Below are 144,179 nucleotides of genomic sequence, written 5' to 3' on the forward strand. Positions count from 1 at the left end.
GAGAAAACAAACAAAAAACTACTGGAAATACATAAGAACGTCTTTAAAGATAAACCTGAGATATCAGACAGGTTTACAGGTGCTTTTTGACTTGTAAATATTTTTGTGATGCTCAAAATTAGAAATCATTGCACAACAAATGAATATATGAAATAAGAGGAATTAGAAAATATTCCAGGTATAATAAAGTAGGGGGACTTGAGTGGACAGAACAAATGTCAACATGCATTGGGTAGTGCAAAATGCTGGTTTAACAGAGCATACTGTCAACTGGAATTATTTGGGTTACTGGTCTAATGCAAATTTCTGATCTTTTACCTTATTATAGCTGCTTGTTTCTATAAAATACTTACCTGCTCACAAGAGCAAGCACTAAAGCAGGTACCCATCTCTTGGTCATGCCTTAGCTGTCAGTCTGCACAGGAACCTCGCTACCTCTGTCTGGCCTAGTAAGTGTTTGAATATTTAATGCAAAATGGAAAAGCTGTGTAAGGACAGGCTTAGAAAACCCCTTTCAGATTGTCTCTGCATATCTCAGGATCAAAATGCGTTTTTCTCTGCACTTCAGCTCACTATTGTAACAACTACCAGGTCAGTGACACATGAAATATAAGAATCTAAACAGATATGAGTCTCACTCTAGTGCTCAAAAGTTGGACGGACGGTGAAAAATTCCTTTTGTTATCATGGAGGCTTTTGCAGGAACTTGGATGCAATAATAGAAAAAGAGAAGTTTAAAACATATCCTTTTTCTTCTTTCTTTTTTTTTTCTGAAAACTTACTAGCTTTTCCTGTGGTTTATCACGAGACTAAAATTAGCTTGGTGAGATGCATTCTCTCCTTTGAATCATACAAGCACTGATTCTTATGAGCAGTTCCTAGCAGGCAACTTCAATGGTTCAAACTTAGAGCAGCAGTGAATGTAATCTCTGCACTTCCATGTATGTGAAACACTATTGTACATAGCCTGAAAAGAGGAGGGGAGATTGGACAATACCTGGTAGTTCTTATGGTTCCCCTTCCCAGGCCTCTAGTGCTAAGGAAGTCAACCAGTTGAAACACAAAGACAAGTGAGCTCTCTTTGCAAATAAGCATGGGAATATAGGAAAAAACCTTCACACTAAATTTCCATGACTATTTCAAGAGCTACTTAAATAAAAGGTCAACTTAAAAGCCAAAAACCATTTTGTATTTGTCTTTCTCAGCAAAGAGAGTGACCAAGTATTTTTAAATTTGGTGTTTACATAATGCTGTCTCTTATGCAAAAGATGTTAGGAAAAAAAACCCCACAACCATCCAACAGCTTACCTGCTAATACCTTTTGTTCCTGAAGTGCTTCACCATCTTTTGCATCTGTGTCATTTTCCTGTTTAAGAAGCTCTAGTCATCCCAGCAAGGGAAAGCAAAGAACTTTATATGGGACTCAAAAACAAGGATATAGGAGAAATGAGAAATATATACATGAATACTTGTAATTCTTTCATGAGGATGTCTTGTGTTAGAATAAGCTTGCAGAAGATTGATTAGTGAGACTAAAGAATTAATTTATCAAATACCAGATTAATTTATTGAGTCAAAATGTAGGCCACAGATACAATAGCCTTCAAAGCAGTGAAAGCAATATTCTTATTTCATTATGTAAACATCTAGTGTTTCACCACTTGAGCATTTACTAAACGAGATAAGAAAGTTTATACAACTTACTAACATGTTTTCTAAACCTAGTCCTCTAATACAATGTGCCTATTCATGCATGAGGTTCCACAGAGTGTTGTGACCTTGGCAGTTCAAGTGTGCAGCCTTATACCTTACTGCATGCCAGAGAGCTTCTAGTGTCATCAAAACTCACTGGAAGACACTTGAGCTTCCCCTCACACCTGTGATACCAACCTTCCAGCAGACCTATACAGCTTTTGTTACTCTCTTGATGTTGTGGAGGACAAGTTTTGAAGCGTCCCAGGGCTCTAGCTCAAAGATCTCTCATGCTTTTGGCTGAGGAATGCCTTACTGTTGGCTAGCTACCTTCATCTCACTTAACTTCAGCCATGCTAAGGTAAAACTCATGTATTCATATCTAAAATAGGCACCGACTTCTAAAATTGATCCTATATCTGAAAAAAGAAATCAATCTACTTCCTGGAGGTTGTCTCAGAGGGATGCCTCTCTCTCTCTCTTGCTGTCAGGATTTCAGACTCTGCACATGCTGTCCTACCACTTAAAGGAGTGTCTTAGTCTTCATGACCAGTCTCCCTTGGGAGGAAGGGTGAACACAGCCTACTTTTTTGCTAGACCTTATGTTCTATAGCAGTCTGTAGATTAAAAACAAGTTGCAAACATCCAATCAGGTTATTTTGTGTAGCTTTTTCCTGGCTTTTGGCTGAAACATGACCCTTCAAGGTTATGTCAATTAACCTTTTTGGGTGACAGCAGGCTTGGAGTGACTGATAGCCAATTCCTTCCTCTCAGGATAACTGTAACTGTAAGAAATTTCAGTGTGAACATGTGGAACAAATTACAAATGGGATATCAGTGTGCAAAGGCCAACACAAAATTCTATAATCATTAAATAACCCAGTACAGGAATTTGCACTGGCCTGCATTTTCCAAGTTGCAGAACTGTCCAAGGAAAGATATGGATTTCAGGCTGCAGTTCCATAAGCACCCTGTCGTGATACCTTGTCACTGCAGAAAGACAGCTTCTTCTCCCTCTTACACCTCTTTTGTTCCTGTTTCAAGCTGCTAAGGCCCACTCTACCTTGGTGTCGGCACTGGCACTCATTGCACCCTGCAACCATCTGCGCAGCTCTGCTCACTAGCTCAGAAGAAAGTTCTCCACTTTCTGGTACTCTTCTGCCTGTTCAGTGAATTGAATTGCAACAAGCAGGGGTCCTCAAAGTGGGAAAACCAACATAAGACACATTGCAGATTGTCCTGCCAGAGCCTGGAAGAACAGTGTATCTCCTTTTAGCAACAGTGAACAGATGAAATCAGCCAAACCCAGGTGACAGAACCAAGGAATGTCTGCAATGTACACTCCCTTGAAATTGTCTTTCCTTCATTCATGTGATAAAGTGCTTGATAAAAATTATTGTGTACATTCTTTGTCCTAAAGATTAGGTCAGATGAGATGGTTGTTTCAATTCCCTTTTTGTTCCGAGCTCTGTGAATCTGTACTTTGTATGTTTGCAGTGTGAGGGGAATTAGAGGGTGTTCGCAAGTATTCAGATTGTGTGTCTTCCAAATTTACAGAAAGTAATCTCAAACTGTAGTGCTTACAGTCCTGAGGTGTCCCTGTCTCTGGCCCAAATGAAACGAAGGCAGATTGTGCTTTTCTCCTTTTGCCGTTTACAGACCCTAGTGCTCTTTGAGACCCACAAAGGTGCATTAAACTCTACTGGATTGAACCAAAGGGCCATCTAGTCCTGTGTTCATCTCAGTGGCTATAAACAGATGCTTAGGGAGCAGCAGGGAAAGCACATATGAAATGTCACACAAGTGCTTGCCTTGTGAGACAATTATTTTTAGAACAGAGAATTCCCTGAGCTGGATGTGGCTGCTGTTAGCTTGGTAACCCTATGTAGATTTCTTTTCCAAGTATTTTTCTCCTTGGTTCCAAGTCCATTCTTTTACATCCAGAGTCACCTTTGGTAATAAATGCCAGAAGTCTACTATGGGCCATGTAAACAATACCTTCTTCCCATTGTCTGCACTCTGGTTACTACTAGGTTCCCTTGATTCATTCTTAGTTGTTCTTGTGGTTCTATCATTTTGGTTCTGAATCGATGACAGTATTGCAAGTACTTTAGCAGACACAATTTCCATGCACACAGAGTATGTGCAGGCAGAAATAAAGGCAATGAGTAGGCAGTCAAGGTATTACATGTGTTTGCAAGTGAAAACCATGGCTAGACCACTGCAGAAGATGCCTCCTCCTGGACTTCATTAAAGAAAAAGCCGACCTTTTTTTCCCATCAAAAATGTTGACAGTGTTCCTGACCTTGCAATTTATTTCCCGTTGCCAAGACAAAATGTTCCTCTGCCCTCAAGAATTCTGCATCCTCTGTCGCCTGGAGACAAAGAGTTGACGTGAGGAGGGGACCAGGGTCTGAAAATAACCCCTGGATGGCAGATAAGCAGAAACGTGAACAGCAGGAGGGCAGTAGCAGTTTTTGAGGGTGAAACCCCAGATCACCAGCTCCCTCCCTTTCTGCTGTCCGCCCCGCGCTGCATCTCCAAGGATCACTGCCAAGGCGTAGCCCGCGCTACCTGAGCGGGCAGCAGTCGCATCTCCGCCCGTGCAGTCGGATCGGCTTCTTCCGAGCGCACGGCTCCTCCGAGCAGCCCGTCCTCCCGGCAGCCCCACGTTGAAAGGAGGACGCGGGACTTTGCACCCGCGGGAAGGGAGCCACGGGCGGGGAGCGCTGCGCTCCTCCGTGCGCGGCCGCCTTCTGCCTCCCGAGCCGGGGCGGGCGGGGAGGGGAGCGGCAGCAGCCGCTTGGCTCGCAGCCCCCGGCGGGGAGCCGGCCCCTTCCCGCGGGGGCAGCGCCGACCCTGCCGTGTGACAGCCGGGGGGGGCCGCTGCTGCCTTGGCGAGCGCGGCTGCGGCGGCGGCGGCTGCAGCCATGTGTTTCTCCGCCTGCCAGTGACACAATAACACGGGAAGCGGCGGGGGGGATCCGAGCCTGCCGAGGGGAAAAGTGACCTGAGGCGCTCAGGTGAGCTGGAGCTGCAGGAGGTGGCTGTCGCTGCCTGCACCCCCGCGAAGAGCTCCGCGGCCGCCGGGGCCGGGGGGGAGGCGCCCCGGAGCTGCCGGCGGGGGCAGCGCGGCCGGGGGGCGGCGGGTCCCCGGTCCCCCCTCACCCGGCGGTGCTGTGCCCGCAGGCCGGCGGCGATGGAGGAGGGCATGAGCAGCATGCAGCAGAAAGCGGCGGAGCTGGAGCACATGGCCGAGGTCCTGCTCACCGGCGAGCAGCTCCGGTAAGCGGTGCCTTCCTCCCGCTTTTCCGGGGACGCGTACCCGGGGTCAGCAGCAGCCCCTCTGACGGCGGGAGAGGGAGGTTTGGGGGGCGGAGGGCGAGGGTCTGTCCCTGCGAACTTTCTTTGCACCGGCGCACCTGCCCTGCTTCCATCGCGGCCCCGGGCTCCGGCCGCGCTTTCAGCAGCGAGGAGGACGAGGGGGCCGCAGCCGGCGCTGCGAGCCCAGGGAGGTGAAGCACCGCACGGGGGGCTTCTGCCGCGGGTGTCTGTGCTCCCCTGCGTGGAACAGGAGGCGCTGGGGAGAGGCTGCTGCGTCACTAAAGGCATCAAACGGTGCAGGAGAGTGGCGTCTTTAAAGATTAAAAACCCCAAAGAAACCGTAAGCGATTAAGTGTCTCAACACCCCACGGAGAGCCGAGGCGAGCGCAGGGTAGCGCTCCTGCACAGCCCGGCCGGCACTGGCACCGGCGCCGGGCACTGACCCTGCAGAGCTGCGCCTCACTCCAAGGGATTGTTTTTATTTTGCATCAGCTGGTCCCAGCAGATGGAAGAGGATCCCTACTGTCAATGCCAGCAGCAATTAACAGTGCTGTGTGAGTGGAGTTGTGAGCAGCACAGGAGCCTTGAACAAAAATGCCTGACTCAGTTAATTTTTAATTTCTGTGATGAATGCTGGATGTGTGCCGGCTGTACCTATACAGTACAGAGGAGAAAAAGTAATTTTAATAATTTCAGTTTGGGGATGGACCATCTTCTGATTCAGGAAGAAAAATCCCATTATAATGTGTTATATAAGTAGCTAGAAAGAGATGGTAAAAATATTTTCCCAGTAGTTTTTGCTCGAATTTTTTTAAACTTTTTGCTCAGATGCCAGATAAACAAAGTGATAGAAATGTTCTCTGCTTTGGGAGATACCATCATTGGTGCTAGTGTAGACACTGTTACTGTTTTCATCCACGAAGTCAGGAGAACTGTCACTTTGTGATGCACACCAGTGATACTCCTGTTTGGCAAGTAAATGTTATTTTGGTGATCTGGCTCCAGTACACACCACTGCCTGCCTGCTCCAAGTTTGAGATTCTACTTAAAAGTAGCCTGAAGTGAAACTTAAGGTGACAGAGTGCACTGGCACAGGTCCTGCATGGTGGATTTGGTGCCAGGTAAGAATCCTGCTGTTCCTATTTATGTTACCAGAAGTTGAAGATTTAAGGCTAATACAAAATAAGGATCACAATAATCTTTCTGTATACCTCATATTTAAATGTAAATGTAAAAGCTTTGCAACCTTTCCCTAAGGAGAAACTGAGGAAACAGGCTCCAAGAATCAGGCTCCAAGAATCAGCTCATCAATGTTGCAATCAAGAATAATATTTGTGATTTTATTTATTAAGGTATCGAAACATGGTGGTCTTTCTGGGCAAGGTGATCTGCAGAAATAAAATAATAATTGCCCATCCTGTGAAGTTACTTATGGACATTCCTTCATGAATCTCTAAGAAGTAGCTTAGATCTTCTTGGAGGGTGAGTTTCTGAACAAGTCAGTGTGCATAATGTCTGGCTACTGCTGAACGGGGAGATCCACTCTCCTTCTGGCCCTTTTCCTACTCCCCACTAGTGTAGTCTCACCTCCTCTTTGTTCCTTCTCATGTAACTTCTTGGACTTCTTGAAAGCAGATCCAATGTGGTGATTTGGTGGGTAGGTTAATTTTCTAACCTGCTGGCTTCCAGACGGCACAGAAGATAGGTGTTGGGAATATGGAACCAGGAGGAAGAAGTGGAGCTGGTGGAGAAGACAGAAGATTTCCATTTGGATAGCAGTGATCTGTTGGATCAGCTGGAACTGTATTGTGAAACTGCGCCCAAAATTGTCTGCTACCCCAATTTTTTCTTAACTTCATTATGTTTTTCTGTTGGAATACTCTGTGAAAAGGATTTATATTCTTCAATTTTCCAGGCAGTAAAAGCCACAAAATAAGTGATAGAAAACTGGCTGGCAGACAATTTTTAGCCAACCCTGCATTTAAAGTTTCCCTTTTCCTGTCCAAGATAAGCATATAATTGTTAATGCTAAATGAAAATGTGGAGTGTTTTCAGGATCAAAGACAGGCTCTATCATCAGCCTTTGGAGCAGGCAAACAGATATAGAAAACCAGCACACATGCACTCAAGGAAACATGCTGTACTCTATTCTTAGTGATGCTTACAACTGCACGATAAGCCCCCAGTGGGAATGATGCAGCCAGACAGGTGATTATGTGTGTATTTGGGTGAAAGTGCATGCAAGATGAGCACATAACTTAGGAGTAAAAGTGTAAAATGAAACTGTGGGCATGGTGTTACTTACACAAGCCCAACCAAACACAGGTATTTAAAGCACTCTTGTACTAGACCAAACAGCACGTGTGTCTAAACTCAAATACTTACCAGAGCTGCTTGCTTTAAATTCCTCGCAAAGTTCATAGTGCCTGTCTTGCTCTGGCCTCATGTGTTGCCTTATAGTTCTCATTCCCGTGGGCTGTTTCACATCTGTCCTTCTCTGGCAGGGATCTGACACAGTGAGGGTTAAAGTTGTCTGAGCAGCACCTTGGCAAGGCTGGCTTTGCACACTGGCAGTGCCTGTGGTGGGAATGGAAGCCCTGTGCACCCTTCCACTCCCTAGGCAAGTGCACAGTAGCTAGGGGAGGGAAAGGAGTAGGACAAAGAGTTTTTTCCTTCTCCTTGTTCCTGTCTCTTGGTTGCTTGTGATGTGTGTTTTGCCTTTGCAAGGTCAGGAGCCTCTGCCCTGGTGTGTGTAATGTCAGCTGGCACCCAGGAAGCTGGCTGCTGGCACAGGCTGTCATGTAAATCCTGGCCCATGGGTGGGATGATTTTTGGAAAAAAACCCAAGATCTTGAGCTATGTGTTAGATGGCATGGTGAATTTTTACATCTGGTAGTGTCCTTTGCCTCTATATCCAGTAGCTGTCTGAGCAAAAGCCTGACTCTTACTTAATAGAAGCATTAAGTTAATAGAAACATTAATGGTTAATAGAAACATTTTTTAAAGTGAGGACTTCTGAAGTTTGGCTCTTGGCAAGCCTTTAAATTATTAAGCTGACAGCTGTGAAGGAGAGCTGAAGATTTCAGCAGTGTGACACGCCAGAACAGACCCTTTGTCAGCTTCTGCTGCCATGCAGGAGATTAGCAAGAGCAAGGTGAGAGCTGGGATGGGCACGATCTGGCTGTGAGCTTTGGCACTGATGGTCCTGCAGGGACAAACTGTGGAGGCTCTGGCTGCCTGACAGCTCCAACCACCCAAAATCTCAGCTTTTCCCTCTGTTTTGCTGCAGATTCAGAGACCCTAAAGCTGTTCAGTGGTGAGCTCTCTCTTCTGAGGAGGTTGCAACAGCACTGCCCTTAAAAGGCTCCATAAGTTACAAGTGATGGATATGGAACTGTCTCCTGAAGAAACTGGGAGCTGTGCTTGAGACGATCAAGGGGCCTTTAGATTCCTCAGGACTGGGAGAGCCCTTTGAAGCCTCCACCCTGCTACATCCCTGCTGGCAAATCCATGCGTGGTACAGCCCTGGGGAAGTGAATGTCCCTGAGCTTCCTTGACCTTGCTGGGAGTGCTCGAAGGAAGGTGTCACATCCTTAGTGCTTTGGATAGTCATTGTTGGAAGCTTAATAACTGCACTACAGAAGTTGGTAAGAATTTTATCAGAAGCAGAGCAATTCCAAGCTCATTTCCCATACAGTTGAAGGCAACAGGTTGTGCCCATTTTAGCACTGTTTGCAGAAGGATTAAAGTATTATGTCTGGGTTGGAGCACTGACAGGGATAGAGCTGATCTTGCCCTCTGGCAACCAGAAGTTTCAATGGGCATGTTTTGATATAGATGCTGATTCCCTAACTTACAAGTTAGGGGTGTCTGAAATCTCGTCTGCTAATTGTTTCTTGATGCCGGATTGTCACCAAAATCTTGTATATCTCCCAAGAGTCCCTCATTTCTTGCAGAAAATGTGCCTGGTAATTCAGGAATCCTCAGGCATCAGTTGACTGAGCAGCAATATTTAAACACCTATTATTGCCACTGTATATGTGGTGCAGTTCTCTGTAGCAGGTGTAACTTGAATGACATTAATGTCTCTGCAGACTTTTGGATCCATCTTTATCACCAGCTTTCACAAGAACCTACATCCTTCCCTATTCACACTTCTATTAACTAGTTGAGTAAATAATTATGAGACTTCTCTAGATGAGGCAGTGATTTTGACAGAATAGTTCTTATAATCAGCTTTGTTTTTCTTTCTACTTAGAGAAATATGAAACATGTTTCTTAGAGATTTTTCTTTCTTTTGGAAGAGACAAAAGATTCAACAAAAATTTGTTTGCCTTTTTGTCAGAGTTGGTGTATGAGTTTTGTTTTACAAAGGTAAAAGGTTTTACATGGTAAACAGCTACACATTTTGAAGCTGTAAGACAAAACCAGTTTTCACTGGTCTTCCAAAGGTTTCACTTCAGGAACCTTATCACTTTCAGAAGCCATATTAGAGTGCATAACTTTCAGAGTCATTAACTTGTGAAGGATGGTAGCACCTACAGGTCCATAACTTTTTTTCTTATTCTGAGCAATAAACAGTCAACTCTTTTTCATGGTGGTAGGATTGAAAAGTTCATTGGCACTCTAAGGTGCAGAAAGCCCATGGCATGTAAAGTGACAGTTTCTAGAGCAATGCCATCAAACGACCCTTAGTGTTCATGTATTACTATGATGCAGGATTATATAAACTGTATAGTTACAGATTTTATTAAATCACTATCACTGTGTTTGAAAGTGTGTTAAGACTCTGGTGTAAGCTTTGACTCTAAAAGGATTTGAGATATACAATTGTCTAGAGGTCACTTATTCTCAAGTCCTCAGATGTTAAACATGTATGCCGTTTGAAGAATTGACAGAATTTGTTAAGATGAGATTTTGTAATCTGCCTAAAACAATCAAATTTTGTACTTCCTCTTCAGGGGAGGATTATTTTTCTACCCCCTGCATATTTTTCTTGCAACTTCCTTCACCAGTGGTTGCATTTCCCTTAGCCAAGAGCTACTGATTGGGTTCGAAACTAACCCTGAAAAAAGTAAGTTTTCAGTTGTCTCACTTGAGAAGACCCTTGTATGCTGACTTCGTCAGGGTGGGTAGAACACAGAGATTATATCATTAAATCTCTGTGGAACAGACCCCTCCAGAAATCTCTGTCCAAATAATTTCCCTTTCACCAATTTGTTTTCCAAAATCAAGCAAAAAATCATTGGTTTTCTCTGTGGGGTTTCACCAGAGTGATACACTGGAAGAAAAGACGTCAAAGTGAAGGTGGATAAGGCTGCAAAATGAAGTGCTCTGAAACCAAGGTTTCCCACTAACTCTGCCCTATAACAACAATTTCAATTGCATATTTTTATTACTGCATATGATTTAAATTTTAAAAAAAGTGTTTCAAATTTATATGCTCATTTTTTTCTAGAGTCTTTGATATGTGATGCACCCTTTCACGTGTTTCAATCTTGCCTATTGGTACTAATGCTAATGACAAGTCCCATCTGTGTATATATATGTATACATATATATATATATATATATATGTGAGATTCCTGGGCCAGGAGTTTCAATTTCTCATGTTCTTCAGTAAAATTGGGACTATTCAACCTTTCTAGAAATGAAGATGTAAGGCTTTGTTTCCTTAGTTCTTTCCTTTTAGCTATGCCTTTTAATAATTCAGTTGTTGCCATCAGCAGCTTTCCTCAAGTGCAGCTCAGAGATCAAGTAGTTAACAACGCATGTGCAAATAGTGATCGTTCTTTCACTGTGTATATAGGAAGGCAAATGTTGTATGAGTGCTTTGTGCTGTGTATTTTATGTATTCCATTCCAGATGGAGTCAATCATTAACTTTTGTTTCAGGTTAGCAGAGATCAGCAGGCTAGTTGATGTGTATAGCATGCGCAATAATATTTTTTATATATTTCATGTTAGAGGAGCTGCCTATGAAAAAGTGAAGGAAACTTGTTTCGATGTTGATGGTCATGCAGGGAGGGCAGAATTAATGTGCCAAAATCAATCTTGGTTTGCGTTTACTACACGATCCCTGCTTCTGTGGGAGCAGTGGCCATAGGCTGGCACTGTGACAGAGAAGTCCTCCTATTACTTGTCATTATTATTCACTATTTGTGTAGTGATAGTGCCTAGGAATTTGAGCTATTTATCAGGTCCCAACAGGGGTAGCTGCTGTATGCTCTGAAGAAGAATAAAGCCCTTGCAGCACAAATCTTGGCTGCAGTTGGTAGCAGTGTCTTGCAGCAGTGGTGGGTTCTGAATGGTGAGGGATGGTCCGTGTGAAGCTGCCAAAGTGGGATTTCATCAGCACTGGGATTTCTGGTTTGGGAGGTCAGACCCCAAGCCCGGGAGTGGCATCCTGAAAGCACAGAGAGAAATAACTCCCAAGTGTGGAGATGCAGAGAAGCTACTGTGTACCGAAATGGGTAGGGAACTCTGGGTACTCTGTTCAGGAAAGGATCTTGCCCTTTTCAGCTCCCAGAGTCACATCAGTAAAGTAAGAGACCAAACTGGAGCCAGGAGGGAGGTCAGCCAGCTTTTACTATTGTATAGTAAGGACAAGGATGAGGGAGGAACCAGTGCATCTCATTTTAATTGAGGTATTTCTTGTATCTGTAGACTCCAGTACTTTTTCAAGCATAGGACTCACAGAATTTCAGTGCTTTCTGTGATGTAGAACGTAAGAAAGTGAAGGGATATTGTCACAGCAGCAAATGTCAGCCTCTCTGCAGTCCAGCTAAACTCCTGAAACAGACTTCTTTAGCCCCGTCACTAAATGTCCAGGCACTGAGTGCCAGCTTGGTGGTAGGTCTGGGCTTGGGGTCTGCTCTCAGAAACAAGACATTCCCTTCTGAGGCTCAGGGCCTTCTAACTTTCTTGCTACTTCTTCTGCTTTTTATTTTCATAACCCTGGTATTGTTATTCTGCTAGCTCTCTTGGCTTCTACCATCCTGGCAGAGCAGACTTGTGTGGGTCCCTTTGCTAACTCACAGATACTTTTTTCCTGTGTTCAAGGCTAGTCATCTCCTCAAAATAAGTGGGAAGAGGTTAAACTGATGAACTGGCAAAGAGGATGAAAGCCTGGGGAAGAAGCAAGAGCTAATCAGCTTTGGTTTGTGTATATAGTCTTTGAAGAAGAACTGTGTTGAGGCTCTAAAGGTTAATAAAGACAGAAAGTGTAAAGCTTGACGTCTCAGCAGAACCACTGGCATTTGTCGAGGGAAGGATGCATTTCAAATGTTAATCATGGGTTTTTGGTTTTGTTCTTAAGCAAGATCAGGATATGTAAACCATATATTTTAAACAATTTTAATGTATAAACCACTGCAATTAAATAGGTGTTCTTGCCTTCTGGTTCCCTCCTCTGTGCTTCCCCTCCTTTGGACTAGCTTAAGCATCTCTGGACCATCACCGTATGGTGACCTGCACTGGGGAAGTGATCAGCAGAGCTTTTGGGAGGCTGGTATTTCAGTTGAGTCAGTTTTTTAAACCAATTTACCACATGACCACAAAAAAGCTTTCTCTGAAGAAGTACAGGGGGAGAAATGGGTGCTGGCTTCACCCATGTCCCTGAAATATGTGTGGTTTGAGGCTGTGGTTTACTGATAGAGCAGATCTAACTGTAGGCTGCTCCTGCCCTGCTCTTATCACTTCCCTTGCACTTAGCATGGGTATTTGTCTGGGATCGGGAGTTCAGGGAACTGAAGCAGCTGAAGCCAAATAAGAAAAATCTAACTTTCTAAACAGGTTCAGCATGAAGTCAGACCAGTGCCAATACTGGGGTGAAGGAGCCAGCAGAAACACGTGGTCAAGTACAGGGAGAGGGAATTGTGGCAGCAGCCATTGCTGGGTTTGCTTGACCACCCCCTCAGGGCTTAATTGGCTGGATTCCTATTTAAAAATTTCAGAGTCCAGTAGAAGACAGATTGTAAAAGTGTTGTTGAGTTTAAAATACCCAATGCACATGCTATTACTGGACAGGAACAGAGACTAAGTTTGACAATGTTTTTTTTCTTTTGAGGCTTTTACCTTTCCTTCTGCACTCTTGTCACAGTATTATGCATGAATGGACATTCAAATACTGACATTTCATGTGTTTTGAAATTTGTGCTGTGCAATTTGCCTGACCAGCTTATCACCAGTGTGACAGCACTACTTCAGAAGGCAACCCTGACCTTAATTATCAGCCTTTTACAGCTTCCATAGTTTGCGTCTTAGCAGTGCCTCAATACAGTAAATGTGTTCAGATCTCAAAGGTGCAGTTGCAAATAATTAAAAAATGTTCCTGATTGCACTTGCTAATTCAGAGCGAATATCGAAGCATGTTTTCACATCACAAGGCTGGAATTCCTCATTTCCTTGCAATTGTGTGGTTGGGTACGTGGGCTACCACAGCTATGTCACAGGGATTTGCAGGCAGGTAAGAGTTTTCAGGTTTCTGTGAGGAACCAGGGGTAGGTCATGCTGTGGGTTTTGTACATTTACACATTGGGCTGTTGGTCCAATGTGTCTGGCTACTGCTGTAAAGAAGAGCAGCCCAATTCCCTTGGACTGGGGCTTCTGCTACATGGCTGGTGCACTGCTGGTGCATGTCTGAGCCCATGGTGAACAGTCTGAACCTGGCTCAGCCAGGTTATCATCATGTCAAACTAGCAGCAGTGACAGTGTAAGGGATAAGGTCTGCTGGCCTGAGGTCAGGGGATGGGGACCTTACAGTGAGATTGGCTTCTCAGGGAATCAGTTCTTGATGTTAAAAGTACAACTCTGCCAGTCCAGGAGCCCCTTCTCACCCCTTTCATCCATTCTTGCCCCGCTCGACGCTTGTTTACATGTCAGGTTTTTGGTAGAGGTCATAGCAATGCTAGACAAGATTTGGGTGACTCCATCCAAACAGGTCTGTGGCTATTTGGGTGAGGGGCCCTGCTCTATTAAGGCAGCAAGCACAGAGATGCTCACTTGAAGGTTAAAAATCAAATGACAAACTGCTACTAAATGGCTGATCAGAGAAAAAGCCAATGCACCTAAGAGATGGTGATAGCAAAGGTGGGAGCTTGAAAGTCAAGTATAGTAATACTGTGTTTGGTATGACAGAAGAGGAGAAGGCAGTGGAAGGAATTGGGGAGATGGACACCGTTATTCTTCTCAAGAGCTGTGGGAACTACATTTCCAAGCTGTAATGCTAGGTAAGATTCAGACAAGATGACGTTTGTTGAGGACAGTGCGTAGAAGAAGACTTGAGGTGGAAAATAATAGGGAAGGAGAATTTGAAACAGAACTTAAACTTTCTGAGGGAGTGGTACAGCTGTCCTGAAAAGGGCATTGCACAAGGAATCTGCAGCGACCAAAGTTCTGCTGATGCAGAGCTATCGCATTTATCCCTTATGAATCTGATATGCTGTACCTGATTTGGGAAGATTCTCCCACCCCCACTAACACACAGGCTATCTAGCACAGTAGCCTTTGACTTCGTGTTCATGGTGGTTTGTGTGGGTTTGCTTCCTTGCTTCTCACACTAAGTACTGTTACCAAGATGGGTGTTTTTCTGTAGTGTTTCTATTGGCGTTCAGCTGAACTGCTGTACAACCCCCGGCTCTGTGTCTGCACCACTTTCCTTCATATTAGGCCAAATGAGTTTATTGGCAGTTAAAAAGAAGTGTTTGTATGTCTTATCTGTTGCTCTTTACGTTGTGACTTGTGTCTTCAAGGCATTGTGGCTGCTTAAAGCAGGCCTGCGAGTCCCTATGTGTTTTCACAAGCCAGTCTTGGCCCTGATTTAAGAGGCAAAGCAAACGCAAGGCATTATTACAGTATGGTTAGTAAAAACAATGATTTTTAATTTAATTCCAATGAGTATTGCAAAATATTCACAAGAAGCTGAATTTTTGAGGGCTTATCTGAGGAATCAGTCCAACATTTATGCTCATCCTCTTTGAAAGGAGAATCTGACAACACACAGCCGACACATCACTCGAAGTTAGGATTGCAAATAATGGAAATGACTTCTGAAAAGATATTAGCTAAACAGTATTTATAGCACTGATTGTCAGCAATGGAACAATTTCCTTTCATTTTTTTTTCTGAAAAGATTCTTGTCTTGATAATCATGCATCCTTTTTTGCAGTAGCATATAATTGTATAGCTCAGAAATTAGGGCGATATAGTAGAAAGCTGTTGTTTCCTGATGCTCAGGATGTAATTAACTTACACTTTCCTCTAGCTGAAATTAATTTATGTTTACTTGGATGTAGAAAAAGCAACTCTTAGCTTAAACTGCTATTTTGCTGCATGTTCTGTGCAAACAGAGGGAGGTTGTCATGGGAAGAAGCTCAAAGTAGCATTATGTACAACTCCCAAAAGAAATTGTACAAATACCATTTTGAGAGTGTCTAGAAGCTTAAAGACTTGTCTTGGACAATCATTTTCAAAACTCACAGCATGTTGGACAAACTCAGACCTTTCAAGTCTTTTGGGAATTGGTAGAAATAGATGAGGTTAAATGAGGTTAATAAGTAGATCTCTGTGACAAGAAAAATGGGTCCATAATAGGAGCCGTTGGTATCATATCACTACCTGTCTAATTAGACAAGGGATGAAAATGGGTTCTTAAAAACTCACTGAACAGAGAAATAAAGTGAGGTTTATTAAAAGCTTTATTTTATTTTAATGAGCTTTATTTATTTATTTATTTTTAATTTATGCAAAATTACGCAACTCTCTAAAATAGAAGGAAAAAAAATTGTCTTCCTACAAGACCCAAGCCCCAAGGAAGGCTGGCTCTCAGGTTGGGGTTGGGCTGGAGCATGCAATGTACAAGGAGGGGCTGAGGGCTGGGTCTGCTCAGCCTAGAGAAGAACAGGCCTGGGGGATTCTTACTTCTGCAACTTGTCTTGCAGCCTTGCAACTACTAAAATGAGAAAATGTGAGGAAAGGGGGAAAGAGTTTTCCAAGGTGCACAGGGATGGTGCAAGAGGCAGTAGTCATAATTTGCAAGGGACTTTCTAATTAGATATTTGGAAAGAATTATTCTCTGGGAGGATAAGTAAAAAATTGGAATAGGGGTCCAGAGAAGCTCTGAAATATACATATCTTGCCTGGACATGACCTTGAGCAACTTGTACTAACTGGTTATACTTTCAGTATAGGTTGGACCAGATGACCTCCAGAGATCCCTTCCAACTGAATATTATGTGAAGGCATAGTGTGTTGTCTTCTTTAAGCTGTGGTGGCTGATATTATCAGCTTTTTGTTATTGGCTGGTAATCAGAGATGATTATCTGCTCAGTGACACTGGTGAGAGGGCTTACAGGAATGCCTCCTAACCCACTTCAGTGCAAAATCAGCTAGATTTGTTTGTACCACTGCTCTCACATTGTCCAGCTTTCTAAGCACATATAAGGATGAGAAATATATCCATTTCCAAATGAATCCCAAGACCTTTTGAAATCTCTCTATTTCAACAGATCTTTAGGAAGTTGTGAAGGTGACAAGCTGACTCCCTTGACCTCAATGTTTTAAGTTAGGCTAGGATTTTACCTCAGATTCATCAAATGTCAACATCACAACTCTTCCCATCACCAAGATTTCTTTCCAAGATGTTTGTGATCTGTAGATTCACATCCAAAAACTTGGGGTACAGAAACCTAAGTGTACATACTTGGGACATGCTGGTCTTACAGCAATCCTTGAAGAATGAGAATAGGGAAAAGATTGGAGACAGTGTACACTGACAGTAATAAGTGCTGTAAGGCCAGTAGGTCATGGTGCTGGAAATCCTGCTGGCTTTACAAGAGGAACAGTAATCTCAGGGCCAGCTACCTGCTTTTCTTTCTCTCTGCCTGCATGACACTCTCAGATCCCATTACACTATGCACAAAGGGACCAGTTTGGGAGTTCATTTGTGAGCACAGTGTGTGCACAGGTTCCTGAGTGTAGTCTTGCAGCTCCAACATTGCTTGTGGAAAGAGGATTTTCATTCACATATTGAGGGAAGAAGGTATTTGAACTATTAAAATTTTCTTCCCTTGGAGGGGCACATCTCATCCTGTAGTCCATCCTGCCATCAAAGACATGATTGTATCAACCATGTGCCCAACCATTATCCCACCTATTTAAAAATAATAATATTTCTTCCAACACACAAAAAACCATGGAATTTTTGCTTTCTCTATATGCCATTGTGCTTTATCGCAATGTTGCAAGGACTAGATCCTTTAAAAATATTTCATAATGGGGGAAAATCCAATCACTTTAGTTTTCTATAAAGTGGTGTTTTTTCCAAGTGCTATACTTTGGGCCTACTGTAATGAATCAAACACCAGTGGTTGAAAGATAATTGCTTGCATTCACTTTGTTGGGCTACAGAGGAGCTAGAGCTGCTCGAAACGAATATATTAAGAATTTCATATTACTTTTTTTGGTTGAATCTGTAAATCAGCAGCAGCTGGAACAGTGTTTCCTACATAATTTCCAGTGTTTCCTACATAATTTCCAGTGTTTCCTACATAATTTCACATGAAATATGTTTGTACTCTGTGTTACTTTCTTTTCTGATGAATATGGAACATCTGATTTTACATGGGGCCAGTAACAACAGTACTCTTGGGAAAGACATTACAGGGCCAAAGAAGGAAGAAAGAAAGGATTGCATAAGCTGTTCAGGACAAGCACAATAAACATGGAAAGAAGAATTTATTTAAACATACAGTGGCTAAGGAAAAGTTCCAGTGGATTGGAAATTGTGAAATTTTGTTTTCAGGCTGAAAATTACACAGCACATCTTTTTATGTAAAATATCAGTATTCCCTCTCAAAAAATGAAAAACCTGTAGGAAAGGGCACAGAAGGTGTTGGCCACTTGATCAATGGTTTCATGTCTTCAGTGGCCACAAACCTTTTGCAGTTTCAGCAGTTCATATATGCACAGCCTACTTACATATGGACTGAAATGTTGTATATCTTTATCTACAATCTGGATGAGGGGATCAAGGGCACCCTCAGCAGCTTTGCAGATGATACCAAGTCGGGTGGGAGTGTTGATCTGCTGGAGGATAGGAGGCCTTTACAGAGGTATTTGGACAGGATGGATCAGTGGCCTGAGGCTAATTTCATCAGATACAAAAAGACCAAGTGCCAGGTCCTGCATTCTGTTCACAACTCCGTATGGCGCTCCAGGCTTGGAGATGAGTGACTGGAAAGGTGCCCGTTGGAAAAGGACCTGGGTGTGCTGGTCAACAGTGACTGAATGTGAGCCATTGTATGCCCAGGTGGCCAGTGGCATTCTGGCCCGTACCAGAAACAGTGTGGCCAGCAGGGCCAGGGCAGGGATTGTCACCCTGTCCTTGGTGCTGTTGAGGCCACGCCTCGAATTCTGGGTTAAGGTTTGGGTGCCTCAGTACAAGAAAGACATTGAGGACCTGGAGCGAGTCCAGAGAAGGGCAATGGAGCTGGGGAAGAGTCTGCCTGGAGCACAGGTCTGCTGAGGAGCAGCTGAGGGAGCTGGAGGTGTTTGGTCTGGAGAAAGGCAGCTCACGGGAGACCACTCTCTACAACTCCCTGAAAGGAGACTGTAGCCAGGTGGGGTTGATTTCTTCTCCCAGGTAACAAGGAATAGGACGAGAAGTAATGGCCTCAGGTTGCACCAGAGGAGATTTAGATTGGACATTATGAAAAATTTCTTCACTGAAGTGGTTGTCAAGCACTGGAACAGACTGCCCAGGGAAGTGGTGAAATCACCATCTCTGGTGGTATTTAAAAGATGTATAGATGTGGCACTTAGGAACATGGTTTAGTGGTGGACTTGCCAGGGTTAAGGGTTCAACTTGATGATCGTAAAAGTATTTTCCAACATAAGCATTTCTATGATTCTGCGATTCTCTCATTCAACTGGTTTTGGTTGCGTTCAAATGAAGACGTAATTAACACTGTACTGTGATTTGATAGCCAGCACAAATAAGGGACTAAACCTTGGCACATGCTGTAGTCATCATCCATGTGCCTGGGCAGCTGCAGTGCCTGTGGTCTGTCTGACCAACTGTGCTTGTTCAAACCATCTGAGGAGCAACCATAGCCATGATCCTACAGATCTTCCTTTCTTCAAGACAGGTGATGTCAGGGCTGGTCCTGAGGTGATGAATTGGGTTAATACACATTGGGCCATTTACACCAATGATAGGTGAATATCTGAGTCTGTGTAAAGTCACAGTGCAGGCCTGAACCACTCAGCTCCTCTTGTCCTGTTGCCCATCTAAAGTCTATCTCTAACTGCCTGTGCAACATGTGTTTTGGATTCAAGTTGAGGCCCGAGACAAAGTTTGGAGTATGTTGTAAATATAACCATGCTGTTATAATCTAAATACAGCACCATTCTACTGGGGCTGATGCGTGTGTAGAGTTGATGCTGTTACTTGGTGAATAAGGGTCAGGGTGCATGTTCTGAGTTATTAAAGCAGTAAGAAGTCACATTTTGGATTTATTGTCAGAGCACATAAATACCTGTTCACTGAGCTTTCTGCATGTGCGGAGAGAGAATTTTGCCCAGAAGGAGAAATGACAAACACATGGCCCAGCAATGGGAGCAAGCTGTTCAGTAGAGCAGCAGAACTCTGGACTTCTTAGGGATTTATTTATTACTTTAAAGGAAAACTTCCATTTAATCTTAAGAGCAAAGTAAGAATGCTTCTGTAATATTTATCTTTTCAAAGCTTATATACTTGTGAGCTTTTGACAAGGCCTAATCAAACAAGACAAGATCCTTGATAGCATCCTGACAGAGGGAACTATTCATGAAGAGTGGTTGTGCCACAGCTGTGTATCTGTTCGTATCATTTATATGGGATGTAGAAAAATGCTGAGCTAATCAAACAAAACCATCCCCAGGCTAGGTTTTTGCAAAAGGAAAATATTTTAAATAGAATCAGTATTTAACTAGGATTTTTTGATAATAGATTTTCCCTAATGATAAAGTTCTTCATTAGCCTACCAGAATGTAGGCAGTGAGTAACTTCATGCCATTAAGTAATCCCCTTCAATTCACATACCATAATTCTTGCTGTTATGTGTTTGCATGACCTAGATAGAGATTTAAAGCAGATAGGATGGTTTTTTGTCATTAAAACATTTGTGTCAGAGAACAATCCTTTCTGTGTTTAAAAAATAAATGCAGTAGTGTTATGTTGCAAAATTGTTGAGTAAAATTATTGGTACCATTGGCGTACATTCGTTTGGAACCTACTCAGTGTGGTCTGGGGTAGTCAGTAGATTTCTGAGACATTTTTCATTTTTTCATCTGCACATGGTGGTTTATTTTTTCTTTTTCTTTTGACACTTGCAGAGAAATCTTACTGAATGTTACAGGATTTTCTGTAAGAAGAAAACATATAAATGAGCAGAATGTTAATTAGGATTATACTGATTTGTTGCCTCCAGCTGGCTGGAAAGGTCATACTGGCTTATATTTTACTCTCAAAGACAAGACAACTTAAGGGAATTCATTCTATTTAGACTTCTAACCTATTTTGATTTATTCACTTTAGTAATTACATACTCTGTATTATTTCAATAAATAAAATAGTCATGTGCCACTGTATAAAATTAGACAAATTCCAGGCTAAGGAGACCAAACTGACTGTGACTATATAGAAAGGTTCTTCACAGTAACTTCACAAAATCTCAGGTTAGAAGCTGGAGGTTCCTGCAAACCTGGTGATCTGGATCTCAAGAGGATGAGTGAATGTTGCACATGGAGGCAGGAAAGCCAACTGAGTTCAGATACGTAGAGATTTCAGTCAAGGGTAAAATGCAGAGCTGGGCTGTGGAGCTGGCAGAAGGATCCTCTGCCATTGCAGTTCCTCCTGGCTTCTGCACTTTGATTTAGCAAGGAAGCAAAGCAGACCCTTGCCCTCTGTGTTTGCTGGTACCCAGCTGAAGGGGTTTCCTCACAGCAGATCCCCAGCTCTGTCTTGACACGGTTGTATGCCACAAAGGTTGTAGGGTTTCCGTCAGATGGTAGAGGAAAACATGCCACTAGTTTGGTGTTGACTGGCCAGTTAAATCCCCATTCTTCCAGTCAGCTAGGTAAGGACTATTGTATGCTTGCACAGTAAAAATGAAAACCAAGGAACTTGGTTTACCTGTGGCAAAAGCAAGGAAGCATGCTCACAAAATGGGGACATCTCTTGTTGTACCTACAGCTCCTGAGCTTTGGCAAACATAGAATAACACACATAGAATGTATGTTATTAGCATATACACTTGTAATAAAAGCTTCAATGTAAACAGCAAGTGTCTTAATATAGGCAGCATTTGAACATTTTCTTATTTGCAGCTGACATGAACCAGGACTTTAAAAAGGCTGAATCCTGATATAATGCATTCAAAGGCCAGCCTCTGATATTCTTCCACCCTACAGTATTCCCGAGGTTGTTTGGAGATAGCAGTGTGAATCATGTAATTGTCAAACACAGGAATGGAAGGTTATCTGAAAAATATTGTAATACATAATCCTTTGGTATATTTATTACAGTTCTCTGAAAGTCAATTAAATTCTTGCCTTAGGTAAGAATTAGAAATCTTTTCTCCAAAACTTTGTCTAATTCTTACATTAGTATCCCTCAGCATTACTTAAATATCTTTTCTTGCTCTCTGCTTTCGACTCACCTGAAAGATTATAGACAGCAATTCTGTTCCTCTCACTTTTTGTCTAGGTAAGGCCAGACTCCCAATCCAGTATCTTTTTCTCTCTGCTCATGAGACTGGCTCATCATTTTTCATACCAGAGTAGAGCTACATCATTGCATCTTTTTGAGCTTACAATTCTTGAATGAGATGTCATGAACAAAGCACAGTATTTAGATGATTATCTGTAGTATCATATACAATGACATAAACAACTGAATTTCCCATCATTTCTGGAAACATCTCTGTTAGTACAGTGTAAGGTTGCCCTTGGTTTTTGTATGGTCTCAGCCTGTATTAAGTGAAAGTTTCACTACTGCATATTCGGCTGTTTTTTACTCTGTTGCTTTCAGCCTGCAAGTTCTCAGTTTCAGCAGAGCATTTTGTTGTTAGTGCACAGCTTTACATTTTATAGTCCTACCTGTTCCCCCATGTCTATTTATGAACTGTGAAGGTCATCCTCTAACAATTTAATTGCCTCTAGGCAATCCAGTCAAATGGATCATTACTTTCAGTGTTTAAAAATCTGCATCAGTTTTCCAGTTTTGTTTTACAGTTTAGTGATCAACCCCTGGATTTCAATAGACTTCTGGAAGACAGTGGAATGAACTCCCTTGAACCATGTCTTGGGTCAGTGTAGCATCCTGCATATTGTGGTGTTGCCAGCTGTAGGAGGTAAAAAAGCATGTATCAGTGTCAAAACATGGTAGGATTTTTAAAATTTTATTTAAAGAAATGCAATACAAAGTGCCTTTTCCTAGTGAGTACTTTTGCACTTACTGCCTTCAGAGCTTCTTTCAAAATAAAAATAAATCCTGGTAATGCAGTTAAACTAAACATGAAAGAAAGGAAGCTATTCATTTAGAATGTGAAGAGATAAACAAAGTGTGATGGTTTTAATACAATATACTGTATATTGAAATAGTATTGCATCTATATTCCTTTTAAGATGGACCTATGTATATGTTGGAAGTGAATAAAAAATTTTGAATCGTAGCCCCAGTATAAAATCGAGTTTGTTAACTGTAGTATGTTAAAATACTAAGTATTTTACTACTCATTATAGTACCTGTCAGGTACTGGATGTTTATTCTTAATGACAGTCATGATTACTCGGCACAGTATTTAGATAAGAGTTTTGTGTAGAGATGGAAAACAATTGCTAAAAGCATTTCACATATTGCTGCAGTATGACACTTTATTAATGATGAAGGCAGATTTTTTTTTTCTTGCTTTCAGCAGGGTTGCCGAGGACCACTGAAAGAAGTCCAAACGGTTGGCACTCCTCTGAGAAGTGCAAAATATCAGGGAGAAAATCTCCTGCAGGTCTACGGTTGTCAGGCTGAGAGCAGCCATGCCTGGAAGGACTTTGAGCTCCGAGTTACCCATATAATTTCCCAGCAAAACTATTTGTCACTTATTGACAGGGTGAGAGAAATACCAAACTGTACTCAAGATTAGGCACTTGACTAATTTCAGTTCTCCCACGGATTTCTTGGGTTATGTCTGGCAGATAACAACCCTTTTTACTGTTTGTGCTGCAGGCTTGTTCAGTACTGTGGTGCTTTCTGGGTGTTACGGATTTGCTCTTCCCCAGATGTGCTGAGAGATAGGTGGGTGAAAAGACCTTGTTTCTCAGGTGGTCTGAAACTTGCTGCACACAGTGCAGGTGCCTACCAAGGCCAAAGTCAGCTTTCTCTCTGGGTAAAAGAGATGTCAGCCTTGCTGCATAAGGGACCTCAGCCTGTAACTTTTTTGGTTCCCCTACCTCCTTAGCATGCCAGGTGCATCCAGGAGAGGAGTTCTCACACAGCAGGTCTTTCTGGTACCCACAGCTGTTTGTGTCCTTGGTGCAGCCCCTCTTCTTGACTCCAGTGATGCAGGCCTGTAGTTGAGCCTCCTGTTCCACAGTTGCTGGTCTGTCTCTCCAGGTTCCTGAATGGCAGTGCTAGCAGGAATATCTGTGGCAGTAGGGTTTGGGCTCTCTGACCCGTATTTGCCCTGTTTAGCCCATTTAGCATTTCAAAGTAACTTTCTCTTCTTCCAGCCATGTTACTGAGATAACAGGCCTGCATACCCTGACACAAATTTCACTGATTTTCGCTGGCCTCCCTTGAGACCTCACTGCCTCTTCCTGAGTATGCTATCCATAAAAGAATTTCTGTATTGAGAGGTATTTTAGCACAAGTCTACAGGAGTTGATGAGCTTATTACCATGTTAATCCAGTCAAAAGATGTCTGTAATAGCAGTTCTGCTATGGTTTCTGGTCTGTACTTTGAAATTTTGGTGGTTGATGGTAGATGCCTTCAGTTTAGATTTGGGAAAATGTCCTTGAGAAAATTAATCCCCACAGTACACATTGATTTAATAAGCCTAAGAATATCCTTGCAGTGGAGACACAGAAAATTAATGTGGATAAAAAACCTAGTTGATGGATATAAGCAAAGCTGGCTTGTTCTTGAGTGAAAAGTATCTCAGTTCTTTTGGGGATCCACACAGTAGTATCCCACAGACTTTGACCTGCATACGTTTGTTCCATGGTGCATCCCAGCTCATCCATAACTGAGTGAGAAGCTCAAATTCTGTCTGACTTCCATGTAGAGAAGGAGGGCTGTGATTTGCTGAGTTCTGACAGCTTCAGCCTGGAAAGTGAGCAGCCAGAGTGAGACAGGCAGACTTCCATTTTCCTTATGACTAGGGGCAGGTGAAATAAAAACTTGTCTGTATTCTGTGTTTTCCTCTTTATAATACCCAGTTTTATGCTTTCTAGCAAGACAGAATCTCTCAAGATTCAAGTGCACAGGCAGTTAGATATATTATTCATGTTTGTACACATTTTACTTAAAAGTGAAATGCAAGTGAAACGGCTTGGCAGGCAGAGAGATTAGTCACTTCACAACTTCCATAGGTTTTACAAGGGGTCTCTAGTTTTATGACAGATCAATACAAACACACAGATCTAATTTCCTGTGCAGTCTGGAGTACTCTGGGGGCTGTGGCTCTGAATTTCTGGCCTGAATTTGTGGGCTGCAAGAGAGTTTCCAAAAGACATCATTTTGATTTCATCGCAGACTGAGCAATGCCTGTGTCTGTTCCCCAGAGTGTGCTTTGATCCCTCACAGTGTTAGTAAGATGTTATGGGTATTGGGGATGTCCTTGTGCACGTTTGGTTGCAGGCTTAGTGGCCTTAGTACTTCCTGAATGTATAAAAAAAGACTTCATAAAAGAGGCAGCCACAATATTTTATTTAAAGCCACAGGGACGCTGTTGAACCACCACTTCTTTGGAAGCTTTAGGATTTCCTCTGCCGTGCACCAAGAGTTTAGTTGAAGTCTTTCTATCTGGCTCTGTGTTCTGGCATCTCCTCACTTTGACTACAGATATGGCTGTGGGCAAAAAATTGGAGATTATCACAGTGATGAGAACTGATATCAGGAGCTGCTTTGAAGATACCCCTTCTAAACATTTTTGAGATGGCAGAATTTCTCCTCAGCCACAGCTACCAAAACAGAAATATCTTCATCCTATTTCCAGTATGACCCCATGTTTTAAAGGGTAATTTAGCTGCTGTGAATATCAAGTAACAGAACTAAGTGATTTCAGAGCTGAAGCATAAATAGAAAGAGGAACAGGCAGCAGTGAAATGCTGACACTTCATGTGAGACTTGGCAAGCCCAGCTGGAAATGCTTGTCCCAGCAACACACTGCATTCACAGAGTGCCTTCAGGATCGCCTCTGTGTACAAAGTTGATATCCTCACTGACCTATTTTATTTTTTTGCTGACAGTGCAAAGGCAAAATTTTAATATAAAGGACATTTTAAGTAGGTTTTCCTGGGTGTGTATATATACACAAATGCCACCTTATGCTCATTTATTTTGTAACAGATCGGGTGTGTAACTGACTTGTAAGTTTTAAATTTCAGTGGGACTTAAGCTTCTAAGTCACTGAGATGCTTTGGAAAATGTGATCTTTCAGTAAGATGCCCATCTACCATGCTGTAGACAGGTCATGTGCCTATGTTATAGAACACTGAACTTTGAGACCTCTGGGAGGATACGAAACTTCTATTTCAAACAGAAAGGGGCAATTCTACCTGCCAGTGGAGTACCTAGGATGTCCCTTGAGAAGAAGTGTGAAAAACCTATGCTCTTTGGCCACCATGAATTGTCCTTATCTTTGGCAAAACACTTCTTTTGTCCATTTATGTTTGTCACAAAGGATGTTGTGACTAGTTTTCCTTGGAAATAAGTAAATCTTTCTCTTACAGATATATATGAAATTTGTGAAAGAATTTTAAGATGGCAGGAACCACCTGCAGTGCTTTGCCTTTCTGCAAATAGCTGCTAATTTTCAAGGGATCTAGTATAGTTTTGTTCAGAGTTTACCCAAATTTGATGAAATTGTAATAGTTCAGTGAATGCTGCCTGGCAGTGCTCAGTCTGGGATAGTCACTGAAACTAAGGGTGTATGCAAGGTGTAACACAGCAGTAATGCATGAGCATGCCAGAACTTCTCAGCAGCAGTTGAGCATGCTGAGGCAAGATGTGCACTGTGCCATGACTAATTACTTCATCAGTGTGCATTGTTCAATAATTAGTAAATTCTGATAGGAATTTCTATTTTCAGTGATCTCTTCACTGGTGTTTTATTCTTCCATTTAAAAAAGTTGTTTTATCCAAAGCATTGTGGGCAGCAGGTTGAGGGAGTTGATTCTGCCCCTCCACTCCACTCTGATGAGACCCCCCCCTGGAGTGCTGTGTCCAGCTGTGGGGTCCTCAGCACAGGGAGGACATGGACCTGTTGGAGCAGGTCCAGAGAAGGACCCTGAAGATGATTAGAGGGGTGGAACATCCCTTGTGGAAACAGAAAAACAGACTGAGAGTGTTGGGGCTGTACAGCCTGGGAGAGAGACCTTATTGTGGCCTTTCAAAACTTAAAGGGGGCTTGGAAGAAAGATGGGGAACAACTTTTTAGTAGGGCTTGTTGCAATAGGATGGGGGTAATGGTTTAAACTAAAAGAGGTCTAGATATAAAACAGACTAGATATAAAGAAGAAAGTTTTTGCAATGAGGGTGGTGAAATACTGGAACAGGTTTCCCAGAGAGCTGGCAGGTGCCCCATCCCTGGAAATATTCAAGGTCAGCATGGAGGGGCTCTGAGCAACTTGATATAATGGAAAATGTCCCTGCTCATGTTGGACTAGATGACCTTCAAAGGTCTTTTTCAACCCAAATTGTTCTGTTTCTATGATTCTATGTTTCTATGGTTCTATTATATGTACATCTTCGTGTGTGTGTGTGTCATTGTTTCAGGAAGGTTAAAAGAGGTGAATGAGTGGAGTGCATTGTGAAAGTGTTCATACAATGCTGTCTGTTTAGAGTGTCAGGGACCAACCTGTTCCTTGCACATATTTTAAGCCTTGCTACGATAAACGTAGGAACTATATAGGATGTACTAGGAGCTGGCAGATTAATTATTCAGAAAATTATCAAGAAGAGCAGGAAGCTTTCAGGTTTTTTTCATTCATAGAACTCAAGATTGGATAATGCTTTGTGAGATCTATGTTAGCCAAGCACAGACTACTGGACTTAATAGAGGGAAGTAGCTGGGTGAGATATTTGGACTGTGGTTCAGTTAATGATATCCTTACTGTATTCATCCAGCAGGTTGGCCTTTCCTGGGGTTTAAAAGGAAAGCTAATTGTGCAGGCACTGTCTCATAAATCCTTACCCACTGCTTCAGAAAAGAGGCAAGGAACTTCAAAATGTATAATGTCCCTGGTGGAAATAAAAATGCCCCTGTTGATGAAAACCAAAATGCAAGTTTCATGTAGCTGCAAGAGCAATTTCCTCCCAAGTTAGTGCCTGATTTTTCATTTCTAGGCAAAAATTTAGATTTTTCCAGTATCATGAAAGTACCTAATGGCATCTCAAAAATAACATTGTTCCAAATAGCTCTGAACACGTTTACTGCAAAGCAGGAGAAATGTGTTCCAAGTTATCTTGTTCCACACTATGTAGGAGGAAGGCACTTCTCTTTGGAGCAAGAGTCCCTTCATATTGTCAATTAGAGCAACTCCTGTTTAGACAAACGCCCAAGAAAACTATTCTGGCATGCATGCATGCTTGCAAATACAGCCTTTATTTGTTGTAAGCATGAGTAAGAGCCATGGCTATAAATTTGTAAATATTAAAGGCTTGCGCGTGCCTGTTAACCTTCACAGGCAAGTGCTCAAATGCTCTGGATCCCACTCACATGGTTTTCCTCAGGTAGGGCAGACTGTGGCCCCACATGCAAAGTCTGGCAGGTAATCTTGAATAATATATGGAATTATATATGGGTGATGTATTGGTGCACACAAGATTGTTTTCTGATGTTAAGCTGTTAAGTTGCAAAAAGTGGGTCCATGTTTCAAAGGCTTGTTGAATCAAGGTGTCCCCCCATCACCCTTTGTTGTTTGCCTCTCTTATCCCCCTTCTCCCCTCAGACTGGTCAGGGTTTGTCAGTCAGCTAATTCGCCTGAACAGCTCTTGAGAAAAACTTCTTCTAGTGATAAAAATGTGTTTGATGTCAAGTTAGGTCTTTTCCAGTCATCATGCAGACTAGCTGACGTAAAGTGACTAACATTACTTAAAGGGAGAACATCAAGGACTTTGGTCAAGAAGCCTGTTTCTCAATGCCAAGGGATAAAGAATTTACCACTTCACTTGAGCATTGGTTCCAGTGTATAATTGTATTCACTGGTACATTTTATTCCTTTTTATTCCATTTGATTTGGCTCCTGATAAATACTTCTGAGCACAGACGCATTTTTTAAATTCCTGCCTGAACTTTTGATTGGCACACTGCAATATATGCTCAATAACTTTACCTGAGGCTTCTGTGTTGTTTACACTAGTTACAGTGTTAATTTATTGAGCTACTTCTCCTCCATAGAGTTTCATTTTTGACACCACCAAAGAGAAAATCTGAATTCCATTTGTGTTCGTTATTCCAAATAAATAAGCCTGGACATAATTCACTATGGACATAATCGGTATAGACTGCAGAATAAATTCCCACATTCATTTGGAAATTCAGGTTTGGTAAGGGTTATGTGGTTATGTTTTCTTTGACTTAATGATTTTGTAGTGTCTCAGCAAATTTGGATCCACTTTAGCAAGCAGGTAAAAGTAATTCAGATAATGAAATATCTATGAGTTTTATGAATATAGACAAAAAGGTGTACAGAGACATCCCATAAATTGTCTGAGTGAGGAAAAAGATTGTAGAGAGGGAACCTGTGTCTTTTGGCATGACAGAGGAATTGAAATATTTATAAGCCCACCAACTGCAGGAAAGCCTGCAGTCAGAATTTAAGACATAAATGCTCATTTCTGGGGCTCTTGACTGATGACTTGTCTGTGAGATGACAGTACTGGCATACTCCTATGCAACATGTGGACAAAGAATTTTGTAGAAGGGATTTTCCCACCTGTATCAGATGAACTCCATCCATTTAGACTTACACCACTGACTGAAAGCTGGGTTGAGCTGTCTACATTTGTATTACACACTTTTTCCTGTTTTGTTCTTGCAGGTTATTGTGTGACGTAAGATTGGATGAACATTAACAGAACCTGGAATGTATTTTAATTGTAAAGCTCCATCAGACATACTGATAATTGCATGTTCTATAATTAAAACTGTGAATGCTTTATTTTCTAAGCATGGTGACAGCTGTTAGAGCACATCTGGAAAATATGCTCTAAGCAAAAGTATTTTAGCTCAGAGAATTTCATAATGTGTGAGATATTTACCAGCATTTCTTTCCAGAATAGTGATCTGATTGATCCATATTTTTAATATATAAGTCTTGCTTTTTTTTTTGTTATGATATTTGCAAATCTGGTTTTGAATTCACATCCCAGATTGGCCATTCCAGTGTAGTTCAAGGCTAAATGCTGCAGAACAAAGCATTGCTTTGCTACTACTTTTAGGTAGAAGCCTACAGAAGTCTTGTCTGATGCCCTAATAATATTTCTTTCACTGATTTCAGCCAAGTATTTTCCCTTTTTATGTTTTTAAGAAGAAATTATTGTTTCATACTGGAATTTCATTGAGAGAGAAGTTTCTCATACTCCTGTTCTGTGCTTCTTGAGGCTCATGTTAACACCCTTCTGTGCTATCACCCTTGTACCCCCTACAATTATTATAGCATTACTCAGGACTCTTTGCAGTCAGCTAGAGTGTTTACAAGGTAGGACCCTGGCCACTTGGAAATGAACAGCAATGTTTCTGTTTGTGATAGGAGCCCAAGCACTGCGGTTTCTGTGCTTTCCTCAGAGCTGTGGTATAGACATTATAAACCCAGGTTTTCTGATGTGATTCATTAAAATGGAAGAGGAAAGCATAAAAATTCAAACAACTTTTAAACCCTCTGTCAATTTATTGCTAATGTTGCTTATTTTGTTTATTTGGGAAAAAATGACTAAACATGAAGATGCAGAACTTCAGTAATACCTCAAGGTATTACTCTAATCAGGATCTTGCATTCTGACCCAAGCATCTCAACCAACTTGCTTTCAGGATGATCAGGGAGATTTTGCAAGCAGAGAGCATTTGTCAACAGATGCCTAAGAGGGAAATCAGTTTCCTTTATTTGGAGTAGGAGGCAACCTTTTAATGATAGATAACATTGTGTTGGAGCAGCTTCACACCTGAGTTTTAAATCATAAATGCTATCCTTGTTGTGCAGTTGGAGGCAAAATGCAGTTACCTAACCAAGGGCGAAGCTACAGCTGCAAAAATTAATGAGATTAAAAAAAAAAATCTACAGCAGTGAGCCTATAAAATAATACGGAACACATTAGTGTTAATGTTGGAAAATTAATTCCAAATTATTGACAGTTTAATTGACCTATGGGAAGTATTTTAAGGGACTTAGTGTGTTCTTCTGTGCTGTTCTTCAGTTTTTTAAACTTCTCCACAGGGCATAAAACAAGTTTTTCCAATTATGGGGTTTAAAGTTGTAACAAATGGTTGCTGTGGGTTCCCTAGTGGTGAGATGCCAGCGCTGGATGTGTGACTGGGACTCTTCCTTTTCTGCCCAACACCTGCAAAGCCCATCCTGTGAGCAGGGCTTGGGTGCCACTGCTCTGCTCTCACCCCAATCATGCTGGTTACAGAGGCTCTTTGCAAATGATACTTAGAAGGTGATTTGACCCCCAGGCTCCGACTGCACGAAGAAAAGGTCATTAAGGATCGGCGACACCACCTCAAAACGTACCCGAACTGCTTCGTTGCCAAAGAGCTGATTGACTGGCTGATTGACCACAAAGAGGCCTCCGACAGGGAGACAGCCATTAAACTGGTGCAGAAATTACTGGATCACAGCATTATCCACCATGGTAAGTGCAGTATCAGCTGCTAAAAAGTTCTAAGCTGAATTTATTGACTGCTTTGAGACAAAGGGAAATCTCACTCCTGCTCTTCAGCCAGGTATAGGACAGGTAGGATCCTTTCCCTGCCAGAAATGGAGCATCTCCCTTGAACTGCTATGCAAGGTCACCTGTGTCCTGAAGGAGATGAGAGCCTGAAGAGGTGTGGAGAGGTGTTCCCCATAGCAGGGGGGGAAGTGACTGGAAACTGTGATGCAGCTTCCCTATCTCAAGAGCTGCTCCAGCTGGATCGTGTCCCCCCTCTCCCTGCTGCCCTCATTTCCCTGCTCTTAAGACCACAGTTCTTCAGCTGAAAAATCCATCTGAAAAATCAGCCAGCAAAAAAAGAGATCATTTTTCTCATGTGGATTAGTTCTCTGGCCCTGGCCCTCACAGCAGCTGCACAAACATTAGTGCTGGTACAGCTGCAAGAAAGTTAGTGGTCCGGCTGTGCCCTAATTAATTTTCTCCTAAACTTGTTGTCTGTTTGAGATCTGTTCCTTTCAGCTTCTTGAATAACAATTCATGCTGATCAAAAGGCTTCCAATTCACTGGTAGCATTTAGTTGCCTTTTGGGGCACAAAGAGGCTGGGAAGCACAAGAGCAAAGAAGATCCAAGGCGTCAATTTCAAGCCTATAGTATTACCCATTTCAAAATGGCAAATGTACCATTTGTTGCTTTTTTAAGAGAAAACTGAGTGACTATGAACAGACAAATGTTGACTTTATGCAGAGGTCATTGTATGTGCAGCAGTGCTGCTGCTGTCTGCAGTACATTAACAACACCTTAATTAAAGTCAGAAATGCACATATTGAGTGAGTGCCACTTCTACAGCTTCTGCTTGGCTATTAAATGAAAATTCTGGGTTGTTATGGAAACTGGGACTCACGGTAGATAGTTAAAGAATAAAGTAATTATAGGGTATTCAAATCTGTCTACTTAATCCTCTGTTGAGAAAATGTCAGTGAAGAGTTGCGTGGATGCCTGAGTGACTTAATTTAATTGAGCAATAGATGTTTTATTGCTGAATGCTTGTTGAAAGTTCTAACTTTCCTTCAAGCGTTTTCTACCCTAGGATCCAATTGCAAACTCTAGAAAAAATTTTATATATGTGTGTGTATATATTAGAAATGGAACAGGTGTTTCTTGAAAATGTTCATGTATTGCACTGTAATAAAATAGTTTGTGAAGTGAGCTTGGGCAGGTAAATTCAGAGAGGTTCCATCAGGTTCTGCAGGATGCTCAGAGCATTCTTTCAAGTCCCATGTCCAGTGGAAGAGGTACCACTTCCTGCTTCTGTGGTGCAGAAGGTCCCCCATGTGTGTGGGTTCACAACTCTGTTAGGAGCAGATTGCTTGGGATAGCTTTCCCATCAGTTTATGCCCTTGATGGGGCTCTGTTCCGCATTTACAAGAGCCCATGATCAGCTGCTGTTTTACAAACCTAATCTGGCATTTCTCAGTGTGCTCACGTTGTACCTACCATTTGCTAGCTGGCATGGCAGAGCAATTGAGACAATTTTAAGAGGGAAGAAGGCTTTGATTTTAACTGTTTCTTTAGGAAGTCTCAGGTTTCCTACAGCACTGCTAACTGATACAAATAACTTTAAGAAGTTTGGCAAACCTTAAATTATTGGGCATTCTACTCTAGTGGCCTTTTAAACAAACAAGCCAACAGACTGTTTTCATCAAAAGGTTTTCTGGGTATGCAGCAGATGGATGCGCTTTTGCTCTATATGTTTGCAGTAATACTCACAAAACTAATGAACACTTACCCCCTCACTCAGAAATTTGGTTACCTCTCTGAAGGTTTCCTCCAGCTTCTTAGAACCTGTCACGATCCGCTAATACAAGCAGGGGTCGTGATGGTTCGTTTGTCGATCTCTGAGTGTAAAAGGACACAAGGGATTTCAGTTTTAATCAAAACAGTGCACCTTTATTAAGTGCTCACGACACGGTAATGCAATAGAGGGGAGAGAGAGAGAGAGATAAAAAAAACCAAAGTAAAATAGCTACCAACGGATGAGACAAAGTCCTTGTGGTCTTCTGCCAATAGATTCGTCTTCTTTCCGTGGGGAGATCTTGAGCTCAGTTATTTCAGAAAGTCCCTTTATAGTCCTTTTCAGAAGTGAGGGGCAGCTGGCCAAGAGGTGGGGAAATCTACAGCCGTTGTTATGGGGCCCGTTGCTTTGGGAAACAGGTACAGGACAGGTGTACAGGACAGATGTACAGGATAGGTGTACAGGACAGGTCATTCCTTTCCACTTCAGCACAGTCCTTCCTGGGCAGCAAGAACGGCGCAGTCCATTGTGACCTGCACTAATTTCCTCAGGAATGCATACCAGTTCCCAGCGGGCACACCCGCAGGCAACACTTGGCAGACTCCCCACCTCAGCCAGGCCAGGACTCCTGTGTTCAGTCTCTGTCCTCGGTGATGATCGTGAGGCAGATGAGGGATCTTCAGACCATCTCTTACAGAACCGAGTAAAGTTTGTGTGCTCAGAAATACAGGGGGTTAGACTCTACATGTGCTTGCTTTGAAGTTCAGCAGTGGTCCCTGCTAAGTGGGTCCTCAACTACTTAACATGTATGTGAAGGGGTTTTTTTTGTTTAATTATTTTATGTTTCAGTCTGTGATGAGCATAAAGAATTCAAGGATGTCAAACTGTTCTACCGCTTCAGAAAAGATGACGGGACGTTTCCGCTGGACAATGAGGTGAAGGTGTTCATGAGAGGACAAAGACTGTATGAAAAGTATGTTGCATTCAGTATTCATAATGTGTTGATAATAGTGCCATGTGAAGCAAATTATACTTGTCAATCTATTTTTGAATAGTCAGAGGCTCTCAACTCATGCAGAAATGGGTCTGGGCAATTCCATTAGTTAGGGGTCCTTCCCTCTCCTGTTTTTCTTTTCCTTTTTTACTATATTCACTTGAGGCATTTTGTTTAAAATCTGATGCCCCAGGTTATAAATACATCCTATATGAGAATTCAATGCAAATTGAAGCCCTTGAAATCTGTTCTGTAAAAATAATTACAGAATTATTTGTCAAAATAATTCAAATAATTACGTAAATATTTGTCAGGGAAAAGCATAATCATAATTCCTAAAACATTAGTACAAAATGCATTGAACAAGCAGCTACATGTTTGTGGAGACTCCATATCTACAGCTTCACAAGGAGTACAATTTTAAATCATAGGTGAGATGAATCCTCAGTGTTCCAGTCTGCAAAGTTTCAACATCAGAAAAGTTATGTTAAAAGTAATTTCAAAAAAACCACCAACCCAACCAAGAGCATCTAATTACGACTTTAAACAGATTATTATGCTGAGATACTGAATATCCCACTGGATTATTTCTGTCAACTAACTAGGTATCTTAACCATACTTCCTAATATAAAATTAAAGACATTTTTATTCGGGATGTAGAGATTTTGACATGGTACTTTCAAGCAGAGAGAATAAAATGCATGCTGGCATATGCTAAAAATTAATGCAAAGTTGTGATATGTTATTTACCAAAAAGCTTGAAGTATTGCTCTAGACTGAATGCCACCCACTCTCCTGCTTGCTTGGAGCAGAAGCATGCAGCAGCCAGGAGAGATGCTGTGTTTTCTCACTGAAGGGAATTTGTTTCCTTCTTAGAATAAAGCACTCAGGAAACTCCCAAGTTTAAAAGCTGATAATAAATATTATTTTCAAGGTTAGCCAGCTCTGAAGAGCAGTTTGGTGAAAGAGCAGTAAAACCAAAATATAAACAAATACTTGTAAATGCCACTCCGTTTGTTGCACCCATCATATAAAATTCCTCGAGACACAGTGACTGTGACTATTATATTATAAAAATATAATAAATTGTATAAGACACAAGAAAATGCATCACTGGAGAAAATCCTCTATTCTATGCACTGGGACAGCCACCTCCAAACTCTTCTGTGCCTTACTAAGCAGAATGTTTGCTCTTTAGACTCAGTGAGCATGCAGTGCCTACAAGCCTGACCCATACTCTGAAAAGTAGATTAGAATGTCTACAGTGCTTTTTTGGTCTATATTTCTATTTCAGGTTTCCATAAGAAAAATAATTTTTTGTTGGCGTGGCTGATGTCAGTCTTCTGCATGAAAGGAGCCATGGTAGAAAGAACTTTCTTCTACCAGTGTCTGCTTCCATCGCCATTTCTCTGAATGGACAATTGTCTCCAAACCAATGTCTGTGATCCAGTTTGTCTAACACTGTACTAGCAGAAAAATGTTCATAACTGTAGAGATTGTTCCCACCTTGGCAAAGGAGTTAGTGCCAAAAGCAGCACCTGTATCTAAATATAACTGCATCCTCGTGAGGTGCTTGCTCCTAGGCAACGTATCTGAAGGGTTCAGAAACTTTTAAAACCAGCCCTGAGTGCTAAATATAGTATAAATTAAAAATACCTGGCATTTCAAAACCAGTATGTGACAGTCAAAGCTAGTCAAAATTCTCCATGGATCATCAGAAGTATTTTATATTCATGGGAGATAAGAAGGCATACCTGGACAATCTGGACTTCACTTTGCTTATTTTAGCAAATCTACTGTGCAGAGATTTCAGATTCTGTTAGTTCCCTTGTCCATGCACCTTTATTAGCAACACCTTCACTGTTTCATTGGATACACTTTAAACTCAAAATCTAATGCTGAAAGTCAGGAAGAGCTCTGCAATGAAATGTGTGATTGTGTAATATATCTGTTCTATCAGTTTGCTGATAGTGCTGAGAAAGAAAATATTAATTCAGTGCTGTTAAAATAATTACTAAATGGCAGCAACTGGAGAAAAGTATTTGTGCACAAACATGAAGTCACTTACCAGCATATTCAACTTGTTTATCAAAATGTCTATGGGCCCAATTGCAAGAGAAATGCAGCTATGCCAAAGGAAATCTTTCTCAATCCAACACATTTTGAAAATCTGTGTCTAATTTTACAGGGTTTGCTGATCTTCACTAGGCTTTGCTAATTTAAGATGGACATTGTAATTATTTCCTGCTCTTTTCCACTCTCTGCATTAGGGCTGGAGTAGCACTATGTTCAGAAGCGAACCTAGTTTGTGCTTGCCAAAGTTGCAGACTTGTTACCCAACACCAGTCCATGCAGATTTGTACCCTCAATGGGTAAAATGAACAAAATATTTCAGGAGGATCAGCAGGTTGTTACATGGGAAGAGGCATGGATGTCTTAGGCAGGTTTCTTGCATTCCGACAGCTGTTTTGGGTAAATGCCATGTTCTCTGCCCTGGGCCATGGGACCATTAGGACTGTCCCTCTGCTGAGGAGCTCCCTTTCCTGTCTCTCTTCTGCATGACCGTAAAGGTCCTTGTAACCTGAACTCTCCTTTCTTGTGGCATTACCCCCTTCACCCACTGTGGACATCTTTGGTGGCTGTACCTGTGAGATTAGAAGATTTCAAATCAGTCTCTGATTGCATTCTCCCTTCATTTGCACTGAAAATCATCATTCAGTTCAGACTGCCTGCACATCATTGCAAACTTTGGTAATCTTTTCTGTGATCATGCTTTGAGGTTCAGGTTTATACCTAGAGATTAAAACTACTGGATTTCCTACAGTCTTGTCTGAAACTGTTGAATAGTTTATAAGATCTAAGATTGGTATCTGCTTTCAAGCTCTACAGGACTGACCAGAAAGATTGAATGAGATAAACATGTTTCCTGTTCAACAAAACTCTGCCTGCAAATCTTAAATAAATCCAGCACAGACCTTTCATAGCTTTGAAAAAAAAATCACGTTGTGCAGGCATCCTATTTTTATGATGTTTGCAATTCTCAGTAGAGTTTGGTCAGGGCACACAAGATTGTTGTTTCTGGTGCAGTTGTGTTTAGGAGCTATAAGTCATTTCATGATGCTGATATCAACTCAGATTTTTGAACCAGATTTCACAGTGAAAGAAGTGCAGATTTATGGTTTTAATTTCAGGAAATCTTTCAGATAATTTGGAGACTGCATTCTTGGAATCACTTCCAGTTTAACTCATCAGTGGTTAAGTTGCATTTATCCTCTGGCGCAGTTACTTTGATAAAAACAATGTTAAAGATTTCTTTGAAAAGGAGTTTGAATTTCACTCTTTGGCTAAATACATTCCTTTAATGCAGGATAACACCAGTTTTAACAAATAATATGTTTTGATATTAATAGCCTCAGGTTTTTTTGAAACAAGGAGAAGATATAAGAATAAGAGGCAGTTTCCAGTTCTAGCTAATGAAAGACTGGGGTTTTTGATTGATGTAAATTGGTACAGTTTTGTTGACAGCCATGGAGTTACAGTGATTTACTTCAGTGAGTGATGTAAGTCGATGGACTGCTGTGTCTGGGCCTCTTAAACTGGCAATTTGTCGTGTCTGTTTGTTCACAAGTCCGAATCCTTTGCAGTGCTATTCTGGGCTTATGCAGAAGGGTGTGAAATGTCAAACTGAGTGTTTTTCCACTTGATATTTTTCCAGATTTCTTTTGTGTCTCTGTAAAAGTCTAACAGTTAGCATTGCCTTTTCAAGGACCTTTCTATCTGCAATTTCAATGAGCTGGTCAACTAATTATAGACTCATCAAAGAACAATTAATGTAATCCTAAGGATTTTTTTATTTGGTGCCTGCAGAGCCTGGGTAACCAGTTCTGGGTAACCATGCAGCAGATGGTACAACAAGACACAAGCTTTGGGTTTGCATTTTTTTTCTGAGGCGTAAAAAGCCTGGTGAACAAGACACATTTAAAGATAGTCCCTTGGAGCATAGTCGGTCTATATTAGATGTGGTTAGTGTGGGACAAAATGCTGTGGGACGAGATGCTTGTAAATTAAACTATTAAGAAAGAATAAAGTCTGCAAGAGTTCTGGAGTCAATACTTTGTCCCCTGTGGCTCATACTCTTGCTTTTGACCTCATCCCTGACTTCAGCTAATTTTAACTTTCTCAGTTCTTAGTCAGCTCAGAGGTGCTGGCAATGACACACCATCTAAATGAGCAGTTCATTGTGCTACCACTGACATGCAGCTGTGGCTGAGCAGCCTTTGCCTGGTTTGATGATCTGCTACCTGATGGTCAGATCCAGTAGGTTCAGGCCTCAGGTTAGTGCTCATTAAAGTCAAGAGAAGAAATCTTTTGGATGAAATAACAGAGGCTGGACCCTGTTAAACCTGTTCACTGTAATTTCAAATTAAACTTCTCTCTGTGTCCCTATGGCACAGATTTTTCTGTGAAGTGAAGGAAGTGAAGTTATATTCCATAATCTCTGGACATGCTGTCAGGTTAAGAAGCAGATGGCTCATATATGGATTTACTTGAATTTCAATTCCTTTATCACAAGGGCAAAGATGAAGCACTTCCAGAATATGCCTGTTGTAGTTCATATGTGCCCTTAATTTCAAAATAGTTGGTGAAGGGAGGGGACCTGTTAATCTTACATGGAAAAAATAACCTTTCCATTCTTGAACTGTTACTCTGAAAGTCTTACCACTAGTCCTATTATTAGCCTATAATAAATAAAATAGTTATGAAAAAAATAAGGCTAATAAGGATGCTGTGGTGCTCAGTCTCCCCCCCAAAAAAGTGGAATTCTGCATTAAAAAATTTATTCTCATTTCTTCTTTCAAACTGCCTTCTCTTTCTAACTTCCAAACTGACTTTTGCATTAACAAAATATTGAGGCTTTTTCATTATTTTTTAAAATACTGTGCTATTTGCATAGATACCTTGAATAGAGAAGAATTTTATTAGTATCCTTCAGCTACTCACATGCCAATTGCTAGGAGGTTTAGGGACATCTCATGATGTTCCTCTGACTGGTGTTACACAGAGCCAGATGAGGCACAGAGAACTGTGAGCCTCAGATGTTAAAATGTGTTCACGTTCATGTGCAACTCACTGACTGCAGCTGCATCTCCAAATGTTGGATGCACAATATTTATCAGCTCCCAAACTGCAAAACTACCTTTTGTCCTCTTCTTGAATTTTTCTGCAGCTGTTTTAGAGCTTATGGAGAGAATTTTCAAAGTCAGCTAAATGACTTCAGGGCATAGTCCTGCTAACTGTAAATATTAATTAGGAAGCTTCAAACACATTAGTCACCTTCTGGTGCTTTTAGGCTAATTTTTTTTTCAAAGGTGATTATACAGTAACTTTTAAAGAATGTAAAACACTAAATAGGGGAAATGCAAAATCTAAAAATCTTATTTTCTTTTAGGGAAAAAAACAAGAAAGCATTAACTTCATACAGGGATATAAAGCCTAAATTTATTGGCTAAGCAGTTATAATTCACTTCCTAAGTAGATTGATAGCTTGAGGAAAGATTTAGTAAGTGAGTGAAAGCTTCATAGACGTTTGCTTAATATCAATGAGATTTGCCAGTATAGATTTGCTTTTCTGAAGAACCATTTTCCCTACCGATTTTCCCCTCCACCATACCAGGCTGATGAGTTCTGAAAATACCCTTCTGCAAGCCAGGGAAGAGGAAGGAGTCAAGTACGAGCGGACCTTTGTAGCATCGGAATTCATTGACTGGCTGATCCAGGAAGGAGAGGCCACCACACGGAGCGAAGCGGAGCAGCTCGGCCGCAGGCTTTTGGAGCATGGGATTATACAGCATGGTGAGAAATCTACTGCCAAGTAGTAAAAGCTACACTTACTGTAGCACTTTTTTTAGCTCAAATCACGTGGAGGGGCCATTGTCTTCCTGATCATGGTATGTTTATGTTCTAAATAGTTTCAGATAGGATTCTAAGTAACTGTATTTAGTAAAAGGGTGGCTTTTTCAAAAGCTCATTGTATTAGTTCTGAAAATGCTTCCTCAAATGCAAGATATGGATGGAATTTGAAACTGTTTAATAAAAACTTAAAGATATGGATACCTTGAAGTATCCATATGCTTGAAGTAATTACGTTGTAGAACTTGCTATCTGCAATGTGTGTAATTGAGGTAAATAGCTTTTTAAGGATCAAACAGGGATTAGAGACATAAATAAGCTAAATTCTGTATGCAGGATAAAAATTTCAGGTTCTCTGTATCTCCCTATTTGTAGACAGAACAGAGCATAGTCTGATGCCAGACAAGCAACTTTCCCTCTTGGGCATGTAGCAGAGTTGTTACAGTATGTTTGGGCAAGAAAGAGGATGTCACTTTTGGTTGAAGCGTTATTGTATTTGTCCTGGTGGTATAACTTCTTTCAGGCAGGAATCAAATATTTGTTCATGGTCCAGTATAATGTGTCTGGCAGATCCACCTTCACCAAGAAGCTCCTTCTGTTAAGGGTGGAGGAGACAGAGTTTTCTCTCTCTGCTGCCCCAAGGGTGAAGAAATGAACATCCCTGGTACTAAACCCCATTTTACATGTTGTCATCATCTGTTCTCAGTGCACGTTGCCCTTCTGTGAGCAGGCATTTCCCACCATAGGAGTGGCAGTGCCTCTGGGGGCAGTGAAGGGGTGCCAGGAGATAACAACAGAATGGCAGAAGCTGTTGCCTACATTACTTAATGCACAATGGGAAAGTAACCAGATCCTGGTGGTCCGAGTGTTGTTACATCAACCCTAATTCTGACAGAGAGCAAATTGATGATATCAGCAGGCTGTTAGTATACAAGGTGCTAGATTGACTAGGTAGCTTGTTTCTTCACGAGAAAACCTAGTTTTAATAATTGAGAAAAATGGGCATGTAAGTGACCTGCACAGTTCTGTCATGGTTCTAATCATGTTCACATTAACTTGCAATTACTAGGAGCTACTTCTGAATGTTTACAGTGATCAGCTTCCAGTTCTATAATTACTCCTGTGCTTCCTATGATTTATAGGGTGCCAACTGCTCAGAGCTTGATGGACAGGAAAGGTATGCCACCCCTCCTCTTTACAGCAGCAATGATTTCATTCCTATTTTTACTGAGCATTTTCCATATATTACATATGTGGTAAACTTTCCTTACCCCAAAAAAAAAAAAAAAAAGAAAAAAAAAGAAAAAGTGAGATTTATGCTGATACAGATGTTTTTGCAGAGGAAATAAAGTCAGGACTTAACATTTGGTACAAAGCTGGGTTTTCTTAGTTACTGAAATCTTTGCAGAGCTAAGAAAGTCAGGATGTGGCTTTTCTTGCAGATCAACCATTGTTTCATTAAGTGAGGCAAATACTCAGCAGACCATGTTTTCAGGGAAGTAACTTTGTCCCTGTGAAGCCAGGTTTCAGGGGGCCAGGTTTCAGAGTGAGGAGCAGTGGCCCTGCTCCTCTCTTGGTAGCCTTGGCCATTCTGCAGATGTGTCCCTTGCCCGTCCTGCTCCTGGAGTCAAGAGCATGTGAAAAGCACCTTCTTGGAGAGAGATTTGAATCTCGTGAAGTAAAGACAGGGTTCTGGGAACTAGTTTATTGCTGAGGAAGTGGTCTTCTCACTTGTCAATAGCAGGCCATTGCTGCAAGGCACAGTCCTCTTCCTCACCCAGTTTTTATTAAAACAAAAGTAACTGAGTGGGGATTTCACAAGGACTTGATGGGGAAGCTGGAAGTAAAGTAAAACTGAATGATGTGCTTGAGATTTATCTTTTATGAGTGAACATGCTTTGTGCCCACTTTCAGTGTGTGAAAGGAGATCTCATCCCTTTCACTGCAATAATTTGTCTAGATAGTGTTAGGTATGTTGATGTAAGTAGTAGCAGAATTAACACAGAGCTGGTTTGGGTTTCATCTTAGCAACTGGATATGATCTGAACTTTGAAGGTTCATGTAATGCTGGCTTCCTCTAAGAAGGGAGCTCGAAATGAGAACTTCCAATACAAAATTAGGGATATAAACTGTAAAATGGTAGGAGTGGTATTCTCTCCCTGGCACCCTCCCACTCATCTTACCGAGTTCTAGATCCAATTAAAAAACTAAAGAAAGATATTTTTCTGTGTCTTAGTACTGTAAATTCATTTCACCATACTGTGCTTCCTTTGTTTTGTCTCTCATCAGCAGTACCAAAATGTTACTTGACACTAATTGGCATCCTTGTTGGCAAGAACCAGCAGAAAAACTCCACTGAACAGGAGTGGAGAATAAAACATTTCCTGTTCTAAAGGCAATCTTTTCCTTGCAGTATTGTTTGATATCCACAATACAGAATGAAATAAAGCTTGCTGTATTGTTCTTACGAAGTATTTATTACCCCACCTAATGCCATGGAAAGTAATAGAAACTGTTGCATCAAGTTGCCAATCTCAGTAGCAATTTTCCAGCCACAACCAAATTATGCAATTCATTTTTACTAATACTGACTTTCATTTCAATTACTCAGAGAAGCTCTATTCTGCAGCTGAGGCACTGTATTCAAAATGGCTTCCTGACACATTTTTCTTCACTTTAATTGGTCAGACACAAACCAGGTTTCACACAGGAAACAAACACCGATGCTAATTTTGAAAAGGAAAACAGTGGTTTAAGAGGAGTTGTATAAACGCGGTAAAAGCATCAAATTCTCAGTTTTAAAATAATCTTCCTGATCTCTTTAGACATATGTAACTACACACATTTCCCCTGCTGTGCATGAAATGATGAAATGTACTTAAGCGCTGAATTGCTTCTTGCCAAAATCTCACTGGCCCACACAAATCACTGAGATTAGCTCCACTGGTTGGAGCCTGGTGCTAATAATGCAAAGTTGTGGGTTTGATCCCCATATGGGCCATTCACTTAAGAGTTGGACTCGATGATCCTTGTGGGTCCTTTCCAACTCAGAATATTCTGTGATTCTGTGAAATCATAACCCACAAACCACCATTTTCACAAATAGGACCCAGATTTCCTTTTCTTTGAATTGGTACCCCCATGTAATATGGAATAAACATTGTACATTTCTTGAAGGCATGTGTTGGGATTGTAGTTGCCAGTAGTTACTTGGCGTTTGTGAGCACTGATGGCCTTCATCCAGAATATAGGAATAAAGATTGTGGGAAGAATTATAAATTTGGTGATGCACATACACTAAAGGCAGGGACAAAAGGTGCACAGAACACATTTCTCAGCTGTAGAAAAGCCTGTTTCTAATATGGTGAGGTATGTACAGCTTGGAAATATTAATAGATAAAAGATCCAGGAGACTGGATCTTTCTTAGTTCTTCTTCAAATGGACATGGTGGGGCAGATTAGCTACTGTGGTCAAAATTCACATGCAGCAGGAGAAGAAGATGGGCTGGGGGCAGACAGAGGACAATGGGAGCATCCACACATAGCCCTTTCTCAGTCTGGAAAACAGAGATAGTGAGATGTTCAAGGATGAAAGAGGGTATTCACAGAGCTCTTTATGGAGTTATTTTTGGCTCATACTTGTTTATGGCCCTTGCTGCAGAACTTACCTTGCAGCTGCATGCGCCACAGCAGCAGAGTGCTGCTGATATGATAGGCAGAGCCTTCCTGTCCTCCTCCAAGGACTCATTGGGTATGGAAGCTTGAGGGATGGAGAAACATCTGCCTGCCTTGCAGAAATTTTTAAAGTCTGGGATCTCCAGTAATAAATAGTTTAAATTTTAAAATCTGGTTAATACTGTTAAGAGAAACCAATGCTGTCTTAGGATAGCATCTACAACTTGCAAGATGAATATTTGCATTTCCTTCATGGCAGCAACCAAACCTTAGCACATTTATGAATACTTTTCAATATATTGTAGAATGTAAACACACAGGGATTGCTTTGTACCACAGACGATACAGTGTGTACCATTAAGCCTGCAAAAAATGGGGATCTGAGCAGCAGAACTCCTCATGCCAGATAACATTCTGTCTCTTTTGTTGCTGTGGTTTCCCAAGCTGCTTGGACCTTCAAGTTCATGTGCTTGGTGTAATTTCTTCCCTGGCATCCCCCCAGCACCTTCCCTGAGCAGTGACCACAACACAGTTCAGCACGAAGAGTTTTGCGTGGCTGTGCACTCTATTCCAGGGGGTTGGGATCCAGATTCCCAGGCTCAGACCAGCAGCAGAATAGGTGTGGTGAGTTCTCAAAAGGTTTTGGTTTCCTGAATGACTGAGGGGTGGAAGAGTCTCTTTTGGAGATGACAGGCTAGCACTTTCTTTGAAACACCTGGTCTGCCTAGACCAGTGAAGCCTTTGATACTGTTTCCCGTGGCGTTCTCCTGCAGAAACTGTATTCCCGTGGTGTGGATGGGTGCACTCTTCACTAGGTAAGAGCTGGCTGGATGGCCAGGCCTGGAGTATTCCCCAGGGCTTGGTATTGGGGCCAGGGCTCATTACTGGGGCTAGTCCTCTTAATTATCTTTATTAAGGAGATCTTTTTCAAGGGATCAAGGGCAGAAAAGGTGATGTTGCAGATGACAAGAAGTTGATTGGGAGTGTTGATCTTCTGGAAGGTAGGAGGGCTCTACAGAGGGATCTGGACAGTCTGGATTGATGGGCCAGGGCCAGTGGTATGAGGTTCGACAAGGGAAGTGCTGCATCCTGCACTCGAGTCATAACAGCCCCATGCAAGGAACCCCATCCAATGCTCCAGGCTTGGAGATGAGTGGTTGGAAAGCTGCCCATTGGAAAAGGAGCTGGGGGTGCTGGTTGACAGCAGCTGAACATGATCCAGTGTGTGCCCAGGTGGCCAAGAAGGCCAATGGCATCCTGGCCTGTATCAGAAATTGTGGCCAGCAGGACCAGGGCAGGGATTGTCCCCCTGTACTTGGCACTGGTGAGGCCGCATCTCAGATCCTGTGTCCAGTTCTGGGCCCCTCTGTACGTCAGAGACACTGAGGGGCTGGAGCGAGTCCAGAGAAGGGCAACGGAGCTGGGGAAGGGTCTGGAACACCAGTCTGATGAGGAGCAGCTGAGGGAGCTGGGGGTGTTTGGTCTGGGGAAAAGGAGGCTCAGGAGAGACCTTATCGCTCTGTACAGCTCCCTGAAAGGAGCCGTAGCCAGGTGGGAGTTGGTCTCTTCTCTCAGGTAGCAAGTGACAGGGCAAGAGGAAAAGGCCTCAGGTTGCACCAGGGCAAGTTTAGGTTGGATATTATGAAAAATTTCTTCACAGAAAGGGTTGTCTAGAATTGGAACATGCTGCCCAGGGAAGTGGTGGAGTCACCATCCCTAGAAGTATTTAAAAGATGTGTAGATGTGACACTTAAGGACATGGGTTAGTGGTGAACTTGGCAGCATCAGGTTAATGGTTGAGCTTCATGATCTTAGAGGTCTTTTCCAACCTAAACAATTTTATGATTTTGTCAGCACTAGGATTTTATGATGGTAATAAATAGGTGGTAAGATGCCTTAGGCATCATGATATTAGTATCTTTGGCCTCCACCCTCCTTTAAAATACCTTTCAACTTTAAAAACTTCTGTTGACATAATTGCACTTGGTCAGACCTGGTGTGTTCAGGGTAGACACATGTTCTGGTGGTTTAGCACAGAAGCAGGTGCTTATCTGCTTTCAAGAGTTAATCTTTTATCAGCAAACTCCACTGTGCAAATTACTTTCAGAGATGAAAACAAACACTTTGTAGTGACTTAGTGAGAACAGTAAATGTTGACATGTGCTGTGTCTCTGTCTCTGCAGGAAAGTCTTATATCTATTTTAATTTTCCCTATTCTTTGCAAAGACTCTGTACATTTATACAGCAGAATTTCCTTTGTGAAGATGATCAGTGCATTTAGTTTTAAGTATCAAGACACATGATGCAATTGAAAGTTTGTTATAATTGTGGGAGTTGATTAAATATCTTACAAAGCATTATTTCTCTTGCTTTTGTTGAAAAGCTTTCCTTCTCTTCTAAAATTGCTGTGAATAATGAAGTATGTGCTGCTATATTTACCTTAGATGTCCAACTGCTTAAGATTAGCTGATTATGATTCACTTAAAAAGTGAAAACTTGCCATGTATGTTAAATATACACTTCCTTAAATCAAGATTTCTCTTTGGAACCCCTTTCTTGGAAATATCAACTCCAGATAGCATTTACAAGTATCATTGAAGCATACCGTAAATCCTTGACTTAACTGATCATAGGCTTTCTCCTCCAAAATTAACACATATATTTTTTAAAACAATTTTTCTAGTTGATCTGAAACCTGAATCACATCAGCCCTTGGATATTTCCAAGCTTTCATTTTGCTAAAAACTATAAAACATCACATTTTTACAGATGATGTATATTTATCAGTAAAACACAAGCCTTCAGTTAGTCTGTGATGTCCTGCAATACAATTTTGTTTTTATTGTTAAGTCCTGTTTCCCCTGTGCTGATGCCAGGCAGAAGCACTCAGTTGTTTGTGTGGCAGCTCTTCCCTGGCAGTTTCCATCCGTAGGGGCAGCAATCTCACCCATGGTAATTCAGCTGCTTATGCTAAATCTGGAGACCACTTTGCATATTTTTCATGATTTTGCCCTTGTAAGAAGTCAAAGAATAAGAACTTTGTATGTAGTTGTATAAACTCCCAGCTCCTTGGTCTGTCAGCTTCTCATTGTGCTCTTCTTGCGGTTGTCTTTATCTACAGCAGGAATGGATTTGGTTTTTGAAAGAGCCACATACTCTATGCTTTATGTAAATAACATATGAAAAATTCTTTTCATATTAACTATTGAATTCTATTTTTCTGACAGAGAATGGGTTTCAACAAAATGGGTTTGCAACAAAAAAAAGAGATACCCAGATGGGCCTTTTCATCTTCTGCTTCCCTTGCCACAGACTGTACTTTCCATACTTTATTTGGAAGCAAAGAAAAGCAGTTGGCTATGTTCTGTAAACTTACTAAATTAAAGATGATAAATCCTCATATACAGACCAAAAAGACTGCTGAAATGTGTGTGATTCAACACTGGCTTTTCATGCTAGAGTAAGTAATGTGTATTTGAAAATAGACTGCAAATAGATGGCAAACTGGCTGGAAAGACAAAATGTATATAGAAACACTTATCTGCATACCTATTTTAAGGCAGGAGAAATAACATGTTAATGCACTGATCAGAACATACCACTTTAATAAGAACAGGATACTCTGAATTTCAGTTCCCAAGGAACTTTTGACAGTTTTCTACTGTAATCCTGATGCTTTAAAGACAGTATAAAAGTTGTCTAGACCTTTTTTGGACTACATGAATATACTACAGTTCATTGATATAGCTCAGAAAGCCCTCCCTATTTATAGCTCAGAGAGCTGTAGTTATAGCACAGCTTTATTTTTCTGGACCTACTTACAGTTCCAGGACCTATTTATTTCTGGACATACTTGCTGACTTCACCCTTAGTAGGATGAGCTGGAACAGCTCTCTGGATTTTGTATTTCAGGGCCAGAATCTGCCTTGCAGTTTTATAGGAGGGGATCAGTGGAAACAGGAGAAGTTCAAGCTTAGACCCACAGTCTGTTCAAAGTGAATTCCTTGTAATCCAAATAAGAAAAAAATACAATTTGGTAGAGCTGCACTGCTGAGAGTTTAACGTGATGGCTGAATACATGCACAGGTGGGCTTATCTACAGTCTGCATAGCATATAAACATTCATAAAAGGTGGAAATGCAAGTGTTGTGTTTACACAGTGCAGGGAATGCAAGACCCAAGATCCAGGGCCCTGTGCTCACTAAACATCTATAGTCTCTCTCCCTGGGTTTGTGGGAGATCCAAGCAGGTGGAATTCATCAATGTGTAAAAGGAAACTCATCTGAATAGGTGCCATTATTAAAATGCATTGCAGTGCCAGATTAGCAGAAAAACAGGAAGGCTTTGAGAGGAGTGGGAAAAGCATTGTCCAGTGCTGAATAAAGTGCCAGTTACCCTCCTCCAGCCACACGTGTGTCGGTGCAAGGCAGGAGTGGATGAGGGGCAGCACGGGAGTGGCTGGGTCGTGTGGCAGAGATGGGCAGCATGGGGTGAGGACTGGCCGAAAGCTGCGCAGCCGCCCTGCGCGGGTCTCAGCAGCTGTTGGTGTTTGCCAAGTCCACGGACTCCCCACTGCTCTGTGAAAGCCAAAGTGGACACACACTTCCACTGTTTCTCTGGCAAGGCACCAAAACTGGGCTGGCCAAAGGCCTGAGGCACAGAGGAGGCTAGCTCATCAAGCTGTGTGCTATCCATAGAGAGAGGCATTTTTTTAAGGAACCAGTATTTTATGTGTTGATTTGTTTCCTTCCCTGTTAAACACTGGTTCTGCTTTGGAGAGGGGAGCAAGAAAGCAAAATATCATGGAATGAGAGCCAGACCCTTCCCTGGGCACACTTTGGGTGCAGGTGGAAGCAGCTCCAGCTGTGTTCTCCTTCAGATAATCCCCCAGCCCCTGCCGGCCCCTGCAGCCTGTCAGTGTATGTTTCATCATCCTGCGTTTGTTCTTGGCGTGACGTCAGCTCTTTTGGGGTAATATCCTGCTACTCCAGAGGTCAGAACTGGTATGGTCATCTGTGACTTGCTATATGAGGGCACAGACTATTGCAGCCAGTAATAGTGAAGGTCTGGAATGATCTTCTACAACTTCCGACTGCATTTCACATCATTTTAATAGAGGAAACTACCTCATTAAAAGATAAAGTATACTTTTGAATAGACTCGGCTGCTGCCTTGTGCAGTGGAAGGCTTGGAAATGTGTTGTGCACTGCTGGAAAGAGTTCAGTGCTGCTTTTGTCTTTAAGTGGAGAAAGATATGACATACCCACACTGAAAAATCCATACACTCTGCTCATGTTTTATAACCTCTTCCTCTTAACCCTAGCACAAGCACCCTCTCACACAAACAAACAAGCACACACTTCAATGTGTCCTCTGCTCTCCTGAGAAAAGCTGCTCATCTGGCTCCTGGTGGAACTTTGATCTCCTTCCTCCTGCTCCCTCAACATGGAACAGCCGTTCCCTGGCTCCAGCCACAAGCTTGCTTGGTGACAGCATTGTTTCTGGGGACGTGCAGAGCAGCTGGAGTGCCTCACTGGATGTGTCCTACTGGGGACTGCAGCTCTCAGCTGGTAGAAAGCATTAATCACCACGGTGGAGATGTACACAGATTATCAACGCTAAAAATCATGGGAAATTGAAGTGGTGGGAGGGATTTGGGGGAAAAGCCAGTTATGAAAATGGCCTGATTTTTCAGGCATGAGTCATACCATTTATTAAAATAGGCTTTTGTACTTTCTAAAGCTTCCTCAGTTCTACGAAATCAGTGTAGAGCTAATATTTCTGTCTCTGCTGTGCATCAGCCTCTTTGAAAAAGTGGAAAAGGCTGTTTGAGCTCCATGCAGATCCTGGGATTTTATGTCAGAATCAGAAGCCGAAAGAAGATTTGCATGGATGTTACTATTTATATTTTATGTATCTGGACAGAAACTGTGAAGCAGCCAGGCACAGGAAGCACCAAAGCTGCAATATTAAGTGCTCCCAAACAGAGAAAATCCAAAATAAATATTCTGATTTTTTTCATCTTAACAGTAACATAAATAGTGAATGACCAGCTAAAACCCTTGCCAATGAAATTTGCAAACTCTAGGGATTGATGAGGCAGTAAACAAATAATTGAACTCTATCAATTAAATGGTCATTACCCCAAAAGAGATGGGGGTTTTGTATAGCTAATGGTATAACTACAAGGCAATACGTCTAGGAACTGAGAATACAGGCTCCACTCGTTGCTGTGGAGCAGTGCTGTGCAGGGAAAGGAAGGTGTGCGGGGCACAAATTATTTCTATTTTATTCTATTTGTGCAGTACAGTGCAGTAGTAACTGTGAGCCTGATATGTACAAAAAGAAAAACAGCCAGTAAGAAAAGGGGAATGAGGTTGTAATTTTGGGCATGCAGTTCAGATAAGTGGGTTTTTAGGAAAGAGAAAGAAATTCTGAAGAGGATTCAAGGAAGGCTAAAAAAAGGTCAGAATTTAGGGGGTAGTATTTATTCAGGTGATAAAAGATATGTTTGAGAGTTGGCTTCATCTCTTCACAGACTTCTTTGCAAAGATTTTTGACCAGATTGTATGTAACTTTCTAATGAAGGTGTGACAACATCCAGGGATTAGCAGCTAAAGTTAAGCAAATTCAGCTTTGAGTTAAATCTTCATTGTCTGGCAGGGCAAATGACTGAAGGCTTGAATAGCTTGTAAAGGGAAGAGTGAAGTGGTCAATAAATGCTTTAAAGTATAAGTAAACTAATTTTTTTGTAAGATTAAAAGATAGTTGTTAAACTTTGTTTCTGGGAGAAATTTTGTGGCCTGTGTATGTGGGAGGTTAGACTGGTGGGTTGTGACCGTACCTCCAAAGATTGACATCGATGAGTATATGTTAGTGTTGGTGCCTTTCCTTCCAGGACCATAAATGCTCTTGTGTGCTTTTATGGTTTTGGAGGTTGCCAGTCACCATATTTTTACTTTACTCTGTTTGGTACATTTCTTTCTGTTGCATAAGGTGCACATTGTAACACAAACATGTTGCCACCTGAACAGCCATGAATTAAATTGGAACGAGAAACATGAATTCACCCCACCTTGCTCTTTGCATCGCCCTCATAATGTACAAATACAGGTCCTGACGCTCATCAGCCATGGCTTGACTGTTAAAGACAAAGTGAAATGGGTGCCAGTTTGCTTTCTATGCTGCACTGTGAAGAGCAGTGAACTAATTGAGGAATAGTAATGTCAATCCCTATCTAGAGCAGCAGCTTCCATGAGAGGTACAGATACCTGGAGCAAGAGCCTTGTGAGCTGCCGCAAGTTTATCTGCTACTGCCTCTGAGTCAACACCCAGAGGTAACAACCTCTAAATTACCTTTAAAGAAACTGCTCCTGGGCAAATCTGTGCAACCCTCTCAGCATTCTGCCATCGGTTTGGAAAAGCTTTTCACTCCTACTTTCCTCTGCTGCTTGCAGCAAAATGTGAGCTGCTAAAGCAGTTGAGCTGAGCACCCGTGACTGCACCTGTACCTCACAGCCAGCAGCTTCCAGTGCAACAAACCCAACCTTCTGTGTGTGCCCTGCATCTGGCATTCACATAGTTGGGATTTACCAAGGACAAGGGCATGTGTAGATTCTCCTGGTTCTTGCTGAAAGTCAGCCACTGCACCTGAGGAGAGCTTTCAGAGGCAGCCAGCTTCCACATCTGCCTCCCCCTCCTCAACCTCTTCCTTCTGATCCGTGGTCTGGAAATCCCCTTTTCCACACCTTTCCAGATACACTCATCCTTAGGCTGAGTCACAGCCTGGACATTTAATCACAAATCACGAATAAGTCAGATGATTTTAAAAAAAAAAAAAAAGGAGCTCCATGAGGCACAGAATTAATTTTGGCTAGAGATTTTATTTGATGATGTATGCATAAGGAGACAGTCTGAGCTATTCTACTCCTATTTATATTTTTAACTTCTTTTTAAATATGTAAAAAATTACATGATGCTACAAGCACATGATATGTGAACTATCCTTAGAAATGAGGAGGTTAAAATATGAAAGTCAAGGAGCACGCCAAATTCTATACTGATGCTGCATGTCATAAGCATTTTGGCTGCAAACTCTTTGTTGTGTAAATCATATACAAATATTCTCCGACACACAGTCATTGGACTTAGCTTTTCCAGTTGCACTCATTTATTGTATAAAAATTTACCTTTCTATGGACTGAAGTAGTTACAGCAGAGATTAATGACCTCAATGGAAAACCTAAGCTTTGCTGCTTTAAGTATATAAATAAGACAATATTTCAGTCAAAACAAGTATTGTTATTCTAAAATATGTTCAGTATCTTGGCATAAAAATGTTTACATTATCTAGTTTCACGGTCAGTAATTCCCGAATTTCAGAGTGCTTGACAATGTCTGCAGCACGAGTGTGTGTTTGTCTCTGATTATCGTAATTTCTGAGTACTGTCAGAGCACTTCAGTTAATGACACAAACAACAGAATAATTTTAGTTAAAAACTGTGGTGTCATAATATTTAACTTGACTCAGAAACCATACTGGTATTTCTTACACTGAATGGTTGTCCACAGCAGTTCTCTTTCCAAGGGAGCATTTGTGGAGCCCTCTTTGATTTAAGATTATGAATCACAGTAGTGCTGAATAAGTAGAGCTTGCCTTTTTCAGACTGAGTTTGAGATGGCCTCAAATTAAAAAAAAAATTGTCTTTAAATTAGGTTATTCTAATAATGTGGTAAGATATTGATAGATATTGCTACTTTTACTTATTATGTCAGTGATCTTAAAATGAAACTGGTAGCTGTGAACACCTACGTACTAACTCTGCCTCTGGTAGCAAATCCTTTGGGGGATGTAGGCAAATCTCCAAATCTCTCCTCCTCTACTTCCATTCTTCAAAAATAGTGACTGTTAGTAAGTGTTGTTTAATAGTAGTGCATATGATACGTATCCAAAACGGGGAGCACAGCAGCAGTGTGTACCTGCACTAAGTAACGTGTCAGAACACAGTAACGAGTTAACTTGCAATGCTAAATTGGACTTAACAAAGCCATTTTGCATCCCTGAGGACACAGTAGATTCAGCAACAAAATGAAGCAGACAAAAGCTAAGTGGCTTTTGCCACTTTTCCATCTTTTCCGTGTTTTCCATCTTTTTGACAGAACCAGGCAATCTAAGGGATGCCTTACAGCCTGTGCCACGTGACTCTGGGGCAGATGGCCTGTGTGGCAGCTTGGGCACAAGCACGTGCAGTTCAGAGAAATCCTGTGTCTTGATTATTCCTTGTGTCCCAGAGGCAGAAGTCCATTTGTACGGACAGTGGCCTCTCTTACAGTGGCCCAGGCTGGCAAGGGACATGCTTCTTTTCAAGATGGTCTGGCCTCATAAGGCAGTTTCTGCATCCACATAGAAGATGGTGCCTTGAGGATCATATCTAGGACTGGCATCTTTATTGTCTGAGTGACTTGACATACCTGGAGAAGGTGATGGCTTTTTCCTCTTTGAGGTTATTTCTTCAGCTCACAAACATCAGATGGCTTACTGGCAGTTTACGTGTAAATACAGCCTATTTTGCAAGGTTGTAATGTGTAGTGTAGTTCTGTGGGGTCCATGAAGAATAACCTGAGACACAAGGAGGTGTTAAGAAGGGATGAGAGCAAGAAAGACTGGGTTGGGGATGAGAATGAAAGGAAAGCAGGCCAGCAGGGCTCCAGGCTCTGGGCCTTGCGTATCACCTTGGACTCTGCTGGTTTTTGGAACCCATATGTTGGGCAGAGCAAAAGCTCTGTGTCTGCAGTAGGAGGCCAAGTGACTGAGTCATGTAATCCTAGATTTGACTGACCTCAGTGCATGCCTGTGTTGTTGTTTATACTTTACACATAAATATCTATAGCCCACCAGTTCTTACGAGTGAGTATTGCAAGAAATGTAATTTATAAACTAGAAAAATCCAGAATTTGGATTCTTCATTGAAAAGGTCAACTGTGGGAAATTATTTCTGTGGAACGTGATCACAGAAGCTGGGTGAAAATGGAGAAGAATGCTGCCAAACACCTACTGCAGCTATTTTAGATGCTGCAGTAGTGATGCAGAGAGTACTCCAGAAGGCTTTCCTGCAATCAGGACCTGCAGGAGTCAGAGCACTTTCAGGACCTGGCACAGAGCTCCATCCAACTACTGCGTTTTTCATCGCTGTTAAGACGCAGCATCGGTGGCAGCAAACACGCAGACATTACAGTGATGTTGCACTCTGGGGGTAGGTTTGGCGCTCCTACTCTGACACCAGCAGCCTGGGATTTGTTCTCAGTGTCAAAACAGGTTGTGATTAAGATTTTTGTTCATTATGTAAGAAATTATTTTTGGCCAGGTGCCTGTTCCCAAACCTTGTGTATCCGTGCGAAGGAGGGAAGTGGCCTGCAGGAAATGTCAGGGACATGGTATCTGTGGTGAACAAGACAAGAGGAAATACACAGGTCTTGATTCTTTGCTGCCCTGTAGCTCTGAATAAGGTAGTTGGACAGAGCTCCCGGGGCTGATCTAGACTGATGAATTTACACAAAACTGGACATAAGGAGCTAAGTCTGGTCTGTAGTGAGCAGCAGCAGCAGGCAGCATACAGAAGAAGCATGCATGGAGGTGGACCATTATGCAACCTGTCATGGAGAGGTGAATACTTCTATTTCCACTTGGCAATAAAAAGTGCATGTCATTAATCAAAGTGGTGTAAAAGATTCTTTGCAGCATTTGCCACTACAATTCCTACTTTGTTACTGTTGCTGTAAAGGGTGTATACTTCACATGTGTAAAGTATACACCCATGTGAAGCCACCCATGTGAAGCTGACCACCTTCCTCCTCTTTCTGAATCTGCACAGGGGAAGAGGAGAGCTCTGAGCTTTGCTTCCTTACAGCAAGGTCTGTAGTGCACAGGTTGCACATAGGTAGGCTTGGATTTCTTTCTGTGCCTACCAGGCACAGACATTCTATCCATTTCTTTTCCTAGTGTCCAACAAGCACCATTTTATGGACAGCAGTTTGCTCTACCAGTGCAGAATGAATTTCCGCCGGCGGCGGCGATTAATGGAGCTCCTCACTGAGAAATCTCGCTTGATGCCAGAAAGCCATGACAGCCCATTTTGCCTGCGCAAACAGAATCATGACAACAGGAAGCACACCAGTTTTCTCTCAGGTGATTCATTAATTATACTGCTGTATGTAGAGTGACTCTGTGGAATATTAAAAAATTGGTTTTGGACAAGGGGTTTCAATGTTAGAAAAAAATGCAGGGCTGAGTATTATGTGTCCCTGTTCATAGGGATTGTCCATTCACTCAGTTTACCAAACCTATATCTCCCTGGGGTGTATCTGTATCAAGGGCATTTCAGATGCTGATCAAAATTTGGTGTCCATGTTCAAACCGAACTGGTTAAGTTGACCAAACTCAAAGTAATTTGTCATACATTCTATGTGAAATTTTCAAGAAGATTAAAAGTGAGGGGAAGGGACCCTGCAGAATTTGTGTACAGCAATATCTAGTAAGAACTGAAAGAAGGGAAAGGAAAACTGGAAAAACCTAGTTCCCTATATTAAAATGCCTCTTAGAAAACACTGCAGTGGGAGCAGTTCAGCCATCCTGTTAGTGACAGTATTACTCTCATGCAGTGACTCTGCTAACAGTGTAGGACACACTAACCCATTCCCAGTGTTGTCAGTGAAAGCATGACAAGCAAAAGTTGATGCTTTTCTAAAAAGAAACAGGGAAAATGGCTTAATAACTGGTACGAGCTCCCTTTCTCTCTTTGTTTTCTCTCTGCTTGTAGTGAGTCCCACCAAGGAGATAAAGATTGTGTCGGCAGTGCGGAGGAGCAGCATGAGTAGCTGTGGCAGCAGCGGGTACTTCAGCAGTAGCCCAACGCTCAGCAGCAGCCCCCCTGTGCTCTGCAACCCCAAATCTGGTGAGCACCAGCATGGCTTATGATGCACAGCTGCCAGAGTGTGGACATCTCTTTGGGAGAAGGCTATGTGAAGAATGCCAATCATCACACCTAAGCTTATGTTTCCAAGAATATATTAAAAATTCACAGTGTCACAGGTTTTGTAGGTCAGAGGGAATTACTAGCCTGAAGTCCTGTTGAACACAAGCCAGATTTCTGCCTCCAGTAATCTCTGCATCAAGTCCATAATTGTGGTTTGAGCTGCAGTTTATCTCTTAGGAGGACATGCAGTCAGAGGCCTAGATTTGCCTCTTCACTGCCAAGCTCTGAACTGGTTCAAATCTCCTCCTAGAGACATTCCTTAGGTGCAAGTCAGAGGTGAGTTTAACTATGCAGTGACCACTTGAGCTGCCATGAAATAACACCTCTCAGAAAACAGTAGCCTCTAAAAAAACCTGAGGCAGCATTGTTTCAGCCTGTTAGAGACCATTCGAACATTTTCATTTGTTTTAAGTCTTACACTGGTCTATTCAGAAGGTAGAAGTAGCATTGAAGCTTATTTTCCTTTTGAAAGGATTTCCTATCCCATGCCGGAAGGTTAAACACACCCATTCTTCCACAGTTCGCTTAAAATTGTTTCTTACTGTACATCTGGAAAGGGAAAAACAGACCAAGATAGATATTGTTTCAGCCTCTCTGTTTCCCTCAGAAACAGCCCTGAATATCAAACAGAGCCCCTGCTGCCCTTTGAGTTCCTTGTTATTTCAAATTCGCAAGGTCTCTGCCAGTAGTGTGGGGAGTACTGTACACTGGGGTAAGGCTTCAATGGATATGTGTAATCTTTGCTTTCAGAAGGATGCTGGCATTTGAAGTGATTACAAGAGAGTGCCTCAAGCACTAGGTGAATGCTGTTCAAAACATTGACCATTTACTTCAGAGATGAGTGAACTAAAGTGCATATCATTCCTGCTGTGCAGAGTGGCCATCAGAAAGGGAAGGATATTTTCCTTCTCTCTCCTGTTAGCACATTTCCTTCCCTCTGCTTAAGCTTTGCTGGGAATTCAGTATGAAGCTCTGAACTAAAATAATTGGAAGGACTCAGTAGGATTATATGCTCAGAAGCCATAACCCTCTCCAGCAGCCTGGGAAATGCTGTCAGTTCTAGTGGCCATCGCATCCTCGGAATGTGTTGTTGTTGAGTGTTCAGCACCACCTTCCAATATGCTCACACCTTTATGCAGGGGGCTTGCCCCTGTATAGAGGGTATACAGTATCATGTTTTGGCAGAATATCTCTCAGGTATACATTCCAGAAATGCTCTGGTAGCTTTTGTATGGGGAGCTGTTTGTCCCCAGTACATTAATTACATCCTGGAAAATTTTCTGGGACAGATAAAACAGCATTCATGTGCTATCCATAAATGTGTCTGTTATCTGAAGTATGCCAACTATTCTGTTCATTTATGGTTCTGATTTTATATGAAGTGTCAGCCCATGAGTAGTGAGAACAAGTTTATTTTAATGCAGCTGATTACACAACACTGGAAGAAAAACAATAGGCTGATGTTGCTCTTGCATAAATTTTTTAGAAGAAATTTTCCCTTACGACTGGTTCTCAAACTCTGAATAGCTTTAACAGACTCATATTTGAAAGAAGACAGCAATGGGCTTATAAACTGATTTTTAAGAAGTATACAGTTACTGGCAATGTAGGGTTATTTCTCCCAGAGCTGAAGTACAGATCCACATGTCAGTTCACATAGGTTAACATAAGGCTGTCAGATGTAAATGTTATGAGGAATTCTTAATCCTCTGATGACTATAAAGAGACTTTGTTCACAAATAGCTTCCTGCTATCCAGATCCTGAGCTGTTGCTGAACTACATGCTAATAAACAAAAGGCAGAGGTGTATTTATTGTCAGACAAGCTCTCTTGCAGGCAAGCACTTAAAAAACACCCAGGTCATGACTTGACCAATCGTGTAGAAAAACAATTATCAAACAAAAAAAAATTTCAGGAGGTATAATGAAGGGAGGCACATAAGGGAGCCCTGCATGGATGATTTACCTGATTCTGACTTGTCAAATGAGCACAATCGTTCAGTTTTCTAACATTGACCAGACAGGCTCTGCGAAGTGTAACACTGGCTAAATGACAGTTTGTCAAAATGCATGGGAAAGTAAAAAAAAGGTATTGATTTGTCTGCTAGAATTCTCCCTGTTCCCATGAATGTCATAAAGAAACTCAAGAATGTCTTCAAATACCATCTGTGAGAAATTTTGTCTCCCACCTGTGACTGAAAAGACAGACATTGTCAAAATTATTTACCACTAAAAGAAAAACAGACATAATTTTAAGGGTGAAGCAGGCAAATAGGGTGAACAGCATATATCTTTATGTTGTCCTCTGTATCGTGAAGCATTTATGGAAAGATAAAAAATGATACACAGGATGGTATTGTTTTGCTTTGGCAGAACTTTAGATTTACTTTGTTCAGAGGAAAATTATGCCATTATATAGGAAGGCAATAGGGACCTGCAGAAACTTACTGGTATTTCCTTTCATTTAAAATCCCAGACACCTGTAGGTTACCTAGTCTGTCCCTGGATAAGATGGGAGTTATAGGTTTGTGCCTACAGCTGCAGAAATGTCTTGAGATAATTACTCACCTGAACAGAATTTTCTTGCTACTTAATTCTGTGATTCAAACCCGACTCAGATGAAATCGCAGAGAGCACCCAACAAGTACACAGTAACCTGGGAAGGAAAGCTGCTCCATGCCAGGAAGGTTGGTCACTTGTTTCAACACTGGATGCAGGAAAAGCCACTTCTGATTTTTGTGATAGTGTTTAGGGGATTTTGATTGCAGGCAACAAAGTCTGTTGGCTAAATGCCCCAATTTTCCAAAGATCTCATCATTTATACTTGGAGTTATTCTGCAGGCTTTTCCTTGGTTCTCTTACTAATTTCAAGCAAGTCTGCAAGAACTGAAAGCATGAATGGGAAGTGGGGCCAAAAAAGAGGTATACTGACACTGTATCTTATTTATTAGGGGAAACTCCAGAGGAATGTTTTCATTAAATATTCATTTCTGTACCTCCACAGTGTTAAAGAGACCTGTGACTGCTGATGAGCTCTTGATGCCCGGAGCCCCATATGTTAGAAAAACTTTTACGGTATGTCTTCAGTATTTTTCTTTATTTTCTGCATGTTATATGCATAGGGCAATCCAAACAGACATTTTCTGATGGGATAATTAGAGCTTATTTGCATTTGCTGAGGTTTGTACTTTAAAATCCCAAACATCATGATCAGTACTTCCACAAATTTCAGGTCTGATTTGGCATTTGTTTATCTTGTCTTTATGCCAGTGTGATACTGCTGACTTAAAAGGGGTGTAGAATTACATAAAGACAGTAACATTTGTATTATACAAACTCATCCAGACTTGGTGCTCCTGCTCTGCAGGAGTGGATCACCTACCCAAACTGAAGCTTTCTACCAGGGTCTTTCTATATGATGGGACAGAAAATTCTACTGACATACATTATTAGAGCCTTTCTTTAAAGACATTTTTGAACCTAGTCATTGGAAGCATTGCTTTTACAGCCTCCTAGTTCAACAAAAGAAGTTCACTAAAAGCAAGAAGAATCATTTGGATAGAGCCTTTCCCATGAGTGACACAGCAGCCTGTACTCTACTATGTGTTGAAAGCATAGAAATGTTGAAATTACGTCTTCAACCATTTAGAAGTTGCCCCCTAGAATTTCATGGAGCTGCTTGAAAGTGATCATGTCCTTTCCTCTTTCCAGATCGTTGGTGACGCCGTGGGCTGGGGTTTTGTGGTGCGGGGGAGCAAACCCTGCCACATCCAGGCTGTGGACCCCAGTGGGCCAGCAGCCGCAGCTGGGATGAAGGTGGGTTTTCAAAATGGGATGATTCCCCAGGGGAAGTTGTGCTGCTCAGTAAAGGTCTTGGGCTACCTGTATTTGGGGAGGGAGAGGTGCTTTTGTTTCCAGTGTTGAGTGTCTTTGTCTCAGTTTCAGGCATTTGTGCACAGTGAGTTCTGTTGCCTTTCCACCCCCTCCTGTTTCTTTCCTTCTGTCCTCGAGATTCTTGAAGTCTCTCTTTCACATGAGACTCAATTATCCTTTCCAAGTTGCTTTTTAGACCTTTTCCCTTTTTGAGGTGGGTGTTTATTCACATGGTTGGCTGGTTTTGGTGCCGGTGGTGTTCTGGTTTTTTGACTGATTTTTTATTTTCATGGTTTTTTTAAATGCTACACAATTTTAGCTTCCCTCTTTACTTTCCAGTTTATGTGATTACTGGTATGCAGTTTCTGGACTTTGCCTGTATAGGAACAGGCAAAGTCAGACATACCTAGTGAAAGTGAAGCTAGCATAGCCCATTTTTCAGTGCAAAGCAGTCACGATTCAACACAATTTGGAAGGAACAACGGATGATACTTTCACATTTCACAAACAGATGAAATAGTTTTGTAAGTGATTTAAGAATCAATAAATACACCTTCCACTTTTAGCTTTTGCACTGCTAATGCAGAGCCCGCTGACTTACCTGCGGGCTTGGATCACATCTTGCATATATCTGTGAATTAATCTTTGCCTTGTACAAAGAGAAAAATAAAGGCAAAGTATTATGTTAGGTACAGATATAAGCAAGAAAATGAAGGTAGCTGCTACACCTGCTCCAATGGCCAGAAAGATTAAAGTACCAGTTTATGCCATGCTTTATTGTATGGCAGCAACACAGATGAAGGTTTTAGGTGTATTCCACATGCACCCTGGTTTGCCATGAATTTTTTCCAGCCTTCTAATTCATCACACTCATCCCAGTTGCCTCTCACCTGGGTATTCACACCCACCAAGCTGTAGGCCACAGCTCCAGGGATGCACATCCTGCCCACTGCACGGTGCCAGACCTGCCTTGGGCCCCTCCTTAGCAAGTGCATGACAGGGGTTTCTGCTCTCTGGCTGCTGATTCTTTTTTTAATGAATCTTTCAAGAACATACTGTCTTTGAAACATTTTTTTTTTAGTCCAGGCAGGCAGGCAGAACCCCTGGGACAGGGAATGGCAGCTGCAGATCTTGTTGGTACATGCAGCACCCAGACACATCCTGCTGGCAAACAGCTTGAATTCTGAGGGAGATGGAATTTTTTTGTATGTTTTATACAACACCTAAATATAATATGCAGTTACAATTTTTATATGAAGAGTATAGTTTTCAGATAATGATCCTGCCTAAAATTTAAAGGACCTAAATTTAAAAATAAGTGACTAATTAATGTGTATATTCTAGATCCTGAACTTGGGAGTTTAGTATTTTACAACACCTTTTATTCTCTGAATATAGACACTAGAAGTAAAGTGGAGGAATTCTGAAACCTGACTTGTCAAAAGCAGCACTGCAGTGTCATATGTGTAACCCCATGGGGTTGCAGAGGTCTACCTGAACCATTCAAGACAGATGAATGCAAAATAGTTCATTGTCCTGAGAGAAACAAACAGTGTTGGAAAACTGGGATGTATTTCCTTGATTTTACACAAGGACAGATCTGATTCTTGTCAAAGCTGTTGTCTTTGTATGAAATGGTTTTTCAGAGTGGAATTGCGCATAAAAATGTTTAGCTTTATATGAGATGAACCCCTCTTCAGACACGAAAATTGTTGTCCCATTTTTGGAAATGCTGAATACATTTAACCTAGTGAAGAAATGGTGTTTTTCTTTGAAAATAAGGGGTTTTGTTGAGATTTTCCCATGGCAATAAGTATATAAATCATAGTGCAGTATTTGAAATTTTTAAAAAATCTAAGTTGCTTAATCCATCTGTTTACAGAACTCCTCAATCTGGCAAATTTAAAGGAATCAAATGACAGGCTTTAGATGACAGCTCCTGGAAATTAAACATTTCCCTGTGTGGAAGCTGCAGGAAGGGCATTTTGAAAATAGGCTGTTGGGCACGGTAACTTCTGGTGGGCTGGTGCAAGAGGCTTTTGTCTGCAAAAAGAGTGCTACACCAGAGAAGCGCTAACAAGGAAAGTTGGCTGTGATGAAAAGGGCAAGAATTTGAAGAACAGCCAAGCCTTGGCGCTGCAGTTTGTAGAAAACTTCTTGGCAGTAGCAGCAGGGATTTTCCTCCTAAGGAGATGCATCCACTGTAGTTGTTTTTAGAAGTGTCTTTATTTGTAAAGCTTGTGATTTTGCACTTGCCTGTTTTGGAGAGCACTGTTTTCCTGTCTCTGCATTATGCTGGACAGACTGTTGAGAGAGGATTGCTGCCTACAATCTCATTGTAGGACCCTGGTTTTAAAATTCTACCAGGTATCACAGAAAGCAGTAAACATTGCAGGCTCAACCTGCCTGCTGGACTTAGGTGTGGCTTGCTTTCAGTTTGACCTTGGCTGGGCTCTTGGCCTGCTCCAAAGTGCTGTAAATTGGGAGTCTGAGTAGAGAACTCAATGAGCTCGGGACAGAGCTCTGACCTCATGCAGTGGCTGGGGCTGGGCAGGGCGCGAGCGGCTGGGACACATGGGCTCTGTCACACACGTGCACCTTGGCGTGGCAGCACTTGCCATCTCCTTGTGTGTGACATCCTCTTCCAGGGGGAATTTTCAGACAATTTATTTCTGACAAAATCCCTACTAGCATGGTCTGCTGAAGATGTGTGGGAGGCTGTTAAGCTTTAGGACTTGATACCTCTCTTGGAGCTGGTAAATAGGATTACTACTCACAGTCTGAGGTTTCAGGTGTGAAGTTGAGAAAATAGTTCAATCAATATTTAGTCAATTAGCTTTATTAGAGTATTTTTGGACCTGGTTTGCTGAAGTGTGGTTGCCTGTGGCAGCCCTGTGAGGAGAGTGGTTGCTGTAAGCACATTAACAAGTGGGAGCTGGAGGCGATGCAAGGCTATGAAAGGAGTCAGTGTTGCGATGCGTTCTTCTAAGTTATTTGCAGCTCTGTTTAGCTGTCTGCTGTCATCAGCAGTGCAGACAGGAACAGCAGGATTTTGAAGTTCCCAGGTTGCTTTAATATTCATTATTGACTGGCTGAAAAATCTGGTTCTCTGCAGATGACATTGCTAAATATTGCCAGCTGTTATCAGTAAAACTCTTTGTCTCTTTTTTCAGTGATTTATTCTGTAAGTTCATTTCTGTTTTTAAGGTGCAAATATTCCTTGAAAAGTTACAACTTGGCTTCAAACTAGTGACTTAAATTATGCATGACATTGTTATTTGGTGTGCCATAACTGCGACAGAGTGTGACGGACCAAGCAGACCTAGCAAAGTATGAGGCTTGTGAGAGGGACAAATTAATCACTCATTTTGCTGATCATCCATTCTTCCCACTGGCTGGAGAAATCAGTGCCCAACTCCAACCGTTAAAGCAAGCTATCTGATTCCTTAAACTGATTCTTGGCAAATTAGTATTTATAGCTGTTACACGTATGATCTTCAAATCCTACAAATTGCTAGTGGCTGTTCAAGCTTTTCAAGCCTATTCTTCATTTCAGTCAGCAGCAGGGAGTTTGAAGGACCACATATGGTCACTGGTACCAACCCCTTCTGTTAGGAGCTCAGCTTGGGAACTGTGATGTGCAGCCAGGACCCTTTCAGCATGGTTCTGCTCTCCTGATCTCTAAAGGTGGCACAGGGAGATCAGCTTCAGAAATTTTCTGCCTGTGCATTTGTCTTCTGCATTCACAAATGATTATTTCAGGTCCGGTTTCTCAAATGATTTCACTAGCAGAATAAGAGCCAGCTCTCAAGTGTAATTGAGTTGCCACTGTGTCAAGAAGCCGACCGATGTCAAGGTCATCACGCCCATTCCATGCAATCAAAGGAATATCTGTACTATCTGATTAATCCAAAGAATTCAAGTACTGCCACAATAACAACATATTACAGGCTTGTAACTTGGAAGACTAAAAGGCACACATTTTAAGTGTCTAGTGGGGTGAAAATCAACCCAAAAGCATGTGATGTCAGAGGAATTGCCAGTGCCTTATATTCCTGCAGTTGGAAGAAATTTGAACTGTGAGATTCTCGTGAAGTTGCACATACCTCACACTGCAGAGAAACACAAAACCCATTTGATGGTCCTTGCCAACCTGACCTCAAACATGAGGATTGCATAACCGTTCGGCAAGCAAGATGAATCAGTCTAAAAATCCTTAAAAAAAAAAAAAATTCCTCCAGGAAAAAGTATCCCAAGTCCAGTTTCCAATCTTTTACAGGATAGTGGGAAAGGTAGAGAAGCATTGATATTGTAAGTGAGAAACTTCCTTGTAACTCCTAAAGGCACCTAAAAGGACCTTTAAAACTGGGATTTATATTGTATCAATAAGGCACAACGTACCTGCCTCCATTTAACCCTCTCTGCGGAGTTCAGGAAAGAGAAGATACCTCAGTGTTTAATGCTGGGCCTCTAGCTCTTTAAAGCACTCCAGAGATGCTTCAGTGCTAATTGAAGGTATCTGAAGGGTACTTTCATTTTTTCATGGAATTGAGCTTTAAATGAGAAGATGGAATAGGCTTGGATAAATATTTATGCTGTGCACTAGCATATGGTGTTGTTGAAGCAGATGCAATTCAGTCTTAGAATTCTTATCTTATACCAACATGTTACTGATTGTAGAAAAGCATAAATTACACGAGTTGCCATCTGTTTTCAATTACAGCATGAAAACACTGAGGCAGGTTGGGATTTTCCTCTAGCTGTGTTATCAGCTCGCTGCTGAATTCGATAATTACATTAGAGTGAGCTGAGAATGGATGTATTTGGTAATGCGAACACTCAAAAAAAGTTGCTGACAAGCTGCTTTCATAGCTTGTCCATAAATAGAGAAGCAGGAGAGCTAAACATGCATAGCACTGCCCACAATGAATACCACTGCTGTAGGGCTTGAATATAAATGTATACATAAGTTTCAAACATGTCTCTGTAAGTGCTTCGTTTTCTGATAGTATTTAATTATAAACTGTGGTATAAAGGTCCATTCTCCTCTACAGAAATGTGGAAGCTGTATTCAAGCATCTGTGACTTTGAAAAAATCTAATTTTAAGAAATCAGATTTTATGGTTTACCATAAAATCAGTCTGGTTTTGCAAAACTAAAGAAAATTCAAAGATGTTTTAACTCTGTCTTGCACTTTATGCAGCAGTAACCAGGACCTCAGATTTTATGTGCTACTGTCCATCACAGAGATTGGAGTGTGAGTAGCATTAGCCTCAAACAGCATTGAAGTCATGCTTGAGAAGAGTGGTTTTTACATTACAGAATCAAAGAAGGGGTCAGGTTGGGAGGGACCACAGGGTGTCATCTGTCCAACCTTCCATCTCAGGCAGGGTCATCCTAGAGCACATTGCACAGGATTGTGCCCATCCAGTAAGGGGGGTTCCACAGCCTCCCTGGTCAATCTGTTCCAGTGCATGGTCACTGCACAGTAAAGAAGTTCTTCCTCATGTTCAAGTGGAGCTTCCTGTGTTTCAGTTTCTGCACGTTACCTCTTGTCCTACTGCTTGGAACCACTGAGAAGAGCCTGGTCCATCCTCTTGATACCCTCCCTTTAGATATTTATAGACATTAATGAGGTTCTCTTTCAGTCATCTCTTTTTGAGGCTTAACAGGCCCAGCTCCCTCAACCTTTCATAGTAAGAGAGATTCTCCAGACCCTTGACTGACTTAGTAGCCCTCCACTGGACCCACTCCATTTTTTCCACGTCTCTCTTGTACTGAGGAGTCCAGAACTGGGCACAGCTCTCCAGATGTGCCTCACTGGGACAGAGTAGAGGTGCAGGATCACCTCCCTTGACCTGCTGGCAATTCTTTTCCTAATGCACCCGAGGATACCATTGGCTTCCCTGCTCATGGACAGCTTGTTGTCCACCAGGACCCCCAGGTTCTTCTCTGAAGAGCTGCTTCCCAGCAGGTTGTCCCCCAGCCTGTACTGGTGCATCAAGTTATTCCTCCCCAGGTGCAGGACCAGGACATTAGGACATGTTAAGAGCATAGCAATGGTGAACATAATGTTGAACAGTTTGGTGAACAGTTTGGATGGCTTTTTCGTTATTATTTATTTAATCCTTAGCGGAAGTCTTTTAGAAAGACTCTAAAGAAAAAATTAGTAATGCTGTGCTAGTCAGTAGCATAATGATTCAACAGAAGTTGGAAGAGATAATTTATTTGTGAATGTGAAAATACTCAGCTCTACCATCAACATGAAAAATGAGTTACTGGCTGGTTGTCCTTGGCAACTTTTTAACAACATGTATAGCTCTCACTGTGCTTTCCTGATCCGTGAATGAATCTGTGCCTTGGTGTTCCTGCTCTGTGTCTACCTTCTCTTTTTGGTCTGTGGCCATCATTTGCTCAGGTAGTTTGCTGGTGAGCCATGGTGATGCCTCTGTAACTGTCCCAAAGTTTCCACTTCCCATGTGTGTATTTAATTAAACCCAGTGTTATAGTAAATGTAAATAGTTCCCAGATTTTTAGAGTGAAGCTTGTTACCACTTCTGATAGGTTGGACCTACCCTAAAACCGTGTTACTCTAACTATACTGGGATTAATGCCATGAAAATTATCACAGTAACATGGTTCTATGAGTACTGGGCAGAAAACTGCATTGCACCCATGTCCTCTTGTCTGGGAGTTTCGTGAATTCAGATCTCTCACCAAAGTAGAGGCTTCTCTAACTGAAGAAAAACCATGGTTTTGAGAGCTGCATTGTGTGTCACTGCCAGAATTTTGGTTAGTTGCCAAAAGAAGACAAGGTTTGGCAAATTTCTCCTTTGCTTTCATTAAGGCTACTACAAATGCAACAAGAGAGTCTTTATGTCCTTGACCATCCTTTGCATTAGCACAGTGTCTTTAGGTTGATTGAAATAATGAAATGTTTTTCCTCATTATTGGGAATCCCAGTGCAGGATTGGGTATCTCTCTTCTGCCCCTTCACTGCACCAGCTACTCTGTCCATTTTATTCCCCCTCTGTGTTGGAAGCCCAGTCATTGTTGAACCTCTGTGTCAGGAGACTCTTAGAGACATTGTGCCACTGGGCTTCTGGTGAACCTGCCCCATGGTGGCCACAAGGAAGTCACAGTTTGGATTTGGATTCTCCTCTTTCCCCTGTCACAAACCCCTCGTGCAATACTGACAATTTCCCACCAGAATTCTTGTGAAGTAGTTAGGGTTTAAATAGAGATGGAAAATGCCAGAAAATCTGACATATTCTCAAACATAATCAAAACATTTGGTGAATAGATCCATTTTGGCACCTGTACAGATGAAGTTTGCTAAAGTTTCTTTGTTTCCTTGTGGGAGCTATGGTTCACAGCATAAGGTCCAGGTTTTCCAGTCTCAGAGCAGAGAATTTGCAGACTGGGCCCAGTAACTCCCATGCAGCAATGTTACAGACCACTGGGTTTCAAACATCAGTTTGTACAGCTCTCCTCTTTCTAAGCCATTCTTCTCCCCCTGCTGAAGTTTGTGTTTGTATTAACTCCAGATACTTTCTTTGTGACATACCACCCTGCCACCCCTGCCCAGGTTGTAACTACTCTGCAGACAGACACTTTCTAATGCTACCATACTCCAGTCTCTGCTGATCTTTACCAAAATTCTCCTGTTTTGCTCAATTTTTCACTAATAAATTACTAGACTCTTAAGTGTGAAATTTTAGTTCTTTTAAAGCCATGATAAAATTCCTGTTATCTTCTGACGTCAGAATTTCGTCCTACAGTCCTACTTTTTTTAGTGGATCTCCATTTTTTTTCCTGCTTGTTTCCTTGGTTTACCTTGCTTCTTTGTCCACAGAGTTGTATAAGGATGAGTTTGTTTTGAAGACATCTCTTCCGAGGCTGCAGAACTTCTGAAGCTGTTTTGGAAGGTTAAGTGAACCCCACCCTTGTGCACAAGCCTCAGAGTGCACAGTCACCGCTAGGTATTTGGGTCTGGGACTGTGCTTGCTTCAGTGGATCATGAGCCTCTGTTCTTCTGAGCCAGTGGACATAAAATTGGCTAAAAAAATAAGCCACCTTTATGTTGTACTAGGTGCTTGCTGTGGCTATCTGGAACTGTTCTATGATAAATCAAAACTTGGCATGTGAAAAGTCACCCGCTGAGGTATAAGGGGAAAGACCCCCTCCCATGCAGTTGGGAACATTGACGCAAACGTCACACCAGCAGGATGTGAACTGCAAACTGCACACACAAAAGAAAACAGAGAAAAATTCTTTTTATGATTGTCAGCCCTGGTTTTGAACAACAGGATCCATGTCACTCACTATAGAGAAAGGAATTAAGACAGTGGGAATTGCCAGGTGAAATATAAAAATAGTAAGTTCAACTTTTTGAGTCTAAGTTTTGCCTTTAACATCTTCCCCCCTGCCAAACTTACAGGACACAGGTTTAGCAAGGTTTTACTTGCTTATCCCAGACCCAGAATTTGGCCTGCAGAGTAGTATTAGCTTTCCAATGCCTCTGTGATTTTTCCTAAAGACTCTTTTAACAGAGAGTTTTACTGGGCAATAAAATAACTTTTTTTCTCTTTACAACAACTGAAACCTTATGTGAGTACAGAAAGTTTAATAATATTTCAGAGCTCTTTTTTCTGCATTCACAGCAGTGTAGTTGACATTAGAATTGAACTTGTTTGTGGGCCAGTCACCTAAAATGCTGTTTGGCAACAAGTGACCTACTACACTTGTGTCTGTACACTGGCTCCTTCTCATCAATAGCAAATACAAATATAAAACCCCAATATTCTGCAGCTTCATAATTGGAGATCAGTGGATTTTCTAAATTTAGTCACATTATTTTAATAAATGGTAGTTTAAAAATTCTTTTCAAGTAAGTGGTGTTTTATGACAGGATAACCCAGATATCTGAACACCCTGCCTTTATGAAAGTGTTTTCTTGATTTTTTTTTCTGGAGTCTTACAGCTGTAACTGTTCAGAAAGAGAGACAGCAGCACTGGTATCAGCTGCACTGTAAAACAGGGCTGTGCTTGTTTTGATACAACTTCCAAATCCCTGTGTGGTCTATAGCCCATTGAATGGCGAGATCTAGTGCCTGACAGAACAGCTGGGATCTCACCCATGCTCGAGCTGTCGTAGGCTATTGCAGGTCACTCCCTGGTAGTCCAGGCTCTCTAAAGAGAGTACTGTCATCTGAAAAATGATCTGCAGAATGCGTGAAATCTTAAAAAGGTTATCCTAAATGGCTTTATAAAAGGCATAGAATTAGAGGCCAGTACAGCAAGAAGCTGTAGTTTTGAACTACTTTTGCTCTCAACTGAGAATGAAAAGCATTTTGTATTACTTGGTTTAGTTGCAATACTCATTTCACTTGACGGCTTGGAGAGTTCCTCAGATGCTGTTGGCTTTATAAGTTCATGGCCATCTCAGCGCTCTGTCCTGAGCACTTCAAGGATGCTGCTGCTCCCCAGCTGCTGCTCTACAGGCTCTTGCCTGCACTTGTCCACTTCTTCGTCTCTTTTCTTGTTGCTGCTCAAGACACAAAGTGGCTTCCTTTCATGGTATAAGCGAATGATTTGGGAAACATGTTGCATTAAAGCCAAGGCTCTGTTTAGCTAGCCAAACACATGGAAAAACAATTGCACTTTTGTCTGTGCAAACAGAGAGCAGCTGTTTGTCTCAAATGGCGCAGACTGTTCGTGCTCATGACATGCTGGATACTAGAGGGTGCTGAGGATGCCCTGCATGAGTCTGTCTGCCCCTGTATTTCCCTTGCTCTTTCTGTCTTAGTGACTGTTTTTAACCAATACAGGACTTAAATGAACTACAGTTCAGCATAATTATATTTGACTATGTAAGTAGACTGATACATAGTTTTAAAGTTCTTTATTCATTATATGTGGCTTTGTTTTAGCAAATATAGTTTAGTTATAGATATACCAGGAAAAAAAAGACACTGAAAGGTCAACCCAAGCATAAAAAGACATCATTTCTAAGCTTAGACTGTGTTCTTCTGACACTGACACAGTATTTTACCCAGAGCCATCTTTAGCCATTTGAGTTATTTAACATTTTCAGAGCTGTTCTATGGTAGGTATCAAATTGCACTATACAATAAAAATGCATATAAAGTTAGACATGCAGTCACTGGTTTGCTTTCCTGATGTGGCCCAGCCTGGGCCAGCTTTACCTGTGGGTATTTTTCCCTGGGACTCACATTAAGTCAGTGATTTTACACACCAATTCCCAATTAGGGCCATGGAAAGCAGTGACCTATATTCCCCTATTCCATATTTATGGATGGTTTGTGTTTCAGGGTATTAGGTTCTTATGTTATTACTCTCCAGATCTGTACAGATAGCGTTAATTTACCTTCATGAGTAATTCCCGTTTGCTGTGTCGGCGTTTGCCTGACCACTGAGCTGATCTGTCAGCTTGCAGAGCTGAGACTTGTGCAGCCCAAAAGCCTCACACTCCAAAGCAAGAGTTGTTCTCATGGGCTCTTAGGTCAGCTCTTTTCCTCCTCTAATTGTCCACTCTGTTTGTGGAATTTGCTCTGCAATGGTTTAATTCTCTTCCTGGTGAAAAAAAGGGACTTGAATTCCCGTAGATTCCCATCATTTGGAAGGGAAGGAGGGAGGGAGGGGGAGACTATCTGAACCAATGATGAAGCCCGTGAGAAACTATGACTTTCTGTATTATGTGACTTACTGTATTGTGTTATAAAATAGATGTGACTTTATAAACTACATAATACAAAATAAATGCATCTAATAGACATGTTGTTTAAATTCCAATGTTTGTTTTTAGTTGGAGACCAGTTTGTTTGGAACACTACAGAAAATTCAGCCTCTTTTTTAAAAACAAAATAAGTATGTAATATGTATGTAATGAAAGTATGTAATGAAGCCTTGCTGAGGTAAACCATCCATACCACTCAGCAGTCGCAGACCAAGATGGAGCACAAGAATTATGCACTTATATTTTTAATTCTGTAAATTGAGTTAATTTTCTCTGCTATAAGTTGTACTGTGCTCTGTTGGTACCCATTTTTTAGCCCACTGATGGAACAGGGATCCAGCTTCACACTGGTGTAAAGATTGAACAAGAAACACATCTCTCGAGAGAAAAAATCTTGTTTATGCAAAGCCTGGATACTTGCCTACGCCCACACCACCCACTCTACAGCCAATTACACTTTTGCTAGAGATACTTACAGAACTGAACACACATCGGCAATTTATTCTGTTCCATCCAGTAACCTCAGTTACGGAGTAAAGGCCATGGTATGATTTTTTTAACCTTCCAGCAACATGCAGTAGGTTGTGAATTGTGAGATTCCAGCTTTAGTTTACTAATCCTATCAAGATTGCATGAACTCTTAAAAAAAAATGCCAAAGATAAAAATCTAACTGGAAACATAACTCTTAGGACCTCTGATTTTCATCTCTTGTCCTCATTCCATTGTGACAATGTAAAGCTTAGCAGAGTGAGAGCAAATACTTCAGTGCTGCCTGTGTTTGCTTTTATGTAGAAGTTAGTCTTAGGTCTTAAGCTCTTCTGTGGCAGCACATTCAGCATCTCTGTAGCCTGGGCTCTTTGCTGAGCATGGGGATTCCTTTGCTTTATGGCTATGGGTGACCTATTAAAATAGAAGAAATCCTGTATCAGCATAAATGCAGGTTATGTGTGTAAGTGTGTAAAAGAAGCTGAGCTCTGCACCCTCTCTCCTCCACTGTTGTTCTCCTGCCTCAGATTTCTCTGCACTTGTTCTTGGTACCATAACATCCATCCTGCCATTGATTTCACTGGGACTTTCAGTTATCTGAAAACTTAAGGTGCAGTTTACTGATCTAAGTGTAAGTTTCTGCCAGGAAGGTTGATCCTATCTTCACCTCCTTTTCATCTCCCTCTTTCCCTTTGCCTCCAACCAGATATGTATCTATTGCCTCCTTCCTCCATCCATGTCAGCAGGTCAAGGAACTTTGCCTGGAGACAAGTCCTTTCATTTATTTGTTTTTGCTGGCACAGGATGAAAAGGATGAAAAGGGAGCAGTGCCTGGCTTTGGTGCGCTGCTCCCAGAGCCAGCACAAAGGGACAGGAGCACCTCTTGGGACTGCAGGCAGCAAGTCCTGCTATGAACCTTCCTCCCCTTTGAAAGGGTTTGATATCTGGATCCACAGACTCCTTGGCAATTCAGGCTGAGCATGTCCCTTTCTACAGGCAGAAGGAGTTGTGAGTCCCCGAACCAGATTACTGATCCAGCTTTTAATAAGCAAACACTTTTTTCCACATTTCTTTTAAAAGTAAAATTAGTTTTTTACACCCTAAAGAGAGGGAAACCTCATTGTCACAAAAGGTGTTGTCACTAAGGGTTTTGTGTACAAACACATGATGTGGTGTGTGAGGTTGAAGGTGATGATGTGGTAATTAGCTGGTAGGATTTATTCAAGAGATATACCAATTGGCAAGGCAAGCCTGTCTGGTTATCCACTTGTAAATAGCTTCTTTCTAGTTGGTAACAGCAATGAAAAGTACAAACAGTGTAGTTTTTTGTTCCTTTGTGACAAAATAACAGCCTTAAGTGGAAGTGTTTACTTTCACTCATTTCTCAACTCCTTCACATTTCATATTTAAATTAGATTTTAAAAACTGACACCTTGATTTCCATCTGTTTACTTGGAGGGCAGTGGTGCTTGGGAGGCTGGAGTGGGAGGAATGGTTCCCAGCATCTGCAGAGGAGCAAGGGGTGTGCAAGGGGGAAAGGATCCCATTGGAAAGATACCTCTACCTTTAAAATGTTGGAAGCTTGGATGTTCCCTTGGAGAAGGCTGGAAAGCTGTGTTTCAGATGTTATGTTCTTGTAGCACCTAAGCCTTGCCCAAATTTTGCTGAAATCTGTCATCAGGACAAGAAATGCCAAAACAGATGTATCAACTCTTGAAACAAGCAATGGTAAAGGCTGCGTATTCTTTTTTTTTTTTTTTTTTTTGCTTTGCTTTTTCATTCTCAGTTCCAGGAGTTTAGTAACCTTCCCAGATGAGAGCCGTGGCCATACCACAGGAATCAACCATTACGTTTTCAATATTAGAACTGGCCTAGAGCTTTTAAAAGTATCTAAAGTCTGAAAATTTTGATTTGTTGGGTATCCTGCTGATGACATCTCCAGGTCACTGACAATTGCAAAAAACCCTTCAGCCCTGACTTCATGGGTGCCCATAAAGGATGGATTCTTACGGACAGCATGGCCTGATATTTAATAGAAATCAGGATCTTGTGGGTCTCTCATGCACGTATAAAACAGATGGGTGTCTAACCACATGTGGAGGACTTTCCTCTGGAAGATCACAGTGAGTTTCAGAATACCATAATGAAGCAATTATAAGTTTGAGCTACTCAAACCTCCCAGCTGATCCTTGTGCCTGCTGGACATGAAAAAAGCATTTATTTATAATTATTGAGGGTATCTGTATAACAGATATGTAAGCAGGCTGTCTCTGTAATGGATTTAATCTTAATTTTCACTAGCAAGAAGATAAGCAAAAATATTACCATTGGGATATATTTTTCTTTTTGAAATAGTTATAATGTCAATTCTGGTACAAGTTCTACTCTGTAAAATAGTCAAAAGACACTCGTCTTTGAACAGCTCTGAAAGAAGTTATACTTAGAAACTTATTTTAGTTCTTAGGAAAATTGCTGAAAAACTTCCCAAGGTTGAAAATAACTCCTATATTTGCCATTTTTACTTGATGCGAATAAGGTTTTTTTAAAAAAAGAGACCGAGAAGAAAATACATTTCTCCCTGCATTTTGGGAATAGTTTGTCTTAAAGTAAAAATTTTCTGTGTGACTTTGGCTTCCCATCAGATGATAAGAAGGAATAGTAGTCAAGGAAGTTTGTCCCAAACTATCCAAGTGTATGTAAATCACTGTGGATACAAATCATGAACAGAGCAAAGGGTTAAATCCAGTCTGTCTCATGGTGGATGACTGAGCCAGCCTCGTTTCAGACACAGCTTTCCCAACAACAGCTTGTTTCTGTGCAATGTGCTAATAACTTCTGAACTACCTTGGTCTCAAAGGGATGTGCTTTGCAGCAGAACATGGTCCTGGTTTGAGCTGTCAGCTGCTAGAAATCTGTTTCAGATCCACATAGAATCCAGGAGTGAAATCCTGGCTGCTCCGGAGTGAGAAGATTAGTGCAAGACTGGATTTCACACTCTCTCCAGCATTTTTTAATATTTTCCTTCATACAGTTGCCACGTGTACAGTAATATTCACACCTTCAGTGGAAATTAATCGGTGGCAGTGTTCTCAACATCTCTTTATGCTGTTAATTGCTGATGCCAGAGCTACTATCAGTACCAAACAGCCCATCAAACCTTTTTGTTTGGTTGACCTTTTTGCTGTTGAAGGAGAAAACTACAGTGTACTGGCAGAGTCTTTATGCTCTGCAGTTTTAGACCCTGAATATTCCCACTGCTGCCTAGATAACAGGGTAAAGTATCAGTACTGCTGAGAAACAGTATTTTTGCCACTATCTTTACTGTCTCATTGCATAATTTAGCTTTGGATTTGAGAATTCAAGCCTACATTATATTTGGTAACATTGATTGCTTTGGTACCTATTTGATCTGCATTTTTACTAGTGTTTGTACTTTCTTAAAGAGTAGTTAACAAACAAATAAAACACGAAAAAGTCACCAAAACCACACAATCAATCAAACAAAAAACAAAAAAACAAAAACCAAAAAAGCAGAGTGGATTCTGGACACTGATACTGGCACTGAAATGTAAATGATAAATCCATGGAGAATTAGCACCTCACCCCCCAGCTGCTCGAGTGGGGCACACACATTAGCTGCTGTGGAAAAGGCAGTCCCCAGCCATGCTGCCTCATGGCGGTTGTGCTCCTCTTCATCTGGATGGGTTTTTTAAAAATTTATCTCAAATTAAAGTGGCCATGTAATCATGGTCTAGTCATACTGTTTTGAGATATATTATCTGTGGACTGTGCATGGCTGTTACTTGCTTTGTACCAGTGATGAACAGTTGGACTCAGTGCATCTATAAATTTAAATGTCTTTTTAGGGCTGTTCCAAACAGCAGTGATCAATTAAGTCAAAGTCTGCAGCAGGAATTTCCAGCTCTTCATAATCTTTCACAGCACCCTTCAAAAAGTGTGCCTAGGAAAAGAAAGAATATTTTTAAAGGATTTTTTAATATATTAAATTCAGAAAAGTCCAGCAAGCCAGGCTTGGCTCCGCAGGGAGAGCTAACTGAAGCCTACAGTGCAAACAGCATCTGAATATCCAAAGATCTAGTCTAGCTGCCTATCCTCTAAGAACATTCCTGTAGCATTTATAAGTATTAAGGTCATCCTGAGGCAGAACTAACAAAGAATTAGTGACAGGTATGCAATGTTTTTATTTAATAGTTGGCTTTAAGGTAGTTGCGCAATTCCACGCCCATGCCTGCAGCCAGTCTCTGACATCCCTTAGAAGGATCCCACAGTCATCCTCATCTCAGCTCCTGATCAACCCCAGCTCAGCTGTCCAGCCCTGGTGCAGGCAGCCCCCTGCAAGGGAAGGGGCTTTGGTTTGGCTGGCAGGCAGTTCTCCCAGCAGGAAAATCAAGGGGTGTGGATGTACATCTGCAGGGCAGCTTGGCAAGACTGAGGAGGGGCAGACAGCCAAAGATTGCTGTGGAGGAAAGAGCAATTACCAGTGAGGGGGAGGAAAGGTTGTACAGTTCCAAGTACAGCACAATCCTGATTTTGGCCAGTAAATGTTACAGTAACAAATTATTCTCGCCTCTCCTTGCCATCTTCAGTCCGATGATAAATGGCATGATGAATCTTTGCTAACTTCTTTAAACAACAGAGTCCCAGATCCTTTCTGTTCAGATGTAAACCCAAACTTGAAGTTTATCTTTTTATAGGGACACCTGGATTTGGTTAAACCTTCTGTATGTGCCATGGAAAACCCACAGAAAGACAGAGGTGCCTTTTCTGCTATCCCTGCTTCCATAAGCTGCTGTTTCCAGTGGCGGGAAATTGAAATACTCAACAATAAATGTTTATTGCTATAATACTTAAATATTTGAAATCAATTAAGGGAGGGGTTTTTTCATTTGAGTGTTGCTTTATTTAACTATTATTAGTTCTGTGGTTTTTAGATCACCACATCCTGACCAACAAAATGGTTGGAATTTATTCTGGGCTGTGTCATTTCTTGAAGTCTAAGGGATAAAAAGGGATGGTTATCTCTTGTCAAGCTCCTTGGAGAGCAATGAGGAAATGTGCAATAAAAGGTTCTTTGAGGCTCTTCTAACTGTAGTTTATCATCTATTATAGTTACTGATGTGTGGAAACCAACAGAAATACTTTACATGTTTGTAATTACAAAGCCCTTAACAGCTGCAGCTATGAGTTGAGCACTTACAGCTTTTTGAAATGTGTTTTTATAAACGTAACATTAAATCAATGTGTTCGTGTAAACCAGTCTCCGTAAGAAGATTCCTGAGATGATAATGTATGGGTTGATATATTCAGTCAGGGCTGGTTTGAGGATGCTCACTTGCTCTTGCTTGTTTTCTAGCTTCAGCAGAGCAATGCATGATGTGAACATTTTTGGGGCAGGATTGATGATGACCAAAATGCACAAAGCACCTCTGCATTTCATTTCCCCTTGCTGGATGCAGTGCTGAATGGGAAATCAGGGTGGGGAGAAGAAAACTGAGTGAGTCGAGGGCACTCAGCATAACAGAGGGCTCAGGACTGTGCAAACCTCTTTCTCATCACCAGAATTGGAGGACACAGCAAATGGCTCCACATTTCTTCATCCCTGAGGGAGCCAGGGTTGGAATTTGCAGAGACTCAGCCCTCAGGGGCACTGGTCAAGCACTTACTATGGAGAGAGCTTTCTGCCCCCATGGTGGTTGGCTCTTTATTACCATCTCCTGTTCCTCATGGGTCTTTTTATGCAGTTTTAGGGTGGGACTGTGCTTTTCTATCTATTGTCCCCCTGTCTGCATTTCTCCTCATCTGGCTTGGGAGGACTTCTTGCATCTAATCCTCTCCACTGGGAATGATGAAACTAATAAGCCTTTTGGATCCAGTGCAAAGGATGGCATGAAGGGAACTGTTCTCAGCCCATACCCATTGCTGGTTAATAGTACTGCCAAGGGCATATGATAAAACAAATACATTGAGAATGCAGATGTGTCAGCTCTTGTCTTCTACAAGAAAGCCACTCTTTGGCATCCACATTGCTTTTCACTACTGTTGTGCCTGTACCATCTGCATTTACCCCATTGCAGCAGCCCTGGTGTGGGTGACTGGCTGGTCTGAAAGTCTGTTCCTCTGCCAGGAGCATTCCCCAAAGGCCCCGAATATGCATGACATGATCCAGCATGCAGATTTATCTGTTGCACACTTGCATGCGTGAACCTGGCCAAACATGAGTTCCATGCATTGGGATTCCAGTAACTCAAGAAGTCTGAGAATATGCAACAGTAAAACAAACATCAGCCATTCAACTTCCAAAAATTGCTTTAAGCCAGAAGAGACAATGTTGTTTCTGCAGGTCTGTTTTAAATCAACCCAAATATTATTTTAGAGCCAGAGCTATAATTCAGTAAAACTTGATACAATCTTGGAAAGCCGTAGAAGGCATCAGGAAATACCACTGGAAGTTGAGACCTACAGATACTGCAGTAATCTGCATTTTAAACTAAATAGATATGCCAGTTAAATACTAATTGGACACACTGCAGAGGATGATGGGTTACCTTTTCAATAAAAATCCTTAAAATTTAGAAGGCTTTGTCTGCATGCAAAAACGGAACCATTTCCCTAATGCTACTTGCAGCTGAAATATTCATATATAGGAAAGATTACTGCCATGGGAGTTTACTCAGTTATATCACTGATTGCCATACTTTGGATATCATTTAGGCTACCAGTAAGGCTACTTCCAGGATCTTCAGCTCTGCAGAGGAGTTCTGAGGGTAAGGTGTAAGGTGTAAGAGTCTACCATCCCTTCAGGGGCTGCTGCTGCCACTCTTCCTGTGCAGAGGCTCTAAGGAGAAGAGATTAAAAGTCATCAGTGATATTTTTTTATGAAATGTTACATTTTTCGATTGGGTTTGCTTCCACTATAATTTTTCTTAAATTGATAGCTACATTCTGTCCATTTTGCACAAGTACGAATTGAGTTTCACCACACATTTTACTTGAGAGGGAAGTTAGCTGGCACACAAAAGTTAAATGACTTGGCATGTGAGAAAATCTGCTTTAGAGGTAGCATTGGAAGACACCAGAGCTGCTTCCCACCTCTCCTGCATCCATTTCTGTCTTGTGCTTCTGCCTAAATAGGAGAAGTGAAAAATCATAGACTGATAGAATTGTGACTGCTGGAAAAGACTGGTTGGTCTAATAGCATCGAGTCCAGCCATTAGCCTGACATGCCATATTCACCACTAAACCATGTTCCCAGGTGCCACATCCACACGGGTTTTTTAACACTTTCAAGGATGGTGGTACTATCACTTCCCTGGGCAGCATGTTCCAATGTCTGACCACCTGTTCAGTGAAGAAATTTTTTCTCATATCACAGAATCAAATAGGTTGGAAAAGACCTCTGAGATCATCATGTCCAAGCTATGACCGAACCCTATCATGTCAACTAGACCCTGGCACTAACCCTCCCCTGGTGCAACCTGAGGCTGTTTCTTCTTGCTCTGTCACTTGGTGTCTGGGAGAAGGGACCAACCCCCACCTGGCTACAGCTCCTTTCAGGGGGTTGTAGAGAGTGGTATGGTCTCCCGTGAGCTGCCTTTTCTTCAGGCTTAACAGCCAAAGCTCCCTCAGCTGCTCCTCATCAGACTGGTGTTCCAGACCCTTCCCCAGCTCCGTTGCCCTTCTCTGGACTCGCTCCAGCCCCTCAGTGTCTTTCTTGTAGTGAGGGGCCCAGAACTGGACACAGGATTTGAGTTGTGGCCTCAGCAGTGCTGAGTACAGGGGTACAATCCCTGCCCTGGTCCTGCAGGCCACAATTTCTGATACAGGCCAGGATGCCATTGGCCTTCTTGGCCACCTGGGCACACACTGGCTCATGTTCAGTCACTGTTGACCAGCACCCCCAGATCCTCTTCCAAGGGCAGCTTTCCAGCCACTGTTCCCCAGCCTGCAGTGCTGCAGGGGGTTGTTGTGACCCAGCTGCAGGACCCAGCACTTGACCTTGTTGAACCTCATAAAACTGGCCCCAACCCATTGATCCAGCCTGTCCATGTAAAATAAAGCATGAAAATTTCTGGTAATACTTATTTCATAGCTTCTTTCTTACAGACTCAAGGTGACTTATGAGTAAGATAACTTTCTAGTGAATGTATTGTTTCCACTGAAACATCAGCACAATATTATTATTCACTTAGGCTCCATATTTTTATCATTAAAAATACAGATCTAGACACTGCACACATTTTTTTACCTTTTTACCAAACGCTGTAATATTATGATTAGGTACAGAGAAGGCTTAATGTCTTTGAGGAATCAGTATTATCTTTCTTTTCCTGCAGTTTTTTTACAATGTTGGTGTGACTTTTTCTCTGTTTAAGTGTTTTAAGATATACAGTGGTGTCCATCAGAATATTTCTGTCAAGACTATTTTGCTTGAAAATGGCCTATGATCATACAAAACTTCCAACGTTTGTATTTGTTACAGCTTTTACAAACAAAATACTAGCATATTTGAAATCAATTAATAAGCCATACTTGGTGAAGGAAATTAAAACCAGTCACATGGCAGTGACATTTGAATCTGTCCTAGTACTGACTTCATCTTCCATGATATTATTTCTTAAAATTTGGATCCATTTTGTTCATGTTATACCAGTGGAGCTTTTGGCACTGAATCTAGTGAAGTCATCATCCAGACCTTGCCCTGAGCCTGGAAACATGGTGCATATTTTTACTGTGATTACCAAGAGCTGACTAAAATGATTTCTAAGAAAGTGTTTAAGACAAACTAAGGATAACAGACTGCAATAGCCAGAGCTGTCTTCATAGAATGATAGAATGGTTTGGGTTGGAAGGGACCTTAAAGATCATCTCGTTCCAATCCCCTGCTGTGGACAGGGACACCTTTCACTAGGCCAGATTGCTCAAAGCTCCATGCAGCCTGGCCTTAAACAGTTCCAGGGATGGGGCATCCACGGCTTCTCTGAGCAGCCTGTGCCAGTGCCTTACCACACTCACAGTAAAGAATTTCTTCCTAATATCTAATCCAAACAATGCTCTTCTAGTTTGAAGCCTTTCCCCCTTACCTGTCACTCCAGGCCCTTGTGAAAATAGTCCCTCTCCATCTTTCTGGTAGGCTCGTTTTAGGTACTGGAAGGTCACAATAAGATCACCCAGAAACCTTCTCTTTTCTAGGCTGAACAAACCTAATTCCCTTAGCTGTTCCTTATAAGAGAAGTGTTCCATCATTCTAATCATCTTTGTGGCCTCCTTTGGACTTGCTCCAGCAGTCAATGTCCTTCCTGTGCTGGGGACTCCAGAGCTGGATGTCCCATATTGTTTGCAAAGCACCATTGATACCATAAAATATCACTGATACAAGAAAAAATATCATTGTTACAAGAAAAAATGATTGATGTAGGACTTCAGAATTCCAAAGATTTGAAAGTTGAATTCCACCGATTTGAAAGTTGAAGTGATGTTTCAAAGTTATGGAAAATTAACCTTGCCAGACTAATTCTAAGAAATGTGGGGGCTTTTTAAAGTACCAAATGAGATGATGTGAAGAGTTCTGGGGGTTTTGACTGCCCAGGAGTTGACAGTACATCTGTGTAATTAACCTAACAAAATAAAGTCTAATGCATAACTTGTTTTGCTGCTTGCTTTCGCCTCAGGTTTGCCAATTTGTCGTATCTGTCAATGGCCTCAATGTTCTCCATGTGGATTACAGGACAGTGAGCAACCTCATCCTGACCGGCCCTCGAACAATTGTGATGGAAGTGATGGAAGAAATGGAGGCCTGAAAAGTCAAAAAACCCTAATACTGGACATTTTTGTGAGAGAAATAGCAACAACCATGGAGTGGCATGACACAAGGCAGCAGAATGTTGCTGTGTCTAAACAGATGATTTTGCTTTTAGGGGAGGGGGCTTTCTTTCATTTAACAGTAATAGCACTGGTGATTATGCTAAGATGTGAACAATAGATACCAGCATATTTTCACTACAGACTTTTCTATGCCCAACAGAGACAAGATCAGGGCCTTTAGGTGGTCTGTCCAGCCATGGCTGCATTGGTCAGAATGGGTTCCAGCCTAAGAGGCCATGAATATTTCTTCACAGTCCACCACTGTGGATCAAAGCACTTCAGGAGGTGAAAGAGCCAAACACTGTGGGGTCAGGATGTCACAGATGGTTTGCATGACACATTGACATTGGTAAACGTTGTCCTGGTGTCCAGCTTTGTCGCTGGAGCATGTGGAGTCACAGTTGCTCTCTCCTTGGGTCGAGGGACAGCTGACTAAATCCTGGCTTGATTACAGTCAAACACAAACGAACTTCAAATGCATGAGAAAAGGCGTCTGTGCTCTGTAGAGGATTGTCTGGTATGAATGTTTGGGCCTGAATACACAGGTTAGCCTAGGAAGAAAATAGAAAAATGTGTGGTACTTTTACAGAAACTGCCTTTGAAAACTGGTCTTTTAGTCTCAATGCCTGTGTGCTGGACTAGGTGCTTGAGTATAAAATATTGACTTTGAGGTTTTTTCCGTATCTGTGAAAGGTGCCTCAGCCTTGCTATTCATCACTTTGGAGAAATTTTGGACACCTTAATTCCTGGAAGAAGAATATTTGGCAGGTTGCAGTGCAAAATTCACAGTGTTAGCATAAGGAATGATGCATCCAGATGCTTCAGTAGCGAAAGTACACTTCAAACTGAAGCAATGTACTTGAATGTACATTAAGCTTACTAGCATTTTCCAATCATCTGACGTGTTGCAAAGAGGCAACTTCCCACACAAGCTGCATTTGACACTGTTACAAATAAAACGTATTTAACGGACTCTTTTTGTTTCTGAAATAGTAGAATTTCTTCATTGAGGAATTCATGGAAGAAATATTTTTAAAAACATATATAAAAATTCCGTATTCGGCAGTTAGGTGACTCTTCAACTCGATGGTAAAGGGACTACATGGGTTTTCTTTGATCTTTGAACTGAATAAATACATCCTGCTCCACAATTATGAATATATTTTGCAGACTTTCTCTGCTGTCTAAATTTTACAATTAAAGCTTGACTTTCTATATGCACATACCACAAATCATTCAATTATGGGGTGGGGAAAGTATTTTTCCTCAAATAATTTTGAAATATGTTTTATATTAAAAATTGTTCTCACTAAATAAATTGCTCTTTCAGTATGTTTTTCACTCAAACACTTTTACTTCAGAGGTACAGCAAGTCTTCAAACTCACATAGGCCTGCAGCTTTTTAGGAAGAAGTATTTGTGTTCTTTGTTTCTGGTTTTGTGTATCTGTAGTTGTATTTTCACCAAGAAAATTTCTCATATTCCGCTAATATGCAGCGGTGCAGGGAGGTATAAAACTGCAGCTGCTAACTTGATACTAACCATGCACAAGAGTGTTTGGAGGGTTTGTTCAAACTGTCATCTGCTATGACTGTTCTTGGTCCCAATTGTACTCCCCAACATTTTGGTACACATGTACAACCCATAGCAGGTTACATTTTACAGTTCAGCTAAAATAAATAGTTGGGCACATAATGTTATATGAGATTGTAATATTTGTCCATGGTATCCACTCAGAACGGTTGGAAAAAATCTTCTTGTTCCAGAAATGTTTCAGTATGCTATAAGTATTTTGAGTTTGTGAATCCAGGAATGCTTCTCCAAATATTTGTATTTAATTTCTATTTTTTTTCCCTGGGTTATTTTGGTGGCTTAGCCCCTTTAAAATATAAATTCTGCATGTTAGGCTAAGTTAAATATTACAATGTGAAGGATTTTGTTAGCAAAATGCTAATGATTTTCTCTAATGCCATCATGGATTCTTCTGTATTACATCTCTTGCCTTAGTTAATATTCTGCTACAAGTTCTCTGTAGCTTACAGATAATTAAGAAACTGGGTCAGAATTTGGCTTAATAATGCATTACAGAGTGCACTTCAGACTGGAGCAAAAAGAGTGGGAATGGGGGCAGGGAGGAATCTGTGCATTTCATTATGTTACAGATTGGAGATGGCATCTTGATTCACAAGATACATTAGTCTCTATCACAATTTGAGCACTGCTACTTGCCTTCTGTTTAACAGGGATTTCCATATTGTGTTCTCAGCTTGATTGACAATCTGGGATTTAATTAATTCTTTCTCTCTTCAATGTGACAAAGGTATTCAAATTGTGTCTGCAATGAAATTTTGTATTTTGGAGAAAAGGACGCAAAGTAAGCAATTAAATTGCAGTTTGTCTGCACACAGTGCTGTATATGCTCCGAGACATCCCACAGGAGTCAGTGTCAAACTCTCATGCACTTCAGAGGGCACAGAATTTTGAAAATAACAGAGCACCTTGCTTTCTGCAAAGTGCCAGGGGAAATGTAACATTATTCACAGAAGTGAGGCATTTCAAGAGATGCCTGAATATCACAGTGTAGAATGAAGCAAGAAACCAGAAATTAAAATACAAACCCTGGTATCAGCAGTAATAGCTCCATTACAAAGACAGGCATTTTTGTAAGACTTACTCTCTTCTGTGATCACATTTTTGGTTACTACAGATCTTGTGAAATCCTTTAATAAATCTTTGAGCCTTAATCACTCAAATTAGTGCCATTCCTCTGTACATGTACATTTGCAAATCATTTATGAACATCTTACAGCAATGCAATATTTAATTAAATTCAAGTAGCAGTTAAGCTAATTGGAGCATTAAATCAGTGCAATATTTCTCTTTTTTTTTCCTGTTATATTTCCTACAAGATACATCATTTTCGTTATCTTTTTCAAGATCAAATACTGTAGTATTGAACACAACTGGTTCCACAGCTAGTCCCAGGGAAGGCATTTCATTCACACAATGATGCAATAACCCACTTCAGGTGTATCAGAACTTAATTGTCTGCATTTTAAGTCTGCATAGAAGCTGAAAATAAAACTTTCAGAATTAAAAAGACGTCATGGTGTCATAGCAGCATCTGAAATCTTAGTGGGTGTGGCCTGCTGTACCTTCTTCTATGGGACTACATTCGGGAAGAGGTTTGGAAAGAGAAGGTCATGCAGTAGGACTGTTTTTCAAAGTGTTTTTCTTCTTTTTTTCTTAATTTTCCACTTTTACCCCCACTAATGACTAAAGAGTGCTAGAGATGTGTCAAATTCTGTCCCAGAATTACCGGTTTAATGGTCAGCTTGTTCCCTTAGCATGGTCTGGATCTCTGAGAAACTTGTCCCAGTGTAGTTCAGAGAATAACATGAGATTTGAATCTGGGAACATTTGTTGTGCCTCTTGCCCTTCAGATCTCTGTACTGACTTGATGTACTACCATGGACATAAACAAAAGAGAGTACTCTGAGGATTAGGAAGAAGAAGCAACTTTCTTCTGTGCTGACAGCTATGATGCATGGTGGTTTCCTTATGGATGGAGAGAGAATGATAAAATTATAGGGTAATGCTCTAATAATTTCAGATAATACTGGGAATGAAATATTAATTTTTAATGTTAATTTTTCTAGATAAGCATTATTCTAATTTTAGGGACAGGAGAAACCGAAACAGTATGTTTTGCAAAAGTGTTTGCCCAATGCAAGACAGACTGAGAAGTCATTTGTTGCAATTATGAGTATTTTCTTCCCAGTGTGTAATTGGAACTAGACCACTTATGTAAGTGAAAAAACGTGTATGTCACATATGTAAGTACAGTTAGACCACACCACTCTTCAAACAAAATGAGAGAACTTCCAACCTTTTACAATAAAATTGTCATTAAGGATTTTAATAAATCACCCTTTTAAAATGTATTTATCTGGTGAGTGATGTGGCTTATATTTTTCACTTTTATGCGATACTTATAAAAACAGAAATAGTACCTGCTAATTCAGTAATTCCCTTTGTATGTTCACAGTGCAGATAAAAATATCATTAACATTCCAGATAGGCTGAGTGATTTTAAACCATTAGATTTCTCTACAAACTTGTACATAAATAAATATTTATACCTTAATTTTTAAAAGGAGACACTTAATGCAAGAGAGAATTTAAGAATGTCAAAGGATGTCACAGGAATCAATGATACAATTAATTTATACTATCAAGCCAGTGTTTCACATATAGCTACTTAGTCTTTGTACTTGCAGCTCCTGAGGAAAATTCTGAAATACTCAGAAGGGAGTAGCTGTAACTGTCAAACTGAATGTCCTCTAGGAAAATGGCTGTTGTTTTGCAGTTAGGTATCCACTCTCATATTGGCCATGGGAGCTGTGCATTTCCAGTACTGTTGAAACTCAAGGTTCATAAGCACACATTTAAAATGCAACACTTAGCTTTAAGAGCGGGGGTTTGAAGCAGACACTGTACTGTAGGTAGCACATTGTAATGCCTCTTACACAAAAATGCTGCCATACACTCATAGGTTTCCCATCCTGTGCTACCATAACTCTCCTTGAACTTAGAGTACAACAGTCTCCTTTTGTATGGCCTTGTCAAATAATAACTTATTTCCAGAATTTGCGGGTGATTTGCAGAGGAAAACTCTCTTTTTATGTGCAGCCTCTTGCTTGTGTTCCTAAGGTGCTTCTATCCAGAGATGTCTACAAACTGCTCTCTAGATTACAGTACATAGACAGCTAATGGTATACTGACCACTTCAAGTAGTCATTTCCATCATGCCTGAGCAGCTGAACTCCTCCTCTCCAGGGAAATGCTCCCATTTCTCCTGCTGCTGCATGCACCCAAGCAGGCCAAGGTGAGGAACACCGGTCAAAAGGAAAGCCCACACCCACCAGACTGTTTTGCCTTTACCAGTGATTTATGGATATATTTAATCTTCTTTCCTATACTACTTATTTTGCTGCATAGTTGACATTGGCCCTACTTTATTCTTCCAGCTCAAAAATTGTTTCTGGAAGATCTTGATGGTCCTGCTTCCTTCATATTTTTACTAGTCTGTTTTTGGTCACCATCACTAACTTTTCATAAATTAGCTGTGCTTATTTATCAAGCCAAATATTTCAGGAAAACAGGTGAATTGGCTGCTGTTTTATGATCAAATGTTAGCTTACGTATAAACAAAGCCTCAAGGCAAGAGAACAAAGTAAGAAAAAGTTACCATAAATGATGGAATAATATTCATTTTAGATATAAAATGCTACCACATCTACTCTTAACAAAGCTGCATATGATTCATAACACAGTATGGGCCACAGCCTTCATGGACTTTCTCAGATTATGGAGACAAAAGGAGACAGACCTCCAAAGTGTGGTGTTTTCTTTGGGCCTCTAGATGAGCTACCCATGGTTTCCTTTCCTCCCACATCAGCTGGAGCACAACCTCCCAACCATAGCTAGGCTTGGAACCATATAAACTCTTGTCTTCACTGCTAACTGTAAAGACTGCAGATTTTTATATTCCATTTTGTTTTCCACTTCAGGATTTAGAGTTTCTTTTATTAAACAGAAAAACAATCAATTTCTCCATCTATCTGATAAAGAAATACTGCTTTTTTCCCCCTTATGTTTCTAGTGGGATGTGTGATGAACAGAAATACTTCTCAGTTTGTACTCAAGCATGACTCAGGGAATACTTGGTCTTACCTGCTCTTCTCAGGCAAACCTCCTCTGGGAAAATTTAATGAAAATTTCCTGAAAACCTGAGCAAAACCTGCATTATGATGCGTGTATTTCCAGATCGTAGCTGGAAAATACATAGTATGTTCAAATAATTACTTAAAAAAAAAAAGAAGATACAAGCTTTTTTTTCCTTAAAACTCATTTAAAAATTGCAGATGGAATGTACTAGCTTTTATGGCTTAACTTGGAAAGGAAGAAACATGAAAGTATTTAAGATCTTAATGTTACATTTTTCTGGTGTCTTGTTTTATATGCATTTTCAGCTCAAATGCTTTTTGAAGATAACTTTATGCACCCTTTTGTTTGTTACTGCAGCTGGGAAGTGTGTGGGTTTTTTTTGTTTTGCCAGAATAAACAAGATCCTGTTGAATATTAAAATATTCAATATGTCATTTTCTATTATACTCCATCAGGTGAATTGTCTATTAAATGCTTAAAAGATGCATTTACAAAAGACTGCTGAGTTACCCTCTTAATGTTTGATTTACATGATAAAATGTGTGTTATTGTGTGTTACACTTTTGTTTCATTTCCCACTGAACATGACTGTATTATTGTTCATTCTCCTAAGAGATTATTTTCTGGGGGTTATTGAGTCACATTCCTTATACTAGCATCTGTATTCCATTTAAATGTAAATCCCCTGGACCTCATCTCCTATAGTTAGAGAAAGAAAAAATCTCTTCTGGTTCAGAAATTTTAATTTGGAAGATGAAGGCACAAAAACCATTTACCTTAACTCTTGCTGATTACTGCTTCTTTCTCAAAAAAAAAATCAGACAATGCTGTCTTAATGTGCAGAGCTTCAGGAAGTCGTCTAATACAGGAATAAAAACTTCATGATTAGGATCAAATTGTCCACATTTTAAAGGCTCTTTGATGATACCCTTTTCCAGTAGTTATCATGATTAACTCCTAACAATGGGCTTGTGATTGCGAAGATGACCTTTGGCACACGGGTTAATGCAGTGCTCTTTTCCCAGCACTGCAGATAGTCTGAACAAAACATCACAGCAGGGTGATGGCATCTACTTCTACTTACCTAATTGGAACCGGAGCTCAGAAACCAGGGGCTTGGTTCTGTTGCATACACATAAATGTCAAGTGCCATTGAAGATGCTTTTAGGGTATTTGAGACATTCTTCTGTAGCAGAGAGCACCTTCAGGTAAGTCTATGATCCCTCAGGTAAGTCTGTGACCCCTCAAAATCACATCTAGAGACTAAGTCCCAGAGGACATCTAAAATATTATAGGATACTTATGGATGCATTGGACATCTCTGTGTGAACAACTGAATGACATCCCTAATAATCACCACTTAACATCAGCTAATTCAATTGTCTCACTGCTGGTAGTTTTTTTGGAGTTACCCAGCTGTATATTCAATTAGCAATGCTGATGGAAAAGAACATCCTGGCTATCCAGCCAATTCCCAGAGAAGCTGCTGCACACTTGTATCAAGCAGAACTGACTCTGATGATGTGCTGTTATTAAATGTCTCAAGAAATGTGTCTCCTTTTCCTTTCCTCTTATGCTTTTAGTCAAGATGCAAAGTGGCCTCTCACCCAAAGATCACTTCGCTTCTGAATTGTCTATTGCCAGTCAAGGGGACCAGAGCCATTTGTCAGCTGAGCTTTAATCTGTATATATAAATGATCATATATAATTACTTCCTGTATGGTTCAACAGATTGTCCTGCTTTTTGGGTGTTACTGTTTTTAAGCTGTCCTGAAAAGTACTAATTTCACCCAAGGAGTCACAGCAAGGCAGCAACTGCTCCCATTAGCAAAATGGGATTTTATGAAGGAGGAGCAGCTACTACAGACTCAGCACATGAGAACAGATGCAGCAGCAGCAGCTGAGTATTTCCACATAAACCTAGCTTTTATTGCACTGCTTACAATGTGACAGGTATTGTAGCTCTTGGGTGCCTTGAGGTATTTATATACCACCCTACACGCCAGTGATGGCTCTCCCTCCTATGTCCCTTGCACCACAGTCAGTCACATCTCAGTGTTTGACATCTCAGCCTTTGTACAAGGGGAGTTTCTGCTCACCCCTGTAGCAGAAGGGGGCACAGGCAGCATCCAAACACAAGTGAGGAAACTGATGCAAAATTTATAGAGAATTTAGGTGCTGACATAAAAAACCCCAGCAACATTAAAACCCCTGTTAACTCACACACATGTTTAGAGGGCCATTGGGATTGAAGATTTCACCACTAGTTACCTAACATGTGGTGACTGTAGCATTACTAGCTGGCTTATACCTCTTCATAATGTTCATGTTCTTCATAGTTTTACAGGACATCCTCAGGGTCCCCCACCCCCACATCCACCACTCTCCAAGTGTTACCACATGAGTTCCTAGATCCAATGTACACGAAGGAAAATCCATGTGGGTGTCTTGGGTATCTACAGCCATCAAGGAAGCCTGCAGAGGAGCAGAGCTGGAACTCAGTCTCTCAAAACCTTGGCCAGTGTGCAGCCTGCAGGACAGCTGTTCAGAGAGCAAGCGAGGCACACACTCCCTAATGCAAAAGGCAGCACTGCCCCATATTGACTGCAACCCACAGGCTCCACGGCTGTGGAAAAATATTTCCCTTTATGTATTTTGAGTCTTCTGTAGCCATAAATGTGTTATCTGCAGCCTTGTACTTCAGTTTTGGCAGACTCTTGTCACCAGTGTGCCAGGTACCCATCATGTGTGGTCAACCTGCGATATGCTCAGCTCCACAGTCCTCTTCGAGCTCCTCTCCGAGCTCTTCTTGCTCCCAGGCTGTCCTGGCGAGAGGCTCCGTCTGCAGGCAGCCCCAGTGCCAGAGGCAGCCGGCTGAGCTCACTGAGGGCTGGCCCCGGCCCTGGCGGCCTCTGGGTGCAGCGTGTGGGAGGATGTGGAGGCCAAGCGCTCCTTGCGCAACTCCCCGCGCTGCGCAGCCACGGCCGTGTTTACCGAGCCACAAAAACAGTCTGCGCTCTGGGAGGAGCTGGGCCGAGTACAAAACACTCCCAGCAGCGTGGGCACTTCAGGATTTGTCCAGCACATTCCTGCCTGTCGCTAAAAGAAAGCTTCGGGAAGCCCACAGGCTTTTCAAAGGAATAAATTCATAGCTAAATAATGAGTATTGCTACAGTTCACACAATATTTTCAGTTCAATAACATAAGTGGGAATTTGTAAGTAAATATGACAGGTTAACATCTTCTGAACTATGACAGCTGTAAAATGTGGGTTTCATTCTTGGAAAAAGACTGAGAATTATGAAGAGTTCAGATGTTTAATTTTACCTCCATTAATAATTCTGATTTTGTTACTGACATTAATCACACACTGAAGGCCCTATAAATTCACTAAGCAAGTGAAGAAAATTAATGCTAGTTCAACAAACAGTGTTGAAAATTCTTTGAGAACGCAGTTAGGCAAATGACAATAGCGATTATAAATATTTATGGTGACCTTCTGTTTAATTTACCTACTGGAAAATCAGAAGTAATTCCATTAAATGTACAAAAATACCACCTGACTATAAGATTAGAAGCAAAATCACAGCCTGGCTTCTTACTGGCAGGCTAATTTTAACACTAGAAAGACAGCTCATATTTAGGACATTATTTTTTAAATCTGCACTGGACTTGACCACCAAATGCAGCTTTGGTTTAAAAATAAATGCTACTCAACATGAGAAGCACAGATCTGACCATGATGATTTTCTAAATCAACCTCTAAAAAAAAAAAGTCAACAAAAAGAAGACTGGATGCTCCTTGTGCCGGTAAAAAATTATTAACCTGTTCCACGGATATGCAGAGTAGAGATTCAGCATCACCAAAGCACTGTGTCATTCGGGCCCTTGTTTTAATGGGCCACTTTCAGTGTGGCACACCAAGCTCTCACCTAATCCTGTGAACTCAGAAACAAGCCACAGCACTGCACTCTTACTGTGTTCCTCTGCTGACATATTTCACATCCTGTGAAATATAACTTCTATGATGAAAAGTTTTGAAAATTAACAGAATATATACATAGCAATCTGAACTTACTTGTCTTATGACTGTAATACTTTCTGGACATGGCAAATTGCCATAGGTGCATTTTTTTAACAAAAAGATAACATGTAGTAAGAATGTGGTACACTGGAGAAACAAAGTTGTTCTTCACTTTTTACCAGTTATTTCTTTTTTCATTAGTGTGCAGGCAATAACTACCCAAGTTTTTAAAAATATCAGCAGATATAATGCAAAGAAAATGAAGTTCAGACTGCAGAAAAGGGCAGAAACATGATTTTAGGAAATGTACCTTTATGCTTTACAGTTGATGTCAGTTACAAAATGCCTTGTTACTGCCTGTTCGTTTCTCTGATACAGCACGGAGCAGCTAATCAACAGCCACCTGGTGGTTCTGCATCACCTGGTGGAGAACTGCTCAAGGAGAGCTGCTGGGTGTAAGCTGAGCCTGAAGATTACAGAATATCCAAGGTGCTTATAGCTCACTTTGAAATAAGCTGATCCTATTCTCCCTCTTCCCTATCAGTGAGTTTTGCTCTTCATTGTAATGGAACACAGTCAAATCCCAAATAGGCTGCTTCTGTCAGTGCACAGATTCAAGTCTCTATTGTAGACTCCTACAGCTTGCGTATTTTAGGCCCAATGCAGAATTATTTTACTGCAGAAGTCTCACTGTCCAAACCCACATTCTCCTCCTGTTCAGCTTCCCAGACTTTCCAGGCTGGCAGCCTAAACAGTGACAGAGCACAGGGAACACAAGAGGGGGAGCCCTCTAAAACTAATATCAGTCAAATAACAGTCTGATTCCCCCCCTGGAGAGCTACCTCTGCTATATAGGAGACAGGAAGGCAAGTTATTCCTTCAGCTGTCTTTGGAAAAAAATAATTGATCAGGATGAGATAGGATTGTGATGCATCTTGATGCAGTTGAACTGCTGTCTAATTGTCTGTATACTCAGCCTCTCACACAGGCTAATATTAGCTCCAGCATATGCAAAAGCAATGTGAACATACGGACTGTTACTACAAGGACTCACACACTCAATTCCCAAACTTTTGAATGCAAAAGCATTCAGAGTTTTCAGATTTTAAGGACTAATTTGTCAGGTTAAACCTTGGCATTTGAAGGGACAGACTGGCTGATGGCTCAAACAGCAGTAACTCCTTTCCATGTGCTGGACAATAATAACAATAATAGATTTATGATTAACTACTGTTTTTATTATTACAAAAAACAACATTGTGAAATGCCCAGTGGCCTAAAGTAGATGTTTTGACTGTTCTTCCAAGACTGCAGACATCAGGACAGAGATTTTGATTGTGTAAGACAGTGAAGAACATCTACGATTCCACCATTATCTCTGAAGATTATGCTGTAAGAAACACTGTGTAAGAAACAAGACATTATTTTTATTATTTTTTTGTAACATGTCTGACCTCAAACACTGTGTTAAACAGGCCACAGATAAACTGTTTTCTGTGCACCATAACACAAAGAACATGACTGTGGCCAGTGCCAATATTACAGGAACATTTAAACTATCATTTATGAAAGATGCTACCAATAAATTAAAGATTACAAAAGGGTCCATACAGTAATCATGAAAAGGAAACAGCAAAAAAGTGGATATGTGGATTATGGTACTTGGTCAAGAAGCCTGAGAAGTCAGTCACTACATTTTAATTAAAAAATACTAGAAAATTATGTAGAGTCATGGATGGAGTGTTGCCAAACATCCTATTTTTACCTAGTTTTGTGGAGAACATGGACTGAGGTGATGTTTAGAGCAAGAACCAAATACCTCAAAAAGTTTTACAACAGCATAAAATACAGTCTCTGAGTGTTGAGAGTGAGTGAAGGAGAAGAAAAAAGGCTAACCCAAAAGCTTTTGAGATGTTATCTACTATTTGTGATTGTAGACTATTGCCTCTCCTTTTTTCCACTTTCTCATTCTTGGTCACAATACCCTATAATTCTTTAAATCATCAGATCACTTTGGAGCACAGTTTCTGATGGCTCTTTGTTTAAGGCTGGAGTATATACTTGTTTTCCTCCGGTGTAACTTCCTGTTATTTCTGACTTTATATTTAAGGTGCTTAAATCATGTTCAGTGGGAAGTGTCCAAGCACTTCCCGGGTGCATTTCTGTGGTAGCCTGTTAACCCCCTGATTCCGTGATGCCATGTTCCCTCTGTTCCCTGCCCTAGCCTTGGCCACTCCCTCAGTTTCTCCCTATTGGCTCCTGTACCCCAACCCCGCCCAGGGACCGCCCCTGGGCCCTAACAAAACCACCTCGCCCCCAGCCCACAAGGTCTCTCTCTCTGCTTCCGAGAGTGACGGGACAAGATGTGAATAAAGCCATTTTACCACCCTCATGGAAGACCCTTCTCTACCTCCTTTATTACCATTGCATTGCATTGCTGCTAGCTGCTGGAGCCAGACTGAGGGGCTGTCCGAAATGGACTCCGGGATGCGACCAGTCGCACTGCCCTAGGAAACCCACGCTGTGCTCACAGGGAGCTGCAGCCTGCTCGGCAGAGTCCAGCGGTTACAGCACAATGCAGCCCAGAGCTAATTCTGCAACAGATGCAGAACCAAAACGGACTCCTTCTCTTTCTCATAGCAATTCTTAGCAAACCAAAATGACTATCTCAGTCTCAGGGAGAGCTCAAAGACCACAGGCACAGGCACTGTTGCAGTGCAAGTACCACTCTCTGGCCTCAGCTGTCACCCTGAGCAGCACTGCAGTCCATCCCACAGCAGCAGCTTTTCCTCCTCCTCGGAGCCTCAAGGGGTTGGCTTTGGCTGAGTGGAACCTTTCTGCACAGTAATCCAGGTCTTTACAGTTGATAATTTCTTGACTCTTATAATGTAGATAAAATAATTGTGTTTTAACAGACACAGTACTTGAATTTGTATCTGCAGAAGCACAAAAGATAGAGGTTTGTGAATACACAGAAGAGATGTTTATCCAAGACTGCCCCCCTCTGTTATTGCTTCACAGCTAAAAAAAATGCTTCAAACTGCTGTAAATTCTTCTCATACCTGATAAAGTGAGATTTGCAGTATACTGAGTTTTAGTATTGGTATTTATTGCAAAAATAAAATCCAAATAAAATAAAACATAAATAAAAAGTTAAATACTCCTGAAATATAAACATGGAATGCATACCAAATTTCTTCAGTGAGTATTTGAGTAGGGGTAATTTTATTGAGCTGTTTGCAACAAATAAAAGTATTAATATTTCTCTTGGGTTTTCTCTACTTGCATTTTGTATAAAATTACTCTAAAATACAGGCTACAATTTTTTACAAAAAGTTTTTACAATTTTTTTTTGCCTTTTCTTTGGCAAAGACAGATCTCAGGATCATTTCTCTTTCATAAAGTTTCTGCTAAGGTCCATTCAGTATTTTATTCAGGGAAAGCTAACTTTATATATTTAACATATGCTTAAATAAATATTGGAAAACTAAGTCTATTCCTGAAAATTCCAACTGTAATGCTTAAAAATGAATAGGGTAACAAAGTACTCATATCTGAATCTCATCGTCCACTTCAAATCCCTTAAAACAAAAGCAGCAAAGAGAAGGCTGTTAGAAACTGAACAAATGAAACAGTTTAGTAAATAAAAACGCTGAGAAATATAAAGTACTATCTTAAAGGAGAGTTTGGTTTGCGTGTTTATTCAGTGGCATAAAAAATGCTTTGTGATATTATTCTATGAGACAACTATAATTATTTTTTAGAGTCTAATGAACAGATGCATTCCTAACAATTGCAGATTAGAAAAACTGAAAATTCAGTTTTTCAGTAATCTACAAGATGGTAAACCAGATCATTAGACAACGTTGAATAAATCTTGTTCCTCATGTCAAACATGTATGAGAAAGTGCTTAGAGTAGAGTGAGGCAGACCAGAGGTGCATAATTACAGTGTTCAAGGGTGTTCAGGGTAGGAACTCAGAGCAGAAGCTCAGTAGGAGAAAGACAAGAAGCTCTGCTTCTTTTAGGTAATTGTTTAAGATATGTGTTATTTGGAAAGGAATTCTTTCTTGTTCCATATATCCCTTGCATTCATTACTTACGGTATTTATTACAGAGACCACCACGGTATTGCTTCCAGCTCTTACTGGTTTAAACATTCATTTCAGCCAAGATTTCATTCCACAGAAAATTACTTCTTGTACAGACAGCCAGAATCTGTAACTCTTATGCTTATTCAACAAAATATGGGGGAATCCTTCCCTCACTGTGTTAAGTTGTACCATTGGTGGGCTGCAACTTAATCTGCACCACAGCATAATACAGTGAAACCTTTTGCCAGGCTGATGTTGTATTTGTACCTACCCATTTCCAGCTGCTGATAGATCCAACTTCACAAAGTCTGTTTTTTCCTCTTTACTGTGGGCACCCTGTCTCCATGCTGACAGTGTCCCAGGACCCACCCACCAGATGCAGTGCTATCTCAGGAGGGTTGATGAAGTCTTAGCATGTAGCCTGGGAGCAAATGGGAGCAGTGATCACATTATGACTGCATCTTAACTTTAGTAATGTTTTCTTCAATAACTTCTTCATAGACACACTGCTGAGGCACAGACTAAATAAGTGGACAGCGAGATGAACTGAGAATTGGCTGAATTTCTGGGCTCAAGGGGTTCCGATCAGGAGCATGAAGTGCAACTGGAACTCAGTCACTAGAGGTGTACCTCAGGGGTTGATACCAGAGCCAGTACTGCTTTGACTCTTCATTAATGGACTGGTCTATGGTGGAAAGTGCACCTTGAACAAGTTTGCAGCTAGCAAAAAAGCTGGGAGGAGTGACTAAATCATAAGAAGGTTCTGCTATCCTTTGTAGCACCCTCACCAGGCTGGAGAAATGCAAAATAGGAATGTTATGAAGCTCAGCAAAAGGATGTGCAAGCTCCTGCCCTTTGGGAGGAATAACCTCAGACACCAGTACACACTGGTGGCTGACTGACTTTGCAGAAAAGGCCCTAGAGTGGAGGACACTAAGCTGCTGCTGAGCCAGCAGTGTGCCCTTGCAGCACAGAAGGTAAACAGCCTCACAGCCTGCATGGGGAAAAGCACTGCCAGCATGTCAAGGGAGGCGATCTTTCCCCTCTGCTAAATCCCTGCATCTGGATGCTGGGTCACATACTGGAGTGAGTCCAGAGAGGACCATAAAGATGATTAAGGGCTTGGAGCATCTTTCATAAAGAGACGGCTCAGGGAGATCTTACCCATTTGGATAAATAAATACCTGATGGGAACGAATGAAGAGGGAGCCAGACATTTTTCAATGTACCAAGCAACAATGTGAAAGGCAATGGAACAAACTGAAACACATTAAATTCCCTCTGAACATAAGAAAACATTTGTGTTATGGTAAGTTTTTTTCTCTTCATTGTGAAGGTGGTCAAACATTGGAGTAGGTCACCTGGGGGCTGTGGAGTCTCCATTCCTGGAGATACTCATAACTCCACTTGACATGGCCCTGGGAACCCACTCTAGCTGACCCTCCTTGAACAGGGTGGGGTTGGACTAGATGTTCTCCAGAGATGCCTTCCAAAGACTCTGTGATCCTGTATAATGCTGCTGGGTCCAGAACATTGCCCAGCAACAGATGGGAGGAAACACCTCCTTCTTGTTCCAGCCTAGGGGAGAAAGAGCACACACAAGCCCTCATTGTCCAGTGAGGTAAGATGGGCTCCTGCCCTGTGAGCATGTCAGAGAGGATAACACCACTTCTTTGGTGCTCTGTCCTTTCACTGCAGCCACGAGGAGGCTGCAGGTGCAGGAATTTGCACCTTCAGCATCTCAGCAAGCTGAACTCAGCCTCCTTGCTGCTCACGGACTTTAATAAGTGGCTGAAGTCCCTCCCTAAATGGATCTGGACAAGCTGCACATGTCAGAGGCTCAGAAGGATGAAAGTAGCTCCTGACCATGTTGCCAGGCTCATACAGCTATATTTATTCCTCAGCACTGGCCAGAAAAAGGCTCAGAAACTAGCTGAGATTTGAAATGTAAACCCAGGGTAGATAACCTCACCTCACAAATCTAAAGAGATCTAATTTGACTGCAGAATGAAAAGCCAACTTTATGAAACACTAACCTTGTCATTCTTGCCATTACCTTCTTCATACTGAGAAGAGAACAGAAAAATACATGACTAAATAATACTTGGGGGGTTTTTCCATTTCTCTATGGTCCTTTTGCCCAGTTTTGCTCTCTTTCCTGGATGTTTGGAGTAGCAGGACCAACTCTAAACATGAACAGTTACACTTCAATGGCCATGGCATCAATCTGGTTTCTTTTGCATCCCTTTCACTTACCTCATTATGTGTAATAAGCTTCAGATGAATAGACCTAGCAGCTCACTAAAGTGCAGAGAGCACTGAAATCCAAAAAGTATCAAGGAAATTAAAATGATTCATCAGATATGTCAACAAATAATGAAGCAATGCTGGACTATTTTGACAGTTCCTGCCTAAAAACAGAGATGTAAAAAGCCACATTTGTGGGGTTGATATCAGAGAAAGAGTTGTAGCACAAAGAAAGCCACTCAAAAAAAAAAAACTTCACAAAAAATACCTACCCTTTTCAGAAGTCATTTCACTGTATATTCACATCACAAAATAATTGCCTTAACTAATGAAGAGAAAAATTAAAAAGTAAGAATGCATGGCTAATAAGTTAGAGAAGGTACATCACAAAATATTTTTTCTCTATTTTTAATTTGGGCAGAATACGGTCTTAAGTCCTCTGCTCTCTCAGTGCATGATTTACTTCACAGATCACCTAATTACTGCAAGTGTTGACAGACTGATTTTGGCAAACCACTTTTCAAAGAGTATATAATGTTCCATTATATTTAACAAAATATAAAGCAAAAGTCAGTTATGCTTCACTTCAAGTATTATCTCTGTCTCTGTGTTATGGAGTTCTTTTAATAGCAAAAAAAAGAATAATCTATGAATCGTTGTTAGGCCTAGGGAGTTATTTGAGTCATTCAAATAGATGTGCCGTAGTCCAAATCTTTGAATGTGACTGGAGCTTTTCGATGCTGGAGGAGAAAGGGCACTTAAAATTGTTAGTTTCTTTGTAAGATATTTTAGTTTAGGAGTTAAAAATGCTAGTCAGCTTTAAAAACATCATTTTAATAAAAGAATACAAGACCTAATTAATTTTGGATTATTTGCCATTTGAAAATATACCCCAAACTTGATATTCTCATTTCCAAAATCTAGTGAAAAATGGCATTTATGGCATTCATTAGTATATGACAAAAGCCAGAGAAATATTCTAAGTATATCCTAAAAAGCAGAAAATATGAAAAAAAAAGATAAGGATTGAAAATTACAGTGCAATTCTGCCCCACAGCCACCAAAAACATCCATTATTTTGTTTTCTGTTCAGTTTGCACAAGTACTGCTGCTGGTGATCCATGGCTTGGTTTAATCATACCATTAGATGTTCAGCCAGCTCACTTTGAGGTCATGAGGCTGCACTAATTCTGTTGCTGCTGTGATGGATTAATGGAATTGTTTCCAGCTGTATTTCCAATATCATTGCCATGTAATCCTATTTATAGAAATGTTGCAGAACCTACACTGGCCAAGCAAAAGATGATCCATATCTTGCTGATGTGAATACTTTTAAAATGTGGTGACTGTAAATTGTTGTAGTGCTTTTGAAATCACTGAGGCTTGGCCAATTCAAAATAGTGGAAAGTAAATTTATGGGGTCAATTCACAATCAGTAAATTAATTCTTAAAACTCAAAGGCTTTTTGTTTGTTTGTTTTTAATGGAAGACAAGAAGGAAACATTGGTAAATCATTTGTAAATTAAGCATACTGTGATCTTACTCTATTTCCAGATGTGCACATTATACAAACTCTTTCAAGGAATCTTATAATTTTTACCTTGAAATTGTGAACAACAATAGTTCTTCCTTGGAATAATGCAAGGAGATCTATGGTGCCTTCCAGAGAAAGCTGAGTAAACTCAATGGTAATAAGTATCATTAGCACTAAAAGTGGTCAGATAATGTTAAAATAGCATTGTAAATAAGGAAAATAAAAGGATACTAAAATCAGCCGAGTTACACTTGAAAGCACACACTTTGCATAATCTTAAAATATTAATTTAAATTCTGATGCAAACAGGTGAATAAAAACTAAAGTATGAAGACATTTGAAGGCTACAAAGAGTTACAGAATCTATTTACCCATCAGTGAAATCCTCAAGACCTTTCTCTATTAAGTCACAATACTCCAACTAGCTGCAGCCACAGGATGGTGCTCATGGACTTTAGATACCACATTTTAAATCTGGGAGGAGGGTAAAAAAAAAAAATAGCGAAAGAGGGGGAGCCAGACTCTCCCCTTGGCAGGCTGTTCCTTTCCTACCCTGAAATACATGAGCCAGGAAGCAATCGTGAATTGGGTTGATTTACCTCCCTACATTTACCAAGTCTTCAGGGGCACTGCAAATAGACTGATGCATCAAGGGAAGCCAGTAAATGTAATCTTTTTGGACTTCATCAAAGCTTTGATACTGTCTCTCACAGAATCCTTCTGGATTGTCCAGCACACAGCTGGATAACTGAGTTACGTGAGCAACTGGGTCACAGGTCAGGCAAAAAGAATTATAGGGTGACATCAGACTGGTGACCTGTCACTCGTGGTGTTCCATGGGGCTCCATCCTTGGCCCAGTTCTCTTCAACATCATCATTAATGACCTGGATGCAGCACTTGAGGGAATATTCAGTAAGTTTGCTGAAGACACTGAATCGTGAGGAGCCGTCGGCTCCCTTGAGGGCAGAGAGGCCCTGCAGAGAGACAAAACAGAGGACTGGGAAGTCACCAACTGTGTAAAGTCTAACAAGGGCAAGTGCTGGATTCTGCACCTGGGATGGGACAGCCCTGGCTGTATGTATAGCCTGGGGTATGAGGGGCTGGAGCAGACGTGGGGGTCCTGGTACAGTGAAAAGATGAACATGAGTCAGCAGTGTCCTGGCAGCCAGGAGGGCCAACCCTGACCTGGGAGGCATCAGGCACAGCATCGCCAGCTGGGCAAGAGAGGGGATTGTCCCTCTCTGCTCTGCACTGGGATGGCCTCACCTCGAGTTCTGGGTACAGTTTTGGGTGATACAATATAAAAAAGATATTAAGCTATTAGAGAGTGTCAAAAAGGAGGGCCATGAGGATGGTGAAGAGTCTGGAGGGGAAGTCATAAGAGGAGCAGTTGAGGTCACTTGGTTTTTTCTGTCTGGAGAAAAAGAGACTGAGGGGATACCTCACTGCAGTTATAACTTCCTTGTGAAGCTAAGTAGTGGATCAAGTAATGATGTTTTCACTCTTGTGACCAGACAGGACCCAAGGGAATGGCCTGGAGCTGAGTCACGAGAGGTTTAGGTTGGATATCAGGAAAAGGTTTTTTACCCAGAGGGTGTTTGAAAACTGGAAGAGGCTCCCCAAGGAAGTCATCACAGCACCAAGCCTGAAAGAGTTCAAGAAGCATTTGGACAACACTCTCGGGCACTCGGTGTGATTCTTGAGGAGTCCTGCACAGGGCCAGGAGATGGACTTGATGATCCTGATGGGCCCCTTCCAACTCAGCATATTCTATGATTCTATGATCTGTTTCCTGTTCTTCTGGGTATTACTGTTTAGCTAAATACATAAATTAGGGACTGAAAGAGGTACAAACTGTGTCATATTTAACATCAATGAGCTGAACATGTTTTGCTTCAGAGGAATTGTTATCTTGAAAGCTATTCTTCCTGACTGGTATGCGTGTTGGCCATTGCACACAGCTGGCAGTGTAATAGAAAAACTGCCGATGACAGGATCTAAGAATCTGGTAGATGCTTTTTATACCTAAGAATGTTTTTGAACCTTTGCTATAGAAAACGACTAGACTTAAAGAGTTTCTTTAAAGCTCAAACACTTCTGCAGTTTAACTGGAAAGATATCCATGAACTATGAATTTGGACAAGAATCCGCAGGACTGGGGATCCTACTCAGCAACAGAAGGTCCTACTTTACACTTAGTCATCTCCTTGTGACTCACTGCCTTCTCCTTCCCTAGAAGGGGCTCCTACTTACATTAAGAAAGTATGCACATCTCTGTATCACCTACGCCTGTTTCTTAACTTCAGTCCTTCAGTGATTTCGTTTGTAATTTTACACAGATGACCAGGCATGTTGTAATGAATATTTTCATTCACCTCTTAAATTCTCAGGACTTACAAACTTTGTGAATAGTAGCCTTAATTGCAAATTCAGTAGGATATACCACAGGGCAACTCATATTTCTATGGAAATATAGAATATAGATTCTGCCATTCCATGTACCATTGCAGTGTCTATCCGTATGGCAAAAAATGTACATATGTACTACAACACTTTTAATCAAGGTTTATACTAAGCCAGACAAGTATTGGAACACTTATAAATATTTCCCCAATGAGTCACTAATCCACACATCTCAATAGCTGGCGTGGGGAATACTTGCATTCCAAGCCGTACTGAGGAGTAGACAACTTCTAAATCATTTATAAACGAAGTGAATGAGAAACTTGGGAGAGAGGAAAATCAGTTAACAGGTAGCAAACCCAGAGGACCGAGGACACTGGCAAGACCAGCACCTGCCCATGGAATGCTGCCCGCGCCCCCCGGCCCTGCCTCCCGCGTACCTGGCCGCGCCCCCGCCGCGGGGGTCGGGCTCGGGGGCGGAGGGTGGGATCTCAGGCATCGTTTATGCATCTTCCCTCCCCCCCCCCTTCCACCTTCTGCTCTATAATTGCCCGCCTCCTTTCGCTACCCTTTCGCCTTATCAGATGCGGAGCAGCCAGTGGGGAGGGAAGCGGCTCTCCCGCAGCCGGCTTAGCATCCGCAGCCCCGCGTGAAAACGAGCGGCCGCTCCCCGCCGGCCGCTCCCCGGCTGATGTCCGCACAGGTCGGTGTGCGCTCCGTTTCGTCTCCCTGGAGGGCTGGGGCGGGGCGGGCAGGGGTCGGGGCAGCAGCGGAGCGCTTCCCACCCACCTGCCCGGTCACCTCCGCGGCGGCAGGAGCGGGGCCCCAGAGGGAGAATGGGGCGATGGAGGAGGAGGTGGAGGAATGGAAGGTGGCGATCTCGGGCTAGGACGGGGAAACCCCTTTAGAAATTCTTGCAAAGGCCTTACTTTTAAAACTGATAGTAATTAAAACCCAATCGGTCTCACTGTTGGTGGGGCGGAGGCTCTGGCTGCTGCCCGCGTTCCGCCGCGGATGCCTCCTCCCTCCCTCCCTCGCTCGGTGCCGCGCTGTGTCAGGGCAGTCGCTCCGCCCCGGCTCCGCACGGTGCCTTCTTCGTGGGGCTGCCCGGGTCGGCGAGCGCGTCCCCGCTCCGTGCCGGCAGCCTCCGGCTCTTACGGGGCCCGTTCCCCGCCTCAGCTCCGCGGAGACAGCGAGCTCCCCGCTGTCCCTCCCTTGACCTGGGGCAGGGGGCACTCGGTTTCACACGGGTGGGTGCTGGTGGTGGGGGGCCCCCGAAGAGGAGTCGGGGGTCAGGAGCAGAGCCTGTGAGCCGCGGCCGCCCGGGCCAGGCTGGGGCCGCGCTGCGGGGCTGTGGAGAGGCGAGCGGGAGAGCGCGGCCCCGATCTCCTCCGCCTCCTTCCCGTCTCCGGGGCCGGGGCAGGTCGCACTCCGGCTTTGCCCAGCGGGACGTCGACCCAAGGAACGTGAGCGTGTTCCCGGGCAGCGGGGCCACGCCGCTCCGCAGCGAGACACCGAGATAGGGGAAAAACCCCGACTGACCTGCCCGTCCCCAGGCGGAGAGCCAGGGCTGCGCGGAGGCGGCTCAGCCTCCTCCCCTGGGCTGGACGCGCGGAGCCGGGGCAGTGCGGAGGGTGCGTGCCGCATTTGTCCCCCTGGGAGCTCTCGAGGGCGCGTCCTTCCCTCGGAAGAGGGTGCCGTGTTTCCAGGCCTGTGCCAGAAGTACTGGAGCCCAGCTGGGAGAGATGCTGTGCGGAGCCGGGCTCACCCCATGGCAGGCTTCTTGACTTGCGAGGGCTTGGTGTCTGCTCCCAGCGCTAGTCTGGCAGATAACTCATTTACCACATACTTACTAAAAGGTTAAATATATAAAAACCAGAAGGAATAGGATATTTGTTTTTAGTCCCAGACGATGTCAGCCACAAGGTGGCTGCAGAGGGGGGGTTTCCTTTCCTGGTTAAGTGAACCCTGACGTGCAGATCATTGCAGAGGTGAACTTGCGTGTAGTTGATCCAGCACCAGTTGTGTCTATTCCAATAAATCTTATTTTTCTGGCTTTTCTCTAAAAGCAGCAGTAGAGAATGTTTCTATCACAGGATTACCGGTCCATTAGTATTTATAGCTCTTTCTTTGGAGGAGGGTTTATATCAAATGTAGCAGATGGGGAATTGAGCCACCACTGTGAGTGAATATTTTAATGTCTGGGTTATTATGGATGGAAATCCACGCATTATCAGTGGTAACTGCCTGGAAGAATTAGTTGTTTGCTGTCGTTTGAAGAGTCTGTGTTTACTTGATCCAGGTTGTATTCCTGAGTGAGGGGAGAAGCATCAGTACCTAACATGAGATAAATGTTCAGGTGGATTTCAGCCTGTTTTGAGATACTCTTGGTTCCTCCTATTGCCTGTCACTAGGCAGCTGGTGATTGTGGTCCTTGGGTGTCCTTTGGTTCATGTAGTAGGAAACCTGGGAACTTTCCACTGGTTTCTGAATTCTGTCTGGAGGATGGGTCTAAGAACTCTGCGTAGCAATATATAAGTTCCTGGTGCACATATTTGTTTTGGGATCTAGGTATTTGCCTCTGTCTTGAGTGATTTATACTGTAAGAGATGGATTCCAAATATATGTTTAAGTAATGTGAAATTTGTTGATAATTTGGTTGAAACTTTGATAACCTCCTGTGGAGATGGAATTTACAATGTGTAATCCCCACATATCTTTCTAGGAGTTGTATCAAGCATCCATGACTGGGATTTGTGACAGTAGACCTACCAAGTCCTCAGATAACTATAGCAGGTTGCAAATACTCAAAGAGAGAAGGGGATGTAGGTCTTATCTTCTTCTGTTTAATAACGATTGAGGTACTTCAGTCTGCGTTTTATATTAGATAGTGGATGAACCGGTTGCTTTGTGCCTTCAAGACAAGGAAAACATGGAAAGCTAGAGCAGTGATGGTACGTCAGGAATATTAGAGAAAAGGACACAGGAGGTAAATGGGAGAAACCTGAGAAATGGAAATACATAAACCAAAACTTAAGTAAACCTTCAGATGCTCTTTGCTGACAGCAAGAACTCTACTATTAATTATCTTAATTTGTTTCTCCTGTAGAATTTTAACAGGAGTGGACAGCAAAAAAATCTTCTTCTTGGCCCAGAAAATTGGCTAAAACTAGTGCAGTTGGGTGAAGTTGAGTGAAAGACAAATGTTTCTAAGTATGGTGCTAGGCACATGTTGATGTGTCTTGAGAGATACTTCTGTATAACTTGAAATCTACTGGAAAGTGTTAAAATACATGTTCAGATGATGAAATTGGTACTGTTTTTAAGCCATCTTCTATGGACAGATAAATTACCCATTCTGGAACTTGCTCTTTGGCACCAGAATTGTAAACCAGCTTATTCACCTGGGAGAACTTCTAGTATTCATGTACTGCTGCATTCTTAAGGGTTGTTTTTTCCTAACTGGTTAAGTTAGTGTAAATGGTTTTGACCATGATATTACCTACTGTAAGTGCAGATAGTCCAACAGAGAACACAGGATAAGCTGAATAAGGTAGAAAAAGGAAAAAGAGAGTAGGCTGTAGAGGACAATGAGAAGAGGACTTGAGTTCCTTCAGAACTAAGTTCTACCTTTTTTAACAAGTTTCAGAGTTCTTTGCCACAGGTATCTTGGTAAGGTTCTTACAAAACTGGGTTGTATAGAGATAAATGTTGTACTTTGTTATCTACAGCTTACTCTATTTCCAATGCTTGTGTATGATTAGTAAAGACTATAGAGTTTCTTTTTAGATGGGCGAAGTTTTCAAAACTGCTGAGTAGCCCAAGTGGGGTTCTTTGTCCCTTTCAGGTAAAATGTGCTTTGGACATAAAACTGCTGCCAGGAAATTTTGTTTCCACTGATATCTGTGGTGAATTCCTTTTTGTTTGTTTGCTTTATTTGCTTAAGGTTTTTTTATTTGTTTTAATCGAATCCAGATTTTCCCCACAATTTTCATTAAAGTGGATGCCTTCTCTTTGCCTGTTTAGTAATTCTTTTTGTTCCATGTGTTTTCAGACCTGCTGATACTGTGTGTATCGAGGGGAAGAAGATGCTTTGTCGATATGAGATACAGAGCTGTTTTCTCTTGGCTTTTCTAGCTGTCACAGCTTTTTTCATCAGTGATGTCCAGGGCCAAGGTAAATCATAAATAAGATGGAGCTTTTCACTCTGATGTGCAGAAATAGACTTTTTATTCCAAGTGCAAGTGTTCACATCTTAGTAGGATGTGAATCCATTACTACTGAAATGAAGCAGGAATTTTGCTGCTGATCTCGGGGAGCAGGTGGGAGTAGAATTATATCTTCATGTGTGTTCTTTGAACCCAATATCTCAAATAGCATAAATATTTGTGCAAATTCGTGTGTCTCAAAATGAGTTATATGCAACATTTTTTTTACTCCTATTTACATGAAAGCACTTATCAGAAATTGCTCTTACTGTCCTCTGTGTAATCAAGTAAGTTTGAAGGCTCAGATATGGTATTAAGCTTGTATGGAGTATGTATTTTTTTCTCTTTTGGAACAGTAGTTGTTGTAGTGCTTATATCATTCCATATTGCACAGATCTGTTAAATGTCACAGACTACTTCTGCAGCTTTTAAAATGAAAATCTCCTTTGTGAGTATTAAAGGATACTGCTGGCATTGTTAGGCTTACATACTTGTTGGATTGTACTGACAGTGGCTTGACTGCTAGAGAAAATTTATCCTATTGCTTGGGGAAGGAGGGAGGATGAATACCAATGAGTTTTTATGATTTCTAAAGAAAGGCATTTCTCTCAACCTCAGATTTATGTAATCCCTTTGATATGAGACTGCATGGGCATAACCAGGAGCAGAATTGGATCCTGGGGTCTTCTAAAGTGTTTTGTATAATGCATTATTCATGAACATATTCAGAGACTATTGGCAACGTGAGGCTTTTAAAATCCTGATAATGCAAGTAGCAGTGTCGTCCAGTCTGCGTGGCACTTGAGTGCTGGGGAAGCATACCATCTTGGATGTTTGGAAATCTGTGAGCATTTTACAAGCCTCTCCCAGAACTTAGGGACACGTGTAAGCTGCAATATATGATGTTGGCGATGTGAGGTGAATCAAAAAATGTATGTTCCCAATGTTCAGTGCATCAATTCTGGTCAGAAATGAAGTCCAGAATGTTTGTGACTTAATGAGCCAATAAAGCAAAGCATATGGTTAGTCCTTTCTCTGTATTTCAGTCCTAATACATATGGTTAAGATCTGCAAAACAGGACTGGGGATTGCGATCCATCTCCAGAAAGTTTTGCAAAATTCCTGGATGTTGGAAAACTGTGTTCTTCTCTGCTTTTTTTTAAACTTTGATTCAATCAGTTATAGTTGGAGGTTTCTCCCTTTAATATCAATACAATGAAATGAAGGTTAGAGAGAGTTTCTTTTCCACGGTAATCACACCAGCAGAAGTTAGAGTTGGTGAATTTATTCTTGATGGATAAAGAACAATACTTCCCTTGTTATTAGGTTCTTCCAACAAGCATCAGCTATGAAATGCTGTCAGCAGTGTGATACTAAGCTAAGTGGACTGTTTCCGTGGCCCAACATGACTGTTATTCTATTGAATGAGGTGATATGAAGTCTCTATTCCATGCTCACAGGAAAAAAAATCTCTTGGTATACTTAAAGTAATAAGATGTTTCTCCAATTCGTTCTTTTCTCAAGGTTGCCACCTCTTGCAGTAAGCTCTTCATGCAGTTGTCTAGCAATTAACAATTTAATACAGTTTGTTTGTCTGTTTTAAGGAACTACACTCTGCCAAGGTGTAGGAAGAGCTGGTATTAGTTCGAGCTTGTGTTTCCTTCCTTTGGCAGAGATGCTCAGGTAAATGTGTGTAATGTGACTTCTTGGAAAGGAGAATATGGTTGTGAGACTGAAGCCAACGTGCCTGAAGCTACAAATTATCCTTTCAGAGAAGCTGTGTGGTTCAGTCTCATTTTTTGCCCTATTGCCTTATAAACCACATAGTGCTGTTTGGTTTTTACTCAACAAAGATTATTTTTTCAGCACTGCTGTTTCTTCCCCATTCAATATAATGTATAAATAACATCTTTTGTCTACTTATGTTCTTATATAGTACATGAAAATAGAGATGGGCAAGAAAAACACTTGGGAATTTTTGATTTATTCATAAAGTAACTTGCCTTGAGACTTTTTCTGTATTTAAAGACAGAAACTTTTCTTTATGTAGCAATAATTTTCATGTATTACTACTGTAATTGCAAAGTAATTGCAATTTTTAAGTTGTTCAATTCTTATGACAACAGTAAATTGGAAGCCACAATATTTAGTTAGTATCCAAACTCGGACTATTGGATGTCTTGGAGAATTGTCCATAAGCAATTTATTGTATTTTTCCTTTCCCGTAAGAGTTGAAAGCATTCTTTCCCTAGTTGTCCATAGGAGTTATGTGTTTGGAGTGCTTATTTACCTGGTGGCACAAACCAAAGCCTTGAACTTGTCAGTTTTCTTTTGGGTGACTGCTCTAATGTTGCTGACAGCCATTCTCTTTGCATTCCTGTAAAACCACTTAATGAGATCTAGCTACTGATTTTTATCAGTTAACTGACTCAGCTTGGATTAATTTTTTTCCCTTTCTGCAAGAAGTGAGATTTTTTTCCACAGACAATAAAGGTCCAAAGAAATAAAGATATCCTCTTCAGGTTGGTGAATGCATAGTAATTCCCATCAATATTTTGTTGTCTGTTTGAGTGTTAGATTTTTAACTTCCTTAGCTATATGTACTTTTCTATGCCAGAACATTAGTCTTTGCACAACTAAGACACAGTCAATTATCTGTCTAGTGAATAATTATTTTCTTTCTTATGGTTTATTGCTGTGTGGGAATGTCCTTTCCGCTGCACTGCTGCCTTTGATACAAAAAGTACCCAGTGAAAATGAACCAGTTATGTAAAGACTATTCTGGCACAACTTTTCTAGTCTTTCACATTGTAACTCTGTAGTATACAAACAAACTTCTGGTGATTGTGTCCTTCTTTGCTTGTAAGATCTGTGATTGTTTAAGGGCTCAAATATTTACCTGTTTTGGTGATGGCTAATAGCAATTAGGCCAGAACTATGCTTCTTTGTTAGAAGGTGCTTTCATAAACTGTCAAGTTGAAAGTAGGATGGAAAGAAATGATGGGGAAGGAAGAAGATGGCAGAGAAAATGAACTCTGAAATTCTAAGACATGATTGGGGTGGTTTTTTGTCAGTCCTTGGTGTTTCTTTGTTGCTCTCTGCTCTGCTTCTTAATCCCCATACAAATTTACCACTTAATCCCAGTAAAATCTGCAGCATTTTCGCACTTGCATACAGTCATTATTTAAAAGTTTATTTTCTATTCCTGAGGTAAAATAATAAAAGAAATTGTATTTTTGCAAACTTCTAGGTATGATTTGTCACTCTTGTTCATTCAGCCCCAATTTATTGTGATTTATGTATAGCTCAAAAGACACAATGAATCTTGAGAATGAATTAAAAGCTTTAATCCATAATTACAGTCTGCTTGGCTTTAAAAACTTTTTGCCATAGTCTCTATCATGTTTTTACAATTATAGCATGCTGAATGTTCTTGCAGAAACCTGCCTAGCAAAACATTTTGCAGTAGGAGGGCCAAATTTTCAAAGAACCAGTGTTGTATTTGCAGTGATTCCTGCATATGCTCTTGCTGACAGCCTCTTTCTTTCTAAACTTCATGGAGGTGACAGGCAGACTGAAGATCAGGTCTGACAAGATTGTGCCCAGCAACTGAGGAAATGCACGGGTTGGGTGTAAGCCCAGTGCTGCAAATCAGAACAGCTTTGAGTGTGTGGAGTTCATGTGCTGCCTGCTCCTTCTGTCCCCTTGCCTGTCCTCTTGAGCTTGTTCTCTGAAGTCTTTGAGAATGCAGAGATGTTGCCAAGCTGTTCTTGATATGTACTCTCTCTTCTATGTTCTGGTGTTAAGTCCCTCAAGGAAGAGAACTGCAGAGCCTGCTCTTGGTCTGACAAAACTTGCTGCTTGCCGAATGAGAGGCTGGATGCAAGGGAATACATCTCTTGTATTAAACCTCCAGATTATTACTTCTAAGATCCAAAATGTATTTAATAGTAGATGACATGAAAAAACATGCACCCCCAAATCCCAAAAAAACTACAGCCTGCCTCGTTCCTTCTTTCTTCCCCCAAGCTGCTGGAAAAAGTAGCATGTAGGAAAAAGTAATCGGTTCAGTACAGGTCTTTGGCTGCTGCTGGTGCCAGAGCTGCATTGGCTGTAGCAGGTCAAATGGAGAGGCCAGAGATTGTTGGCCAGCGCATTCTGCCTATTGACTCAGATGCTCCATGAGCTGTAATCCTTAAATCTCAGAAATATCATGAGACTGTTGGTTTATTATACCTAAAGGACCAACAAACTGTGGGTGTGAGCATAGTCAATTAAGAGCAATCTTAGCCCTGGGGAAAAGAAATTGCCACTTACCTGCTTCCAATAATTTCCCTGATTTCTTAGACTTACTAAAAGAAACCTTAAGGATGTAGTGGCAGAGGCACCAAGGGTTTGGAAAATGAAGGAGACTGTTCAGGGGGCTGTGGAGGCAATGGGAAGAGGAGGAGTAAGGCTGGAGGTGTTTAAAGTTTTCTAGCCCTTCTGTTATTCAACCAGCTGCCTTTCCCTGTAGATCACTTTTTTCTCTGTGAGCCAAATTATATTCAAATATATGAAGATTTCCCCTTGTCAACAGCCTTGGATAGCCCAGACTGCACTGCCAGCTGCTCTGCTGCAGTTCTTCAGTGAAGAAGGGATGTGCCTCCCTGAAGCAGAGCAGGTTTTATAGAGTATGGTCCAGCATCAGTGGAGTTTGACTGAGCAGTCGGATGCAAAACTGTGAAAAACTAGTTTATGTGCAGAGATACAAAGTTGCTAATATTATGGTAACAACATGGGGCAGTTTTTCCATTTGTTTTTGTGTGAGTTGCTTCCCTGATTATCATCTCTTTCTCAGTCATTTCATGCTTTTATTTATTTCACCTGCTGCTTCAGTTAAAACCCAGAAACCTAGGTGATGGCACAATATAAATAGAAGCCAAATTTTACTTACCATCCAGATTTCCCCTGTCTAAGTCTTGACTTGCCCATGCATGCCTGCTGGTCTTGATGAGACTGAAGCAGTGTTTGCAGCTGCCAGGCTTTGTGCTGCCTAAGCCAAAATTTGCAAATTGGGCAGCTGATGTTCCCTTTGCTTTGTGCATGCCTGTCTTTTCTCTTGGTTATTCTCTCCTCACAAGGATTTGAAAATTTGGCCCTGGGTGACATTAAATATGGGGAAATGCCCACAGTGATGAGAGATAGAGGAGTGTAGATCATGCATATTTTCAGTGTAAGCAAGAGAGCAATTTAAATTCCCATATATTAACAAAGAGCATTTTTATTACCAGCTTTGCCTGCTAAACTAGTGTCTTAACATCTAACATTGTTTGTCTTTCTGCCCTCTGCTGTTAGGTTGTTTAGTTTGTTTTGTAAAGAGATAAATAAAAGGTCTGTCTGAGGGAAGTAGTGCACCTGGGGATGTCCTTTTACAAACTAATAAACTCATGTATGTGACATTTTAAATAACTCGCATCCTTTACCATTAAAATTTTGTGTTGTCTTCCTATATGTGTTTATTTTTGTTTGTTTAAAATGGGTTACTTTTATTTGAATTTGAAATGTTGTTTTCTTTCCAAACTTGCAGTGTCCCCACCAACAAGACTAAGATATAATGTAGTGAGTCCTGACAGTGTACAGATCTCTTGGAAAGCCCCCAAGGGGCAATTCACTGGATATAAACTTCTTGTCACTCCAAGTTCAGGTAAAATCTGTGTATTCTCTTTTAAGGTGAAAGAACTGTGTTTCTAAGGCTTAAAAGATTTTCAGAGTGTAGTGTCATCCTCCAAGATGAAGAAACTGTGAGCAAGCTTTGGATAATGAAGTATTGGCTGGTCAACAGAAGAGAGATTGATTTCACTAGAGGGTTGTCAGGCACAGAAAATGGGAATCGAATGCTTAAGGTGGCAGAAGTGGGTCAATGCTGGTTATGCTTCATGTGTAGTCTTTGGGAATTGTCACTGATCATCTGTCTTTACCTTTCTTCCAGTAGGGTGTAAGGAAGTCTAGGAAGTGTTCAAGGGAAAGCATTGGAATCCTAATTCAGTCAAGCTGTTAAGGTGGATCTCCCTGTCCCTTATCCCTTAGTGAGCTCTGCAGAAAAGATCAAAAAGAACTAAAAAAAAAAGCAATCTTTAAAAATTTTTTGAATGAAAACTTGAAAAAGTAGACCACAAAGTGGCTGTGTAGAGCTATAGAGGTCCTACTTCTATACATTTAAAATTAAATTTAACTACAGAAACAGTTTTAACATACAGCTAAAATACGTCTTTGTACATATTTGTATGCAGTCTTTATATATAAATAGACATAGAAATGTTCAATATTTGTATTTATACATGAGAATTTCCTTGCCCAAAGAAAGTTGGCAAAGAGAGTGTTCAGAGGTGATGTGGGTATGACAGGATCGAAATTGGCAGCCAATCAGAGAGCAAAAGCCTGTCGGTTTGATGTTACCAAACTTGACAGATTTTTGTAAAATGTGTCTTTTTTTCTTACTTAATGATTTTGCTGGACACCATGGCTGTTTCATGAGGCCCAGATACAAATTCTGATCTTAAGAGTGTTTCTGTTTAAGAAAACTGGTTAGTCTGCCCAGCTTGTTGCTTTTCTGGGATGGTCTCTGGTCTGGCTGTATGGGTATTTCCAAAAGTGGAAAAAGTGGGAATACTTAGGTCATGGTAGAGGTTATGGTATTTTTAAGTAGTTTACTTTAATTTTATGTTTAATTTATTTACGTTTACTGTGCTATAAGAAAAGCAAACAAAGTTATGTATTTGTTGGATTTTTTTTTTTTGTCTTTTCTCCTGTAGGTGGAAAAACGAATCAATTAATTCTTCAAAATACTGCAACCAAAGCAATTATTCAAGGTCTCATTCCAGATCAAAATTATGCCCTTCAGATCATTGCGTTCAGTGAAGACAAGGAGAGTAAGCCAGCACAAGGCCAGTTCAGAAGTACGTGTCTCTTTATGGCTGACACACACATTTTATCAGATATTTAATGTAACTTTTGAAACAATAACATGTCTTACACAAAGGGGGATGATGGAAAAACAGTTTTTTCTGTGGTGGAAGGAAAATCAAAGCCATGTATTTTAACTGGTATAAGTACAGGTGGAGGCTTGAATTGATTGCATAGTACATTCTTGCATTGGGCTGTCTTTGTTTCCATTGGATTGGCATCCCTTTCTTCCTCATTTCATTAGGAAATTAGCTGGTTATTTCATGGAAAGAATCTTCAGAGAGTGGAAAGAAATTTCTATATTCTGATACTTGAAATATTTCCTTTTTATTAGAACAATATTACAGCTGTGCCAACTGGCAACTAGTTGCTAGAAAGGTTGATTTCTTATTGGTCTTCAGCGGTCAAATATGTTTACAAATTTAATTTTTTATATGATCAAGATATGGTCTTAACATCTATATCATAGTGATATATATATATATATGTCTTATCTGATTTATCTTGATCTTAATGCTAAACATGTTAAATATGATTAGTGGAGATTTGGTTGATAAATACAATAATGTGGCAGTGTAGGAGTACAGCTGAAAGCAAACTGAATTCCCTGACACTGAACTTTTCTCACTGTCATTGCTAAATCACCTTTCTCTTAAAACCAGCACAAAACAAAATATTCTGAATACTTGATGTGGTGTGTATCAAAGTCCTTTTAGCTTTTCATCACCACAACTGTGTATTTACTGCCTTAAGTTCTGTCCTGGGTAGGAAACCCACAAAACCACAGATTACTTTAGCACTAAAGAGAAGCCCACAGAAGGCTACAGTAAATTCTATAATAGTAGGTGTAGCTGTATTTTAAATGGCCTTTAGGAAAAGTAGAGCTGGCAACTTGATTTAAAAATATGGGGATTGTGTTCTATTTAGTATATTCTCTTTGCTGCACGTGAAAACATGTACTTAAGGCTGGAGTTTCATTTAAAAACATGATGCCTTGCATGAGTAAAACCAGATACAGTATATATACAAATCCTTTTTTTGCTCTCCTAAGGTTTTTTTCCTGTTCTCTGACATGTGGCCACTAATTCTTGAGATGAAAAAAGGTCAAATATATAAAGAGTTTTGAGAATATCATCTGGTTTAGTGCATTGGAAGTATGGTTTTAATGCTGTTGAGTTGTAACTGATGTACTAAGAATTCTCAAGCTTACAATAAAATTTTATTGTCGAAAGAGTATTTCTCTTTATATAGCCAGCTATACATTCTTATTCTAGTATTAGTGTTTAATGAACTAAGATCAATGGGGATTCTTTTCCTTTGAAAATGCAGATGTAAAAACACGTGTTAGATAAAATCTTTGTCTGTGTAAATATTTGAGTAAAACTGGTGTCTTGGCTTTTCTTTCTTTGTGGTTAGAATTTTGATAGTTCCCAAATCCAGAAATCTGTCAGGATGTGACCAACTTGTCTCCTTTGAACATTTTCAGACTTTTGTACCATTTTTCTGGAGACTAGCCTCTCAATAGCACTAGCATTAGAGGAGGCCAGCTCTTGACCTTGCTCTTGGCCTTTTCTCAAAGGAATGCTCCTAGAAGGATAAGCAACAGCATCCTTTTTGGCTGATATTATTCTGGTATTTTACCTCTCGTTTGACTTAGTCAGAGTCTTGTTCACTTAAGGATTAAACCCAGACTTCCAATTAAGACCTGGTATCATTGTGGCATTATCTATAACCCAGCTAATAACCAAGATCTGCCTTGGTAAAAACTGAATCCCCAGCAAGCTTGTGGACTTGAATTTGCTCCTGAATCAGTTTCACAATTGTTTGCTAAAGGCAGAAGTGATACACAGTCACACATGCTGTATTAATAAGAAGAGGAGTCAAAACTTCAGGGTTTTAGTTCTCACCTCTGTACCTGGAGTGTGAGCACTGTAGGTTCGGCAAAAGGTTGTCATACTGAGAAGATCACATTCAGGTGTTTGGCAGTGGTTCACTGTCTTCCTTAGAACTTAGTCTTGTGATTGATTTTGGATTGGAACTTGGAGCACTCCTGGTTGATTCAGATATTCCACATACTGTTGGGTAAATTGGTGAAATCCATTTGACTTTGGTTCCACTAATGCACAACAGAATGTTTGTACTGTCTCTCTTGCATAGTCAAGAGACAGATAACCTCCTTTCATGCCCTCACAGTGTTTTTTTTGAATGATGTAGCACAGAGAGACTTTGGTCCTGGCTGAGACTCAGTTCCTGCTTGGATGAATGTCAGTCATAATCCAATTTTACATAAAATAAAAAGTGTAATTATGGTAGAATTTTATTTTCTGTGGAAGATATTCTCCGTTTCATTGTTTTAAGCTTTTCCTGGCTGTTGCAGACAGCTGGAGTATGGATACCAATTACCATTCTAAGGAAATTCTGGAAGGGGTTTTTCTTCCCAATATGTGACTTTAGCAATGATTTTGTCAGAACCTTTCAGACTGTTAGTAGAGCAATACTGGCTACTAATGTAATATAGGAATTGCTAACCAAATTGGGTTCTGCTTGGCTGTTGTGAGAGATCTGGGACATAGTAAGGGAGATATCCCACCCACTTGTGGAACAGGAAACTGTCTCAGCTCTGGAGCAGCCTTGAACTCATGGCAGTATTTGGTGCCCTGAATACAGGGCATGGGATCTAAGCTGATTCTGTAAAGAGGATAGTAACAGCTGGCTGATGTGCTTTTGTGTTGACTGACTTGGAGTGGGACTTTTCAGTGCTGGACTTTCCCCAGCTAGATTTGCCAATTTTCTGGACTGTATTTCCAGTGTGGGATCTTGTCTGCATGGGCTTAGGTGCTGATGTCACTATTTGGACTCTCCTGTGTGAAGAGAGTTTTGAGAACTTTAATGATGATAGAATGGGGAAAGGTCCATAAAAATAGTAAAGTCAAAGGGAGGGAGGGAAAACCCAGAAACAGTCACTCATTACCTAAGCGTATCTTCAGATGCTGTGTGCAACTACTTTATCAGGAAGAAGAAAATTATATGCTGCTAACTGCATTGTTTCTAGATTAATTGATTTTTCCCCCCTTACTTTACAGTTAAAGATATAGAGAGAAGAAAAGACACAAGTAAATCCAAGGTGAAGGATCCAGAAAAAACAAATGCGAGTAAACCAGCTCCAGAAGGTCAGATCATAACACATGTGACTTATGTGATATTCTGAAAATAATCAGCTTATTTATTTAACTTGGTTGTTTTAGAGATTTTCTTTAAGTCAGTACTTTAAATCTGGTTCCCAGTGTTAAATTAAATAGAAGGGAAAACCAGTATTTTCAGTAATATTGGAGAGTTGCTACAGAGGTATTGTTTTTAGTTCTATGCTTTGCTTTGCTTTTTTATAAATTCTAAATACCACCATGAATAGATAAAAATTATTAAAAAGTCATTTTAAATAATATTAAAATTATTAAAAACTGCTTGTACTTCCCCACTGGGTGCACTTTGAGTTAGCTAGTGAAAGAATTGTGTGGGGGTGTGTGTGTCCATAATAACTTCATATTATGTTGGCTGTGAGACAGACTGGCAGAATTAATTCCCACCTAAAGTCAAATTGATACTATTGTATAATTAGCCATTGTATAATATTGTATAATAACTTGATAAGTCTATCCTAGTTAGGCTGTATATATGAAAACATTTGAAACACTTAGAGGTAGGGGGGAAAAAAAGGAGTTAATTCAGTCCCATTGCAAGGAGCCAATCTTCTGGTGAAATGTGATACTGCTTGCCATGAGAAGTTTGTCTAGTATGGATGAAAATCTATTTCAAGCTTAATATACAGCTCTATTTCCTGTTATTCTAAAATTTGAATAGCATCTTCTTTATGAAGTAACCCCAACAGTGATTATTCCCTTCAGTGGTTATTTATGGTATACAGAACAAGCACAGACAAGAAGAGCTTGGAATGACCTTAAATAGTCTCTCTGTGAATAAGCTGGACAGTTTCAAGGATCCCATTTTCCCCTTCCATTTAAATCTGTCTCCAGCGATGCAAGTATCAAAGACCTCACCCAAAGCTTCTTGAAGCCCATGCAAATTTTTCTTCGGTGGATTTTTATTCTTGCCACACATGGTTGTGTCATGTTGTATTTATTAACACTATGCAAGTTTGTTTCCATACAGCATTTCTCAAACAAAAGCACCCTGGAATTCCAGTGGGTTCATTGGAAAAATGTTAGTGTTTGCAACACTAAAGAGACAAGTTGTACCTGCTAGCACATGACAGGGTAGTGGATAGGTGATCTTTCCTGCATCGTGTCTAGAGAAAGGCTGAGTTGGAAGAAATGACAGAACTAGAGAAGGAAAATGTGATTTGCTTTCTTAATGAAGGACAAGTGATAAAAGTTGAAGGAGGGAAAACTGGGCCTGTACTTGGAAAAAGTTGATTAAATGCAGACAGAGGAAAGTGTCTGCCAGACTACAGGAGAGAATTTATCCTTTTGTCATGGAGTAAGGGCAAAAATACAATTGGTGAGAGGAGCTTGGATCTGCAGTCTCTCTCTTTTTAGGATTCATGTTTACTCTTGAAGTCTTTAGCTTAGTCACCTTCCTCCTCCCTGCACCAGTTTTACTCACTTGAACTTTGTCAGTTGTATCAGGGCAGTTTGTATTAGAACAAAATACATCTCCATCCAGAACTTGTGAAAAGATACTGCCTTACACTTACTGTGGCAGGTTTTACTTGAAAACTGGGGTATGCATTTGAAACAAAGGCAAAACTTACAAACTTCTTGATCAGCAAGCCTGAGCATAAAAAAGAAAATATTATGCTAGTTTTTATAAATTCTTGAATTTGTTTAGCCCTGTTTCCAACTCAGCTATATGTTATTTTAAAGTAACAGACCTTTTTCCTCCAGTCTAACTATCGCATATTTCTTTGCTTTGCGCAATATGATGATTATTCAAAGTGATGGAGGTTCCAAATGAATGACTTCAGTGGGAGTAGGGTGAGATTCCAAGTGAAAACATTGGGCAAAAATAACAGCATCAGCAAAAAATGTGTAGTTGTAGAAATGTATAGGGGTAGAAGTGAATTCAGAACTGATACACAGGCAGCAATGGTACCAAAAGTTTCCTAGTTTAATATATAAAGACCATTCCACCTCAAATTGAAATCAGATCAAAGAAATAAGGAACAGTCTGAAATAAATGGATTAAAGAAATAAGTGCAAAATTTTATGGCGAAACCATGAATAATAACTTGATCCTCTGCAGATGTTTGACAGGAAATTATTTGAGTACGACCAAATGAATCCAGGCCAGCAGTTAATTGGTTTCATAACCATTTAGTGTATGGCTAAATTTGATGGGTTTAATAGCAACCCTGATACATTCTTGTGGCTGTGGTCAAGTTGGTTAGACCTTGGGAGCTAACAGTACAAAAGAAATTACTAGAATCATAGAATCGTTAGGGTTGGAAAAGACCTGCAAGATCATAAAGTCCAATCTTTGACCTTATACCACCATGTCCACAAAATCATCTCATGAAGTGCCATATCTGTTCAGCTGTTGAACACTTCCGTGGATGGTGACTGCACCAATTCCCTGGGCAGCCTGTTCTCATTCTTACCCTCTCTTGCTGTGATGAAATTTTTCATAATATCCAATCTGAATCTTCCCTGGTGCAACTTGAGAAAATTTGCTCTTGTCCTGTCCCTTGTTACCTGGGAGAAGAGACTGACCCCAGCCTGGCTACAGCCTCCTTTCAGGGGGTTGTAGAGAGTGATAGGGTCTCCCATGAGCCTCCTTTTCTCCAGGCTAAACACCCCCAGCTCCCTCAGCTGCTCCTCATCAGACTTGTGCTCCAGTCCCTTCACCAGCTCTACTCCCCTTCTCTGGACTCGCTCCAGCCCCTCAATGACTTTCTTGTAGTGAGGGGCCCAGAACTGGACACAGGATTTGAGGTATGGCCTCAGCAGTGCTGAGTACAAGGGGACAATCCCTGCCCTGGTCCTGCTTGCCTGCAGGCCAGGATACTGTTGGCCTTGTTGGCCATCTGGGCACACGCTGGCTCATGTTTAGTCACAGTCAACGAGCACCTCCAGCTCCTTGTCCAACGGCAGCTTTCCAGCCACTGTTCCCCAGCCTGCAGCACTGCATGGGGTTGTTGTGACCCAACACACTTGGCCTTGTTGAACCTCGTACCATTGGCCTTGGCCCATTGATCCAGCCTGTCCAGATCCCTCTGCAGAGCCCCCCCTACCTTCCAGCAGATCAACACTCATGCCCAGCTTGGTGTTGTCTGTGAACTTACTGAGGGTGTTATTAACATGTTTTTATAAAATTTTTTAAATCTTTTTGATGGCAGCCAGGTTGAATTAGGTAGAATAATATCTTACCTGAGAACAAGAGCAATCTTTGCCCGTAAGAAAAATTGAAAACAACCATTGTCCAGATTATTGTTGTCAGGGGTTGTGGCTTCTGCTCTTGAAGTGAAAGAGTTTCATAATTCACCAGTTATTAGTGTCAAGTTTTGATGTAAAGAAGTGCCTTCTGTGAACATCTGCCCCACTTGTTACGTAAGGATGCTTATTGGCATTAGTAGGCCAGAAAATCCAAAATCATTGTTTTGGGACAAAACTAATAAAGCACAGCAATGTACTTGTCAGTGAGTATGAAAATCATGTGAACTCTTTCAATATTACAAGTTTGTGCATTATGATAAGTTATGTATCCTGCTGATTTTCCTGAAAGTCACTACAGGCACATAATCGTATAAACTTGTTGTTTATAAATTCTTAGCTAATATACCTTCTTCAGGGTCACACAATAAACCCCAGAAATTTCTCTTTCGATTTCAATGGGACAAAGATTTCACCACAACCCTTCTTCTCCTATAAGCCAGCTCTTTGCTAAGAAATGCAACATGTAAATACCTGTACTCATGATTCTAGGTAGTTCCAGAGCATCTCACTCTTATTTTCATCTGTGGTTTGGAGGACTGATTATGTAGTACTGTACACTATTTAATTACCAACTGTCTAATACTCTGAGCTGTGCTGGGAGGCGTAAATGCCTTCTCCTGAACTCCCAAATCTACTTTCTTCTTCTGTCCTCAAATTAGATTGTTATGAGGGTTTTCCTCTGTCTTTATGGAACTCTGTCAACAGCTTGTGTGGCTTGCTAGAAATTTTTCCAGCAGCTTCAGCAACCTAGACTAAAATTTTCCATCTATTCTGTCCTACTCATTCAAGTAGTTTAAAAAGATTTACTCCTTTCCTGCTGTAAGTATTGTGCTCTTATCACAAGCAAACCTCCAGCGCATATCCAGTAATGTCATGGTGCCAAATTAATTCAGGCTTAATGTCTAGCACTCATCCATCAAATGTTCACTTTATATTTGATTTCCAGAAACTTTCTGTAACTCTTCTGCACGACCACTTTCAAGTCTTGAATCTTCTTTCTATGTTTTTGAGAACCTGTCATTTTTCAGCTTAGTGATTTATCACTGCTGTGCACACTCATATTAATAATGTAAGAAGCCTTTTCTCTTTCTGTCTGTTAAGAAAAAGCTCACAGACACAGCTTCTTTCAGCACGCACTGATATTTGAGTACTTGTACCCTGGCTTCTCTCCAACTCCCTCGTGTACAAAGCTCTTTTCTGTACAGCGACAGGGGTTAATACATTCTGTGCCTTCTCAGATGTTTTATAGTTTCTCAGAGAGCCTCTATGAGTGATTGTCTAATCAAATCCCTTTGGGGAGGGGAGAATCACTGTGTTTTGACAATATCCTCTGGCAAATAAATGAGTATATCTTTTTCTGCAGAGCATTTCTCCATGTATCTGAACAGGATTTAGTTACCCATTTCAATATAAACAACAACACACTGAGGCCAGTTTTGGCTGCATGCTTTTTGACTTGATTGTGGGGGTTTTTAGTTGAGAGGTGTGGTGGCTTAGTATAGGCTAGCAGCCAAACTCCCACCTAGCTGCTTGCTCATTCCTCTCCCCAGCAGGATGGGAGAGAAAAGAAGAACAGGAATGAAAGAGTTCATAGGTTGAGATAAAGACAGGGAGACTGCTTGCCAGTTACCATGGTAGGCAAACAGAGTCAAGTGGGGGAAGATTTAATTTATCCCCAGTTAAAAAATTTGCTAATGTGGGTAGTGGTAAACAAAAGAGACAAACATTAAAACAACAACTTTCCTTCCCATTTTCCCAGGCTCAGCTTGACCTCCTCCCAGACTCCTCTCCTCCTCCCTTGTTATCACTGCAAGTTACACTCAGTCCAAGTCCCTTCAGAGAGGAAGCAAGTGGTGCAAAAGGGGTGTTCAGAGGCTATGATCAGGGCCTAGTGCTTTCTCTTTGCCCTTCCTTTCTTCTCATACCTTTCTTCTCCATGTATGTCATTCACAGGCTGCAGGGAATATCTGCTCTCCTCTGACCTAGGAGTTCCCTATACTGTTTCTCACTCTTTTTTCCCCCTCCTCCTCTCTGTGCTTGGAATTTTTTTGTCCTTTCTTAAATATGTTTTCCCAGAGGTGCCACTGCTTGTCCATGGACACTTGGCCTCTTCTCAAAAAGGCCACCCCTGCAGCCTCTGTCCTGCCAAACCTGGCCACAAACACTCAATACCAAAGGTGCTCCATTAGTGCTTTACTGGAGTAAAGAATTTACACAGATACAGAATTAACCTTTCCTGTTTGGAAATTCCCTTACTCAAATCTCAAATCAAGATGAATTAGGACAACATAGAGCATGTATGGGTACGATTTCTCTTCTGAATCAGGTGTAGCAGGATAAGCCTTACCCAGTCTGTAAACATTCAAACAATGAGAATGTTTGAATGTCTGTAAAAGACTGTGATTTATATATGACAATGTTACAGTTACTTTCTCATTGCAAAGCGTGTGTAATATAGTCACACAGTAGGTATGACTGGAGAGGGAGGCCAGGGATCTTCACTGCACAGCACAGAACACGGTGGTTGTTCAACCTTCCCAAATGAAAATCGTGTTTCACCCCAGAGCAAGTCCGTTAGGGGCAGGTGTGGTTTTTTCACTGGTTTCTATGAAAATCCAGTGCTTGGTGCTGAGCTAAAGTACCTGGGGGAACTGCAGCTTTTTCAATCCCTTAGGTGCCTCTTTCTGTTGGGAGTCACTTTTACCAGATGCCAAGAGCCAAACTGGTAGGACATTACTTGAGCTGTCTGAGCTGGTGGGGAGCCAACAGGAAGGTCTGAGAAAATGGGTGTTGCCATCCTGTTCCTTTGTTCCTTGCCCAAACAGAATATAGAGGAAGCTCTAGGAGAAACTGATTCACAATAAAAGCTAGATCTGAGTTTCACATTGTGGAAGACTGGGACCAGCAGGCAGAAATTTGGAACAGAGAATTTATAACTAATCTATTGTCCATGAGTATGGGAAGGACAAGTCAGCAATGGAAAATTTAGGTACTGGGTGAGTGAAAAGTAGCATAGAAATCGTAGTGGGCTTTAGAGATAGAAAAGCAGAAACTCTGTATAATGAGCTGTGTAATGCCATACCTTGTCTGCTACAGAGAATAATAGGTGCAGATGTCAGGTTACATTATCTGTATGTAAGTAGTATAACCTGAACTAATGTTAAAAACAGTGAATAGTGGCTTCATGTGCCTTGATCAATATTCCTGCATTTGTATATTAATTTAAATTAAAAAGTTTCTGAGAAAGAGGTAAAAAATTACCTTTAAGGAGAAACAAATGTTTCTTTTGAAAGAATTTAATATTATTAGTGACCTTTAGGGAATTTAACATTGTTACTGATATTATTTTTATTATTATTATGCACACAGAAATATACATAAACAAGTTATACATATAATGAAGAATAGATGCTCATTCAGTCACAGCTGCTTCTGAAACATGCTGTTTCTACTCTCCTTTTTTTTTCTTCACTACTCAGTGCTGCACAGAGAAGAGATTTTGGTTGTATTGTACTAAATTTCGAGGTTTTACCACTCTTAGGGTTTAGTATCATAAAGTGTCCTGGAAAGAGGCCTGAAGCCATCTGTCATGTGATACTTACCTGCTAAGTAGTAATAACTATGCCTGCAGTTTCTTTCAGGTGAGTGTGATCTGCCAGTGCTCAGTTGCCTGCAAAAACTGTAGATATATCCAAAGTTATTATGTTTTGTGGTAGGATAGTTTTTGATAATTTTCTTGAACTTTCTGATGTATTTTACATTTTTAGGTTTTTTTATTAGTTTTTTTATTAGTAATTTACATTACTTGTACAATCTTTCAATGTAAATGTTTCTGAATGATTTTTTTTTTCATAATGTATTTTTCATTCAGTGCTATGCACCTATCAGATAATGCGAAAGTCATATCCTTCCTCAAAATGCTATGGTATACTTGTCTGAGGTTTCTATTTTAATAGCTCTTGCAGTGAGGTGGAATCAGACTTCTTACAGTGATAGATATGAGAGGTGCGGTAAGCTTAAAAAATATACTGATTTGCATTCTTCTTTCAACATTCCTACTACATTTGATGCAAATGAGATTTGACGTTCACTTTATAGCTGTTGAATGGCACTACTTAAGCAGAGTAGGAAAAATCCACAGAGAGTTATATTAAGATACTATTCAGCAGAAGAGACTAATTATCTAATTTATTAACTTGTCTGTTTAGTTAATGTCAAATGCTTCAGTAAGTATTGCTAGACAGTGTGAAATGAGTGCTATGAGGTATTTGACTAAGCCACAGGAATGAATACCTTCTGAACTTCTGCTCCATTGGCAGTGTTTCATAGTTTTACTCACTTCATCCTGGCTAATATAACTGCAAATGCTGGTTTTAGTCATGATGTTTTTTGATTTTTTGTATTACTTGCTGAACTCCTGGGCTATGGAACTCATTAACTGTGTCTTTACACAACCTATAATTTGACTTACTAGCAGGGTTTCCTTGAGCTTTCTGGAGGACACTTTAGGTCTTGAGTATGAGCAGCAGAAGAAAAAAATGCTAACTACGCTGCGTGGGCATTTCCCCCCAGTGCCATTGTGTTCTTCCTAAGCAGTCTTTGTCTTTTCTCAGCTTTTGCACATTTTTCTGCTTCTGCAATCTGAGGGTAAAAGCAAAGTTTATTGGAAAGTACTTGGCTCTTCCACTTTGAATACTGTTTCTTTATCTTGCTTTGGGGACCACTGAACCTTTTAGCCCAATGCCCCAGCTCCAGCCAGTAGCAAGACTGAGCATGTAGTCCCAATAGGCCTGGGGCGATCAAGCGCAGGGCTTGGCCAAACAAGTACTAATCAGCCATTTGTGCAGATGGAACTGGTCCCCTTGATGCCTTTATTGTCCTATTTTCCCATGTGTGTTCTTCCCCAAACTACCTTTCAATGTTTTTGGTTCCTCTCCTAAACATACGCTATTAGATCTTGTACAATACCCAGGTACTCATTCCTGTATTCCCTGTCTCATTACCCCCTAAGCAGTGACCCACCAGTCTGAACCATACAGACCATGTTATGAAGTAAGTAGAAGTTACCAAAATGTGTTGCTGATCTCGGAAGATGCTAGCAGGATGAAACCTGTGTACTTACTGTTTAGTTTCTGTGTCTATGCTGGAATTACACAAGAGGCAAACACAAAGTTTCTGTATACCTTTTGGTTTTTTTTGTTCCAGTGCAGTGCAATGTAATACTGAAGGGGTGCTTGAATTAGATGCAACAAAGTTTACTTCAAAACTAATAGCAGTGCAGCGATACTCTTCAGTACAGCACTCTCCCTGGTGAATGCACTTGCCTGCTCAGAAGTAGCTAGCTCAAGGTCTTCTAGCTTATCCTTCATTCCAAAGTGTAGAGATAACCCTGGCCATTAGTCTTTCGCATCAGTTTCTTAATGCTGCAAAGTGGGAACAATGCCTGCTTTGGAGATATGTTAGGTTATTTAAACCTGGTGGAGTACTTCTCTATGATAGGTTTCATTTTTGGACATTTGCAAATGAAAGCCTGCATCAGAAAATAGTGAAGTTTAGAACTATTAATTGCATTTGTCTAAATGCTAGGCTACTGCCTACATTTCCATAAAAGATGTCTGTACATAATACTGAGGCTTGAATATTCCCCCTTTGCAGTGTCTGTAGAGAGTTTGTGGATGCATTACCTTGTACACGGATGAAACAGGATGCACATCTACTGTCATTAGCTGCCTCACGCCTGAAGGCATGTGCTCTGGGCGGGCTGTTACTTCAGGATTTTTTTTCAGTTCAGTTCTGGGCTTACCATCTTGACAAATACGTTTATAGTCTCTAGCAAAAGCTGCCTTTCAGCACGGAGTGGCATGCAGTGACAATTGCAGTGACATTTGCAGTGACATGCAGTCCTTTGACTTGGTTGTCAATAGCTCGTGTGTGTGGTGTATACCTGCTTGTTCTCGCATTTAGTAATCAACTAAAAGTAATATTAACATAGAAATTAATCTATTCTCTATGCTTCTTTAAGGGGGGTGGCCCCAGATCCCCACACTTCCCTTGAGAAGGCTGGGTGATACTTGGACCATGCTGCAGCATTATTAGAACATTTTGGACCACCACAAAGCTTTGGCAAGCATTTATAATTATGTTCCCCTCACCATGCTCTTCTAACCACTCTGAAGTTGCTTAGCCCAGAAATTGTTTCGTAGACTTAATTTTGTTCTCAGACTGTTGCTTTGACTTTTGACTCACTTGACTTTGTTCTGTCCAGCCTTAGCCCAAACAGGGAATCCATGATGTCTCCTATCTCAGCTTTCTCTAGTGAAAGCAGCACCTGACCATCTGATCTTTGCCAATAGGACTCTCACTTAAATGCCTGCAGCCAGTGGTTTCAGTGGTTTCAGTGGTAGTCAGATCACCATCCTGATGTGTGCTAAAAGATGTCTGCACTGGACCCCACATAGAACCTGCCCAGAAATCCTGTCCCCATCCAAGTTAGGTTGTCCAAGCGTGGGGTTTTTTTGAAAGTGACTGTTTTTTAATTTGTGCAAAATGTGATGGCTTTCCATTCTTCTGTGGGACTTCTCTCGCTCTACTTCAGGTGATGAAAATATATGTTACAAAAAGGAGATGAAGTAGACTTGTCAGAGTACACCATTCCTTTCTTTGATATATGAACTTCGGATGCTGCATTCAGGCCACGTTGGTTTCTGTACTTTTCAGAAGGTAGAATTTGATGACAGGCATTCATTAGGTTTCCAAGATAGACTGTAAACCTGTGAGCTGCCGTGCAGAGCTTTGTATGTTAGAAATTCCTTGTTAAACACTGGAGGACTTACAGGAGGACTCTGATGCAAGGAAGCTCTTGTATAAACTCCTCTTTACTGTCCAGAAAGTTCAGCTCATTGTGCTGTGGATGATCAATGCTTATTCCAGGAATTCATTGTAAGAATTTCTCTGGAGGAAATAGCGGTTTTGTCTTTTGACTACTACTTGCAACTTGGATTTCATTCTACAATGGCAGTACTTCTATGGACCTGGCTAGGGTAATTTGGAGGACTCCTTCCTGGCTCTCATGACTGAAAAACATGATGGGAAATATCAGCACCGACATGGACAGAATTATTAAGTGTTTTCCTTTGCCATCATTTGGCAGTTGCTTTGGAGAAAACCAAGTAAGCTACATTTAGAGATTGCAGCATTTACATCTGCCATCTGGCCAAATTAAATAGCACACAAGTGTGTTCAAGTAATCTGAATAAGAGAAAAATATATTTTTGAGAGAAAGCAAGCTTGAAACTGAAGACCTGGAAGTTACTATGAAGCCTGGAATTGGAAGAGGGTTCATGTTGAGTTGTACACTTTGATCCTGACTGAAGAAATCCCAGGGAAGAGAGAGGAACAGAGAGAAAGAGAGATTGGGAGCAAGGGGTGTATTTTAACATAAAGAAGAGTCTCTTATGTGTTTGCAATTGCCTTGTCTGTTCTGGATAGGTGTAAAATTTTGTTTATTTACATTAGCCTAGGTTGAGAGTGAGTATTAAGAGGTTGCTGGATGTCTTCTTCAATTAGTATATTCCAGATGACAAACCCTTGCTTTGTTTTGAAAATAGAAAACTTGGCATTAGAAATTATGACCAATCTCCATTCTTACCCAGGGATTCCACTTGCTTATCTCCTGGCCTCACTTTTCTGTAGGAGGAAATGCATTTCTTCCTGTCAGCATATTAATATCTGGCTATGGTTGTGTATTACCTCTTATAAGTGTTCCTGGCCAGGTAGAAGCTGGAGATTGCACAGATTGCCCTTCTGTCATCCAAAATGTCCCTCCCTAGGAGCTCTCCTTGAATGCATTGCTTCATTGAAGTGTAGACACCGTGTTGACATTGATATCTAGACAATCTGTGGTTTGGAAAAAGAACAACTTTCTAGCTCTCTTTCTACTCTCTGAGTAGAAAAAGAGACTTAACCTATCTTGGACCTAAGGTAGGTTCCATTCTTGGACCTAAATGGAAGTTTCATTTTTTTCATAAAGTGATCTAGCTCCTGATATCAAAACCATTCAGATTGACAACCTGAGTTAAAAGATGCTTATCCTCATATTCATAACCCTTGAGTTATGTTTGTCCTCATATCTCTGCAAAGTAAATATGTATAATGCTTCATAAATCTGAACTATTACCAATTGAAAACTTGTCTGGCCTCTTTTTTTCCCTTTGGTTGCTTTCCCTAAGGCACTGACCTTTTTCTGTGCAATTTAGTCATAGTTGAAGTGGGAGGCTGCTATTCACATTTTTGAATGATGGATTAATGGAAGCTCAGCTGAATGAATGGTCTTTCATTATATTCAGACTGATTTTTCATTTCTTCAAGTCATTAGCTCTTGAGTATCATCCAATCAACAGTGCACTGGCATGGCTGGATTCTGCTGGCAGCAAGAGATGTTCCCATAAGTCAGATTCAAGGTCTGTGTTGACATGCTCCATTGTTGAAATGCTTTCATTACTACCCTGCTGAGACATTCCTTAACAGTTCTTCATCACCTGGCAGCAGGAATTCTCATAATCTGAAGTCTGTAGGCTTGCTCAGAACTACATATATTCTAGGTAAGCATCTTGGAATATCATGAGTGGTGCTTGTCTTTGATATAACACAGTACTTCGTCTTTGAAGCTGCATAGTAGCAAGTTGAAACTCTGGCTACTTTTTTAAACTTGTATGGCAACCTTGAAAGAAGAATCAAAAAAAGCTTTGGGGAGGTAGTAGCAGACAGATACATTAAAAAAAACCTGAAGTGCAAGACCAAGAACCTCTTGTAGGAACACTGTAATCATAAAGGATTGATGCATTCATCAGCAAACTCATCATGGATTTGCATATCCTGATGAAGAATCTTCTTTGCTTTTTGCTATGGTCCGCAAAAATGGGAGAAAAAGGTTAACGTTTTGATATTGTGAGATGGCCTTGAGTACAACTACAAGATAAATTTTTGGGTTTTAGTTGTCTGCTGTACAAGTTCCCTTTCAAGGCTGTTTTTTACTGTTCCCCCTGTGAGAGGGGGAGAATCTTGTGTCATAGTCTCTCTCATTCATCTGTTGTTCAACAGCATGCATGAGCTTGTACTGAGGAGAGATGATTTCAGGGTAATTTCCACCTTCACTGCATAATCTGAGGTCTTCATGTCCATTCTGGGTCTGTTGATGCAGGACTCTGGTTCTGGGCTGTCTCATGGTCAGCACCCTTTGCCTGGTGCCCTGTGTCCTGAGTAAGGCTTGGTGTTACAGCTGAGATATGTCCATTGGTTAAAAGGTGCCAGGTAGTAGCTAAAATGGAACTTACCTGGCTGTGGGGACCATGTTTTCTGCCTCAAAGGGCTTCTCACCTGTCTGTTTAACTGTAGTGATCATACTACTCTGCATGTAATGAGGCAGTCCTGTTTCCTTATCTGATTGCTGAGTTTGGTGTTGTGTCTTTGGCTCATTATTCTCCAGAGACATGGTATTCTTGTACTCTGCTCTCCTGGAATACTCAAAAGAGCTTCTGTGGAACGCCAGCACTAGCTTGATGCCCGAGTATATTTAGTTTCCATTTATGCAGGAAAGTTAGCAGAATTAGGGCTGCATAGTGGTGCAGACAGCTATTTCAGAAATAAAGCTGGTGTCAGATGGGTCTTTGCTTGGGTTTGATTTGTTTATGTGGTTAAAAATGTGGGGTGAAATTTCTGGTCTTTTGCATTGATCTTTCTAGTATGATAAAGAAAGGGAAAACTGTAAATTGTGAGCACAGGGATGGTGGCTCCTGTGGCCTGTGAAGTACCACTCATACCTCATCTCTTCTCTCCATACCCTCAAGACCTTTCAAACTCAACTCCCAAATTTAACTCAGTGCATAGGTAGGGCGGTGGTGTCAAACTGTGGCAGATCAGCAAGGGAAAGCACAGTCCTGCACTGGGGAGGAATAACCCCAGGCACCAGCACGTGCTGGCATGGAGCTTGGCAGAAAAGGCCCTGGGAGTCAGGTGACCACAAGCCAGCAGAAGACACATGTCACAAAGAAGGCAAACAGCCTCCTGGGCTACACTGGGAAGGAAGTTTAGCAGGTTGATGAAGGTGATTTTTCCTCTCAGCCCAACCTTGGTGAAGCCACATCTGGAATTCTGTGTCTGGTGCTGGTCTGGCTCCCCAGTAGAAGAAAGACATGGACTTACTGAAATGAGTCCTTGGAAGGGCCATGAAGATGACTGAAGGCTTGGAGCATCTTTCGTAAGAGGAGAGGCTGAGACAGTTGGAGTGTTCAGCTTGGAGGACAGCAGGTTTGAGAGATATCTTTCCAGTGTGCAAAAATACACACTGGAATGAGTAAAGAAGGCAGAGATTCTTCTCAGTGGTGTCCAGTCAAAGGACAATAGGCAGTGGACACAAACTAAAATAACTGTAAATTATATTTAATCAAAGAAAACACTTGTTTTGCTATGAGGGTGGTAAAATGTGGCATTTAAGTAAAACCTTATAAAAGGAAGGCCTTGTTGCTTTTGTAAAATTATGGCTCAGGCCTGTCACTTTGGCTAGAGAAGGACTGTGAGAAAAGTCCATGAGAAGAAAAACAATTAGTTCTTACCCGTGAGAATGTAGTATCAACAGAAACAAGAGAGTTAAACCACAGAAGGAGAAAAACAGCAACATATCTGCATGTGTTATTTTTCTGAATGCTTGAATGCTTATGCTATAGGTAGCCAATGGTAGTATATTGTAGTTAGTAATAGCCAATGAGTCTATTGTAGTAGTTTAGCAGCCAATGAATCTGCAACACGAATGATAACATACAAAAAAGAGGCTGCTTTGTTTAATAAATGGCTTTTTGGCCCTTGAAAGAGGCACTATCTGTGTGTGTCATGACCACCCCAACAACGACAATAAAACACTGGAGTTTCTGTTTTAAAGACTCAGGTGGTGGAGTCTTTATCTTGGAGACTCTTTAACCTGACTCGACATGGTCCAGAGCAATCCGCTGTTGTTGCCCATGCTCTGATTAGGGCGGTTTGACTAAACTCAAGAGGTCCCTTCCCACTTCCAGTACCCTGTGATTCTGGAAGCTGAGATTTCTCAGACATCTCTGCTAATTAGAGAATGCTAATTCTATACCAGCTACATTCAAGAGGGCACAAATTTCATCCTGAGTTTTTGTGGATTGACATGTGACATCCTAAATTAGTGGTGCTTCTAAAGATCACTGCATATTTGTATTTATACAAGCATATACACTGGTTACATTATGAAAACATTATTTCAAGAACTGCTTGAAGGTAATATAGGACCTTGAATTTGGAACTCTTCTGCACTGTAATTGTAATGCTTTGTTTCTAGACACACTGTCCAGAAAGTCATATGTACCCAAATCCATAATGCTGAGCTGTAATTTTACAGTGCTGTAGCAGTTTGTTTTTCAACTAATTTCTAATTAGTTCTGTGTTAACTACTTTCATAGGTATGCAGCCTGTTCTCTAAGCAGGCTCTTTTCCATGACTTTACCTGTTGTGTTACAAGCTCAGGCACAGACGAGTTCTTTATCATGGTTTAGAGGAATTTAGACATACACCTTAATTAATGTGGAGGATTTCTGAGTACCGCTTTTGTCTGAAGTGCCCTGATTAACTATATTCTAGATAGCCAAAGAAAACTGTGTCAGGGATTTCATACCTTACTAAAGAAATGGGAGAAATAAGCCTTTTAAATCCTAGCATATTTGTCACATAGGAATGGTGGATAAGTATGACCATATCAATAAGAAATACAGTTTTCTGTCTTGAAAAGTAATTTAGACCTTGAGACAGCTGTTTAATTTAAAACATTCATGCACTTAGATGCAGAACTGAGAGGAAAGAGAAGCAGAGAATTATCACTATAATCTGCAGAAGAGTTTCTTAGGTTTTATGTACTTTACAGAACGACTGCAGATCATCTTCAGTGTAAATCGTGGCTAAATGGACACAGTATATTGCCATGTTGAGCTTCAGGTTCAGGAAAGACTTCAGCAGCATGCTTTGTTCTGTGTTGACATGTTGCCTGTTGGAAAAGAAATTAAAACAAATGTTTTAAACTCTCTGTTTACGCTTGGGGGGATTTTAAAACATATTTTTCTGTCTAGGTACACAGACCAGGAGTGTTTAGTATTGCTGTTTGGTAAGCTGCTTCAGTGCTATCAATCAACAATGGTCTGTGAGGAGACATCAGCACTTTCTTTCATAGTTACTTCTTTTTTTGTCTCTCAAATTAAAAAGTTCAATTAGAAAGAAAGTTCTAGAAGTTTTTCTAAACTAGTAGCTACTTACTGCAGAAATACAACTGTCATTGAGTGTGTATGGAAAAGTGCATAGAAAATGGCTCTATGCTTCCTTCTCTCACACTTGAGAATTATCACCAGTATATATATAGGCAATTGATGTGTTATCAGCTAGTGCTTTGATTGGTTTTGTGGCCTTAAATTCAGAAGGTATGCTATAAATAGCATTTCATTACTGCTGTGTACTTTTTGGAAGCAGCAATATTTTTGAACTACATCATTCACAGTCAAATGTGACGTGATTAGACACAACACATTCAGTAAATCTTAATATTCCAACTCCACCAAATAAGAAATTTGTAGGCTTGCCAGTTGGGCTATGTTAGTTTCCTGGAGAGCAATAAGGCACATGGAAAAAAGCTGGCTGTTTTTTTTTTTTCCTAGGGCCTAGGGACAAACTTCTAACCTTCTTGGGCTGCTCTTTAAACCTAATGATGTTCCAACATTTGAGTCCTTCAAATTCAAGCTGTGTTTGGATCTAGTTTAAAGAACAGCAGTTATGCTGTATGCATTTGTCTGCTCCATAGCCCTGACATATGGGATGTGTTAAACTGAGGTCCAAGTGCAAGGATGATATCACCAGCACAGAGCAATAATATCAATGTCAGAAGTGTGGACTAGTGAGTTGCTGAATTTTGGAGCTGGACACTGCCTCACATCCTTTTATTTTTTTAACCCTTTTTTAAAAAGTGACATTTTGCTGATGTGGATTTATATTGCCCTTGTCCTCAGTGGTGCTTCTGCTCAGTGTGGTGCTGTCAATCGCTCTGGAGGACTGGCTGTTCTCTGTCATTCATGCTTTATTCACAAGGTATTTTTCACTCACTGCTGTCATCAAACTTCTTGCCTTTTGTGCTTTGTTATCCCATGAATGAGTCTTCTATTCATACAGTATTATTACTGACCTCTACTTGAACTTTCTTCCTCTCCTTCCACATATATTATTTGACTTTCCACTGTGACAGGGAGTAAGAAAGGAAACGACATATTGCAGACTCAGAAAGAATTATAGTCTTGACTTCTAGCAGAAGAAGTGTGTGTTTTGGCTCTTGAAAATGAGAACAGTTTCATACCAAGGGGAGGCAAAATATCAAATGTGTTTCTGCAAAACATATCATAACTGCATGCAAATTGAACTGGTTTGTCTAAAGCATTGGGTCCTCCTGTGTGGCAGTGTCTGTATTTGCTGCTTCTCCCTTTTCCTTTCAAGGAACTTTCAAAGCGTAGTAGTATTAACCCCAAGAGTCAAAGAACCCTACTCTAGATTAAAAATCATGGTTTTGTATTTCTATGTCTGTAAGGCTCTCAGGTTTTTTTGGTTGAACTTCTGTTTTTGACATTGCTCACTTGCTCACAACGCGTGTGTGGAAGAGTAGCTTCAGGTAAGGAATGCAGCTGTGGAGAAGTGGTCAGTGTTTCCAGGAGCTTGTCAAGCCTGCTGTGTTCTGTGCAGCCCCCACACAGAGCTTCTCTCAGGTCTCTCTCTGCACTCCATTCCCTTCAGTGGATGACTTAAGGGTCATATTTTCCAGGCTCCAATAACACTCCCTCTATCCCAGAAAGTTCTGTCTGGATCTTTCTGTTGGCATTGCCATCATTGGCTTCACTCTCAGCCAATTTTGACATGACCTTGAGAGTGCTGTAGCACTTGCATATTGGAAGTACCAGCAAATCAACGTCAGTGTCTGGGGGCTTGAGGAATCAAAACCAGGAAACTTCATTTGGTAGATGCAAAACTTTCAATGGTGTCTCTTCTTTGAAAAATTTCCCTGAAACAAAGGAACCAAAATTCTTGATGATGATTTGATTTTTGGTGGTACTGAAGCAGGTTTTGTACAAATACCTTGCCCTAAAATGTTGCTGGTAGCCTTTAGCTCTATGCTGGAGCCTTTGAAGGTGAAATTTTGAGCCTATGCCTCCTTCTGTGGAAAGCAGAAATGAGCAGACCAAGTCCCTTCCTCCTCAGTTAGCTTTCTGGCAGAGTGGCAAGTTCCTTCTGCCAAGTAGTGCTAGGAAGATTGTAAATTTGTTACTGAAAGTGCATTAATATTTTACTTTCTCCCCATAAAAATTCTCCACCAATTTTAAGTGGGTGAACTGAAGACAGTTGCTGGTGTAAAATATATAGGCTGTTATTCTGACTTTACAATATGTGCAATTCTGTTATTTCTGCTTACCTAAAGACCACAGGCTCTGTTACTGTTTATTGTGGAATGCAGCACTTGAAGCAGAATAATACTTTCTATATAACATTAGGAAACATGATACAAAATTTGGTAACTGGTCTCTTCCCTACTATCCTGCTTCTGAAACTGGTGAGTACCACATAACTCAGAGGGAAATGGGACCTTCTATGTCACTACTCTTTTCTTGATAACCGAGTAAAAGGGAAATAAGCACACTGTTGGACCTGATCACACTATTGAACCTTGTAGTAGACTAAAACAGTGAGTGCTGGAAGCTTTATTATATGGAATGATATGCTGTCATCCTCCTTTAAGAAAGGTTGTTGGGAAAATTGGCTATTGAAATTGTGTAGATAGTCAAAATGTTCAAAATTACCCTCAAACAGGAATTCATGATCATGTATTGTTGTATGGAAAGATTATTGAAAAAGACATTTGCAAGAACAGGCAGTGGAAACTGGCAAAGCACAGCGGGGTGCAGAAATTATTTGCTACACACTGTGTCTTTTAGACTAACTTTATTAACTAGGATGTAGTGGTGTTTGTGTTCCTATCAGGTTTTAAAGATTTCTATCACCGCATTATTCTGTTTAATATCTCACTGTTGTTTATTCCCTTTTAGGGAACTTTCTACAATTCTATTAAGTACAACAAGGAGAAAACATAAGCAAAATAGTGGGTGTACAGAAGTAACAAAACCTAAATGTTTTATGCAGAAAAGATTCAACAAGTATCTCCTACCAACGAAGAACGAAACAAATTTTCACACTGTGACCTTGCACTACAATCTTGGATCAAACCACATGTTTCTTTAACAAAAAATAATTGAATTATACTATTTGCATTGATCTGATGATGTGGAAATAAAACATTGAAAGGAATGTTGTTATTGTTTTCTTTATTCTTTGGATTTTGCTTCACTGTATGGATTTACTAAAACCGATAAAAGCTTTCACTACAAAGCCATTGCTACAGGAATAAAGAAGCCTTATAGGCAAAACTTGTTGATATGAAATGATATGAAATATTACCCAGGGTAATAACTCTGGTTTCATACTCAGCACAAGATTTTAGAAGTAGAGAAGGAAAATACAGCCACGGAAATCCTGTTATCCTCTTTAGGCTATATAATTAAACTGCTGGGATAACACTGAAAAGGTACATCTGTGCTATTGTACAGCTGCTTGGATTTGAATCAGGGGTCCTGTGCTTTCATTCTCTCTGGTATTGAGTAGCATTTTACTTTGCCAGTAGTTCTTTTGAAGCTTGCAACACTAATCATGGCCAGTGTGAGAATGGCACAAATGAACTGCGTGTTAATGGAAGACAGATACTGCAAGTAATGCAGACTGATGAGCAGGAAGTTTATTTGGCAAAGGTATTTAAAACATTAATTTTGCCATGACTAGTAGATTCCTATTAAATCACAGAACAGATTCCACTCCCACTGAAATCAAGGGAAGTTTTGACTTAGTGACATAAAGATTGGACCTCTTTTGGATTTATCTTCCAATTTAAGATCATTTTTCTGATGCTTACTAAATGCTCCCCAGTGTCAATACATTAAAATGTGTTGCCAATTAAAATAGTGTTGTCTTGTACTGTAAAAGCTAAAATAAAATATTTGCTTTGGCATCTTTGTAAGTGGAATTTTTGTCATGTGTTTAGAACTTACTCTGCACTGCTAGCTGCACGTAGGAAATGTTCCCTGTTCATCTAAAAACATTTGTAGTACACGTTTGAGACATTAACTTTATGGATTGGGTTTAATGCTCAGTGGATTTACACTACAGTATGAATCTAACCCTTAATTATTACTAATACCAATTGAACTCCTTCTGCACATCAGATTGTTTTTGACTGGGAGATTTTAATTTTGTATTTAATGAAAATTTTGTCATTAATTGTTGTGAAAGTTTTAAGTTGCTTACCATGTGTTTTATTTCCTCTGTGTATCAGGAGAGTTTCTTGGGAGCTATTGCAAGCACCTTTTAGATAATTTCTCACTGAATTACTTACTTAGTTGCTGAACATCTCTGCTCAAATCAGTTTATTTCTGGCAGTGTACTTGGTGATTCCTGTCAGTACGATGTTAGGTGTTAGTATTCTTTGTGAAATAACTTATACAGTGGATTCTGAAAAAAATGTTGATAAAAGCTGGGCTGCAGCTTAATTCACTAATCTGTGTTTGTTTTTTATTGTATTCAGGGACATGATTTTTATCCCTAAATGGTTTGTGATGCATCATACCTTTTCTACTATACCTGCTTTGCTTTGTCTTTCCTATTTCCCTCCTTATTCTATAGCCAATCTGGTGGTGAGTTTGCTATTTTTGTACTTCAAACATAAGATCTTCTTACATCTGTATAACATCATTCCTTTGTTTCTGTCCCTACAATATGAGTCCACTGTTTCAGCAACCTTAATTTCACAGTCACAAATCCACTTCTATGGAATATGGCAATTCTGTCTGAGGTTCTGAAAACCTTTTGCATTCCCTTACTTTCCTTCCTGGTGTTTTCTCAAACTGAATGTGGCACTTGCATTTAGGCTTCTCAGTTGGCTTATTGTGCAATTTGTGTCTAATCTTTACTTCCCTTTCCTCTGATTTCCCCACTGATTAGTTAAACCTCAGAGACCATTGATCTGTACTTCTGCTAATTCTCATAAGATCTTTTCTGTTGTTTGGTTTTTTTGTTGTTGTTGTTTTGTTTTTTTTTTAAATCTTGTATTTTTGTGTTTTCCATTTATCTGTAAGACTAAAGCTTCATTCTCACGCTCATTCTCATAGACACTGAATCTGAGGTCTTTGCATTTTACCTCTGCTCTATTGAGTGCCTCCTACTTAGGTTTAATACAGCATTTTCAATTGACCTTCAGTTTTGCTTGACTCCCAGGGGTGAGATTCACTTCTAGCTTTACAAGTCTACAGTGGTGCCTAGTGGTTTTCTATGGGGCTTTTGAGATGTATGGAGACACCTGGTTTTCTCTGTTGACTGTAAAAGGGGCCTTGATAACATCTTTTATATGTCTGCATCTCTAGGTAGCTCTCTCTGCATTGTCTGTGCCTAAGGCTAGATGTCATGAACTGTGTACTGGGACTGAAATTGTATATGTACATTGGGAATGAAAATGAACTGTTGGTTTGGTTCTATATGACAGTTAATTTTTTTCTTTCTTGAGTATTTTTAGAAGAAGAATTTCTTTTCATAGGCCTCCCAAAAGTAATTTTGAACACCCTAATGAAAGAACTGAAGTAGATAATGGCCAGACTATTCTATAACTGAAGTTTGAATAAGCACATTTAGTAATTTTGCTTATTTATCACTTTGACCATGGAAGAAAGCTTTAATTATCAAGATGGTGGCAGGAGGAAGGCATATATTTATTGAGTTACAATTTTATTGTTGAATTAATAATATTGGTTTAATTTTAATGATTTACAGGCAGCCTGTTTACCTGTAAAACTCCAGCAATTGCAGATATTGTGATACTAGTAGATGGTTCTTGGAGTATTGGCAGATTCAATTTCAGGCTCGTTCGACTGTTCCTGGAAAACCTGGTTTCTGCTTTCAATGTGGGATCTGAGAAAACAAGAGTAGGTAAGGTGCCACACTTTCTTCCTAACGTTTCTGTAGCAACGTAAAGATGGTATCATTTCAGGATAGTTAACAGCATAGTGCTACTATTTTTGTGCAAGATTCATCCTCATCTGGAACTAGCATTTCTATCATCAGAGTAATGCTGCTGGAATGTTTGTAGTATTAATTCCTCACAGTTTACTGTGATCCTCAGCTTAGGTAAACTCTAATGCAATGTCAGTGGAAAAAAAAACAGTGGAAACAGTCTTACTGACTTCAGTCAGCAATAGCCTCAGGCACTTGCAGTTTAATTTTTGCAGGCAGAATGTGCCAATGGATGGTTTTTCTTGTGCTTTAAACTGGCTGAAATGTTATATTTCTGATCTGCTGCTGTTCAAAGGTATATTAAGTAAAATTGTTCTTTAAAAAAGAAATTCTTGAAATGTTAGTAACTCTGAAAAAGTTGTGTATTTCTTTTCATTTAATTATCACTTGAGAAAAAGGCTTTGAAAGTTAATTGAGGAGTTGTCACGCAGAACAACTTCATACTATTTTTTTGTTGTCAACCAATGCAGTTTTTCTAATATGGTAGCAAAGCTACTTGCAGTAAGCTAATTGTGGTAAGATACTGGTAACCAAGTACATAAAGTGTGCATACTTGAAAAAAAACCTGCTTTATTATCTGATGGATTACCTTAATTTCTGGTTCTTTAGGTCTTGCACAGTACAGTGGTGATCCCCGAATTGAGTGGCACTTGAATGCCTATGGCACAAAGGATGCTGTTTTGGATGCAGTCCGTAATCTGCCGTATAAGGGAGGGAATACGTTAACAGGTACTGTGTGTGTTTTGGCTTTTGCCTTTTATTAAAAACCATATTCTGCTGTACAGACTAAAAACTGTCAGTGCTTATTATGAAGGGTAGAAAGGATAGGGGTTTTGCAGCTTGCCAATGGCTTTATCCAGTGTCAGTTAAGTCTTTTCTGAAGCGCTTGTTCATTGATTTCCCTGGGAATCAGGACAGGGTCTCATAAAACAAAGTGTACATAACTCTCTGTGCTGTAAGTAAAATCTCTTGTCTACTAGGAATAAAATGCAAAATCCATTTATGATGTTCATGCACAGAGCTTTATTCTGGAAACGGAAAGAATATTGTTTCAATATTTGACAACTGGTATACTAACTTTACAAATGACCACCTGGGGCTTTTAGATTTCCATTGACCTTTTAGTAGTTAAAGCACTGAAGCCCCAGACACACTTAGTGATGGATAAAGCGGGGAGGCCTGACAACCTGGGAAAAATACAGTCTCTGAATACAATTCCAGTGTCATCAAAGCAGCAGTTAGTAATGTTGGAATGATATATCCAAAGACCCAGACATGGCTTTAAGTGAATTGCTGCCTTTTTTAATTTTTTTTTTTTCTGGCGGGTAAAGAATGGGAGAAACAATGAGCAACAGCCTATATTTTGGTAGAAGAAGTGATTACAGTGGGACAAAGGACAGAAAACCCTAGTATGATTCTAGGAATGAGATTACTGGGTGGTAGGAAGTAGTAAATTATCTAAATTATTTTATATGGATGTTAGAAGAAAGTGAGTTAGAAACCTTTTCTGTGGGAGACTTAAACAAGTTTTCAGACAGGATCTCATTGTGATATGTAAGTTTGTCGTGGAGCTGTTGTTCTTCTTTCCCTTTAAATAATTAGCATTTATTAAAATCAGATTCTCCCTAAGCTTAAATAAAGATTTTTTTCCAGCTTGTAAATCAGAAAGAATAAACAAACAAACAAAAAGTAAGGCTATCTGTAGCATGGGAGATTTACTAAGCTATCCAGAGCATGTGCTTTCATATAAGCAATGTAGGTAGAAGGAGAAGGAACTTCCTGTTCTAACTTGGTAGGACTTGGTAGAGTAAGAAAAAAAAGATGATGCATTTGCAGGAAGATCAATTTAGGTTTTCATAGCCAGTTTAAGATACATTGATTGATCAAAGGCTGCTAAAAATAAATTTCAGCTTCTCTATAGTTTAGGCTGCTTGTTGGAATTTAATTTCTCAGTAAATAAATTCTTCTTTTATACTTATTGTTAATCAGAATTTTAAAATTGAGTAGACAAACACTGTGATATTGGCAAAATTAATGGACATTTTCCTCTCTAAAAGTCTTTTAAAATGTTTTCTTTTGTAGGTCTTGCCTTAACTTACATTTTGGAAAACAGCTTTAAGCCTGAGGCAGGCGCAAGACCTGGAGTATCTAAAATTGGGATACTGATCACTGATGGGAAGTCCCAAGATGATGTTATCCCTCCCGCTAAAAACCTACGAGACGCTGGCATTGAGCTGTTTGCTATTGGTGTGTATTCTGCCATATCCATGTACATGTCCCATTGTACTCTGGAGTATTTGTATCAGTTGCGGTCTGTACTAAGGAAGTGTTCTTTTCTGCCTGTATCCAATAAATATCATCATTAATTTGTATCTTTTATAAGCATTGCTCATAACATTGCTGCTATAACTGGAATTTAGCAGTATACGTGGATGCTACATTTTCATGAGACGGCTGAAAAATTCCACTTATGCTGGCAGAAATTAACATATTGAATTGACATTCTAAAAACAGAGCAATTTGTAGTTGGTCATTAAAACAAATAGATTTGGATATTAGTAATTTTTTATCAATCCCTGTGTAAACAAGATTTTTTCTTTTTAATTGCAAATATTTTCTTTATTTTTCTTTCCAATAAAAGGTGTAAAGAATGCAGATATAAATGAACTCAAAGAGATTGCCTCTGAGCCTGACAGCACACATGTCTACAATGTGGCTGACTTTAACTTCATGCATACCATTGTTGAAGGTCTTACCAGAACAGTGTGCTCACGAGTAGAGGAACAGGAAAAGGAAATCAAAGGTGAACAGAAACAAAATTTAATGTAACTTATGATGAATGTAGAGCTGCAAATCAAATACCTGCAGTTCTAGGCTGGCTTCTGGCACTAGACTCATGCAATAAATGCTTTTTCTTGCAAGAAAGTACATTGTCAGGGAAGTTATCTTCCTAGCTATCTTTTATTCTTGCTTAGATATCTCTGACCTTTTGCTCTCTGTCTTTAGTAGAGGTAAATATTATGGTATTTGGTAGTATAAAAAAAATTTTAAATGTACAGTCTTTCTGCTGTAACTATTTCCAAGTGGTGGGTAAGGAAATCTTTTTGTAATACAGAGTTTTGGGGATGAATTAGTTTAACAGCTGCACATGGAATTGTTACGTTCATGCTGTGCTTTCCATCTCCTAACTTAATGTTTTTATTGTCTCATAAGTACTCAACAGTTTCAACTGTTTAGATTGCTTTGTCTGTTCCTCTTGATGAATTTTTTTTCTCTTTCTTATTAAACACACAAAAAATAATTTTTGGTTCACAGGAAAAGATGGCAGTGAAGAAAATTGTTCTTATATGAAAATGCCTCCTCTGACTACAATTATTTTCTTTTCTGAAAAGAAGAAATGGCTATGAAAAAATGTTGCAATTTCCAGATATAGTCCTACCTGTGAGGCCTTTCTTTCTGAAAGGTTTCAGTGAATTTTGTTTCTATTTATTGGTTTGTGATTCCTTATTATCACAGAAATGCTGAGTGATTCTCTCTCTCTCATAATATATATGGATATATGGAAGATTTCATATAAAAATATATATTATATATATTCAATATAATATATAGATACATGCAATATATATCAGTAGGAAAGGCTCTCTTGAGCAGGAGAGAATGGAAAAACCATGGATGGATGAGACCTCTTTGTGGAAAAGAATGATTGCCAGAGGAGATGACCGTTCACTGTGTCTCTTCAGGCAGTATCAGTTTCCAACCTGCTGAGGAGCACAGGAGATCACAGCTGTATATGTTCTTGTATGTTTTTCATGACTGGGAGGAAAGCAACCTGACAAAAAATCCACAACAGAAAGGTCTGGAAATAGTGATGGGAAGAAGGAGGAAGGCTTAGTGTTGTATTTTTGTCTTTTTCGTATAAAGGTTTATGAAAGACCAGGAGGCTTAGTCCCAGTGAAACTCCATGTGCAGTACTCATTATTACTTCTTTGTTTCCATTGAGAATAGCCTAAAGAAGTGTACCAATTTTTTGATTTTCCGATGAGGAACAATATTTATAGCTTCAGCAAATATAACAAACCAAGTAACTATTATGCAGAAGGGAATAAAAATGTGCATTTCCTCCAACCTAGGAACGATTGCTTCTCTTGGGACTCCTTCAGATTTGGTCACATCTGATGTAACAGCTAGAGGCTTCCGGGTTAGCTGGACCCATGCACCTGGCAAAGTGGAAAAATACAGGGTTGTGTACTACCCCACTCGAGGAGGACAGCCAGAAGAGGTAATAGGAGGAAAAGGTGCCTAGAAATTTTTAATGCAACAGGGCAACTAACCAGACAGGAAACCCATGGTCTTATTTTAAATCCACCCTGAAATTCCCTCTGTGGGCTCCAGAAAGGAGGCTGGTCACGCTGGATGGGGACGAAGGTTAGGTAGTAGCTAGGCTATGTGTCTGTCATACAATTTAAAGTAAATGTGCTATAATAATAAGCACTTTCAGGGGGTAGGGTGAAGTGCCTGCACTTTTTGTTACACATATGATTACTTGAAACAGTTCTACAGACACCCCCTGCACCATTCTGTTTACAGGAACAGAAGAGGTAGGAGCTGATGATAAGCCAGATTTCAATTCTAAGAAAAAATCATTCATAAAAGGAAGATGATATGGGTGTGTGTTTTGGGACATCTACAATTGGTCAGTGAAAATTTGGAGAGAGTTGTTTATTTGGATAGACTTCAGCATTTTGGAGATGGGAAAAAATGCAGTGGAACAAGCTTTTGACTTCAGCTGACAACTTATCAAATTGAATGGAAAGGTAGAAGAGCAAAAGGATTTAACTACAATTATATTTTGTTTCATTTTGTGCTAGAAACTTGTTTAGGACGGATATGTATTGATGTAATTTTGGAGTACTCTATGTGTGTGTATATATATATGTGGTACTAAAGGAATATTTATGATAACATTATATCAGAAAGTGCCACATACACACTCTTAAACTGTATCTGATATACTTTATTCAGCTAAGATCTTCCTTTGTTCCAAATGGCTATTTATATCAGATAAACATTTTGACTATTTATAAGGTTGCTGTTTTTTTCAGACACTTTACTGTATATAAATGGAACATGAACTGAACTTAAATCCAGTGCAAAAATTGGATGAAAGAGGGATTGAGTGATGCGATGGTTATATAGTTTGTTTGCTTTATGCATATTTAGTTAAATTTTCTTTTAAACAGGTTGTGGTGGATGGAAGTGTATCAACAGCAGTTCTGAAAAACCTGATGTCTTTAACTGAGTACCAGATAGCTGTATTTGCAATCTACTCCAATGCTGCGAGTGAGGGCCTCCGGGGAACGGAAACCACACGTGAGTGTCCTTAGCATGCTTGTTGCAGATTTGACTGTCTGCATTTAATCAGGGTGTGTAAGCATTAGTCTTTGTGAGAAATAAACACAGAAGGGAGTCTTTTTCAATTTACCTTCTTTTAGTGCATTTGCCTTAAATTAAATGTTGTTTGAATTAGTTCTGGGCTAAGCTCCTAAGTCCAAATGCTCTGTGGATATTTAAACACTGAGAAAGGTTTTATCTCTGTGCTGAACTTTGAAGTTGGTTGTATTGAACCCTAAATTAGAACATTCCAATGTTTTGGGTGTGGAGCCAAACTTTATAAACTAGATTTTTAGCTGAAGATGATCTCATGAATGGAGGATTTGGTGGGACCAGAAATACCTGCATACAATTCCCACCAGTGCCAAAGGTTTCAAGGTAACTTTCGTAAGTTTCTTTCTCAATGATTTAATAATTTTCTGTCTGTAAAATGGTGTCTTGGGATATTGTAAGACTTAATGCATTTACAGTTTCATGTATTTGCATACAAAGTGCAGTTATTTTTTTACTAAATATGACAGATATTAGGAATGGAAGTAAAGAGTAACTTTACAGTTCAGACTAGGAGACTGGAAGTCCGTATGTGATATATCAATAGCTGGTATCTGCTGAAAGAACAGCACAGCAGGGCTCAAGCAATCTATAAGATTTCTGCAGTGCTTTGACAACATCCTGACCCAAGTGATCAAGGAGCAAGCAAGAGAAGGTGCTCTGCTGTAGCTCATACTTAGAAACAAGGAAGAACTGATGGCAGAGGAGGAGGAGATCACATCCTACAAGCTCAGGAAAGGTCCCTACTGACAAGTTGGTAACCAGGTGACTGGAGGCTGGCATGGATTATCAAGAAACTTGTAACAGAACTCAGACATAAAAAGGAAGTGTATAAGAGATGTAGAAGAGGCAAATGACCCAGGAGAAGTTTAAGCTGCTGTCTGATCTTGCAGAGGTAAGTATAGGAAAGCCAAGGCCAACCTGGAGGTGAATCTGGCAAGCGACCTGAGGAGGAAAACAAGTTTTGCGTTATGCATTTCAATGAAGGGAAGTGCAAAGTCCTGCTCCTGGTGAGTGACAACCCCTGAGGGGTGACAGCTGGAAGGCAGCTCTGCAGAGAAGGACCTGGGACTCATGGTAAACAACAAACTGACTGTATACCAGCAGAGTACCCTTGTCACAAAGAAGGCCAAGAGCCCCCTGGATTGCATTAGAAAATTATTGCCAGCAGTTTTAGGGAGCTGCTTCTTGCCCTCTTCTCAGCACTTATGAGGCCACACCTGGATGCCTGGTCTTGTGCTTGGTTCCTCCAGCACAAGAGAGATGTGGACTTACTGTAGTGACTTCAGTGAAAGGCCATAAAGATGATGATGATGAAGGGCTTAGCACATCTTTCGTAAGAGTCTGAGACAGCTGGACTGTTCAGCCTGGAGAAGAGAAGGCTCAGGTGATCTTGTCAATATGTCAAAATCCCTCATGAGGAAATGAAGAAGAAGAGTGAGCCAGACTTTTCTCAGTGGTGCTTTTTAACAGGACAAGAGCCAATGGGCACAAATTAAAACCCCATGAAATTAAATTTGGACAGAAGAAGACACAGTTTTATTGTAATGGTGGTCAAACACTGGAATAAGTTGTCCAGAGACGTTGTGAAGTCTGCCTCTCTGCTGATATTTCAAGCCAGACTGGATGAGGTTCTGAGCAACCTGCTTTAGCTGACCCTGACTGGACAGGGAAGTTAATTAGACCAGATGATCTCAAGAGGTGCCTTTCGTCCTCACTGGTTCTTTGGTTCTGTGTCAGTGCTAATCTTCTCAATCTGAAAACAAAACAGAATCATATAAAATTATTTTGGACTTTTCTTTTAGTCTCAGTCTCCCAAATTGTCATCTCCCATCATGTTTTACCCCATGAGACAGTGTTAGGACCTGTTTAATTTATCGAGGCTGAGAGAACAGTCACATACTGAGCCAACAGGATTGTTTTGTATTGCACCTGGTATTCCTTTGAAGTCACCCAGTCAAGTTCTGACGGAGGCCAGCCCTTGCTGGCTTTCAGAGATCTGATCAGATCACACCCCAAGGTCATGCAGCATCATGCCTTTTATACAGCTGTCTTTGATAGTGTGTTGGAAGTAATAGTCTGACATGTGCAAGTGTTAATTACTGGACATGATAAAAATACCTGCAATTTTAAAGTATTTTTTCACTATTTTAATGGCGAATTATAGAAAATTGTAGTTTACATTCCTGCCTGTGTGTGAGATACTGACAGATTGGAATAGTCACCAATTGCATTTGTTTATACAGAACATTGAAAATAGTTTACAGGCATGTGAAATCTAAACAGATATATATATATGTATAGCATATATATGCATGTATAGCATATATATGCATATATATATACAC

General features: G+C 40.7%; 2 protein-coding genes across 11 annotated transcripts in view; both read left to right on the plus strand.

Annotated features, from left to right (window-relative positions):
- Positions 1 to 4,608: 4,608 nt before the first annotated feature.
- Positions 4,609 to 84,492, plus strand: DEPTOR (DEP domain containing MTOR interacting protein). 2 transcript variants are annotated; one of them, XM_042035890.1, is made up of 10 exons: positions 4,609 to 4,715; positions 4,882 to 4,977; positions 30,948 to 31,126; positions 33,787 to 33,910; positions 39,607 to 39,785; positions 54,517 to 54,702; positions 55,334 to 55,468; positions 58,553 to 58,623; positions 59,260 to 59,364; positions 67,277 to 70,213. In XM_042035890.1, the coding sequence occupies exons 2-10, from the start codon at positions 4,892 to 4,894 to the stop codon at positions 67,301 to 67,303; spliced, it is 1,092 nt and encodes a 363-aa protein (XP_041891824.1). In that variant the 5' UTR covers positions 4,609 to 4,715; positions 4,882 to 4,891; the 3' UTR covers positions 67,304 to 70,213. The 2 variants fall into 2 exon arrangements, with proteins under 2 accessions (XP_041891824.1, XP_041891822.1); XM_042035888.1 differs by lacking the exon at positions 67,277 to 70,213 and adding an exon at positions 80,357 to 84,492 and having other exon boundaries at positions 4,610 to 4,715.
- A 16,415-nt stretch (positions 84,493 to 100,907) lies between these two features.
- The window catches only part of COL14A1 (collagen type XIV alpha 1 chain), a 115,476-nt gene continuing 72,204 nt past the window's right edge, over positions 100,908 to 144,179 (plus strand). For 6 of the 9 annotated variants that reach the window (XM_042036349.1, XM_042036351.1, XM_042036350.1 and 3 more), the window contains exons 1-11: positions 101,580 to 101,830; positions 104,635 to 104,756; positions 110,358 to 110,474; positions 111,583 to 111,726; positions 114,817 to 114,903; positions 136,147 to 136,302; positions 136,996 to 137,115; positions 138,469 to 138,633; positions 139,028 to 139,189; positions 140,520 to 140,668; positions 141,630 to 141,759. In XM_042036349.1, the coding sequence (XP_041892283.1) occupies positions 101,595 to 101,830; positions 104,635 to 104,756; positions 110,358 to 110,474; positions 111,583 to 111,726; positions 114,817 to 114,903; positions 136,147 to 136,302; positions 136,996 to 137,115; positions 138,469 to 138,633; positions 139,028 to 139,189; positions 140,520 to 140,668; positions 141,630 to 141,759 (1,588 nt within the window). In that variant the 5' untranslated portion in view covers positions 101,580 to 101,594. Of the gene's footprint in view, positions 100,931 to 101,129; positions 101,284 to 101,579; positions 101,831 to 104,634; positions 104,757 to 110,357; positions 110,475 to 111,582; positions 111,727 to 114,816; positions 114,904 to 136,146; positions 136,303 to 136,995; positions 137,116 to 138,468; positions 138,634 to 139,027; positions 139,190 to 140,519; positions 140,669 to 141,629; positions 141,760 to 144,179 lie in introns of those variants that run through there. The other 3 variants (XM_042036356.1, XM_042036355.1, XM_042036359.1) reach the window with 3 other exon arrangements.

The sequence above is a fragment of the Corvus kubaryi genome, unplaced genomic scaffold (assembly GCF_017639235.1).
Source record: "Corvus kubaryi isolate FWS band 111438036 unplaced genomic scaffold, C.kubaryi_AGA036_p1.0 37385, whole genome shotgun sequence".
Classification (NCBI taxonomy): Eukaryota; Metazoa; Chordata; class Aves; order Passeriformes; family Corvidae; genus Corvus; species Corvus kubaryi.

What these genes read in the sequence shown, in the direction of transcription:
- DEPTOR (XM_042035888.1), top strand. Translation starts at nt 4,892, where the DNA reads ATGGAGGAGGGCATGAGCAGCATGCAGCAGAAAGCGGCGGAGCTGGAG. An exon ending in TCACAGCATTATCCACCATG is followed by an intron (nt 31,127 to 33,786) that starts GTAAGTGCAGTA and finishes TTTATGTTTCAG; the next exon opens with TCTGTGATGAGCATAAAGAA. An exon ending in GCACACCAGTTTTCTCTCAG is followed by an intron (nt 54,703 to 55,333) that starts GTGATTCATTAA and finishes CTCTGCTTGTAG; the next exon opens with TGAGTCCCACCAAGGAGATA.